This window comes from Jaculus jaculus, chromosome X (genome assembly GCF_020740685.1).
Source record: "Jaculus jaculus isolate mJacJac1 chromosome X, mJacJac1.mat.Y.cur, whole genome shotgun sequence".
Taxonomy (NCBI): Eukaryota; Metazoa; Chordata; class Mammalia; order Rodentia; family Dipodidae; genus Jaculus; species Jaculus jaculus.
Window position 1 is genome coordinate 125,615,764 of NC_059125.1, and position 128,278 is coordinate 125,744,041.

At 39.4% G+C, this 128,278-nt stretch overlaps 1 protein-coding gene across 7 annotated transcripts; it reads right to left on the reverse strand.

Annotated features, from left to right (window-relative positions):
• Positions 1–20,410: 20,410 nt before the first annotated feature.
• Positions 20,411–108,473, reverse strand: Smarca1 (SWI/SNF related, matrix associated, actin dependent regulator of chromatin, subfamily a, member 1). Of its 7 annotated transcripts, none has more exons than XM_004653949.3 (25): positions 108,459–108,473; positions 107,850–108,037; positions 103,187–103,288; positions 98,262–98,428; positions 96,793–96,893; positions 96,586–96,686; positions 93,819–93,998; positions 90,107–90,262; positions 88,384–88,515; positions 87,308–87,376; positions 84,674–84,783; positions 81,749–81,975; positions 79,382–79,503; positions 74,963–75,115; positions 73,028–73,160; positions 71,983–72,131; positions 68,514–68,633; positions 59,675–59,785; positions 58,740–58,853; positions 49,191–49,313; positions 45,670–45,802; positions 41,011–41,129; positions 40,703–40,915; positions 21,960–22,070; positions 20,411–20,886 (listed from the first exon to the last, which is right to left on the reverse strand). In XM_004653949.3, exons 2-25 carry the CDS (start codon positions 108,015–108,017, stop codon positions 20,815–20,817), a joined length of 3,186 nt encoding a protein of 1,061 aa, XP_004654006.3. In that variant the 5' UTR covers positions 108,018–108,037; positions 108,459–108,473; the 3' UTR covers positions 20,411–20,814. The 7 variants fall into 7 exon arrangements, 5 of the variants coding, with proteins under 5 accessions (XP_004654006.3, XP_044996164.1, XP_004654004.1 ...); XM_045140229.1 differs by lacking the exon at positions 108,459–108,473 and adding an exon at positions 21,237–21,285 and having other exon boundaries at positions 107,850–108,141; XM_004653947.3 differs by lacking the exon at positions 108,459–108,473 and having other exon boundaries at positions 103,202–103,288; positions 107,850–108,140.
• Between the last annotated feature and the right edge of the window lie 19,805 nt (positions 108,474–128,278).

Sequence of the window (128,278 nt, forward strand, 5' to 3'; positions counted from 1 at the left end):
TTTTGAGTCTTTTCACCAGTTTTCTTTTTCTCTTTCTTTTTTTTTTTTTTTTTGAGATAGGATTTCACTCTAGCTCAGGCTGACCTGGAATTCACTATGTAGTCTCCGGGTGGCCTTGAACTCATGGCACTCCTCCTACCTCTGCCTCCCAAGTGCTGTGATTAATGGTGTATGCCATCATGCCCGGCTTTTTTTTTTTTTTTTTTTTTTTGGTTTTTTGAGGTAGGGTCTCACTCTAGCCCAGGCTGACCTGGAATTCACTATGGAGTCTCAGGGTGGCCTTGAACTCACAGCGATCCTCCTACCTCTGCCTCCCGAGTGCTGGGATTAAAGGCATGCGCCACCACGCCCCGCGTGGCTTTTTTTTTTTTTTTTTTTGTTTTTGTTTTTTGAGGTAGGGTCTCACTCTGGCTCAGGCTGACCTGGAATTCACTATGTAGTCTCAGGGTGGCCTTGAACTCTCGGCGATCCTCCTACCTCTGCCTCCCGAGTGCTGGGATTAAAGGCGTGCGCCACCACGCCCGGCTCTTATCATTTCTCTTTAACCTCAAAGGGATCTGTTAGAAAATATTCATTGTAAAGAATAACTGTTCATGAGTTAAAACGGAGACATAAAGGGAAGAGAAAGGGAGGAGGGTACTTAATAGGTTGATATTATATATATGTAAGTACAATGATTGTTATGGGGACGTAATATGATGGAGAATGGAATTTCAAAGGGGAAAGTGTGGGGGTGGGGAGGGAGGGAATTACCATGGGATATATTTTATAATCATGGAAAATGTTAATAAAAATTTTAAAAAAAGATTAAAAAAAAAAGAGAGACTGATTGAGAGGGAAAGAGGTGTGATGGAGAATGGAGCTGTGAAGGGGGATGGGGGAAGGAATTAACATGGTTTCTTGTCTATAATTATGGAAGTTGTCGATAAAAAAATAAAATTCAAGCCAGGTGTGGTGGCACATGCCTTTAATCCCAGCACTTGGGAGGCAGAGATAGGAGGATCGCTGTGAGTTTGAGGCCACCCTGAGACTACATAGTGAGTTCCAGGTCAGCCTGGGCTAGAGTGAGACCCTACCTCAAAAAAAAACAAAATAACAAACAAAAAATTAAATTAAATTTTTAAATATAAAAAAAAAGTTAAAATGTTGGAAGAGAAAAATAAAGTACATAGGATTACTTCATATTTCATATCAATCAATATTTTTTTAATTGAGAAAACACACCATCCTTTTGCGTCTTTTCACCAGTTTTCTTTTTCTCTTTCTTTCTTTTTTTTTTTTTTGAGATAGGATTTCACTCTAGCTCAGGCTGACCTGGAATTCACTATGTAGTCTCCGGGTGGCCTTGAACTCATGGCACTCCTCCTACCTCTGCCTCCCAAGTGCTGTGATTAATGGTGTATGCCATCATGCCCGGCTTTTTTTTTTTCATCACTTCTCTTTAACCTCAAAGGGATCTGTTAGAAAATATTCATTGTAAAGAATAACTGTTCATGAGTTAAAACGGAGACATAAAGGGAAGAGAAAGGAAGGGAGGAGGGTACTTAATAGGTTGATATTGTATATATGTAAGTACAATGATTGTTATGGGGACATAATATGATGGAGAATGGAATTTCAAAGGGGAAAGTGTGGGGGGTGGGGAGAGAGGGAATTACCATGGGATTTTTTTTAATAAAAATGCTAATAAAAACTTTAAAAAAAAGAATAACTGTTCAAAGCATATACTTCTCTCCATTTTATATCATTTTATGTAATTTGTTAAATCATAATAAAAGTGCATTTAGACTAAAACGTGTATACTATGGTCTACATTTTATCAAAAATGGGTTGTTTTTACTTAACAACAACTATCTGGATGTATGTAATTATAAACATGGAATTTTGTTAACCTTATGTTAATGATAGTCATGTCAGGTAGTTAGATTTAGGATTGTTTTAGTTCTCAAGTTTTTACTTTGAATTGCTACAATTTTTTATAATGAACATGCATAATTTTAAGAATAAAATCATTTTGAAATTACTCAAAAGGGCTCCAAAGTTCACAAAACTCTAAAATGATTTAATGTTATTATCAAGATGACAAAACAATAATCCTTTTCAAAACATCTTCTATTGTCCCTGCCTCAGACAGAATCTTTTCCAAAATTTGTTCCCATCTTAGCCAATGCGTTTACCAAACTTTGTTTACACCTCAGAGGCTATCTTCAGTGTCCATTTTCTACAAACTTTGTTTCTTTTCAGCCACCGTCTTCTCCAAGTATTGTATCCACTTCAGTAGCCGTCTTCTCCAAACTTTGTTTCCACTTCAGCCTCCATCTTTGGCAGCCATCTTCTCCAAACTTCGTTTCTGCCTCCGCCCCCATCTTTAGCAGGCGACTTTTTCAAACTTTGTTTCTAGCTGAGCCACTGTCTTCTACAAACTTTGTTCATTCTCAGCCACCGTCTTTTCACATTTTGATTTCCGCCTTCGCCACAGTCTTCTGCAAACTTTGTTTCTATCTCAGCCACCGTCTTCTCCAAACTTTGTTCCTTCTCAGCCACCGTCTCCTCCAAATTTGATTTCTGCCTTAGCCGCCATCTTTTCCAAAAGTTGTTTACATCTCAGAGGCTATCTTTAGAGTCCTTCTTCTATAAACTTTGTTCCTTTTCAGCCACCGTCTTCTCCAAGTATTGTATCCACCTCAGTAGCCGTCTTCTCCAAACACTGTTTCCACTTCAGCCTCCATCTTCTGCAGCCATCTTCTCCAAACTTCGTTTCTGCCTCAGGTACCATTTTCAGCAAGCAACTTTTACGAACTTTGTTTCCATCTCAGCCACTGTCTTCTACAAACTTTGCTCATTCTCAGCCACCGTCTTCTCACATTTTGACTTCCGCCTTAGCCACAGTCTTCTGCAAACTGTTTCTATCTCATCCACCATCTTCTCCAAACTTAGTTCCTTCTCAGCCACCGTCTTCTCCAAATTTGATTTCCGCCTTTGCCGCCATTTTCTTTCAAACTTTGCTTCCAACTCAGCCGCCATTTTCGTCAGTGTCTCAGCTCGGTAGGAGCCATTTTTCTCAACTTTAGTAAGAAGTCCGAACCTGCCCTCTGAAGAGTCACCACCATGTCGCACTATCATTTCAGACACCACCTATCTGCTCCATGCCCTGACCTCCAGAGCCAGGCCACTTGGACAGGCCCTAGTCTTCAAGGAAATTCATCTGGGTCCCTCCGGGATATGCACAGGGACCTAAAACAAGCAGGCCACACTCACCGCCAACTGCCCACTCCAGGTACTGGTCTTTGGAGCAATGTGCCCGGGTCCAGCCATGAACACTCCTCTTGGGACACTCTTCCAGCTCCAAGTCTTCACAGCAGTGCACCCTGGCCCAGCCCTGATCTTCTGGGCCAAGCTGGACACAATGTCTATTATCCACAGGCCATGCCACCAGCTCCTGGTCTTCAGAGTCATGCATCCCTGTCCAGCCCTGATCTACACAAACAAGCTGGCTGTGACCTGCTCAGAGGAGTAACTCATCCAGGTCCTGGCATTCGTAGCAGTGCACCCTGCTCCAGCACAGAACACAGAGGCCAAGCTGGCCATTATCTGCACAGATGGGCCACTCTTCAAGGTCTTGGTATTGGCAGCACTTCACCCCATGGTGGCCGAACAGGCCGCGATATGAGTCGACGGGCTACTTATCCAGGTACTACTCTTAGGAGCAGAACACCCCAGTCTGGCCCTAAATGTGGCAGAACTGGCCATGATATGCAAAGATGGGATATTCCTTCAGGTGCTGGTCGTCACCGTAGAAGTACGCCCAAGTCCAGCACTGAACGTGGCCGAACTGGCCATGATAGCCGAAGACGCATTCCTTCAAGTCCTGGCTGTCATCGCAGAGGGATGCCCCAGTCTGACCCTCAACCTGGCCGAACTGGCTGCATTACCCAAGGATGGGCCATTCCTTCAGGTCCTGGCCATCGTCGCAGCAGTACGCCCCAGTCTGGCCTTGAACATGGCCAATCTGGCCGTGCTATCCACAGACGGGCAATTCCTTCAGGTCCTGGCCATCTTCCCAGCAGTACGTCTCAGTCTGGCCCAGAACATGGCCGAAGTGGCCGTGATATCCGAAGACAGGCCAGTCCTTCAGGTCCTGCCCGTCGTTGCAGCAGTACATCCCAGTCTGGCCCTGAACGTGGCCGAACTGGCCGTGATATCTGCAGACGGGCCAGTCCTTCAGGTTCTGGCCATCGACGCAGCCATACACCTCAGTCCAGCCCTAAACGTGGCCGAACTGGCCATGATACCCGCAGACGGGCCAGTCCTTCAGGTCATGTACATCATCACAGCAGTACATCCCAATCTGGCCCTGCACATCACCAAACTGGCCGTGATATCCACAGATGGGCCAGTCCTTCAGGTCCTGGCGGTCATCGCAGCAGTACGTCCTGGTCCAGCCCTGAACATCGCCGAACTGGCCGTGATATCCGCAGACGGGCCAGTCGTTCAGGTCCTGGTCGACGTCGCAGCAGTACGTCCCGGTCCAGCCCTGAACGTGGCCGAACCGGCCGTGATATCCGCAGACGGGCCAGTCGTTCAGGTCCTGGTCGACGTCGCAGCAGTACGTCCCGGTCCAGCCTTGAACGTGGCCGAACCGGCCGTGATATCCGCAGACGGGCCAGTCCTTCAGGTCCTGGTCGACGTCGCAGCAGTACGTCCCGGTCCAGCCCTGAACGTGGCCGAACCGGCCGTGATATCCGCAGACGGGCCAGTCCTTCAGGTCCTGGTCGACGTCGCAGCAGTACGTCCCGGTCCAGCCCTGAACGTGGCCGAACCGGCCGTGATATCCGCAGACAGGCCAGTCCTTCAGGTCCTGGTCGACGTCGCAGCAGTACGTCCCGGTCCAGCCCTGAACGTGGCCGAACTGGCCATGATATCCGCAGATGGGACAGTCCTTCAGGTCCTGGTCGTCATTGCAGTAGTACGTCCTGGTCCAGCCCTGAACATCGCCGCACCGGCCGTGATATCCGCAGACGGGCCAGTCCTTCAGGTCCTGGTCGACGTCGCAGCAGTACGTCCCGGTCCAGCCCTGAACATCGCCGCACCGGCCGTGATATCCGCAGACGGGCCAGTCCTTCAGGTCCTGGTCGACGTCGCAGCAGTACGTCCCGGTCCAGCCCTGAACATCGCCGCACCGGCCGTGATATCCGCAGACGGGCCAGTCCTTCAGGTCCTGGTCGATGTCGCAGCAGTACGTCCCGGTCCAGCCCTGAACATCGCCGCACCGGCCGTGATATCCGCAGACGGGCCAGTCCTTCAGGTCCTGGTCGACGTTGCAGCAGTATGTCCCATTCCAGCCCTGAACATCAACGAACTGGCCGTGATATCTGCAGACGGACCAGTCCTTCAGGTCCTGGTCGACGTCGCAGCAGTACATCCCGTTCCAGCCCTCAGCATCACCGAACTGGCCGTGATATCCACAGATGGGCCAGTCCTTCAGGTCCTGGTCGACGTCGCAGCAGTACGTCCCGGTCCAGCCCTGAACGTGGCCGAACTGGCCGTGATATCCACAGATGGGCCAGTCCTTCAGGTCCTGGTCGACGTCGCAGCAGTACGTCCCGGTCCAGCCCTGAACGTGGCCGAACAGGCCGTGATATCCGCAGACGGGCCAGTCCTTCAGGTCCTGGTCGACATCGCAGCAGTACGTCCCGGTCCAGCCCTGAACGTGGCCGAACTGGCCGTGATATCCGCAGATGGGCCAGTCCTTCAGGTCCTGGTCGACGTTGCAGCAGTACGTCCCGTTCCAGCCCTGAACGTGGCCGAACAGGCCGTGATATCCACAGACGGGCCAGTCCTTCAGGTCGTGGTCGACGTCGCAGCAGTACGTCCCGGTCCAGCCCTGAACGTGGCCGAACTGGCCGTGATATCCGCAGACAGGCCAGTCCTTCAGGTCCTGGTCGACGTCGCAGCAGTACATCCCGGTCCAGCCCTGAACGTGGCCGAACAGGCCGTGATACCCGCAGACGGGCCAGTCCTTCAGGTCGTGGTCGACGTCGTAGCAGTACGTCCCGGTCCAGCCCTGAACGTGGCCGAACTGGCCATGATATCCGCAGATGGGCCAGTCGTTCAGGTCTTGGCCTTCATCACAGCTGTACATCCCAGTCCAGCCCTGCACATGGCCGAATTGGCTGTGATATCCGTAGGCGGGCCAGTCCCTCAGGTCCTGGTCATCGTCGCAGCAGTACGTCCCAGTCCAGCCCTGAACATGGCAGAACTGGTCACGATATCCGCAGATGGGCCAGTCCTTCAGGTCCTGGTCATCGTAGCAGCTGTACTCCCCAGTCCAGCCTTGAACGTGGCCGAACCAGCCGTGATATCCGCAGATGGGCTCGTATTTCAGGTTCTGGCCGTCATCGCAGCAGTACACCCCAGTCCAGCCCTGAACGTGGACGACCTGGCCGTGGTATCCACAGATGGGCCATTCCTTCAGGTCCTGGCCATCGTTGCAGCAGTACACCCCAGTCCAGCCCTGAACGTGGACGAACTGGCCATGACTTGCACAGATGGGCCACAATTCTAGGTCCTGGTCTTCGCAGCAGTGCATCTCAGTTCAGCCTTGAGTTCGGTGGCCAAACTCACCATGATGTCCATCAACCACGAGCTCTGTCACCAGTTGCTGGTCTTCACAGCAGTGGATCTCAGTCCAACCCTGCTCTTCATAGCCAAGCCAGCATCCATCTGCAAAGATGGGCCACTCCTCCAGGTCCTGTTCTGGGCAGCAGTGCAACTTGGTCCAGCTTTAATATCCATGAACAATCAGTTCATGATCTGAGCAAAGGTGCCATTCCTCCATTTCCTGGTATTCACAGCAGTGCACATGGGTCCAGCTCTGATCTTGGTGGACAAGCTAGCCATGGTTTCCATGGAGGTAACATTCCTCCAATTCCTGGTCTTCACATCAGTGCACACTGGTCCAGCCCGGATTTTGGTGCACATGCCAGGCATGATTTCTAAAGCAGTATCACTCCTCCAGTTCCTTGTCTTCACAGCAATGCACATATGTCCAGCCCTGATCTTGGTGGACAAGCTAGCCATTATTTCACAGAGGTATCACTCCTCCAGTACCTGCTCTTCACAGCAGTACATACAGGTCTAGCTCTGATCTTGGTGGATGAGCCAGCCATAATTTCCATAGAAATGCCACTCCTCCATTTCCCGGTCTTCACAGTGGTGCACATGGGTCCAGTGCCAATCTTGGTAGACAAGCTTGCTAGGATCTTCATTGACAGGCTACACTTCCAGTTCCTGGTCTTCAGAGCAGTGCACTCGGGTCCGTCTCTGATCTTGGTGGACAAGTCAGCCATAAATTTCTCCAGAGGTGTCACTACTTAAAACTGTTGTTTTACAAGCTACTTTTCATGTAACTAACATTTAAATAAAAACGTTTTCATAAATAAAACCTCACTGACTCATTTATCCTCCTTTGATAACTGATCTTTGTCTAGACTCAAAGCCGTTAGGAAAATCACTAAATGACCTCAAATAACCTTACAGGATAAACTGCCAATACCAACTCAAATTTTAAAAAAATACAAATGCAAATAAATTTAAAATAGCTCGCTTTTTACATTTTTCCAAGAAAAGTGAAGAAGCAATAACTTACACAAAAGTAGTTTTAGGCCTAGAGAGATGTCTCAGCACTTAAGGCACTTGCCTTTAATGCCTAAGGACTTGGGTTCAATTCTGTAGTACCCATGTAAAGCCAGATGCACAAAGTGGCACATGCATCTGGAGTTCATTTGCAGTGGCTGAAAGCCCTGGCACATCCATTCTGTCTCTCTATCTCTGATTGCAAATAAAATGTTCTTTTTAAAGGTAGTTTTAGGGCTGGAAGAATGGCTTAGCAGTTAAGGCATTTGCCTGCAAAGCCAAAGGACCCAAGTTCGATTCCCCAGCACCCATGTTAGCCAGATGCACAAGGGGGCACAGGTATCTGGACTTCGTTTGCAGTGGCTGAAAGCCCTGACATGCCCATTCTCTCTCTCTCCCACTCTCTCTCTCTTCCTCTTGCTCTGTCAAATAAATAAATAAATAAAAATAAAATATTTTTTAAAAAGTAGTTTTAGGGCTGGAGAGATGGCTTAGCAATTAAAGCACCTGCCTCCAAAGCCTAAGGACCCATGTTTGACTCTGCAGGTCCAGCGTAAGACAAATGCACAAGGTGATGTAGGCACACAAGGTTGCACATGTGCACAAGATAGCGCACACATCTGGAGTTCAATTGCAATGGCTGGAGGCCCTAGTGTGCCAATTCTCGCCTCCACATGAAATACAAAAAAATCTAGTTTTAATATTTAATTGGACGATTACCCATTTCTTATATGATCTGAAAAGAGAACCCACTATTCTACTAACTTCCCAGTTCTTTTCATACGTGTATGCTCTTTGCACACACTGATGCTTTTCCCTTTATCTATATTTTCCAAATGCCATTTTGACCATACAAATCAATATTCTACCACACAAGGTTAGAATACATGGCAACTATGGTTCATAACAGTTCTCAACCACCTTGGATAATATGTATTATGCACTATCTCAGGTCACTTAGATGAGGAACTGAGAGGGATCTGAAATTCAGCTTGCATTCAACTGCCAAACAAAGCAAAGGCTGTACCTGCCTAAATGAGGTCTACTTACTAAATTTGCACTGAGCTACCATACAGGTTCATGTTTTGACACTTAAAAGTTGTTTGGATTAAAAGCAGGGACTATTTTTCTGAGATTGAGAACTCATCACAAGTCAAGACTTGGCAGTGTTCATCTTTTTACCCCCAGCATCTATCAGTGATTGGAATAGATATATTAATGTTTACATGATGGATGCTGAATAAATAGAAGATGTAGCAGTTACCTTTGTGTTGCTGGATATAACATCCAATGAAAAGCTGCTGGTGGGAGGAAAGGTTTTATTTTGCCTTACAGTATTGAAGGGAAGCTTCATGATGGCAGGGGGAAAAGTGGCTGGACATCACTTCTGCCACAGCAGGTAGAAAATAGCAAGAGTGAACTGAAGTAATACTAGCAAGATAGGAGCTAATAGACTTCAAGAACTACCCCAAGTGACACACCTCCTCCAGTAAGGCTCTACCCCCAAATGGCTTTAAGCTAGGGACCAGACAGCCAAATATGAGTTTATGGAGTACATTATTTCAAACCACCGCATTGCACCCCTTGTCTCCATAAATTCACATGCATCCCATGATGTAAAATGTACTCAATCCAACTTTAAAGGTGCCCATAGCAAGAAGGGCTTCCATTGAGTGGGGGGATTGGGGAGGTATAAGGATTATGGGGGAGGATTATGGTCATGGTATTTATCTATGCTTATGGATGTTTTCAATAAAAAGTAAATAAATAAAAATTCCCATAGGTTTAATCAATCCCAAAACTGAAAGTCTAAAGTCTCATCTGAGACTTGAAACAGTCTCTTAACTATAAACCTGTACAATTAAAACACAAGTTAAATACACATAATGATACAGAATAAGAATTCACATTGCAACAGGTGGCACAGCACAAAAAAAAAAAAATTGGACCAATGCAAGATCTAAAAGAAGCAAGACACATATCAAATCCTATCATGCCCATCTTAGATCCACAATAAAGTCTCTGGGGTTCCATTTCCTCCCCACCAACTGGGCTGTCCCCAAAAAACAATACAGTTAGGGCCAGCATCTCTCCTTGGCAGTCATCCCATAGTCCCAGCATCTCCAAAATCCTGGGATTTCCATTGCAACCCGTAGTTCATCCATGTCATGGCACCCACAGCCTCCATTCAAGAACTATAACACTGCCCCACATTGCCTAGTGGCCATCTCCAAAAACAAAACTGGATTGCAAATATAATGACCCTTCCTATATTTGTTATACTCCCATAGTTCCAGGTTGGCTACAAAACTTGTTAATCCAGGGAGGAATAAGGCCTTTGACAAGCAGGAAAACTATAGCAATCTTCCTTCAGGCTTCCTACTTTCAAAAGAGTAGCATTCTTACTGTTGACCCAATGCAGAAGAGGTAGTCTAATCCCAATGATTACAATCTCTCAAACATTTCAATCTAAAACAGGCACTGTCTCCTACCCAAAACTTATATTTCTTTCTGTGCCATATCCATATCCATTTGCTGACACCAGTCCATTTCTTCTAAATTCTACCCTGTTCACATTCTTAGAACATGGAAAGAGAACAGCCAACCTCTCAGACAAACTGCCTCTAGGCAAGTCCCCCCTAAATACTTCCCCCCCCCTCAAAGCCAAGCCTACACAGTTCACAGTTCTTTCTGCACTTAGGTCTCTCACTCTCATAAGAATCCATCAAGCTCTACTTACAGCACTTCAAGGTGTCTCTTAGTACAAGGTTTCAAATCCTTTGACATTCCTCCTACAAATCAGTTACAATAGACTAAAGCCACACAGTCAGGATTCTAGCAAAAACAACCTGACTGCTCTGGTGCCAATTTTCTGTTTTAGTTGCCTTTGCATTACTGGGACAGAATACCCAGCTAAAAGCCATTGATTGTAGGAAAGATGTTATTTTGGTTTATAGTCTCAAGGGGAAACTTCATGATTACTAAGGAAAATGTGGCATGAGCAGAGGGTAGACATCACTTCTGTCATGGCAGGTGGAAAAGAGCAGCAAGAGTGTGAGATGACCTGGCAACCTAGGGCTTAATGAACCTCAAGGTCTACCCTCAGTAACACTCCTACTCCAGCAAGTCTCCACCTCCCAACTTGTCATCAGCTGGTGACCAAACACCCAAAACCCATTTGTTTATGGGGGCCATCTGATTCAAGCCACCATAGATGTAAACAGTTTCATTAACTGATTAATTAATTGTACATAAAATTGTTGGAAAAAGTTCTCCCCTTTTTGGTTAAAAAAATATGTTTGAACTTCTACAGGAGAAAAGGAAGATATAAAAATAGTTTATAAGTAACATCTGTGTCAGATACCTCAAATGTATCTCCATTTACATTTGGAATAATGCTACCCATGAACTCTTCTCAGGACTGATGGTGAAAATAATTAATAACTATTATTATGACCACCTATCAGAGTGGACACTGTTCCAGTCAGAACAGAGTTCCATCCATGCTGTAAATATGAGTCAAATGTCAGCTTTGAGTATGCCATGCCCACATTACACATGAACAAATGAATGCTCAGGGAATTTAGATAATGTTTTGCTCTCATGTCCTAGCTAAATGATAAAGGTACAACTAGACCCCAGATGAATCATGTTCCCCAAAGCTGTATTGTCCTCTATACCTTGATACCTTGATGTCTCTACCTTGATTCTTAATCCTATGAAGAGTCTTGTAATGTGGTGTAAGTTTCTGTGCATCCCGTATAATATCTATAAACTAATATACTTCGCTTCCATGAACAAGAATAACTGAAGTTAATCTCTCTATAGTAATAGTAATAGTCCTGTTCTACAAGTCACTCACAAGTACTCATGGTACTTTATAGTCATGCTTTGTCTTTTAATAAATCTGAGTATTACATTTTTATTATTTCACACAATGAAGGGGTTCACATAAGAGAATATTATTGAAAAAATGCTCTTGGCTCTCTTTGTCTGTTTTCTTTAGATTTGAACTGCATAATGCAGTTTTTTTCAGCAAATATGCTTCAGCAGCTAAAGAATATATCCAATGTAATGATTTTCTGTGGACGTTTATGATAATATTTTATGCCCTATACATTTTTATTTTGTTTTAGTGTTTTTCTTTATATTTAATTTTTTAAATGTTATTTATTTACTTGAGAGTGACAGACAGAGAAAGAGGGAGAGAGAGAAAGAATGGGTGCACCAGGGCTTCTAGCCACTGCAAACGAACTCCAGATGTATGTGCCACCTTGTGCACCCGTCTAAAGTGGGTACTGGGGAATTAAGCCTCAAACCGGGGTCCTTTTGCTTCACAGGCAAGTGCTTAACCACTAAGCCATATTTCCAGCCCACCTCTACATTTTTAATGTCATACATGTACATAATATATTTTAATCAGAATTCCCTCCTATTACCTTCTTTTGTCCCCTCCCCTTATTGTCCATCCATCTCTTCTATCTTGATATCTTCATTTTTTGCCCTCTTCCCTTCCCCATGATGGAATATTTATGGGCTCAATACTCTACTTTGTTTCAAGGCATCATGTGTCTTTTTATTTATTATATGTTCATTTGGGGATTTTTATTTATTAAATCATTTGACCAGTCATTGTATAGCACTGTGGCCAAATACATTCTACAAAGTTTTGTTTTCTTGGATGCTTGCCATCACATTCCTGTAAGAGAATTTAGTGCATTGTTTTTACTATGAAATCAGTTCTTCTTTTTTTTGGGGGGGGGCTGAGGTAGGGTCTCACTCTAGCCCAGGCTGACCTGGAATTCACTATGGAGTCTCAGGGTGGACTCGAACTCATGGCAATCCTCCTACCTCTGCCTCCCGAGTGCTGGGATTAAAGGCATGCACCACCACTCCTAGCAAGTCAGTTCTTCTTTATAAAGAAAAGAGGTGTTTCTTTTTCTTTAGGTCATTTTTCCAGGAATGTCATAATTAACCACAGGTAATTATTGCCACTTAAAATTTATTTTGTACATATGGTATGCATGTATGGATTATGTTCATATGAATGTTGTCATATTTGTGTATGGGTAAATGAAAAATTTTTTAAATATAGGGTAGAGCCACAGATTGACATCAGCTGTCATCATCAATCACAATCAGCATCATTTTTGAGATAGTCTGACACTGAGTCAAAAGTTCAGTGATAGTGATTTGGCTAGACAAGCTAGCCAGCAAGCCCAGCTATCCCCTAAGTATCCCTTACTTTCTCTTTGCTGGGATAAATTATCAGACCAGAAGCAATTTCTTGAAGGAAAAGGGTTTATTTGGTTTACAGTTATAAAGAGTAGAATCCATCAAGGTGGGGAAAGCATGGAAGGAACAAGAAACCAGCATCATGTCAGTAGGAAGTAAAGAAAAAACAGTAAGCAGGGATGGGCTACTGCACCTAAAGGCCCACCCCCAGTAACACATTTCTTCTTCCGAATTTCTACCTGTTAAAGGTTCTATAACCTTCCCAAACAGCACCCCTTCGAAGTGGGTTATGTGTTCAAAGACATAAGCCTATGGCATGCATTTTATATTCAAAACACCACACCCTTCATATCCCCAGTGCTGGGATTACAGGCATGTAATTTTACATGGGTGGGTGCTAAAGACTCACACTCAAGTCCTCATGCTTGCAAGGTAAGTATATTACCCATTGAGTTCTCAGCCCTAAAAATGCATGCATAGTAAATGTGGTGTAATGACCCAAGTGCACACCTGCAGAGGTCAGAGGAGAATGTTGGATGTCCCCTTCCATCACTCACCTGCCTGTTTTTTTTTTTCTTCTTTTTTATAATTTTTTTATTTTTATTTTTATTTATTTATTTGAGAGCGACAGACACAGAGAGAAAGACAGATAGAGGGAGAGAGAGAGAATGGGCGCGCCAGGGCTTCCAGCCTCTGCAAATGAACTCCAGACGCGTGCGCCCCCTTGTGCATCTGGCTAACGTGGGACCTGGGGAACCAAGCCTCGAACCGGGGTCCTTAGGCTTCACAGGCAAGCACTTAACCACTAAGCCATCTCTCCAGCCCTTTTTTTCTTCTTTTGAGACAGAGTCTCTTAGTGATGCAGGAGCTTGCCAGCCTCAGCTACTCTTCATTCTCTGTTCCCTACAGGATTTGGTTACAGATGTGTGTGGCCATGTCCAAATGGAGAGATGCCTCGTGCTGGAGAAATGGCTCAGTGGTTAAGGTAACTTCCTGTGCAAGCATGAAGACCCACATAAGTAGCTAGGCATGGCTTTACCCTAGTCCCCTAGGGGAGAAGAGACCATACAATGATGTGGCTCCTGCAAAAGTGGCAAGATGACCATATTCCCAGTCTTTGGAATTTGAGTTAAGAAGCATGAAGAAATTGTTACACATGGCAGTTAGTCCTTTTATAGCAGTAAATGAGAATGGGAGAGATGTTGACAAAGATATCACTAAAAAGCATATAGATGAATCACAAAAGTAACAATGAACATCACAACCACCATGCAGAGAAGGGTGGCAAACCAATGACAGAACACAGACAGAATACTTCTGAGGTTTACAAAAGGAGGAGGATCCCAGAAACACAACTAGTAGGTAATCTACATTGAATTTACCAGCAATACAACAAAACTTCAGAGGATCAGAATTACCTGAAAGCAGACTGCTGCCCTTGGGGTATCCAAGGGGCAATACTCTCACATAAAGGTTCTCCAGTTATCTAGAAGTGTTGATGAAGGGACTCAGTTCTTTGCAATACATTTATGATTACTGCCTCCAGGAGAAAATTTACCATACCCAAGCAACTGAAGAATGCAATATATATTCTGAGCAACAACCATTGCAAGGCTCAGGAAATGAAGATTTGAAGAATCCCTCAAAAGATTATAGACACTGAATCTGACAGGTAACTTTTCTAGCATTATTATTGGTGTGTGTAGGTGCATGTGCCACGGTGCATTGTGGATGGAGGTCAGAGGACAGCCTCTGGGTGTTTCTCCTTTCCCTTCTTTCTGCTATATGTGTATGATAAAGCTGAACTGCAATCATCTGGATTCTTCTGATTATGCCTCCCATTGCCATAAGTAGGTTGCGATTTTAGATACACAAGCCAGGCTTAGAGTTTATACCATTTGAATTATAGTATTTCAACTGTACAGTTCAATGTAATACCTCGTCACAATTTACAAGGATTGCTTTCAAAGCATAATTAGGGATTTGACACCTTGAAAGCAGCTGAACCTGTGAAATACTAAGTCCAACCCAAACTGCCAACCCATACAATTCCAAGTTTAAAAATAATTATTTTGAGCTACTAAATTTTAGATTGCTTTGTTACACAGCAAAGCCTGATACAAAGCCTAACTAAAATAAAGCTAAAACAGATCTTTCAAATTCAAAGCTCCAGAACCCAGGTAAAACACTGGGTGTGGCCACACATACCTGTAACTCAAGTCTTGTGGGGATCAGAGACCAGAGACTCACTAAAGCTCATAAAAAACAAGCTCCGCCATCAGTAAGAGACCTCATCACAAGGAAAAATAAGGTAGGTGAGTGATGGAGGGGGAATCCTGATGTTCTCTGGCCAGCACAGATAAACCCATGGAGCCCTACACCAATGCATACACATGCATACAACCACATACAACATCATACACCACAGAAAGAGAGAGAGAAGGAGACAGCCAAAACAAATACATTTGTTATCAACTCCTGAGGTTGACAGTTCTCAATACAACTCAGAATGCTTTCTTTTAGCACAATGAGTTGCCTTCTGAGAAAGTCACTAGTTCCACTTCTGTGTGATTTGTTAGACAAGACAGCTTTCTATGTTATGGTACCTTCCTAATATGTTAGATGATTACCAAACAGGAAAATTATGGCATGCAAATTATTCAAACAGTTTAAACTGATTTAAAAAAAACTACAAAATAATGTTTTAAAACCTTCATCCAGGGCTGGAGATGGCTCTACAGCTAAGTATTTTCTGTGCAACATGAAAGCCTAAGAAAGCCTGAAAAACTGCTCAAATTCTGTCTCAGGACCCACATATACATATACATATATCTGTTCATGGCCATGTGCATCTGTAACCCTAGTCCTATAGGGGAGTAGAGACTCAAGAATCAATAGAGCTCACAGTAAAAAAAAAAAAAAAAAAAAAAAGGCAAGCTCCAGGATTGGTAGTTCTCAACTAAGAATGGGTGGAGACTGTTAAGATGACTCAGTGAATAAAACGTTCATAGCTCAAGCTAGAGTACTTGAGTTCAGTCCTCACGCCCCATGGAAAAGGCTGGAAACTAAGCTGGTGTGCTGGCGCACGCATTTAGTGCCAGCACTAGGGTGGCAGAGGAAGGAAGATTGCTGTGAGTTCAAGGCCACCCTGAGACTACAGAGTGAATTCCAGGTCAGACTGGGCTAGAGTGAGACCCTACCTCAAAAAACCAAAAAGTAAAAATAAAAAATAAAAAGCTCATCACTTCTAAAACTATTTCTTGGACAAGAGCTTTTTGTTCATTTGTTCCATCTTATATTTACTTTTTTCTTCTCAAGGGCCTTTGAGTTTCTTTAGACCAACCCAGTTTTCAAAACAAAGACATTCTGGGTCTAACCATTTTCTACTATCTTGCTGGCTTTTGGTCTTATTTATTCTTTCAGTAAGTTTCCCTTCCTATCCCAGGCAGGAATAAGCTACATCTTTAGGTAATTAAGGCCTTAGTCTATTATCTTAGTCAACATTCTCTGTCCTCCTTCAGTGGCTGCACCTATACTCTGAAGTCTTTGGAATCCTCAAACGTAATTAAACACCCGGAAACAACACAGTGAGTTCTAGGTCAGCCTGGGCTAGTGTGAAACCCTATGTTGAAAAACTCTCTCTCGATAGAGATAGAGATAATAGAGATAGAGATGATATAGATAGAGATATCAGTATCAGGGCTGGGGCTGGAGAGAGGGCTTAGCAGTTAAGGTACTTGCCTACAAAGTCTAAGGACCCATGTTTGACTCTCCAGATCCCATGTAAGCCAGATGCATAAAAGTGAGGGAAGTGCAAGGTTGCACATGCACACTAGGTGGCTCAAGCATCTGGAGTTTGATTGCAGTGCATGAGGCCCTGGCATGCCAATTCTCTCTCTCTCTCTCACTCACTTCCCCTCTAAAATAAAATAAAACAAAACAAAATCAGGGCTTAGAGATGGCTTAGTGATTAAGGCACTTGCCTGGAAAGACAAAGGACCCAGGTTCAATTCCCCAAGATCCACATAAGCCACAAGGTGGCACATGCATTTGGAGTTCGTTTGCAGTGGCTAGAGAACCTGTTGTTCACAATCTCTCTCTCTCCATCTTTCTTTCTCTGTCTCAAATAAATAAATAAAAATAAATGAATTATAACAATTACGTGACTCTCATAGGAAAGGGTACATGACAGACAGTGATAGCTACATATATTCGCATCATGGGAAAATCTTACCTCTTATCTATTGGGGAGGGTAGCTTAGACTAAATGAAGACATGAAATGGAACAGTCATAGAAGATTAAAATTTGATGGGAACTTAAGAATTGCAGACCTGTTAAAACCACCTGGAGAAAAGGCAATGTGGATATTAGCATTAATCATTGGTATCAACACTAGCCAGAAACCAACTACTGCTAAGGAGGGACAATAGGCCACAGGTAGAGATCTCTTCCAGCAACTTTGAAAAGAGCATTTTATTTTAGTGATAATAGATAATTCCATCAGTTAAATATAAGCTTTTCAAATCAAACACACAACAATCAAAACAGCTGAAAATGCTCTATTCAACAACTTATCTTAAATGGAAGTTCTTTTTTAAATTATTTATTTATTTATTTGAGAGCGACAGACACAGACAGAAAGACAGATAGAGGGAGAGAGAGAGAATGGGCGCGCCAGGGCTTCCAGCCTCTGCAAACGAACTCCAGACGCGTGCACCCCCTTGTGCATCTGGCTAACGTGGGACCTGGGGAACCGAGCCTCAAACCAGGGTCCTTAGGCTTCACAGGCAAGCGCTTAACCGCTAAACCATCTCTCCAGCCCAGAAGTTCTTAATCAAAAGACAAAATGTTGCTGGGCGTGGTGGCACAAGCCTTTAATCCCAGCCCTCCTGAGGCAGAGGTAGGAGGATCGCCAAGAGTTCGAGGCCACCCTGAGACTATATAGTGAATTCCAGGTCAGCCTGGGCTAGAGTGAGACCCTACCTCGAAAAACAAAAACAAAAAAAAATTGTGTATAAGTCCTAAAAGAATTATACAATTAAGGTTGTAACCATTCTACATAACATAATATTTTGGAACTAGGGAGAAAGAAGGAACTGCACACCTAAGTGAGACATCAACAATGAGAAATTAGTGACCTTTATCTTATTGTACAGAAATAAGAGCTTGAGAACCCAGTGGATTAAGGAAGATACTTGATGAGGGATTCTCCTGAAGCCTTGGGGTGGTTGAGAGACGTATTCACCTCCTTGTCTTCACAACAGATGCTTTGAGTGAAGGAGACCCTTCAGAGCCTCTGCCCCACTGTATGCGTTCTTTTGTTCACATTTTCCAAAGAATCAGGCTGGATCCAATTCTACTACGACCGATTAGACTGCTGTTACTGGTGGAGAAGGCCGAGGTCATTGTGCTTTTATAAGATTGCATGTGGGTATGCAGAACTCTTCTGCTTCCTCTGGCTCTAAGCAGGTTTAGGGACTCTATCTCATAAATCTAAGCCTATTGATCTGGAGAGATGGTTCAGGAATTAAGGTGCTTGTCTGCAAAGCCTAATGATCCAGGTTCAATTCCACAGTACCCATGTAAAGCCAGATGCACAAGGTGGTGCATGCAGCTGGAGTTCTTTTGCAGCAGCTGAAGGTCCTGGTGTGCCCATTCTCTGTGTATCTCACTTCTTTCTATCTTTCCCTGTTTGTAAATAAATATTTTTTTTAATCTAGGGCTGAAGAGATGGCTCAGTGGTTAAGACACTTGCCTACAAAGCCTAATGACCCAGGTTCAATACCCCAGTACTTACATAAAGCCAGATGCACAAAGTGGCACATACATCTGAAGTTTGCTTGCAGTGGCTAGAGGATCTGGAATGTCCATTCTCCCTCTCCCTCTCCCCCCCCCGCAAATAAATTTTTAATAATCTAAGCCTCTTGTCTTAAATATGATTTCTTTATTGTGACTATTAAATTTTCTGTGGGAGTTTAATTTCTCTGTGAAAATTTGACAATAAGAGGGATCTTATAGTCAGACTTGGTACATTTTGTATTCCCAACAAAATATTAATTGGACTATGCTATCACATTGTGCTCACTGTATAGGTAGGTCATCTTGGAAGCTACATTCAATAATGCAATTGTCCATTAAGATGAGCAACAAGATAACAGTAAAGTTTTCACCACATGTATAGTGTGCATAAAACCATTTATTAAGTTCCTAAGGATGACATCTCAAAGATTCTTTAACAGCCTTGGGGAGTTGGATTTCACATCCCTGGTCCAAGAAACACTCATCAGAGCCATGGAGTGGATCAGGGAAATTGCCCCAAGAAAAAGCAGAAATAACTTACCTGCAACTTTTCTCCCTTAAGGTAGACAGTCACATACAACTCTGCCATTAACCATTTTGGGTTAATAGAGAAAGAACAAGAAGTACAGTCTGTAAAATTTCCATGAAAGTATTCTAAAACCTTAACTGTACAATGTTTCCACCCTCCATCTTCTTCCTCCCAGAGTAAAGAAAGATTTTTTTTTTTTCCTAGTGTAATACTTGAGGGTGTCTGGGAAATTCCCTCAGGTATCATTTTCTCCAGCTCAGGTGAGTGATGGTAGCTTTTCAATTCAGTGAAGTGGAAAATTTCAAAATTTGATTTGGGGCTTAAGAGCTCTGGATTGGAGTTTGGAGCCAAAGGACTAGTTAGTGAGGGCAGTAACGTAAGACATTCTATTCGTTCCCCTACATTTGTCAACTTTCTTGCCAGTACACAGGCAATGTGGCTAGTATGGGGCAATGCAATCTAAGTAGATGTGATATGCTAAACCATTAAGCAGTCTATAAAAAATCTTCTAGCCTCTTATTTTTCTCTTACAGTAACAGCTAAAACTATCACATTGGGGTAGCACAACTGCAAAACAGGAGAGCCTCATTCACCCTGGAACCTTGAGTGACCATCTCAGACACTTGACCTATAAGGAATATGTGGTGTGAGCAAGAAAAGAATTCTTGGTGCTCAAAACCTCTGATGCTCTGAGATTGTTACCTGAGCACAACTGTATTCCTAAAAATACAGCCATCCTTCTCCTACAAAGCACAATATTTATCTCATCATTTTAATTTAGTTGGTAATAAATCTACATTACACCCAGATTCTTCTGAATTGTCTCTATGACAGAGAAGATCACATACAAGTCAGCAAGCAAAGTTTTAACTTTTAACCAAACACACAGTACTGAGGAATACAATTCAGTAAACACAATTGTGTTCTACTGCACAAAAAACAGGAAATGATTAAATTTATTATAGACATATCTTTATTATATTTTCCCACTTGAATATTTAAAGAATAATTTAAATGTAATGCATACTGACAGCAAGCACAGGATCAAATATTAAGCTTTTAAATGTTTTTCGTTTCTCACCCTTTATTCCTTTAGGAAAAAAAAATATTTAGATGACCTCAAAGAAACATTTATTATGCTAATCACAGTATGCAGTAACACATACAAGCCCAGACTCAATAGAAAAGAAAGCAACAAAGAAGTGAAAAAGTCTTTCTCCTCAAATCATTTTAATTTATTTTTCCACAGCCATATAAATTTAAAGTATGAAACAACAATAATACAGCTATAGAATCTAGGTTCTCTTTCAAAGCAGCGGCATATAAAACATAGAAAAGCTAAAACCTCAGCACAAGCTTCAGAAAAACAAGGACTGAGAGGGATTTGATGAAGACATGAAATGCACAAAATACAGTACACAAAATACTAGAATGCATAAAATATAAAGCTACACATTTCAGGTAGAAAGCATTGTAAAATATATAAAATGTGCAAGAAATCAAAACCAAAGAGATTGTTCTTAGAGTACCATGAATACACTGGAACTGGCAATTAGTATTTGAAGATGGGAACAAGAAAATAGCAGTTTCCCATTTAAAACTTTATTTCTAGTCTTTAGGATTTCACCTTCTTGACATCCTTCTTTCCAGAGCTCTCAGTAGCTGACTCTGCTTTTCTTTTCTGTGACTAAAATGGAAACAGATTTAATGTTCTGCTCCAATATGCACATTTTAAATGGCCCAACAATGTTAAATCTAGGATGTAAATGCATTAGAAAATTTTAATATGAATATTCACTTCAATGTCACACTCATAGTTAATGTTCTATATAGCCCAACAATTATATAACCCAATGTAAAATAACTTTTAAAGATGTTTCTTTTTTGTGAAAAGACACAAAATATCCATCAAAAATAGTAATCAAGTATCTACTTACACATGGCTTATAAATGTTCTCTTATCTTTACTTGATACTTAAAGTTTCTGGGGAAATTTTTATTTACGTTATTTTAAAATTAAGATAGATTTTAACATACCATATTTCATATCTTCTATGATGCACATTTCTTTCACATTTTAGCATCTCTGAAATCAGAATGCATTTTACAACGGATAACAAATTACGGTTGGCAACAATCTTTCTTACTGATACAAAAAATAATGCTGTATCTTAAAATGGAAGGCACCTTAGACTTGATGAAATACGGCAGTTTACTTAACACACCCAAGTAGTATGATACACTGAAGAATATTTTACATTATGGCTATACAAAGCAACCTGGCTGGATTAAAATCAAGTTATTATCAAACAGTTAGCTTTTTTACCAAGTAACACTTTCTTGTCTGCTCATGGTTCTCATTCGCCCTCATGGTTTCACAAAGACCAGGTGATTTATTTTATCAATTTAGAATTTCTGGTTTCAACCTTGGCATAAACTGTCCTTCCCATCTCTAATCCTCTCCTAACCCCACAGTAGCCTAGTCTCAATTCACAGGCTCTTACTTGCATCATACTTCAGTTTTCATGAGGAATTTCTCAAATACTGAGCCTTGTTATTAGGGAGTTCCTAACCATATGCTCTACAAACAAATAGAAAACATATGGTTGTGACATAATTCTTTTTCTTTTCAAAACAAATTATCACTTCATAAAACCAGTTGATAACAGATATCACTATGGAATTATACATAATATAGGCAATTTAACTATGTAAAAAATGGGCTCTACCTAAATGTTATGAAAATGCTGAAAATTTTACCATTGGAGCTTTAGTTGCACGTTTCTTCTTTTCTGCTCTTTCTCTTTCCTCAATTTCCATATTTTCTTTTTCAATTAATGAAATCAAGGTGTTGCAGCGTCTCTGGAATTCCTGAATGAAATAATAAAGACTTAATTCTGTAACTTAGTCATAATCTTTAAAAAGATGAAGATTCTTCAACTGTGTCACTTCTGTAAAAGAGAATTTCCTTAATTGGTATTCTTTAGAACACCATTCATGTAGAGTATTAGTAGGTTCCACTAAAAATAGAGATGGGGTAAATGGCATCAGTGGGTGATGGTTAAACAAACTGGTTCACCCATACCATGGAACATAATAAAAATAAAACAAAGGAATGACTGGTATGCAAAATAACCCAAAGAAGCATTCAGAGAATGATGCTGTGTGAAAAAAGCCAATTCTAAAGGTTAATCTTCCATCAATACAACTATTTTTGAAAGTGTCCCACTCTAGCTCAGACAGGCCTGGCACTCACTATGTAGCCAAGTTGGCCTCAAACTTGCACCAATCCTCCAGCCTCATCCTCCCCAGTGCTGGGATTACAGGCATTGGCCTCCATGATTAGCTATCCAATGTCCTTAAATGACAGAATTATAGAAGTGGAGAACAGATCAATAGTTGCCAATGTCTAGGAAGAGTAGGAGAAAGGGTATGACTGTATAGAGCATAATGGAATACTTTAGTAGCAATTGTCCTGCAAATCTACAGGTAGTTAAAACTGAACTGAAAGACATATTCACACAGTGACTACAAAAGTGATACTATAGCAACAAGCTCTGTGGATGATACTTATGTCAGTTTCCAGATTATGACATTGCATTATAGCTATACAAAATGTTATCACTGGAGAAAACTGGATGAGTGGATAGTATCTCATTATACATTTCCTTAGAACTTTCTGTTACTGTATAATTATTTCAAAATAAGATGTAAACATAAATCACATAGAAAAAATATAGGAATGGTCTGTGGTCAAATACGTTTCAGAAATACTGAGTATACACAAGTCAAAACAGATTACTCAGCTCCAGGGCTTGTCAGACCTTTTCTTGCTTCCTGATGCTCACTGTGAACCAGTAAGCAAGGGATATAAGGTACAGCAGTTCCCTAAGCTACTTAGTCAATGGAACTCTCTTTCTCACTAGAAATTCTCCTGGGATCCAACTACATGGAAACACCTTTCAGGAAACACAGCTCTACTTGCTAATTCAAAGCAAACAATATCTGAAAAGATTTTTGCATTAACCTTGCCATGGCTATATTTCACTGTCAGTGAATCAATGCATCCAAACAATAAACAGATTTTATGAATGCATATTGAATATTGAAGTTATGATTCATTAATATTGAACCTCATATATTATTAACCCTATAGACTTTGCTGTGTTTAAAAGGTAAATAATGGATTAATACCAAGGTATAAATAATATTTTAATGCATGGTTCCTTTTTTATGTAAATAAAAATGCCTGAAAAAATACAAAACATGGTGCTGGGTAGATGGCTCACTGGGTAAAATGTCGCCCTGCAAGCATGAGAACCTTACTTCATATCACCAGAACATAAAATCCCTTGTGTAAAATGTCAGGTGTGACAGCATGCGCCTATAATTCCAGTGCTTTGAAGGTGAAGACAGGAGGATTCCTAAGGCACATTAACTAGTCAGTCCAGCCAAATCAATGAGCTCTATGTTTAGCAAGATTCATTCTCAAAAAAAAAAAAAAAAAAAAGTAAGGTGGAGAGAGACTGAGAGAAACACCTCTCATATAGATCTCTAGCCTCTCTATATACTTGCACACACACTCAAAAACCATACTTATACAAACATGCATCCATACACTTCATACATACAGACATGCAAAAAAAACAAAAAAAAGTTAAACACTAAAAATTGAAGCCTACTGGCAATTAAGAAAAATCTCAAGAAGAGAAAAAAAAATGGTCCAACTATAGTAACACAATATTCACAAAAAATAACCAAGCATTAAAAAAAAAAACAAAACTCAAGAGCTGGGGATATAGGTCAGAGCACATGTCTAGCAAGATGGTGAGATGAGAACTCTCATTCGCTAATGATGAATGGTCATGTTACTCCTACCTGTTATGACTGGAACCATGTCTCCCCAAAATTCATCTATCAAGCAAGCTCTAACCCTAAATGTGACTATATTTTGAGAGGGGGTTCTTTCAGATTAAATGAGGTCAGAATGGTAAGTCTCTAACTCCCCTCCTCCAGCACCCTATCATGTGTAAAAGGTGGTCATGTGCACTGCAACCCAATCCTCCTGGCACATGAATCTTGAACTGCTAATGTCCCAGACTGTGAGAAAGCAAATTTTTGTTAATTCACCCCATCTGTGAGATTCTATTATGGCAGCACCAACAGACTAATACACATCTTTCTAGATTTCAAGTTAGTAATATCAAAGAAATATTTTTTATAATTCCACTCCTTCTGACCAAACAGTTCCACTGTTAGAATCTGTAAGGAAGAAAAGCCTACAAAGATTTCAAAAGATTGCTTAGAACAGTGTTAACATGGAAATATTTGGAGCTAATTAAATTTTGGTAATTTGGTAATAAAACAGTCAGATACCAGATGAAGCTGGAAGAATATTAATAACAACGGAACTAGTGTTAATAGCAACTATCTATAGAAGTAAAACAACTGGTTCTTGTTTTCTTAAGAAGTGAGGCCTGGCTATGTTGCTTAGGCTGCATTTGAAGCAGAACACAAGAGATCCTCTTACCATAGCCACTCAAGGTGACTCTTATTTTCTGCTTACACAAGGTTACACTTTTTAGATTTTCTAAAATGAGCATTTAAGTCTTCAGCAATCTATAAAGTTTTTAAGAAACCAAAAATATTTTTATAAAGCAGTTTCTTCATTCCAAATAAAGTCTAGATAAACTACACACAAGAAATGAAATGTTAAATTTGTAAATACAATCAACTATCCAAGCATTTTCAGCCCCAAAAGAAACAGAAAAACAAAGATATTTTACATTAAGAAATTATAGTTTACCAAGCTGGAGAGAGGGCTCACAGGTTAAGGCACTTTCCTGCAGTGTTTAACAACCCGAGTTTGATTCCCCAGTACTCATGTAAAGCAAGGTGCACAAAGTGGCACATGCATCTGGAGTTCATTTGAAGTGGCTAGAGGTCCTGGTGCACTCATTCTCTCCCTCTCTCTCTCCCTCCCTCTCGCTCTCCCCCCTCCCTCTCCCTCTCCCTCTCTGCTTGCAAATAAATAAATATAGTAAAAGTAATAAATAAAAGAATTTATCAATTACCAACTTAAAAGAATCTTACCTAACACTAAAATGTTCAAGTTCCTTGTACATTCTCAAGTATCCATGGTTAAATAATGGAAATGACATATAGTTTTCCTTACTTAAGAAAATAGTGATGATATATTTAATATGCAGACAAAGTACTCTTCATAGTTTCATTGAATAATATACATACAAATTAAACAGCATGTTATTCAATTTATCTATTATATAAAGGGCTAAGTTGACCCTGATGAGATTTGATGCTTAGCTTCTGTGGAGACTACATAGATTCTTTATATGAAGCTGATTCTTGAATCATTAAGATATACCCTCTGGCTATTATTATTCTCAATACATAATAGTTGCCTGTGACTACAGATATCTTTAGATACATATTCATGGTTCATATGAATGATTCAGAGAAAAATACTAATACATTCAAACAGCCTTATATGCAGGAAGGTAAATTCTCTGAAGATTATTATAATTAGACTGATTAGTAAATTCTTAGCTTCATTCCTTTTAAGCTATCCTTAACTACTCCAGACACAGAAAAACAATTTAACTCTCTAGAGAAAGGTACTAATGAACAGATGAGTATGGATGTTACTTTCCTAGCATAGGTCATTTCTCAGTCTCTAGAGATAACTCCATTTTTATCCACATGAAGAGGGATGTGTGTAGGCAGAGGATGGTAGTGGAGAAGAGGGATCACAACAAAGTATACTTACATATGTATATGAAAACTATCATGATGAAACCCATTACTTTGTATGCTAACTTTAAAAACACAGGAAAAAATATAATAGTTACCAGGAAAAAGGCCTGCCTAACTAAACAAACAGAACAGCAAAAGTCAAGCATAACAAAGAAAAATTCCACATAGTTGATAAAACAATAACTAAGTGACTGTGAAATTACAGTAAGAAATTTCATGATGGCAAAAACCTTTTTTTTCCTATAATTTCTCTATTTGCATATTCTTCCAGGTTATTAAAAAAACTTTATTTATTTATGGCAGAGAGTGAGTATGGTTTCATTAGGGTCTCTTACCTCTCTGCAAGTGAACTCCAGACACATGCACCATATTGTGCATTTAGCTTTATGTGGGTAGTGGGGAATCAAACCCAGCTCAGCAAGCTCTGCAAGCAATTGCTTTTAACCTCTGAGCCATCTCCCCAGCTCTTTTTCATACTCTTGTCTTTTCATATGTCTCCTATTTTCCTGGAGTTATAAGAAATAGTTTTTGAAACTTCAGTTTCCATAATTATGTAGATTATTTTTCCCCATTTCCCTATTCATGATTTAGGAATTAAGTTGGAGGGAAGACAAAAGAGGAAGAGAAGAGATGCAAAAGCAATAGTGACACAACAGAAGAGAAGAGGAAAATTGCAAATGGAAATTGTGCTACTGTGTTGGTTATTATAGGAAATTCTTTTAAAGATTCTGTGTTCAAACCTGTTGTTGCAGTCTGGTTCGCATTGCTGGTAGAAATCACCCAACCAAGAGCAGATTCTGGGAAAAAGAGATTTATTTTGTCCTACAGGCTCGAGGGGAAGCTCCACGATGGCAGGGGAAAACGATAGCATGAGCAGAGGGTGGACATCACCCCCTGGCCAACATAAGATGGACCACAGCAACAGGAGGGTGTGCCAAACACTGGCATGGGGAAACTGGCTATAAAACCCTTAAGCCCGCCCCCAACAATACACTCCCTCCAGGAGGCATTAATTCCCAAATATCCATCAGCTGGGGAGCTAGCATTCACATCACCTAAGTTTATGGGGGACACCTGAATCAAACCACCACATTCCACCCCTGGCCCCCATAAACTAATAATCATACATGATGTAAAATGCAATGCATTCATCTCATTTTAAAAGTCCCCATAGTTTTTATCAATCCAAAAGATGTTCATACATCCCCATAGTCCAAGATCTTTTAACTGAGCCATAATACCAGAAAATAACCTCAAAAAAACCATAATGGCACAGAATAAATATTCACACTGCAATAGATAGCATTGGGCACATAGCAAAGAAACATTCAACCAAGATTTAAACTACCAGGGCAAACATCAAACTCTGTAGCTTCAAGTCCAACAACTCTAGCCAGTGACAAATCTTCAAGTCCAATAATTCTAACCAGCAACAAGTCTCTGGCATTCCAATTCCACCCCTCCAGCTAGGCTACTCACAGTCCTGGGAAACTTCATCGGGGCCGGCAGCTCCTCGGCAGCCATCTCATGGTCCCGGCATCTCCACTGGGTCTCCACTGCAAGCCACGGTTCATCTTCATGGCCCCATGTGGTCTCTATGCAGGCAACCAGCAAACCTGCTTCACACTGCCCATGGCCATTTCCAAACCACAAGACCGTGTTGCAAACTTAATGACCCTCTTTCCAGCATTTCTTATACTCCACGATATCAGGTAGGGAGCCAATTTGTTAATCCAGGGGGGATTAAAACAGACATTGAAGAACAGGACTCCTTGAGCACTCAGGCCCCTTCAAAAGAGTCTACATTCTTCTTGTTGCCCCAGCTCAGGTCAGCTAGCCCAATCTCAAAGGTTGTAATCTCTCAGTTGCAACTGAACAGGCAACAGTTCACCCAAAGATTTTTCTTTCTATGCCATATCCCTCTGCACACACCAGTTCATTTCTACGCAAAGCAACCCTGCACAAGTTCTCAGGACATGGGCACAAGAGGAAGCTTCTCACACAAACTGCTAGCCCAGTCCAAGCACAGCTCTTTCTCACCCTCATGTGCCAAACCTCAGAGTCCATAGTTCTGACCAGAATAGTCCATCAAGCTGTACTTACAGCACTGCAAGGCATCTCTTAGGCCAAGGTTTCAACTCCTTCCACATTCCTCTTGAAAATCAGTTCCAAAAGGCCAAAGCCACACAGTCAGGTGTCTAGCAGCAACCCCACTCCTTGGTACTACTTTACTGTTGCAGTCCGGTTCGCATTGCTGGTAGAAATCACCCAACCAAGAGCAGATTCTGGGAAAAAGAGATTTATTTTGTCCTACAGGCTCGAGGGGAAGCTCCACGATGGCAGGGGAAAACGATGGCATGAGCAGAGGGTGGACATCACCCCCCAGCCAACATAAGGTGGACCACAGCAACAGGAGGGTATGCCAAACACTGGCATGGGGAAACTGGCTATAAAGCCCATAAGCCCGCCCCAAACAATACACTCCCTCCAGGAGGCATTAATTCCCAAATATCCATCAGCTGGGAACCTAGCATTCAGAACAACTAGATTTATGGGGGACAGCTGAATCAAACCACCACACCTGTGGAAAATGTGGGATTTTAAAAAGTCAGAGCTTCTCAGAACTTATACTATTCTAATGTAGATGGGAGGTCTCAACAGCAGGATTCAGCATCAGCGGCTTCAAATCTATTTCCATCACAGAACCCCCTTATGGTTCTGGAACAATGTTTAGAAGACACAAATTTGGCAAATGTTATACACGGTTATAATTATGGCTAAGGTTAAGGTAGGCACAACGAACCTAGAACTAAGAACTCAGGATATTCACATACTTTAGTTGACAAAAGGATCCCAGTGACAATTTTTGAGCAAGATGAGTGATCTAATTAAAATACATATTTAGTTCTCGATACAGATTATTACTAGAGAAGGTCCATGAAATCCTAGAATCTTGAGGCAAAGAGATGGCTCAATTATTAAGAGTATTTTCCACTTAAGCATGAGGGACTCTCAAACCAGAATTGTGTAGGCATATACTCTGGAAAAGCTAGGAGTGCAGGTAATGTGTGAGGGTCAGAGTGCCTACAGGCAGCCAATGAATGGGTTTATGATGCTATGAAGATGAAGCTATAGCTGTAATGGAGATCCAAGGAAGTTGTAGGTGCCAATAATGTAGAATGAGGAAAGCTGCAGTTGGAGGTCAGATCCAGCTCAGGAAGAGATACCCTGTGGACTGCAGCCAGAAAGGCACCAGTGAGGGGACCTCCTAACTGTTTTGGAGCTCACATCACATTATGGTGTACCCTAGATACTGGACATACAATTGTAAGATTTCATGGATTCCCTCATGGGCTTCAGTTTAGTTTGTTCTGATTCATTCTTAATATTCTCCTGTTTCTGGTTTGGGGAGTGGGAATTTCTTCTCTGAACAATTACACTTTGGAAGTATGTAACTTTGATTTTTCTGGAGACTCTCAGGTAAGAGTTTGCCTTGAGTCTCAGACAAAACCTTACTTACTCTTTTGAGTAAAACTGGTGAGTTTGGGGACTCTGGGATAGGGACTGAATACCTTTTGCATTATGAGATGGGCATGGGCCTTTGGGGAGTAGGAGCAGGATTTTATGATTTAAGGATATGTTTTTGGGTATCAAATGGATAAGGGGTAGACTGTGATGGAGTGTGAAACACCTAGAAGATAAGTAAAGCACTTCTCTGGGTGTGTCTGTGAGGGGTTTTCCAAAAAGGATTACCTAAGGTGAAGAAGGCCTTCCCTTGAATGTGGAGAGCAGCATTCCAACAGACTGAGAGACCAAAGAGAATTAGAAAGGGAAAGGAGAAATCCCACTAGAGCAGACACTCTACCTTTCTCTTTGGTTTTTGGCTGTTATGATGTAAGCTTCTCTTCACTACCTCCCCATACCACCATGGACTGAAACCACCAAAGCTGTGAGAAAAACTAAATCTTTCCTCCCCTGTTTTCTTTGGTATTTGTCACAGTGATAGACATACCTTACCCTTTATACTAATTCATTCTTTCCACTTTTCATGTTGATTCTTCTAAACCGAGATTCAGTAGATGTTTTTGGAAATATCCAGATGGTAAATATTTTTGAATTTGCAAGTGGCACAGACTCTGTCACTGTAGCATGTAAACAGTGACAGACAATACATAAATGAGTGTGTAACTGTGTTCCAATAAAACCTGACTTAGGAACACTGACATTGTAATTTTGTGTAATTTTCATTTGTCAAAATATACTTCTTCTGGATTATTTCAACTATGTAAAAATGTAAAAACCTGCCGGGCATGTTGGCACACACCTTTAATCCCAGCACTCGGGAGGCAGAGGTAGGAGGATCGCCATGAGTTCACGGCCACCCTGAGACTCCATAGTGAATTGCTGGTCACCCTGGGCCAGAGTGAGCCCCTACCTCGAAAAAAAAAAAATGTAAAAATGTGTAGCCTGTGTGCCATATAAAACAGTTTGTTAAACCCTGCTCTAAACTACAGTTTATATTTAAACAAAATTGTTCTGCCTTGGTTTTCATACTTTTTGTTTGGGAATCTACTCGATGGAAAGTGACTTTTTACTCTTTCAACACTTAAATATGTGTTTCTACCTTTAATAAATGTTGTAATGTTTGCAGTGAACACTGTTGCCCCTTGAGTGTGAAGACTATCAATAACCTCAGGTAGAAAGTTCAAATATCCTTTGACCCAATACTCAACTTCAAAGCATAAATTCAAAAGGCACAGAGCATCAATAGACTTGAATTGGCTTATTGAAAGAGATTAAAGAGGCTCCACGTTACATTTCCTATGTACTAAAATCCTAGACACTAAGCCTAACTATGTCTGAATGACAGAATGTCTGAGTCTATTATGGTTGAAAGTCAAAAGTGGCTGAATGAGCAAAGGCAAAAATAATGAAAAGAGAAAGAAAGGAATGAAAAAAAAGGAAAAAAGAAAGAAAGAAATGAAGGGGAAAATAAATGAAGGAAGGAAGGAAGGAAGGACCTGCACTCCAATTTGTGCTTCCAAACCTGTGGGTAAATTTTTTTAAGGTCAGGCTTTTCTTCTACAATTATTATTAATTAATTTATTCTTTATTGACAACTTCCATAATTGTAAACAATATCTCATGGTTATTCCCTCCTTCCCCCCACTTTCCCCTTTGAAACTCCACTTTCCATCATTTCGCCTCCCCCTCTCAATCAGTCTCTTTTATTTTGATGTCAGGATCTTTTCCTCCTATTATAATGGTCTTGTGTAGGTAGTGACAGGCACTGTGAGGTAATGGATAACCAGGCCATTTTGTGTCTGTGGGGGGAAGCCCGTTGTAAGGAGTCCTACCCTCCCTTTGGCTCTTGCATTCTTTCCACCACCTCTTCCACATTAGACCCTGATTTTTAATTCTTTTCCTTTATTTATTTGAGAGACAGAGAAAGGCAAATAGAGAAAGAGAATGGGCATGGCAGGGACTCCAGCCACTGCAAATGAACTCCAGACACAAGCATCCTCCCTTGTGCATCTGGCTTATGTGGGCACTGGGGAATTGAACCTAGATCCTTAGGCTTCACAGGCAAATACCTTAACCACTAAGCCATCTTCCAAGCCCCTCTTCTACAATTTTTAGTCAAACAAATTGAGCAGATGTTCTCTTTGGTTCTTTTATATACTCCCTATACATTGTCTACAGAAAATGAGTTTTAAGTCAAAATCTTCATTTGTAAACTCTATGATATATTTCCCATATTTGGAGTCACCTCTAACCCTGTACAATGTTAATAAAAAGCAAGGGCAAGCCGGGCGTGGTGGCGCACGCCTTTAATCCCAGTACTCGGGAGGCAAAGGTAGATGGATCACCATGAGTTCAAGGCCACCCTGAGACTACATAGCAAATTCCAGGTCAGCCTGAGTGAGACCCTGCCTCAGAACAACAACAAAAAAGCAATGGCAGTCTACATTACAATCTCCCAGGCCCACAAAAACTGATCTTTACATGGAAATTCATGTTCAAATAAAGACAGTCTACATTTCTCAAACAAGTATCGAATGTTATGATACTTTTATATTAAATGCTGCCACTTAAAATATACTGTTATTTTTTAATGTACTGTTATTTTATATTAAGCTACCTTTCCACAAGAGAATTCATGAGTATCAATACCTGAAATGCATTCCTGTCAGTGCATTAACTTTATTTCTAATTGTTAGAACAATTCAGGTCCTGAATGAAACAATATGGCTGCTAACACACATGACATTTACAACTGGATATTTGAGCATATGAATAAATAAAAGTTGCAGAAATAAGAGTCAAGACCTATCACTAGAAAAAGGATGATTACAAGAAAGGTACTGAAATAGACTTGAGCTTACTGGTCTGGTCCATTTCCTCACATCCATTTCAATGTTCTCCAGTTGTAGGCGTCCATGGGATAGAAGCAAATGGAAGCACGAAAGTTGTTTGTTCGTCTACTCACAGAATGCATACTCTGGGTAAGATGCTCCACTGCTCTCTGCATATAACCAACTGCACTCTAAGGTTAAAAATGCAGTTGGAGCTGGGCGTGGTGGTGCATGCCTTCAATCCCAGCACTCAGGAGGCAGAGGTGGGAGGATTGTGAGTTCGAGGCCACCCTGAGACTCCATAGTGAATTCCAGGTCAGCCTGGGCTACAGTGAGACCCTACCTCAAAAAACAAAAAAAAAATGCAGTTGGAAAAGACTCTGGGACAGATGGCGATCATTAGTCAAATGAAGAAATTAAGATGGAGAAAATGTAGAAATATGAATTTGAGAATTGTTAGTAGAGTTAGTAGGTGAGGTATACATTTACCTATTTCCAGCAGTGACGTGGGTATGCATGCATGCATATGTGTGCACACCCACATGTGCCCCATGAAGACACATGTGGAGGCCTTAGAAAGATGTCCAGTGTAGTCCTCTATTGCTCTTCCATCTTATTTCTCTGAGATAGTCTATCACTGAACTTGGAACTCACCATCTTCTGGTTACACTGGCTAACCAGTGAGCCTCAGTGATTCTCCTGTCTCCATCCTCCTCAGTGCTGGGGTCCCAGGCATGAAAGGCTATTCCAGGCTTTTTATGTGGGTCCTGGGGTTTGAACTCTGGTCCTCATGCTTGCACAGTAAGCATGCATACCCACTGAGCCATCTCCCCATCCCCGTAACAGTGTTTTTAAAATGTTAATCTGATCATATCACTGCCCTGATAAACTGTCAGTAACTCCCTATACTCTATAAATGAATAGCCCAAATTTAGTCTGTAATGCAACAGAGTCCTTCATTTGACTGCTGGCTATACGTCCAGCAGCAACTGCTGATACTTCCTTATTAGCATCATATTAAATCTACCTACATGCCATTTTAGAATATGCTAGACTTATACCCTTGCACCATTCTGCTTCCACAACCTGGAATGTGCTTGAGTGACCAACTTCTAGTTTTTCATGACTGAGTTCCAAAAAGAACTTCTTCTGTTCAGCTATTTCTCTTATATCTTTGCCCCCTATTACATGCTTGGTTGAAAATTAAGGAAGAAAAGACACATTTTAGTCTTTCAAGTACATGAAGAGTAACAGATCCCTATAAATTAAAATACATTTCATATTAATATTCATTTTAATAACTCTACACTCAAGAATTCATCAATACATTTTAAAGGTTACCAATGTACCATAATCTTATTTCATACTTCATTAAGAATTGAATATTTTAGGGCTGGAAAGATAGTTTAGCAGTTAAGCGCTTACCTGTGAAGCCTAGGGACCCCGGTTCAAGGCTCGATCCCCCAGGACCCACTTTAGCCAGATGCACAAGGGGGCATATGCATCTTGGGTTCGTTTGCAGTGGCTGGAGGCCCTGGTGCACCCATTCTCTCTCTCTCTCTCTCTCTCTCTCTGTGTGTGTGTGTGTGTGTGTGTCTCTGTCTGCCACTCTCAAATAAATAAATAAACAAAATTTTAAAAAAAGAATTGAATATTTTAAAACATCCATATTAATTATTAACACGCATTTAAGCACTGACATATAAAATCAAAAGTAAAAAGTAGTCATTATGTAATTTCTTAGGTTATGCTTAAGCAACAACGTGGTATTGTGATTACAGAGCAAGTAGGAAGTTTTATAATTTCACTTTTATTCTTCTAAAATATCTGAAAAGAAATCTTTTAGAATTAGATAAAGTAATTATAAACTATCTGGCACTGAAACAATAACCTAATTAACATTTACTAGCCACTGTGATAAACCTATAAAGTGGGAAGCAAGTACATAAAAATCTATAGCAATATTTCCTAAGAAGTATTTTTCTCCTACAGTTCTAATGAGGAATGTCATTTTATTACTTTTAAATAAGGTACAATTTCATTAATAATAAAGTTGTGACTTGAAAACAAACTAAAAACATGAAAATTTTATTACAGAGTATTCAACACTGTGCAATTCCCTGAGATGTTATCATAGAAATTCACTGAAACTACTACTCAAGACAGGGTAATTGTAATGACTAATTGCTAATACTCAGCTTCAACTGCAATGCACATGGCCATGACCAAAGACAAAGCTGGTTGAAGAGAAAGAAAAAGGGAAGATTATTTTAAACTAAAATTAAGAAAGCAATACTGTAAAGGAAACAATTAAATGGTGTCAATGAATATGTATTTCTGAGAATTACATTTTGCTTTTTCTTCTTTTAATACCTAGAAAAGACATTATAAGAAAGTCCAGTGGATTATTAATTGAGCTCTGGGTACTTTTCCCACTTGTGAGCTGACTAATGTGCTAGATCTTTTGGACCTCTCAGAGTCTTCTCAAATCTCCTGTCCTGTTCATCACTAGACAAACAGATAGTGCACTGAGATTCACTCCTGAGTAGGAATGGCAAGAAAATTAATGTGCAAGTGGGAGTAAAGGGGCTGGCCAGCATTGTATAAAATATACTATATCAATACAAAGTATGACTATTTCCTATTATGGTCATTTAATAAAGTTGCTTTTCATTCTGAAAGATTTTGAATATCTAAAGACTAAAACCTCATTCTGAGAAATTTTTCCTAAGAAGAAAGTGGCTAGGCAATTCCTGTGCTCTGAGCTTAAAAAGTCTGTGCTGAGCATATGTTTCCTACTTGTTTATGATGCTCAATAGAGGCTGATTACTTACTTCAAGACCACATAGTTTCTCAGAGAAAAATTCACAATCTCTCCAGCACGGAGAAATGGAACTGAAACTCATTTTCTCTTTTGTATAGCCAGCACTTTTAAATGGAGAAGAACCTCGAAATCGTCAACCTTCAGCTGAGGGCTTTCAAACTGAGACATATGTGGAAGTGGAAGCTTGTGCTTTTAAGCACTTTGTGACTGTTAGCTAAACCAGAAGCCATGAATTCTCTGAGATTTGTGCCTAAGATACAGCCTCTAAAGTTTCTATTTTCTTCTAAGAAGGATTTCACACTATTTATTGGTATGTCTTAGAAAGAATACAGTATTACCTATTTTAGTAAGATGAGTTCAATCATTAGTAAGATATTAAACACAGTGACAATCACACAATGAATCAAATTACATCCTATGTTTCTAAGATGGGAGTGTTCAATAAAACAAATGCTTTTTATTATAGAAATCACAGCTGTCTTTTACAAGAGGTTGATTTCTCTCCCTCGATTGTGAATATGATTCACCAGAGGAAGTATTTTAAAAACATAAGAAGGAAATAGCATTTAGAAATATTAATAATACATTTCTCTAACTCCCTCATTCTTGATTCCAAGATATCCATAAAAGCTAATCCAAAAATGATAAAAAATACATGCATATTTTATTTATTTGTTTAGTTTTTCGAAGTAAGGTTTCACTCTAGCCCAAGCTGACCTGGAATTCACTATTTGGTTCAGGGTGGCCTCAAACTCACGGTGATCCTCCTACCTTTGTCTCCCAAGTGCTGGGATTAAAGCTGTGCACCACCATGTCTGGCTATATATGCATATTTTAAACTGTTACTTATACTCAAAAATCCAGAATTACAAGTAAAAGCTATCTATTAGCTAGAAGGGAAATCAAAATTTTACACAACAGAAAATTTTATTTAAAATCTTTTCAGTTAACACATGTTAGTATAAAATAATTATATACCTAAGATTCTTTAGAAATTACAAATTATACTTTCTGAATGGTGATTAAGGACATAGGTAGCTTCATTTTCAATAGATAAAATACAGCTCTCATTCTGTGATTACCTATAGCGTTAATAGTTGCCTTTTGGAAAATATGCACTAAACATTTTAATCTTTGAATAAATAAACAGCACAGGAGTAATTTTGTCAAAAAAGAAGACAGAGAAAATATATTCTTTACAAGGGAGTTTGAGGACATCTAGTGGTTGTTAATATACTGGATTTTTTGGTAAATGAATAAGATTGTGTAGTTTTATAATGATAATCATATTACAAACAATGTAAGATTTTCCTGCACTCTGAATCTCTTTCACCTTACTGCTTTAGTTTAATAACCCCAGGAAACAGCATTAAGCTCATAACCTTTTTAAAATTAATAAAATATCATTGAAATAAAAGTCAGAATTCAACAAATTTTCCATCACAGAAAAGGGCATATATGTTGGAAATCATGATTCAGTGGGGAAGGCAGTTAAGCACTTGTCTTTTACAAGCTTTTGGTGATGCCCTAAATTATGTCATTAGGCACATAAAGACCCAAATGTCTAGAAATGTGAAATGCATGGATTTGAAAGGAGTTGTCTGTTAAACATGTTCATAGATGTTCTGAACGAGATGGTACCTTAACAGGAGAACTAACTCACTGCCAAGATCTTCTGACAGTCAGGATAGAATCTCATTTTCAAAAGGGAATAGAAAAGCTATACTACACTGTTCTTCAATAACCCTCTTCAATGATCCAAAAACCCTGTCAAACAATTCTTCCCTATATCTAATCTCAGTCCTTCATGCTACAAATTAAGTCGTGGTTTCTCATGGGGTTTTTGTTGTTGTTGTTTTTGTTCTTTTCTCAATTTTTCTGCTATATCTTTGTAACATACACACCTTTGTATTTTTTGTGTTCAGCATTTACATTTATCCCTAATGAATGCCATATTGTTTATGATAGCAATGATTCAAGTGGAGGATTATTTTCATTGTCCTAATCCCTTACTTATCCAAGTTTGATATATTTTCCAGCTCTCCAACAATAATATCATGCCAATGGACACAATTTTTGTTGTTTGTTTGTTTGCTTGCTTTTGTTTTTTGGAGGAAGGGTTTCACTCTAGCCCAAGCTGACCTAGAATTCACTATGTAGTCTCAGAGTGGCCTCAAACTCACAACAATCCTCCTAACCCAGCCTCCCAAGTGCTGGGATTAGAGGCATATGCCACCACACCCGGCTTTTCAATGGACATATTTTAATGATATGATCCATGGACTCTCTAAATTTGTGATAAAGAGCTATCAAATAACTTCTAAAGCATCTGCCAAAATAATGCCTTCAGTAGAACAACTCAGATTTTTATTATTCAATGTGAATTGAAAATATAAAATGAATCAAACAAAATATGGAGTTTTGTTTCACACTCCAATGAACTTTTGGGGAAAAAAATATGTATGGCAGCAACTAAGAAAAAAAATCTATGCTACTTTATGACTAGTCATAAAACCATTGTTTTGATTGTCAGTTCATAGTGGCTTTTAATTTTTAGGCTACATTAATCTATTTTTATCTCCATAATATTAGCTGGTGAAAGATTGCCAATGGCAACATTCAAAATGCTTTTCATGAAGCTGAGCATGATGATGAATGCTTGTAAAGCACAGCACTTGGCAGGCTAAGGCAGGAGGTATGATGAAGGATAGTCCGGTATACATAGCATGTTCCAGACTAGCATGAGCTACATAGCAAGATCTTATCTTTAAAAAAATAAAAATAACATTGAGGAGATTGTTCAGTGGTTAGAGGTGCTTGCTTCCAAAGCCTGCTGGCACCCATGTGAAGCCGAGTGCAAAAAGCAGTGCATTTGGGCTGTAGAGGTGGCTCAGCAGTTAAGGCACTTGCCTGCAAAGCCTAACAACACAAGTTTGATTCCCCAGTACCCATATATGGCCAGATGCAAAACGTGGTACATGTGTCTGGAGTTCTTTTGCAGCAGTGGTGGTGCATGCCTCTAATCCCAGCACCTAGGAGGTAGAGGTAGGAGGATCATTGTGAGTTTGAGGCAAGACTGAAACCACATAGTGAATTCCAGGTAAGTTCTGGGCTAGAAGGATACCCTACCTCAAAAAAAAAAAGTGGTGCATTTTTCTGCCATTCATTTTCAGTAGCACACACACACACACACACACATACACACACATGCATGTAAGTAAACAAATAAAAATAAAAGAAATAAAAACAAATAAATAAGTATGATACATGCATTTCAATATCATAAGAAACACCAATGTTAAACAGCACCAGAATTTAAAAGGAAATTTTGTGTTAGAGAGCAATGGAGGGAATTGTAGAGGATAAAATTAGATGAGTTTTAGTTAATTATTCTGTTTCATAATATTCTTCTAAAGATACAACTTAGATAGTAATTTCTCTTTAATGAAAATAAACCCTTACCCTATCCACAAAGTCTCAAATATCACCTGGGTAATTACTAAAGGGGAAAATGTACCTTTAAAGTGGGGATCATAACGTAAATTGGGTGATCAAGTGACCAAATATCATCACCAATAATGTGACAATCTGAAAATGTCCCTGATAATATGATGCAACAGGAGACAAACATCACTTCTGTAGCATTCTGGTCAAAAACAATGAACCTAAATTTAACAATGAGTAAATGATGAAATACAGTATGGAACACACTAAAAGACTATAAGTCTGGATATCATAAAAATGTCATTATCATGAAATACAAAACCCAATGGATTCATAAGAGCCTAAAGAAACCCAACAACCAAAAACAAAACAACTGAATTGGCCACATCATTTAAAAAGAAACTATAAAAGGCATTTTTGGGACAATCAGAGAAGTTTGTGGAATTTATACTAGACAACATCATTGAATCAATACTAACATTTTCAGGTCAGATTGTAGTTATTATGTACAAATATGTATTTATTCTTAGAAGATATATTTAAATACTTAGGGATGAATAACCATGTTGTCTGCAATTATTTGGTACCACAGACACCTTCCTCCTGGATAGTGGACTAAAAGATATAACCCTCAATAGAAGCATGGAGGGATCCCTAGTAAAAAAGGGTCCTTAAGAAGGTTGGATGAAGCCTAGCCCTAAAATATTTGCCTCTGGCTTGAAACTCCTAGTACCAGAAATTGGTTACAATCCACCTTGAGCTGTTGATTGGAGAGACCTACAAAGTCCCCAGAATAAGACAGGCTTCTTTCAAAGCACTTGATTACCCCTTGAGGTAAAAGATAAGACTGTATTGCTGAACTCCCCTCATGGTGCTGATGCAAACACCGAGAAATCTGGCTGAAGGAAGGCAGTTCCCAGATGATTAGCCCATATAGTGCTAAAAAGCACTGCATGAGCTGCTGGGGGGAAATGGCCGACAACTTTGTGAGCAAGGAGGGGACACTGCTATATAAAAACAATGAGCTTGACAAGATGTACACATCTGTGCAATAGTGGCACACAGCCTGGGTGGGTAACCAATGGCTTTCTAATTGGCTATGAGATCTGCTGAGTGGAAAGGAACCCATAACTAGAACTAAGTACCATGAGAAGCTCGCACTAGCTTTCATTCAAAAGTGAGACTACACCAGTCAAAATCTCACTAAATTAACAATGCTTATCCCCTTTAAACTATCCTGACCTCCCTCTCCATTGGAGAATATGTTTTTCTTTTTTCAGAAAGCAGTAAGAACAGAGGAAAACTATAATCTATCAACAAGAGAAAAATAAGAATAGATAGCTGACTGCCAAGCAGGAAATGAACCACCCCTCAAACAGCTGTGAGGGTCCAGGTGAAACCACACAGGAACTGGTGAGATAAGCAAGAGTGCTGCTTCCACAGAGAGCCTGATAACCTGTGCCAGGGTGATGGAGATAGACACTGAGGATATTCAAGATGCACCAAAGCAGAAATCCAGAAGCTGCTGAAATCTCAACACTAAAGTAGACTTAAAGCACATCCATCAAGGGAAGTTTGCAGAAGAATGTAAGGGCCAAAGGGTGGGAGGGAATATCCAGACACATTGCCCTCCTCACAATGACAGGCCACTGCCCTAACAACTCATAGCCCACAACTCCATGGAGAATACCAGCAATCCCACTAAGGAGAGTCCTCAGTGAAGTGGGAGCAGGGAGGAGGTACATGATAGTATCAACATATGATGTGTCCATTCAAAGTTTCTACTTAATAATAAATTTAAAAAATGGTTTATAAATACATATACTCACATAAATATATGTATTTAAGTATGAATATGAAATGCAGACATGCATTTCTGAATATATTTTATCAATATGTTTAATATTCATGAATATGTTTCATATTTATTAACGCATCCTATACACATTATACAGACTCTATATATGTATATATAAGTACATATGGAGAAACATGGGAGCAGAAAGCCAATGGGGCAAATGTTAGTTAGCAACTGGGGGATTTCTGTACAGAATATGATAATTGTACCTTTTTCAAAGCAAAGAAATAACAGAAAGGATACATACCATGGCAGTTCTAGACTTGATAAACCAGTCAAATCTAAACTGAGGTGCATTCCGTACACACTGTCTCAGTTCTTCATACACATTTTCTCTATCAAAGCCCATTTTGTGTAACATACAAATCAAGAATCTATCTTCTTCCTCAGTGTAGTTCTTTCCTTTGCTGGTACCATACTGAATACGCAACTGATGAAATGGAGCCTTGTATCTTGCAATCTGTATATTTCACCAAAACAATGCAGTAATAAGTCAAAACTAATCATTACAGAAAATCAAATACTCTATTAATAAGTTGACATAGGAAATAGTACTTTGGCATCCAGTGCTTTCTTGATACTGATCCTTCGCTGAATTCTTGCTTCTCCACGTTCAATCTGAGCCATAATTTTTTCAATATCCTGTAATTCATTGCAACGCTCCCAAAATACAGCTGAAAAAGAAAGTCATTACCTTGAATTACTACAATTTAAGAAAATGAAAATAAGGAATTCTATAATCAAGAATTAATAGGAAGAATACTGTGAACTATACTTTTAAAATTAAGATTTATATTCATCTCCCTGTGTATAATATGTTAAATTATTAAATTTTGTTAGCTTTTCATTTAAAACCTCATTGCCCTCAGTGTAGCGAGCAGCAAGCAGTCTCATAAAAATAGGAATGCTACAAGGGTTTAAGTTGGCATTTTTTCCTTTCATGATGTGGAGTCTTTAATTATCCATTCCAAATGTCATAGCATTTCATACAATGCTACATACACTGATTTAAGCTAGACTTGTTACTTGAGAATGATACAAAAGTGACCAAATGTGGCTCTAGGAACACTGTGCAAGAGAGGGCAAAAAGAACGTAAGAGGCACAGGGTAGGAAGGAGTACTTTGAGGCACTGTCACATGGGTATGAACTGACTGATAAGTTCATAACCTCATAGTAGTTTTAGATACCCCTAGAAGACATGAACAGTTCTGAGCCCATCAACATTTTGACATGGAGGATCAAGTAGAAAAGGAAATGAGACATCCAAACAGAGGAAGGACTTCTTGTAAAGAGAAGGGTCCTCAGTGTAAAGGGGACAGGAGAAGGGCAACAAAAGAGGCTAATGGAATGGGAATGAGATCAAATTGCAGTTAGCTCATGTATTAACATTCTCAATAAAAGTGAAAATATAATTAGTTTAAAAATTGCAAACAAGTGGTATAAGTTTGGGACCTCTTCCCTTAATCCTGATATGTGCCAGCCATTACATGCATGGTTTCTACAAGTCAGAGTAGATATGACTTCATAAATTTTGTATATTATTTAAAAGTCTTGATGATATTTTAACTCCTAGGAACAATTATTAAATGAAGTCATAATATTATTGCAACTAGATTATACATTTCCCTGTAATATTTTCATTATATTTAATTTTGTAACTGGATTAAAACCCACATGCAAGAAAAATTAAAGATTACATTCAGCATTTCAAAAACCTGACCAACTGCATAAAATGAAAGAGAAGACGGCAACATATAAATGTGAGGATAGCTTTCTAGTATGCAAAATGAAAATATACCCATATCAATAGGTCATTTACATTTTTTCCTATGAACTGGCAATCTTTTCTGAAATGGTTACTTGCTTCTGTAATCACTCACTAATCTTATATTTCCTGTGACCTGCAGTTTCATTAAACCTGACAGATTTTTATTGGGCACATATAGAAAAATATTCAAATTACTGTGTCACCCAATCACACTTTATAGGTGAGCCAGATAATCTGTTGCATTAATATAACACATGTTATGACTTTAGCAAAAGGTATTCTAATAACATCTCCAAATCTTCATGTTTAGAGCCTAATGAAAAAGGTATGTTGGCACTCTCTGATCTCTATGAACACCTATGTTGAGTTATTCATTTCCCACTTATTCACTCAGCACATGTTCAAATGCTGGCTGTAGATAAGACATACTCCTGAACAGCCAAAACTGTACACTTCTCTTACTACAACCAATGACATAAACCCGTTGCAATCTCCCCACCCTCTGACATAGCCCTAACCTAATGAACAGCAATTAAATACTCCTGCAATCTCCAATCGTCTGAATAAATATATTCACAATCTCTCTGTACATTATAACCCCTGAATCCTACCCGTGCTGCTTGACCTAGTGTCAGAATACAGGAAACATCTGACATGGTATCTTTTTTTTTTTTTTTTTACTTTGGTGACGCTGGGGAGCAAACCTAGGACCTCATGCATATCCAGCAAGTCCTCTGTCATTTGAAATATACCTCCAATCCAGGACATCTAACTTTTCTTTCTTTGTTTCTTGCTTTCATTTTTATTCAGTGTTAGAGATGAGCCCCAGAGCTTTAGACATCCTACCCTAGGCCTTGGATATGTTTCTTTTTTTGGGGGGGGGGAGGGGCTTTCAAGGTAGGGTCTGACTCTAGCTCAGGCTGACCTGGAATTTACTATGGAGTCTCAGGATGGCCTCGAGCTCACGGCGCTCCTCCTACCTCTGCCTCCTGAGTGCTGGGATTAAAAGCATGCGTCACCACACCCACAGCCTTGGATATTTTTGGAATTAGAAAGTTGCAAGGACCATTATTTCCCTCCTCCTTGCCCCCATCCCACTAAGGTCCCTCCTCAGTGTGATTGCTTGTATTCCCCCTAGGTTTGTGAGTTATGAGGCATGAAAGCATCAGTCAGTCATTGTAAAGGGGGACAGTGCCTCCAGTCCTTAGATTTTTTTGAGACTGGCTTATCATGTAGACCAGGCTGGCCTCAAGCTTGTATATAGACCATGCTGCCTTCAGATTCATGATCTCCTGCCTCAAACTCGGCATGCTGGAGTTGTATGCATGTGCCACTATGCCTAGCTATCAGTTATGTTTCTGAAACACATTTTCACTGAAAGCTTCGTGTACACCAATCTATCACCTATCTTCTGGAGAAAATTCTTCAGACTATCTCAACGCACGTCATTTATATTCTTTTTATTCATTATTATTATGAAGATGTATCTCTCACCTATTTTTTTTTACCTTGTATAATTTCCCACCTGCTCTCAGATTAAGTAATAAGCCTTAAGAGAAATAATACTGTCATGCTGGTATCAAGGAAAAAGAAGTTCATACATTTGGTGTTATACGAGATAAAAAATTCAACATAATTCACTCACAAGTTTTTGGCAACCAGTAGAAGGCCCCTTTCAGATTTCCAGGAAGAAAAACAAAGAATGTTTTCTATAATTAAACTCTATTTTCTTTAAGTACTTGTACTCTGGATGCAGTAAAAACTATTCCTAGTAATGATTAATCTTTGGTTTATTTATTGATACTGCAATGTTTCTTTCTATCACAAAACAAAGATTTTCAGTGATTAGTTTATGTAGGCTAGCAAAGAAAACTACTTCTACTTCATAATATTGCTTTCATGGAGAAACATGCACTAGATTCTAAATAGCTGATATCCAGACTAAATTTGAAAGCACAACCTATTTTGAATTGACAACATCCAGTATTGTACATGTAGAAAAGAGATAGATGAACATACGTTAATGAGTCCTTGACAGGAGTGTGAGGTGAGATATGCTGTGACATAGGAGTTAACAATAACTCCACATACTTCAGCAGTTATATTAATTCCGACTAAGGCCAAAAACACAGGTGCATAAGAGAGGGAGATGATTGTAGAGTGAATGAACAGGCCGAATAGATCTTTATATATCCATTTCAATTTACCTTAAATGAATAGGACCCCTAAGAACTGAATGAATGTCTTGAGGCTATATGAACATCTAAATGGGTCTCTACTTCAAGCACAATACAAAACAACTATTTTGGACTGGAGGGGTGGCTCAGCGGTTAAGGCCCTTGCCTGCAAAGCCAAAGGACCCAGGTTCAATTCCTCAGGACCCACATAAGCCAGATACACAAGGTGGTGAATGCTTCTGGAGTTTATTTGCAGCCCCTGAAGGCCCTGGTGTGCCCATCCTCCCATCCCTCAAATAAATAAAATAAAATAAAACAATTATTTCAGGCTGGAAATATTGCTTAGTGGTTAAGGCACTTGCCAGCAAAGCCAAATGACCCAGTACCCATGTAAAGCCAGATGCTCAAGGTAGCACATGCATTTGGAGTTTTGTTTGCAATGGCTAGAGGGCCTGGTGCACCCATTCTCTCTCTCTCTCTCTCGCTCTCTCTCTCTCTCTCTCTCTCTCTCTTTCTCTTTCTCTCTCGTTCTCCCAGACACTTTCTCTCTCTCTCAAATAAAAATACGCACTGGCAATTAAAAATAAAACTGATGAACCTGAAACCTCAGGACTAGACCAGAAGTTGTCCAAATTCCAGAAGTGGGAAAGTAGAAAACTTATTCTGTCAGTGCTCATTCAATAACCACCCTTGCTTTATCAGTATTTTATTTAGCTTTGTACCTGACTACTATCAATGTAGCAGTCAATTTGTTACAACAAATCTTAAAATCTTTCTTTTATTATTTTTATTAACTCATTTTAACATAAGCTGTAATATGTTCCATCTCCCATCAACCTTCCATCCCTCCCATCCCCGAGACCCTCCCCCCTACCCTGAGGGCTCTCTTCAGTAAGTTTACTGATGTCACTGTGGGGTAATTAGGGTCTCTGTCTCTGGAGGGAGCTGTGCTTCAGCTTGTTTTTACCCACCTTTTGGCTACAATAGTCCCTCAACCTTCTTTTCATAGAAATATAATTATGCTTTATACCTTTACTTATATGTCATTTACAAAAGCTCTCCAAATAAAAACAATTGAATTGCTTGAAAAGGAAATATTGGAAGTGGAGGCAATAGTATGGTAAGTTCAAGAACATTCTCCACTATATAGCATGCTTGAGGTAAGCCTGGGATAGATAGCAACTGTCTCAAAAAAAAAGGAAAAAGAAAAAAAAGAAAAGAAATGCATGGTAAATATAAAATATTCATGTTTGAAATGATATACAAACCTGAATACTCCATGACCTCCTCAGGGGATTTGCCCTCAACCTCTCGAGCTATATTATCTATGTCATCTCTTCCATACTTTTCATTAGCTTTAATAAACTGATTAAAATCTCGCTTAGTCCAATTTGTAAAGCCCTATGAATAAAAAATAAAATATTATCAATAGAGGTTAAATTAACAAGCCCATTTTCTATCCTACTTATGATTATACAATGATACATTAAAAGCAGTTTAAAAGACTTAAAGTATTGCACATTTTAAAATCATTCGCTTTGGCTGGAGGGATTGCTTAGTGGTTACAGTGCTTGCCTGCAAAGCCAAGCGATCCAGGTTCAATTCCCCAGAACCCACATAAGACACAAACTCCAGATACATGCACACGAGGTGGTGTATGTATCTGGAGTTCATTTGCAGCAGCTGAAGGCCCTGGCATGCCCACTTTCATATATATATTTTTTTCTTTCTCTCTTTCAAACAAGTAAAAATCATTCACTTCTTTAATATGGAATCAAAAGTTGAGTTTGACTTGTTACAGAAATAACTGGGTTTCTATTATAAAGAGAACATACTCTTTCAAGTACTTAAAGTTGGTTTGGAGTTATAAGACATTGCATAGTTCTAGGTTCATGTCTTATAGATGCCTACTATAAATGCAAGTGTATTGACATAAAAATGATAATATAAATATTGGAGTTCTTACATTCCACTACTTGAATAACTTTTTCATAGATCTGTTCCCATGTAAATTAAGCAAGAAATGTGGATGCAGTAAATAAAATGACCACTGAAGGAAAATCAGAAGAAGCAGGAAAACTTTTGCAGTACTTTAGGTGATCCCAAACTACAGTGAATAAATAATTTCTGTTCAAAATTGTATTCAGAAATACAATTTCTATGAAGAAACATTACTCCAGAGCATGAACTTATTTACTAAACTATAAAACCTTTATCCAGTGTTTTAAATCCTTTTGCCATTGTTAACCTATTTATGGTGTCACAGACCAAGAATTTGTTTTATACTCTGAAAGTCCCCATCCACATTAGTATGATGTCCCAGAAACTTCAATTTCCTATTTCTGGATTTTAGTTGACAAATTTGCCTGATTTACTTTATAGTAAACTGATTTTTAAAAGATTAATTTAGAGGTTAGAGTTGTAGCACAGTTGGTAAGAGTGCTTGCCTAGCATGCATGAAACACTGGGTTCCATCCCTTGCACCAGATAAACCAGACTTGGTGGTAAGCACATGTAAACCCATCACTGAGAAGGCGGGAGCAGGAGGATTTGGAGCAAGTTCAAGGACAGCCTAGATGTCACCAGGCCCTGTCTCAAAAAAAACAACCCCACAAAATGTTAATTTTGTGGTAACATAGAAAGATGACTTGAGGGCTGGAGAGATGGCTTAGTGGTTAAGCGCTTGCCTGTGAAGCCTAAGGACCCCGGTTCGAGGCTCGGTTCCCCAGGTCCCACGTTAGCCAGATGCACAAGGGGGCGCACGCATCTGGAGTTCGTTTGCAGAGGCTGGAAGCCCTGGCGTGCCCATTCTCTCTCTCTCTCTCTATCTGTCTTTCTCTCTGTGTCTGTCAATCTCAAATAAATTAAAAAAAAAAAAAAAGAAAGATGACTTGAATTCAACTATGAATTCAACTAACTAAATTGATTATGTTTCTAATTATAAGTTCAAATACCTCAACTGTGATTACATACTTAAATTGTACTGTAGATTCATAATATATCACAAGCCATTCAGTCTTTAAAGGCCACATCTTTACTTTTGTGCTCAGGAAATAAATTTTGAAATTAACACAAAACATTAATATTTAAATGTTTTATTCTGCATTAAGTCAAAACTTTGCCAACTACAATTACACTTTTAAACTATCCTATGATTTCCTGACATTTGGTGCCAAAACTTATAAATGTATTGTATCAAAATTTGCATTCAATAAATGACATTATAGAAAAGAATATAACTGGGCTGGAGAGATGGCTTAGCGGTTAAGCGCTTGCCTGTGAAGCCTAAGGACCCCGGTTCGAGGCTCGGTTCCCCAGGTCCCACGTTAGCCAGATGCACAAGGGGGCGCATGCGTCTGGAGTTCGTTTGCAGAGGCTAGAAGCCCTGGCACGCCCATTCTCTCTCTCTCCCTCTATCTGTCTTTCTCTCTGTGTCTGTCACTCTCAAATAAATAAATAAAATTTAAAAAAAGAAAAGAAAAGAAAATAACTATCAATATGTAACCATAAAACTTTTCCTTTTTCTACTAGTAATTGTATACATTTCTAGTGCACAGAGTGATATTTTGAAACATATATAATGTGTAATGGTCAAATCAAAGCAATGGGCATGTGCATCGCCTCAAACATTAACCATAACTTAAAGTTGGAAAGATTCAAAAATGATCTTGGAATAATTACTGTGGTGAATTTTCTACTTCTGTGCCTTACACATTGTTCAGAATTTGTTGAATAAATAAATTTTGCTGACAATTTCCTATTCTAAGGTTGGGTGACATGGACTTTACATTTCTGTTTATTACTAAGCAAGAATTTTACACTGAAAATATTGGCATGTAAAGTTTATCTGAGAAATGGGATACAAAATTTGCTGAAGTAAAAATGACTTGAACTCATTGGAATGAAAACCATTCCTATTCCATATTGGCTTTTAATTAGACAATGAGCACCTTAATTTTTAAATATCTCATCATTGTATTAAAATTTTTCCTAAGAAATTTAACTTCTTTCAAAAGGATTTTTTAATTATGGCATTATTCCATAACTAAAATATTGACATACTATAATTTCAGGGATAGATTCACATCAGTTAACAAAAACTTATTTTTCACAAGCATGTTTTCAAGTCCTGTCTATCAAGATTAGTGGTTAAGGCATGGTTAAGGAACTTGCCTGCAAAGGCTAATGGCCCAAGTTTGATTCCCCATTGCCATGTAAAGCCAGATGCACAACGTGGTACATGCATCTGAAGTTCACCTGCAGCAGTTAGAGGCCCAGGCACAACCATTCTCTGTGTCTCTCTTCTCTCTTCTCTTCTCTTCTCTTCTCTTCTCTTCTCTTCCCTCCCTCCCTCCCTCCCTCCCTCCCTCCCTCCCTCCCTCCCTCCCTCCCTCCCTCCCTCCCTCCCTCCCTCTCTCTCTCTCTCTCTCTCTCTCTCTCTCTCTCTCTCTCTCTCTCTTACTCTGCTTGCAAATAAATAAATAAATATTTTAGAAAAAGATCCAAATCTGGACTCACTGATCTTATTAAAATTGGTTAAAAGCCTGTCCTACTTATAATAATTGCCACACATTTTGTATAAATTTTCCAGTATCTTCAAAAGAGCATGTCTAATAAAAGGGATTTTTCAATGAAGATATATGGTCTAAATGTGTGTTAACAGTTATGTTGGTGTTTCAAATGAAGACACTAGCTCCATATAATTAAAAAGCACATGATATTTATACTTTTTGTCTTTTTGTGTTGGCTGACTAGAAAAGAAGTATTTCAGCCACTTAAAATGTTTTACTTGTGTGAGTAGTTTTTCCTTCTCGTCAGTCTCTTCCAGTGTAAGAGGTTCTGCTCCATCAATCTTTTTTTGCTCTTCTCTTTGAGTCAGAGCTGGATTAGAGGTCTCAGGATTCCTTGGAACCTATAGATCAAGTGGCAAATGATAAATAAGGTGATGGGAAAACATTAAGTACTAAGGATATACATATCAATCTATAGAGTTATTTCATCAATAAACAACATAAAGACATAAGCAGAATGACACAGTCCTCCCCACATTTCTTCTACTATGATACTACCCTAATAAAAACCCTTCTTGTACCACAGTGTTCTTTAGAATTACAACCCACTGATAAACAAATATCACAATGTATCTTGGATTTCATTATGCCATGAGTGGTGGTTTGATTCAGGTATCTCCCATACACTTAGGTGTTCTGAATGCTAGGTTCCCAGCTGATGGAGATTTTGGAATTAGCGCCTCTTGGAGGTAGTGTATTATTGGGGGCGGGCTTATGGGTATTATTGCCAGTTTCCCCTTGCTATTGTTTGGCACACTCTCCTGTTCCTGTTTTCCACCTGCTATTGGCCAGGAGGTGATGTCTATTCTCTGTTCATGCCATCATTTCCCACCGCCATCATAGAGCTTCCCCTTGAGTTTGTAATCCAAAATAAACCTTTTTTCCCACAAGCTGCTCTTGGTTGGGTGATTTCTGCCAGCAATGTGAACCTGACTGAAACAGTAAAGTTGGTAGCAGAGGAGTGGGATTGCTGCTAGACACCTAACTATGTGGCTTTGGACTTTTGGAGCTTATTTTCAAAAGTAATGTGGAAGGATTTGAAACCTTGGCCTAACAGATGCTTTGCAGTGCTGTAAATACAGTTGGATGGACTATTCTGGCCAGAGTTGACAGACCTGAATGCAGTAAGAACTATGGACTGTGAGGTTTGGCTTGTAAGGGTGAGAATGAGCTTTGCCTGGACTGGGCTAGAGGCAGTTTGTGTAAGAGGCTTGCAGTTATGGCTATGTCCTGAGGACTTGTGCAGGGTTGCTTTGCATAGAAATGGACTGATGAGAGCAGAGGGATATGGCACAGAAAAGAAATCTTTTGGCTAAACTGCTGTCTGTTCAGCTGCAATTGTATGAGGGATTATAACCATTAAGATGGGCCAGCTGATCTGCATTGAGACAACAGGAAGAATGTAGTCTGTTGAAGGGGCCTGAATGCTGAAGGAGTATCCTGTTCTTCAAACTCTGCTTTATCCCCCCTTGATTAACAAATTTGGAATCCCACCTGGTATTATGGAGTATAAGAATATAGGAAAGAGAGGGTCATTGAATTTGCAACAGTGTTGTATTTTAGAAACGGCCATGGGCAGTGTGAAGCAGGTTTGCTGGATTGCCTGCATAGAGATCTGTAAGGAGACATGAGGGTGGACTGTGGGTGGCAATGGAGACCCAGTGGAGATGCAGGGACCATGAAATGGCAGCTAAGAAGAGCTGCCAGCCCTGGATGAAGTTTTCCAGGACTGTGAGTAGCCAGATGGAGGGGTAGGTAGAATTGGAACTCCAGAGACTTGTTGCTTGTTAGAATTATCAGACTTGGAGACTTGTCACTGACTAGAGTTGTTGGACTTGGAGCTGCAGAGTTTGATCTTTGCCCTGTTTAAAGCTTTTCATTGGTTGGATATTTCTTTGCTATGTCCAGTGTCATCTCTTGAAGTGTGAATGTGTAGTCTGTGCCATTGTGGGCTCTGAGGGGGATTTTTTGGTATGATCGCTCAGTTAAAAGACGTTGGATTATGGGGATGTTTGAACGTTATTAGACTTGATTTAAAAAAAAAAAACTATGGGGACTTTTAAGGTTGGACTGAATGCATTACATTTTACATCATGGATGGTTATAATTTTATGGGGGCCAGGGGCAGAATGTGGTGGTTTGATTCTGGTGTCCCCCATATATTTTGGTGTTCTGAATTCTGGGTCCTTGGCTGATGGAGATTTGGAAATTAATGCCTCTTGGAGGGAGTGTATTGTTGGGGGTGGGCTTATGGGTGTTATAGCCAGTTTCCCCTTGCCAGTGTCTGGCACACTCCTATTTCTGTTGTCCACCTGATGTTGGCCAGGAGGTGATGTCCACCCTCTGCTCATTCCTTTGTTTTCCCCTGCTATCATGGAGTTTTCCCTCAAGTCTATCAGCCAAAATAAACCCTTTTATCCCAAAATCTGCTCTTGATTGGGTGATTTCTGCCAATGATTTAGGACAGGTACAAAACATGTGTGCCCCATTTTTTCATCATTCAACTTATTACTTTAATGTTTATTTAAAAAATCAACAGGCTGTATTTTAAAATTAGATTGTCACTTTCTTTGGAGAATATGTTCATTTTACAGCATTCAATTAAACATGTGAATGAAAGGTTTGGCAGTAATTCTTCCAGTGTTTGGAATGCACATGTCTCATAAATGACTCATTCCTTATGAGTATCAGATGGACAGTTTTACTACAGTGGAATAATAACACATAATAGCATACATTTTTCTCATTGTTATATGTATTTCATAGTTTGAAACTGCACCATTGTTACGTAAAGGTAATGATTTCTTTTATTTTTTTTATAAGAGAGAGAGAGGGAGAGCGAGCAAGAGTGAGAGAAAGAGAGAATTGGCACACCAGGGCCTACAGCAACTGAAATCCAACTCCAGAGGCATTTGCCCCCTTGTGCGCATGTGTGACCTTGCACACTTGTGTCACCTTATGCATCTGGCTTATGTGGGACCTGGAGAGTCAAACATGCATCCTTAGGCTTCATAGGCAAGCGCCTTAACTGCTAAGCCATCTCTCCAAACTTAAGCATTTTTAAGAGTGTTGCATCCAATAGTTATGAAATAAGTTATCTTTCAAAAGAAAACATGTGAATTATTATTTGTTTTTTGAGTCAAATGTTAAGGAATTTGTGATTAAGAGCTAAATTCCTTGCGGTAGTAAAAAACTTTTAGGTCTCATTTTTTACAAGTTTAGCAAGCATTTCATAGAAATATGGAATACTGAATTAAATGTGACAGCACACAAAATGAAAGCAGTAACCTGTAATCAGCTCACCGTATTTTAGCTCTACCACAGCAAAATGGGTGGCCCACAATGACACATTACCGAAACTCACAAAGATTATAGAACTTCCTCCATTTGTCAAAGACTTCTATTTGTCCCTAAAGAATTCTTTCTCAGAGATAACTGTTAAAATGTCCTACACTACATGTTTTTCTTCTGCTTCAAATGTGGCAAAATTCTTCCATGCAAGCTCTTAGATTCAAATGTAACCTCCAGCTGCTGTGGATTTTTTTATTTCAGTTATCCTCTCCCAACATGAAGGCTTTAGCAAACAAGTAAGTAAGTGCATTAAATATCAATTCCTTTAATTTGCAAGGATAATGTAGCTTCTGAATATGCCTAACATGCAACAAGGTCAAGGCTTAGATAACAAAGAACTGACACATAATGCACTGCTAGCCACCAAGTGATTCAGGCAAAACAAACAAAATTCTTCCAGCCTCAAATAAAACAAAACCCCTTAACTCCAGATCTTGTTATCAGCAAGAGTGCTGTGACCTTGTTGTGCTAAGTATGGAAGGAAAAACAAACTAGAAAATAAAAATGCTTATATAAGGAGGCTCTCAAAAATATGCTTTAAGCCACTCATGGTAGCTCATGCCTTTAATCCTAGTAACCAGGGGACTGAGGGAGGAGGATTGCTTTGAGTTTGATATTGTGAGCGCCTTAATAATTGAAGCACTACCATGAACATAGCAAGCCCACCTGTTTCCCTCTAGCCCATTACCATTTGAGCAGAAAAGGGGAAGGAGTGGCAGCCATAGGATACTACCCATGATGTGTCTATCAAAGATGCCTCTGAAGACCCCCCAACATACAGGCTATAGCCATGTGTGATAGTTTGCATGAGAAATATTCCCCCATAGACTCTTGTGGGTTAGAACACTTAATCCCCAGTTGGTAGCACTATTCATAAAGTTACAGAACCTTTAGGATGTGAGGTGGAGGAAGTGTGTCACTGGGTGTGGGCCTTGAGGAAATACAGCCAAGAAGAGCCCTCTTGCCATGCTCTTCCTCTACTTTCTTCTTGTTGATGTGATGATGTGATACCAGCTCTCTTGTCCTGCCATACTTTCCACACTATGATAGACTTCTAGAAACTGTAAGCCAAAATAAACCCTTTCCTTCCTTAAGCTGGTTCTGGATGAGTATTTTGCCCTAGCAATGAGAAAGTAACTGATACACCATGGCTCTTGGTTGCCTATCAAAACTGAAAGATAATTGCCCAAGAAAACATATCCATTGGTTGCAGAAGAGAACAATCAAGTAGGAGTTGAAGTGTTACCTTCCTTCCCACTGGCTAGTTTTCATGGTGCCAGAATGTACTATGAAGACTGCTGCCAGATAAAAGTCACCAACAATAAAAACCTAATAGAAAATACTGCATTCTACAATACTGATACAACAGGTAAGACATGTCCTCTGGTGCAACAGTGGCATGGCTGTTACAGTGGTAACCAAGTGCTCTCTAATTATTTTTAAGGCCTGTTCCGTTAAAAGGGAACTTATGCCTAGTACTGAAAAACAACTCCAAAACCCATATCTGGGGAGACTATATAACTAGGGAAGACTCTATTATTGTTGCATTGCTAAACCAATATGCTATCAAGCTGCTTCTTAAATATTTTTATACCCACAAATTAATTGAGATCTCAGCCCAAATTAAAAAATCTATTTATTTTCTTAGCAGTGGGAAACTGTTAATGCAGAGAATTATAACTCATCAAGTGCTGAAAATAAGGGACTGATGAGTGCTCTACCTCACCCAGACATATACATCACACCCACTACAGTTCAGGGAACATGGGACTGAAAGAATATAAGAACTAGAGGATGGGGAGAACACTATGGAACTCTGTAAACTGGCCATGGCAAGACCATTGCACTCATGAACTCATAGCAGCAATGGTTATCTGCACAAGATCTACAGATGATGGGGCCAAACAACATTCTGTTATGGATAGGGGAAGGCCTTCAGACTTCACTCACCTCTTTTTTTTTAATTTTTATTTATTTATTTATTTGAGAGCGACAGACAGAGAAAGACAGATAGAGGGAGAGAGAGAGAATGGGCGCGCCAGGGCTTCCAGCCTCTGCAAACGAACTCCAGACGCATGCGCCCCCTTGTGCATCTGGCTAACGTGGGACCTGGGGAACCGAGCCTCGAACCAGGGTCCTTAGGCTTCACAGGCAAGCGCTCAACCGCTAAGCCATCTCTCCAACCCCTTCACTCACCTCTTTGATGAGCTAATGACAGGGCTCAGAAGAACAGGAAGTACAATGGGCCTCAGTAATTCAGGGGTACATATGATCAAAATACTACATATATATATGAAATTAACAGTTAAGGTGCTTGCCTGTAAAACCTAAGGACCCAGGTTCGATTCTCCAGGTCCCACATAAGCCAAATGCACAAGGTGGTGCACATGTCTGGAGTCCATTTGCAGTGGCTAGAAGCTCTGGCATGCCCATTCTCCTCCCTCATTCTCATTCATTCTCTCTCTCTCTCTCTCTCTCTTCCCTCTGTCTCAAGTAAAAATAAATCTAAAAATATATTTCTAAAGGACCTGAATTAAATCCCCAATGCCCACATGAAAATTCAGGGCATGGTGGCACATGTTTGTAATCCCCAGAGAGAGGAAGTTCCCTGAGGCTTGCTGGATAGCTAGGCTAAGTAAATCAGTGAACTCCAGGTTCAATGAGACTGTCTCAAAAAGTAAGCTGAAGAGCAACAGATAAAGGACCTAAGTGTTGAACACACACACACACACACACACACACACACACACACACACACACACGCACCATACACATGACAAAAAAATAATGAAACAACATCTGAATGGCTTGCCTTTACTCTAAAGCTAAGTTTTAACCTTATTACACAACCTGTACAAAGGCACTCTGTGATGGGACCATTCTGGAAAATGACCTTCTTTTCCCAACTCAAGGCCTTGGCATAAGAAATGTACTACCTGACCTTTTCTCGGGCCCTACCCCAACAATTCAGATGGCTTATTCACTTGACTCTTAGCATAAGTAACACTTTGGAAGCACAGCCCTAATATCCCCATCCACATTAGGTATCTATTATATTCCATGCAGTAAGCACCCTTTGTGAGCATAAATGGCATCATTACACTTTGGTGCTTATTGAATGTCTCCACCACCAGAATCTAACTTTCCTGAGAAGGATCTTATTTGTCTTACTCATCATTTTCTTTATTGTTATTATCATCCTTTTTAAAACAATGATTTTATTAGTTGGAATAAACAGAAAAAATATGCCACTAGAGCAGAAGTCATGTATGAATCATGTTTACTGCCAAGGGGTGGGAGTACATTAATCCACGTGGTCATATAATCCCAAGACAATCAATAAATTCAACTACCAGAATCAGATCGACTTTAGTATCCTTTTCCTTTTAGCTCGTCTCATGATGCTTGTGAATCAGAGACCACTTTCTTTAGTAGATTGTAGAGATCCTCAGAAAGATCAGAAACAAGTCCTTTTGACATTACTATGTCAAGATTTTCAAACTTTTTATTACACAGGAATACATAGCATTATGTTTACCTACACAGTTTTACTTCTACTTTCATGGCATTTGTTTATATACGATTTTATGTATCTATAAAGACTATGACCCACAAATGAGAAAAAAAAATGTGTGATTATTTGTCTTTCTGAGACTGACTTAATTTGCCTACTATCATTCCCATGATTTTATTGCCGCTCACAAAATGTACTTGTGTCACACCATGTGAGTCCCTCAGGATCATAGTGATGCTAGGGAGCCAGGTCCTGAATGGTCAGTTTGTAAATCTGTTCCTTCATATTGAAGGAAGTCAGTCACAGGGCAGAATCAACTGGAATAGGTCCTTCGCAGGAGCATGCACACAGCTCATCATGGCAGCATTACAGCAGCAAGAATAGTTTATCCTTTGTTCTCTCCCAAGTTCCCAGCAAAGCACCAAACATAAAGCAGTACTCCATAAATTGTTATGAAATGAAGAAAAGCCCTCATTCCACTCCTTCTCTCCCTCTACCCCTTCTTTCTGGGAGATGAGGAAAACAGTCAAATAAAAGAGCATGAACTTCATGCAATATTCCTTCTTTACACCAATTCCTTCCCTTTCTTGTTACACCTGTCCCTCTTCTTTCTCTCACCCTTTTCAGCTGTCTGTCCTTTTCTCTGTCTTCTGAGGGTTTTTCAATTCATCTCCTTCCAACTGGCCACTACCCAAACAATCATTCGAAGAACTCATCCCTAACCACACACTGCCTGCAATGAAAAGCAATATTTACATTTGAACCAGATTTGTGGCCAGGATGTGGTAGGCACTGTAATCATCACAGGGAACAAAATCACGCCATCTCCAAGGAGGAGAAGGAACATAAACAGTTCTATCATCAGAGATATTTTTTTAATTGCTGCTACTTGACTACCATTTGGCCCACTTCCCAAACAGGTCACCACTCTAAACACGGTCCTTATTTAGGACTAGAGAAATCAGCCAGGGTATTTTACATGCCAAAAGCAGCCTGGAATGTCTGAGGTATAAAAGAGTATTGAAAAGTGCATTTGAGAGAAATTGGCAACCTTGTTAGCAATGTGACCTTGCAAAAACATAATTTAGCTTCCCTGAACTTCAGGTCCATCACCTGTTACAAAGAGATGATAATACCTATCTAGTTAAGTTGTTAGGAATCAAATGAAATGTTACAGCAGTTTGTAAGTTATAAAATACTATGCACAAATATTTGGTTTATTACTGAGGTCTAACATTTCAATTAATTCTCTTTTCAAGTCTTACTAATAACTGTCAATAAAAGTAACTGAAAATAGCCGGGCGTGGTGGTGCATGTCTTTAATCCCAGCACTTGGGAGGCAGAGGTAGGAGGATTGCTGTGAGTTTGTGGCCACTCTGAGACTACATGCATAGTGAATTCCAGGTCAGCCTGGGCTAAAGCAAGACCCTATCTCAAAAAACCAAAAAAAAAAAAAAAAAAAAAAAAAACAGAAAAGAATGTTCTAACCCTAAATATTTAGCAATCTCAAAGAAATGCTATATATTTATTTCACAAAATTAAATTTGCATTTTGCCTATTTCTTCTAGCATATCATTCTTCTCATTTTCTTTTAAAGGGGCCTCATGCCTAATATGAATGATCAATCATGCTTATTTTACTTCTAGAATTTCCTATGAAAGATATTTTCCATTCTGGTTAGTTTAAATCTATTTAAATTTAAGTATATTCCCTTAACAATATCATAAATAAACATATATATATTATTCCCTTTAAGGTTTTTTTTTTAATTTCCTGAAACAAGATCTCACTGCCATTTTCAAACTTGCTGTGCAGTCCAGGGTAGTCTGAAACTTGAGGTCTTCCTGCCTTACATTTCTAAGTGCTAATATCACATACAAACATGTACCACTGTGTTTGGTGCACACACACACACACACACACACACACACAAACACACACTACATATATTTTTTTTTCTTTTACATATACAGAGCAAGAAAAAGTTTGTGTTTGATTTTAAGGCAACACCTCCCACTCTGCACAAATAGTATAAACATTCTAGAGATTCACTCCAGTTCTAAAATTAAAAAGTCCACTTAAGTATCTTTCATACATGGACCTGCATTAGGCACATTCCAGCTACTAATCAAAATATTTGATCATAGTTCCAATTGTGACAAAGATTGACAAAATAAATTTTAAAACACTGCTTCCAATTTATGGGAGAAAATTTTATGAAATTATAATTGTGATAATGTTTTTATAATTTTGTTTATATTAGTGACTTTTATAATTTTTGTTATCCAAATCCATTCATTAGGAAGTCAATTTCAACATATAAAAATGATCTTGTATGTTTAATCTCTGAATATTATAAATATAGGATGACTAATACTAACTATTACTAAAATAAGCTCACATCTACATATTTAAAAAATTCTGCATTCCAAAAGATCACTTCATTTTAAAGTTATATAATTGTATAATTCTATTTATTTAACATGTGATTATAATCTATTAACCACCAACAGGTCAATAAACACAAAAATACTATATTCCTTGCTCCTATTGGGGAAAATGGTTCTTTTTAAATCCTATTTCATTTCAATACTTACTTCTAGCCAAATAGATACTTAATGTTCTTTCTATATATTTTTGACCATTCAAACACTAAATTTATTGATATGATAATATACTATTACTCATATTACTATTTTGAAATATTGGATAATTTTCCATTAATCAGTTTCAGTGATGATTCTCTTGAATGACACTAGTTTGATGCAATTTTCTAATTAAAATAACCAATATTAATTACTCTTCCATTGTTTAATATAAATGGAACACCTAGTCTAGCTTAATACATTATACTTAGTATCTTGAAAATTTTATCACGCTAACTAATAAATTGAAAAATTACCTTATAACCTATAGTCTTCCGATAATAAAGAATTTCCTTTTCCAGAAGCTCAAATAAGCGTGGTGGGAAAAACTGAAAATCCTGAACATTTGGCTGTTTGGGGGGCCGTGGAGCCTGTGAGGGGAAAATGTATTACATACATTTTTTTCATGAAGTATATGACATAAACATAATTATGTTGTACTATTTTTATATTTAAAAATAAATACAGCAGAATCCACTCATATGTCTGGACCACCTCAGGTACATACTTGTATTGTTACATTTTAGGGACTAATATTTGGCAATACAAACCATGTTACAAGAGAATTGTTTTACAGTGGGGCTGGGAGGACAATCTCACTCAATGATTAAAGTGCTTGCTGCACAGCAAGGAAGGCCTGTATTTGGATGCCCAGCACCCACATAAAAGCCAGATATATTGGTGCACACTTGTAATATCAGTGCTTGGGAAGCAGAGAAAGGATGACTGGAGCTTGCAACTGGAACTATGATCAATTATTCAGTGTGAGACTCTATTTCAAAAAATAAATAATGGACTGGAGAGATGGCTCAGTGGTTTAAGGTGCTTGCCTAATGACCTAGGTTCAATTCCCCAGAACCTATGTAAAGCCAGATGCACTAAATGGTGCATGCATCTAGAGTCTATATGCAGTGGCTAGAGGTCCTGGCATGCCCATTCTCTCTCCCTCCCTCCCCCGTCTCTTTCTGCTTGCAAATAAATAAATAACTAAATAAAGTATTTAAAATAAGTAAACAATAAGGTGGAGAAGAATTCAGGGACATACTCAATGTAGACCTCTGGCCTCCACACACTTGCAAATATATCTTCACACACATTTCAAAACAGACATGTGCACACCACACTGTAAATCAACATATGCAAAAAGATCATTGTGCTAAGGGACCTAAGAACCAGTTTTGTCCTGTCATACCTTTGGAATCTTTGGCTCGCTGACACGCAGAGCATCTCTGAAGTAGGCATCCACTGCATAGTTGGCTTTGCGTTCTCGTTTAGGAGGCTCAATCCATTCCACCATACCAAGCTACACACAACAAGCAAGAACAAGGGTTTTAATTACTCTGAACTGTTTTGACACAACCAAGGATATCAATGTTGCAGAAACATGAGGAAACCAATAATTAGAAAAAGTCAAAACTTGCTTTAGAAATTACACTTCTACTTCCAAAGTTCCATAACACTGTACTACATAACAAGTTTTGGTGCAAAGACTTTTTTTTTAATTCTTTGAAAATAGTTTCAAAAATCAGTACTTCTGTGGTATTTGAGAAAAATGTGCATAATCTCTATATTATTTTATGTCAAATTAATAAACAGCAACTAAGCTAAATGAATGAGAAATATTGATTCTGGTAACTTTAGTAAGTATACAAACTTAGAAAATTAGATCAGAGGGTTAACCATGACAGGCAAATACTATACTTCAAATCAAGAGAAATATTCAAATGAAACCTCTGAAATAGTAGCTGTGGTCTAGTGGGGAAAGTCAATTTAAATTCTGCCACTTTACTGGTTGTACAATTTTAGGGAGATTATTCCTGTCATCTGTAAAATGAGAATAATAACACCTACCTTGAGGATCAAATGTGATCACATAGGAGCTGGAAGGATAACTCAGTGGTACAGTGCATGATAAGCATATGCAAAGCCCTAGATTCAAGACCCAGCACAAGGAAAGGAAAAGAGAGGGAAGGGGAGGAAGAGGGAAGGGGAAGGAAAGCAAAGGAAGGAGAGGAGAGGAGAGGAGAGGAAAGGAGAGGAGAGGAGAGGAGAGGAGAGGAGAGGAGAGGAGAGGAGAGGAGAGGAGAGGAGAGGAGAGGAGAGGAGAGGAGAGGAGAGGAGAGGAGAGGAGAGGAGAGGAGAGGAGAGGAGAGGAGAGGAGAGGAAAAGGAAATAAAGGAAAGGAAAGGAAAGGAAAGGAAAGGAAAGGAAAGGAAAGGAAAGGAAAGGAAAGGAAAGGAAAGGAAAGGAAAGGAAAGGAAAGGAAAGGAAAGGAAAGGAAAGGAGAAAGTAAAGAAGGGAGGGGAGGAGGGAGGGGGAGGAAGGAAGGAAGGAAGAAAACGTGACTGAATACACGATAGCATTAACTAAATGGCCAAAAGTTAAATGTAAGGTATTGTTACACATCCAAAGTAGTGTGATCGATGACTTCATAATATTACGAATGTCTACCCCATGGTCAGCTAGAAACTGTATCTTAATAGTCAACAAACAAAACTGACATACTAAGTTCTAGAGTCTGAAGAGTGGTTTTCTTATTCCTATATTTTCTTTTTATTTCACAGTGTGTATCCTAGTGGCTATATAAATAGGTCATTAGTGGCTTAAAAATATTGCTAAGCTGCCATTAATGGCCTTACTTTATTTGATCTTATCTAAGTTAATTTCAACCCTAGAATCATATGTCAACAGTAGATAAGGCTACAGGTGTTGCATGAGGACATAGATAGATTCAATCCCCATCACCACATAAGAAGAAAAAAAAAGATTGGAAGATAAACTAAGATAGCCTCACAGTGTCTAGAGAAGTAAAGTCTAAAGTGAAGACATAAGGATAGCATTCACATATGTGAAAGTCTATCCAGCAGAAAAGAATACAATTCTGGGACTTAAGAGATGGTTCAGTGTATAAAGTGATTGCCACTCAAGCTGGAGTACCTGCGCTCAATACCTACACCCAATCTAAAAAGCCAGAGGCTATGGTAGCTTTCCATAATCCCAGAATGTTTATCCTTATGGCTAGATGGCAGGTAGAGACAGGAGAATTTCCTAAAACCTCAGGAAAAGCCCAGAAAAAAACAGCAAAGCAAGATCAAGAACAAGAAACCCTGACTCAAATGAGGCAAGGACTAACCCAAAAGTTGTCCTTTGATCTCCACATGCATGCTGTGACATGTATGTTCCTGCACTCATACACAAACACACACACACATACATACTCATAAATAAATAATAATAAAAATAAATAAAGTTTAAAAATGAGCACAGTTCTTTGTTGATTTATAACATTACAATCAAATGTGGTACAAGGATCTCCATCATTACTCAATATATTTTAACTATTATATTTCAACTTTGACATCATATGTCAAGAGTAGAAGGTAAGGCTACAGGTATAGCTCAGTGGTAGGACATTTACCTAGCATATACAGGTCCTTGATTCAATAACCAGAATCACAAAAATAAATAATTATAATTTAACAACTATGTATTAAATATCTACTTTGTTACCTGCTAGCCAATATCAGGAATGCATGATAAATAAAATGATCTCTTTCAACAATGAGTATCTAAGTCAAATTTCTGAGAAACAGAGATTATAAAACAGTGAAAAGAACTATTCTGAAGGGGGCAGGTGTGGTGGTTTGAATGTGAATATATGCCCCCCATAGCCTCAGGGATTTTGATTAAGGTTAAGCTTCCTATTTAAGTCTTCAGTAGCCTGCTGGAAGAGTTGCCACTAGGGGTAGATCTTGTCATCCAGCCCTAAGGTGTGTTCAGAGTGCCAGTCCTGCTGTGTGTGATAAGAGCAGATTGAGCTCTGGCTGTTCACATTTGCTGGCTGTTGGTGGTGTCTCTCTGCTATTGATGTATGAAGTGATGACACCATGATGACACTTCCTCTGGATTCTGTAAACCTGAAGTAACCCTTTCCTCCCATAAGCTGCTTCTGGTCAGGTACTTGTCTCAGCAACATGAAAATAACTGCAAAAGTAGGTCACCAAGGGGACTTGAGAGATTGCTCATTGGTTAAGGCATTTGTTTGCAAAGCCTTATGGCCCAGGTTCGATTACCCAGTACCCACATAATGTCAGGTGCACAAAGTGGCACATGAATCTGGACTTTGTTTATAGTGACAAGATGCCCTGGAATGCCCATTCTCTCTCTCTCTCTATCTCACTCTCTCTCTCTTTCTCTCAAATAAATAAGTAAATTTGGCTATCTGTCTTCACTGTTGTGAGATTTTTTTTTTAATTTTTATTTATTTCTTTGAGAGCGACAGACACAGAGAGAAAGACAGATAGAGGGAGAGAGAGAGAATGGGCGCGCCAGGGCTTCCAGCCTCTGCAAACGAACTCCAGACGCGTGCGCCCCCTTGTGCATCTGGCTAACGTGGGACCTGGGGAACCGAGCCTCGAACCGGGGTCCTTAGGCTTCACAGGCAAGCGCTTAACCGCTAAGCCATCTCTCCAGCCCTGTTGTGAGATTCTTAAGTACAGGAAGATTACATAAAAAAAAAAACCTTTAAGGTCTTTTCTAAGGAGATATGCAGTATGAAATTTCTAATGTGATCTTAAGTAAAATGAGAAATATCCACAGCTAGGGCTAGGGATGTAGATCAACGGTATGGCATTTGTCTAGCACCTAAAAGACCCTGGGTTCAGTACCTAACACAAGAAGTGAGGCAGGGGAAAGAGATAAGGAGGGAGGGAGATAAATTTAGCTTTTAAAAATATGTTATTTTTATTTAGTTATTTGAGAAAGAGGGAGAGACAGAGACAGAGGGACAGAGAATAGTCAAACCAGGTCCTCTACCCACTGCAAACGAACTCCAGGTGCATGTGCCACTATATGCATCTGGCTTACATGGGTACTGTGGAATTGAACCTGGGTCCTTAGGCTTCAAAGATAAGTGCCTTAACCTCTAAAGCCATCTCTCCAGCCCAAATTTAACTTTTTGTCATGTATGGATTTTGAAGTAACAATAATGAAAAATGTTTTATAATAGTCTATATTTTATAATTCTGAGTTGGACTAAAAATCAATGATGGTTGAAACTAACTTCCTAAAAGTAATGTATTTAGGTATTTAATATATATTTGTTTGAAAGCCTAGGTGCTCAAATTTGAAATGTCTAACTTTCCCAAACTTTCAAGAACAGGATAAATCATGCTGAATTTTTTATGACAATTGTGTAGTAATACTAACTTATTCAAGTTAATTTACTAGGGAGTAAGTCAACCACCATGATTTAATTTACCAGATATGGCAGGACAATAACATAATTGATTCAAAAAAGAATATATGAAAATCTGTGATAATAAGTAATTCCTATGATTTATAAATGATATGCCTTCAGATTTTCAAGTCTTTTTATAAACTATGACCTTGATTTAAGAACTTGTCATCTACAAAATGTGAGTAGACAGAAATAAAATATATAATCTCAATTAAGAATATTCAAGGGCTGGAGAGATGGCTTAGTGGTTAAGCGCTTGCCTGTGAAGCCTAAGGACCCCAGTTTGAGGCTCGGTTCCCCAGGTCCCACGTTAGCCAGATGCACAAGGAGGCACACACGTCTGGAGTTCGTTTGCAGAGGCTGGAAGCCCTGGCGCGTCCATTCTCTATATTTCTCTGTCGCTCTCAAATAAATAAATTAATTAATTAAAAAAAAAGAATATTCAAAATTCTGATTTTGGTTGTTATTGTTAATATTAGATACTCATTATAAAAACTAAAAAAATCATAATAATTATAATTTCTCTATAAATTTTTTGAATGACTTTGAGGCAAAATATTATTTATTTGAGAAAGAGCATATAGGCATACTAGGGTTTCCTGCTACTCCCCACAAACTCTAGATGTATACATCCATTTGTGCATCGGGCTTTACATGGGTACCGGAGAATCAAGCCCAGGCCATTAGGCTTTGCGAGAAAGAACCTTAAACTGCTGAGCCATCTCTCCAGCCCCTTATATCTTTATATTAATATTTTTCCAGACACAGATGCACAGGGCTATCTGTTATATTACACTTACACAAGTATTTTACTAGAGTAAACTGACTCTAAAAATGTGGATGGGACTAGGATTGTAGCTCCGTAATACAGAACGTGCTCAGCATGAGGGATTTGCCCCGGGTCTCATCCCCAGCATTGCAAAAAAAAAAAAAAAAGAAACACTCCAATGATATTTAGACTCTAATAATATTTTTTCACTTTATAAAACACTCTTAATACCAATAAGCTCATAAGAATAATTGTAAAATAAATAAAATTCTTATCACATAATTAGATCTAAAAATCATATTAGGAAGACAATTTCTACCCTGTACAGAAAGGCCATCACCTCCATCTTAGCACGATAAAATATAAACAATATGAATTAAGATTACAGATAAAACAACCAGACAAATGCAAGTCAAGAAGCAAAAACTATCAGACAGCAATGACAACAAGAAAGTATTTTCAGCACATTTGCTGCAATTTCAAACTAAAATGGTTCAGCTCTCATTTTTCAGTAAAATCAAGATCTAAAAATGAGCATTTTATTTTCATAAGTCATTTATATCATTTGAAATATATAAGTTTTATGGAACAATTTATGAAGCAATAAAATCATAATGTAATTGCATCATAACTCAAAAACAAACATATATGTCTATAACTATATAAATAAATGAGAATGTGAATAAGTGGGGGAGAAGGAATAGCTACTTACAGAAGAATCTCAAGTAACAAATATAGATAGGACAAGGAAAATCCAAATTTTCCCTTAAACAAATGTAATAATAATAGCTACACCAAGAGATGCTAAGACCAGTGAGGAAAAGATTGAAAGCATCCTCTCTCAAGATATTTATCAATTACAAAAGGAAGAATACTAAATTCATAAAAGAGAAAGTCGGCAAATATAAATCCTATCTACTAAGTAATCAAATATACATCACCAATAACAAGATATATTGGCATCATCATATATGCACTGATAATATGAACTGAAGACATCTATAATCCTAAAACTGAAGAAGTAGAAACAGGTAGATCCCTAGGAATTACAGGTGAACTCTCTAAGTTCAGTGAGAGTTCCTCTCTCTCAAAAAAAAAAAAAAAAAAAAAAAAAAAAAAAAAGATGAAGAGCAACTAAGGAGGTGCAGGAGTGAGACACCCAATGGCGACCGCTGGCCCTCATGTGCACAGGCACACACATGTATGCAGACCAGCAAACACATAATCCACACACATTTACACCAAACAGTCATACACGTGACAAACACAGTGCCTGACACTACCTACACAAAACCATTATAATAGGGGGAAAAGTTCATGACATCAAAATAAAAGAGAACCAGGCATGGTGGCACACACCTTTAATCCCAGCACTTGGGAGGCAGAGGTAGGAGGATCACCATGAGTTCAAGGCCACCCTGAGACTACATAGTGAATTCCAGGTCAGCCTGAGCTAGAGCGAGACCCTACCTTGAAAAACAAAATAACAACAACAACAAAAAAAAAAAAAAAGAGAGACTGATTGAGAGGGGGTGGTGATATGATGGAGGGTGGAGTTTCAAAGGGGAAAGTGGGGGGGGGAATTACCATGGGGTATTGTTTACAAACATGGAAGTTGTCAATAAAAAATAAATTATTTTTTTAAAGTCTATTTAAAATAAAATACCATGTGGGAGGAGCTGGAGAGATGACTCAGCAGTTAAGAGTGCTTCCTGCGCAAGCATGAGGCCCTGAGGAGTCCTCAAACCTCTTGAGTTCAACTCTCCAGATCTCCCATCAGCACCTGGGTATGGCCATGTGTTTCTGCAACCCCATTCCTGCAAAGAGGAGTGGAGACCAAGGGAATAGCCTCGGCTCATGAAAAGCAGCAAGTTCCGGTCTCAGTGACCAGACACCAACTCAAATAAGTGCAGACGGAAGAGCGATAGAGCCAGACACCCACCGTTCAGCTCCGGCCACTGCAGCCGAGTGTCACCTGCTTCAGGTGAGTGCATGAGGTGCTGCAAGGTTACAGAGACGTGCATATACCTCACATGCCACACCACAAGACACACAAAAGCCAAAGTTAATAACATTGTAGAGTCCTAGATTGGATCCTCTGCAATGGGAAAGGGACATTAAGGGGGGAGAAAAGAAATGATGATAATTCCCTACATTCAATAATTAAACTAACACATCAATTGTTAACATTAGTGGGAGATGAGAGAATGATATATATGAATTCTATACTATGTTTGCAAACATTTTGTAAGTCTAAAGTTATTTCACCACAAAAAAAAAAAAAAAAAAAAAACACTTTACAATTACAGCCTTGGGCTGAGAAGATGGCTCCGTAGGTACTGTGCTTGTCCTGCAACTGAGGGCCTGAGTTCAGATCTTCAGGCCCCACATAAAATCTTGAAGCTGTGTCAGGCTTCTTAATCGCAGTGCACCTAAGGTGAGAAGGGAGGCAGAGATAGGAGAGAAGGGAGGAAGAGACAGGAGAATTTCCCAGAAGCTCGAGAAAGAAGCAGTGAACAAGAGACCCTGCCTCAGATGAGGTGGAAGGTGAGGACTAACCTGAAGGTTGTCCTTTGACCTGCACATGCCACGACACATGTGCCTTCTCTCTCTCTCTCTCTCTCTTTTTCTCCATCTCTCTCCCTCTCTCACATACATATATGCATAAAATACTAATTTAATTTTATATATTGGGCTGGAGTGATGGCTTAGCACTTAAAGGTGCTTGCTTGCAAAGTTTGATGGCCTGAGTTTGATTCCCCAGTACCCACACAAAGCCAAATGCACACAGTGGTGCATGCATCTGGACTTCATTTGTAGGGGTAGGTGACCCTAGTGGGTCCATACTTGTTTTCGCTCTCTCTCTCCATCTCTAAAATAAGCAATTAAAATATTTTTTAAAAAAAATATATAGACAATCCCAGTTTAAACAAAACAAAACTTTAACTCAGGCTGGGGAGATGGCTCAGTGGTTAAAGGCACTTGCTTGCAAAGTGTGATGGCCCAGGTTTGATTCCCTAGGACCCATGTAAAGCCAGATGCACAAAGTGGCACATGCATTCGGAGTTCGTTTGCAGTGGCAGGAGGCCCTGGTATGCCTATATTCTGTCCCTTTCTCTCTCTCTCTCTCTCTCTCTCTCTCTCTCTCTCTCTCTCTCTCACACACACACACACACACACACACACACACATTCATAATTTTCTAAGAATTTTTTAAAAACTTTATTCCTTCAACTTTTCTATCCAAGAAGCATGTTACAGGGTTTTTTTTTTTCAAAAGAGACTAAATATAACAATACCTGTGGGACAACAAAATTCTGATAATACTATTCTTCCTCATATTTAGTTCATACTAAATGTCAGGCATTGTTCAATCCAACTTTATAAGAATTAACTAATTTCAATGCCAGATGTTGTAGTGCACACCTTTAATTCCAGGACTCGGGAGGCAGAAGTAGGAGGAGCACCATGAGTTCAAGGCCATCCTGAGACTACATCGTGAGTTCCAGATCAGCCTGGGCTAGTGTGAAACTCTACCTCAAAAAAATTCTTAAAGCAAAAAATAATAATAATAATTAATTAATTTCACTATGGAAGTCACTCTTTGATATAACTACTATAATCTCCCTTTGACATGTGAGAAAACTGAATCAGTAATTGGGCTGAGATTTCAGCTTGAATGTGGAATCAATCTCAATCCTACCCTGCCTCTTAAGAGGAAACGGTTTGGGAGCATTTCAGACTTGCTGATCAGGGATGTTCAACCAATAAAGTATATTTAAACATTCCAATATCTAAAAAGAAACCTTCTAAAATGTGAACTATTTCTCATCCCATATATTTCAGGTAAGGGGTACGGTGGTGATAATGATGATGTTAAAGAGCCCTTTGCATAAAGTCTTTTGGCCTGCATCAGATTTCACCCCCACAACACAGTGTGCTAGATAAGAGCTTCATGTTATTTTATAGTTGTTACAGGAAGGAATGAAAAACTGAGTCTAATGATTGAGAGTATAAAGTTACCTTCTGTTTTTCTCTGTAATCTTCTCCTTCAAACTTGTACAAACTTTGCTCAAGGTCCATTCTAAAATTTCTTAGGGAAGACTCTCCCATTTTCTGCAAGCGTTCATTCATCTCTGCAGTCTAAAGTTGAATATATTGAAATGAGAAACACATCACCTGATTACTTGTAAAATGTGAACTTTATACCTTTTCAAAATCCAGGTTTGACATGAAATGTCCATTCTGCTAAGATACACCGTAAGAATGCAATGCTAGCATCAAACTCTAATATAAAGTGAACCTCTGGACTCTAAGTGGAACTCAGTGGTAGAGCACTTATACTGAATGGGCAAAGCACTAAAATTGATGTCCACTGAATAGGAGAATTAAAATAAAATTAACATCCCAGGTTCTTAAATATTGAGTGCTTCCCAAGTATCTTCGTTTGAACTTTTTTTTTGGTGGTGGTGGGGTTCTAGGTAGGGTTTTACTCTAGCCCAGGCTGACCTGAGATTCACTGTGTAGTCTCAGACTGGCCCCAAACTCAGTGATCCTCCTACCTCTGCCTCTCGAGTGCTGGCATTAAAGGCATGCACCACCATGCCCAGCTGGTTGGATTTTTTTTTTTTTTTTTTGGTTTTACGGGGTAGGGTTTCACTGTAGCCCAGGCTGACCTGGAATTCACTATGTAGTCTCAGGTGGCCTTGAACTCTCAGAGATCCTACCTCTGCCTCCTGAGTGCTGAGATTAAAGGCATGAGCCACCATGCCCGCCTAGTTGGATTTTTTTTAAAACAACATTATCACTGAAGATATTATCACATTATAATTTCTTCTGTAGATTTTTTATTATGTTTGTGCCACGGCCCACAGATGAAAGTCTGAAAACAACCTCAAAGTGTTTGTCCTCTCCCTCCACCCTCCTTGAGATAGGGTCTCCCTTGCTACTGAGTTTTTGCTGCCTCACTTCGTGTGGCCCAGCACTATGAGCTTCAGGATTCTCCTGGGTATGCCTGTCATCATGATAGGTGCGTTGGAATCATAGACTATGTACTACTTTGTGTCTAGATTTACATGGATGCCAAGGAGTTGAACTTGAGCCAGCAGGCTTGCTAGCAAGCAAGCATCTTTAACCATTAAGCAATCTCTCCAGGTCCTCTTAATGAATCTTTAAGAAAATTTTATCATGAGAGAGAGAATTGGCATGCCAGGGCCTCCAGCCACTTCAGTTGAACAACAGACCTGTGTACCATCTTGTGTGCATGTATGGCCTTGTGCGTGCATCAACTTATGTGTCTGGCTTACATGGGATCTGGGGAGTCAAACATGGCTCCTTAGGCTTTGTAGACAAGCACCTTAACTGCTAAACCACCTCTCCAGCCCTTAATGAACATTTTTAGTGAGACAATAGTTAATGCTATATTAGAAACAAAGTTGAACTAAAATGCATTTCCCATATTGATATATAACATATGATAAGACTGCTCAAAATGGAGGATATATCCTCTAAAACAAAAGTATTGTGAAAAATAAATTCAACCAATTTGCAGTAAATATTTTGCTATAGTTTAGATACATTTTATTCCTCCAAAGTTAATGTGTCACAAGCTTGGCCTCTAATGTAAATGGGATATTATGGTAGAGTCTTAAGAAGATGATTATGTCTTTAACAACAATTACAGCTTTTCTATCAGGAATGAGTTAGGTCCATAGGAATACACTATAGTTCTTGTGGGATTAAGTCCATTACCATGGCAGTGGGTTATTATAAAACCAGGTTGGCTTCCTCTACTTGCTCTCTTGCTTCTTCATTCTCTATGTCATTTCTTTCTTACTCCTCTTTCTCATTGGCTCCTGCCATGTGATACTATCCTTCCACGTGGCCCTCACTAGAAGCTAATGCCAGCAACATGCTTTTAGACTTCCAAAACTGAGAGCCAAATGAGCCTTTTTTCCTTATAAAGTGCTCAGTTTCAAGTATCTTATTATAAGAACATAAAAATTATCTAACATAACAGTGATCCTTCTCAAAACCACCATGGTTATGGAATCAGCAAAATTCACACCAAAGTAATTCAAAAGAAACACAACCCAGTTTCTTCACCCAATAAATTAGGAAGGTAATATTTAAATGGAAGGAAAGTCTATGATCTACATATAACTTAAACCAGTGGCAATGTGTAGATCTTATCTGCACTGCTTTTAAAAATATTTTTTTGAAATATAACTATTTATAAAATGACAGTTTGAGGTAGTTATTAGAGATTTATTAGTTTTTTAAAAATCTGAGAGGTTTCCGATGGAGTAAATCTCTGATGATTATGTTTGTGAAAAGAGTTCTTAAGTGTTAGACATAATGAAATATTGACAGGTAAAGCATAATCAAGGAAAGGAGAAAATGAATTAGGACTATGATGGGTGATAAATACCTGGAAGTTCATTTTACTAGGGACTTACATGCACTTATCCACCTTTCCTTAGGTTTAAAATTACCCATGATTTGTGGAAAATGTATATTAAGCACGAAAATACACTACAGTATTTACTTTTTACTGTATGATACTTTAACAAATGATTCAATATTAACTGCTATTTTTATAAAATATTTCAATTAGTTCATTAATATGGAGTAAAACGATCATAAAATTCAGAGTTGGAGAGATGGCTCAGCAGTTTAGGTACCTGCCTGAAAAATCTAAAGTGCCAGGTTCATTTCCCCAGTGCCCATGTAAAGCCAGACGCACATAGTTGCACATGCACCTGGAGTTCATTTGCAGCAGCAAGATGCCCTGGCGTGCTGTCTCTCTCTCCCTCTTCTCTCTTCTCCAGTCCTTATACATGTGATTAAATATAAAATATACTTGGTTTTAAGCACAGCATTTTCAATAGTTTTTTTTTTTTTTTTTTTGGTTTTTTGAGGTAGGGTCTCACTCTAGTCCAGGCTGACCTGGAACTCACTATGTAGTCTCAGGGTGGCCTCAAACTCATGGCGATCCACCTACCTCTGCCCCCCAAGTGCTGGGATTAAAGGCGTGCCCCACCACGCCTGGCAATAATGTATTGTTAATTCGATAGAAAGCCACTTAATGTTAAATGCCAGTGCTTAGTCTCTCACCAAAAAATAAATAAATAAACTTAAAACCTGTAATCAAGGGCTGGAGAAATGCTTCAGTGGTTAAGGTACTTGACTGAAAAGCCTAATGACCAGGGTTCGATTCCCCAGTACCCATGTAAAGCAAGATGCACAAAGTGGCACATGCATCTGAAGTTCATTTGCAGTGGCAGGCAGCCCTGTGGCACCCATTCTCTCTCTCTGTCTCTCTTCCATTAAAAAGAACCTAATCTATGTCTGAAAATAAATATGCAAGTTCTTAGAGACAACTTGAGTTATTACAAACCTGTAATTGAATATAATGCACATACAAAATGTGTACTGAAATATGTTGATTTTAAAGCAATCCATCATGAAATAAAATACTATTATAACTAACCTTCTTTTCCCCTCTTTCCAGAATAGTTGTAATGTCTTCATCTGTCAACTCACTTTCTTTAGAAGCAAAAACATGTGTGGCTCCATGGCGTATCATTTGTAGCATTTCCTCTTTTGCCAACTTATTAGATTGTTGGTCAATGAGTCTTCCTAATCATAAAAATTAAACAGTTATATTTCAAAGAAAGCACAGCATAATGATTCTAACCAGATACAATTGCATTGAACCATACATAAAGCAGCATTATAAGAAAAATCAGTAAGATTTAAGGTTATTTTTAATGAAAAAAACCTTACAATATTACAATATTTCTTGTACCATAATTTCTATTTCACTATGAATTTCCTTCTGAAAATTTCAGTTAAAATCCAGGATGACAGAAACAAGTTCTTCATGTTCAAACTTTGTATTTCAGATTAAACGTCTCTGTTGGAAAGTCATGTTCTAGTAGACGTTTAAAGATTTTAAAACCAGATATTTATCTGCTAAATAACATCGTGTATTTCAAAACTCATACCCTTGGCATTCAATTATAAGCTACTGATGGTGAACTACTCCAGTTATTAAATGCAAGGGTTTAAATTAGACGATTTCAAGTTTTTTGGTGTGTGCATGTATGCGTGTATGGTATGTGCATGCATTTACATATGGCCACAAACATGCCACAGTACACACATGTGGAACTCAAAGGACAACCACAGGTGTCAGCTCTTACCTTCCACCTTGTTGTGCAAGCAGGTTCTCTCATTCACAAGGCTAGCTGGCCTGCAAACTTCCAGGAGATTCTCCTGTCTCTGCCTTGTCTTCTCACCCTAGGCATGCTGGGTTTGCAGACACTTGCATTACAGTGTCTGCCTTTATGTGGGTTCTGGGTATTGGAATTTGCATTTGTGTCGCAAACACTATCCACTGAGCCATCACTCCAGCCTGATTTTAAATATTTTTTAAAACCAATTTTTTATGAGTTTTCAATAATCTCCCTTGAAGAAAACTGGTTTTGTTTTGGGAAACAATAATACCTCATTAAGCTTATGCATATAAATACCTTGTTGTATAACAATTGAATCAAGTCTTAGTTTTATCTCCGCTCTCTCTACAATCCTCTCTTCAACAGTGTTGTCGGTAATGAGACGGAATACTCGTACTGGCTTCTTTTGACCAATGCGATGTGCTCGATCCTAATGGAAAGAGTTCAACTATAAGGCACTGGACACTCTGAGTAAGACTTGAAATTACTGAGGTCAACTGCTATAACTTTCTGAAAATAAAATTAGGTCTTTACCTGTCTAGACCTGCCACTTGTGAAAGGAGAAGGATAGATGTTAACAATATCCAAAGACTCCTGGGAACAAAGGAATCTGAAAGTATACTGAAGCACTAGTAGGAAACTTCCAGAAGGTCATAAAACAAAGCCCGCTTAAGATGAGAACAGGAGCTGAACATTCTGGATTGAGTTACTAAGTAACTTTAAGCCACTAAGCAAAACAACTTCCAGACTTGAAAGGAGTTTTATGAGAGAACACAGTAGTTGGGGAGGGTCCTTAAAGCAGCAATAATCTGCTGTATCTCATCATCAGGCAATTATTTGTGCTTACCAAACCAAGTCAGGTACACAGAGTTCAGGTTTGTAAAAATTAACAGGATTTTAATACCCTTACTATAAAATGGTCTAAAATTGGTCCAGTGGTTAATAGTTAACACAGGTGGTGGATGGCAACTTCTAGCAACATACAAATAGCTGGGGAGGGTGTTTTAAAACAGGAACTAGCCAGGTGTGTTGGCCACGCCTTTAATCCCAGCACTCGGGAGGCAGAGGGAGGAGGATCTATATGAGTTTGAGGCCACCCTGAGACTACATAGTGAATTCCAGGTCAGCCTGGGCTAGAGGGAGACCCTACCTCGAAAAAAAAAAAAACAACAACAGGGCAAATAGGAAGAGAGAGGAGGTGGGGAAATCTCAAAAATAAAGTTCAAAACAGGCTTTGCACTAAGTAAAACACTGGAGCCCAGTAAAAAACAGTTCAATACCCTACAGATATTTGAAAATTTAAACTTCAGGAACTCCTGAACAACCATTTGTATATGCTTAACACTTTTAAGGAAATCAAGTACTATCCCCATTAGGCTTCTCAGTTAAGTAACACTTTAACTTACTGGGGCTTACTCCTAAACTTAGCTGTGTCAAACAGGCAGTACAACAACACACTAAGGTATCGATAATTCTACCAAAGCATAGTGATCAATATCTATCCATTCTCCCTTTAAAAAGTAAGGATTTGTAAATCATTGGCATATGAGTTTTAATTGCTTCAAAAATGATGGTTCCAGAAGTAATTGCCTCACTATTTTTGTTTGTTTGTTTGCTTGCTTTTTTGTGAATGCAGAGTAAGGTTTCATTGTTTTACTTCTGAAATTGTAGTTTTTAAACAGGAGTCATATTGAGATAATAGATGACACCAAAATTTCAAAGATGATACTTTGAGCATTAGGAAGAAAGGTAAGAGAAATAGCTTCCTGAAAAAAATATAAAATTATTTTCAAATGATATTATTAAACAGCATGTTTTCCTAAAATAATTTCTTTTTTTTAACATTTTTAGCTTCTACCCCCAATTGTTGTCTTATAATTACAGTGCTTGTTAAGAAAAATGAGATTTGAGTTTTTCAACAGGTTGCATATTTGTAAAGTGTGTGCATCTTCTTAATCCTCAAAAATAGGAAAAAAAAAACCTGACATTTCTGTTTCAAAAAAAAGACAAAATTGGGCAATAAGTATTACACTCAGATTTGGAGTATATTTGTTTTCTTCTTTTTTATTTCTGTAATTAATATAAGCAACTTCACTTTCCAGAATAGTCTCCTCTAATGTGCAAAATCACCCCAAATTGTTTCCCTTTAATCATACATTACCTTGGTGTTACACAAACAACAGTAGCACTCTGAGCTATGAAAAAGTCTTGGCATCATTAAGCATTACTAACCATAGCTTGAAGATCAACCTGTGGATTCCAGTCTGAATCATATAGGATAACGACATCAGCACTTGCCAAATTAATTCCGAGACCTCCAGCTCTTGTACTCAGCATAAAGATGAATTTGCTACTATTAGGAGCATTAAAGGCATCTATTGCCTCCTTTTTTAATTGACAAAAGGAATATAAAAAGACAAAAAAAATAATTATATTATCAAATCTTAAGAAACTATTTAAAAAGTTAACGTGCTAAAGAAAAATCTTTGTATGCCTTACATATAATACTCTTTATAAATATGCTTTATACTATTCTTCCATCTTTAGAAATATTTCTATATACTATACTGTGTGAAAACATGTTTTGTAAATGTTGTTTATAATCTTTAAAAACATATACCTATAGACACAAACTTAGAACAATCATATAAACAAATTTAACTAAGCAAGTTAAGTTTAAATTTATTTACATTCTTTTAACAGTCATAGTAAGACTGTCATAATTGGTTAAGAGCTGAAATATATCTAGGGACAAAATGTCAGAAACTTCAACATCATTCCCATTGGCTTGTGAAGAATTGATAAGCAGAGTACAGCTGAGATCAACCAAGACAGAAAATGTTTAGATATGGAAATAAGAGTGATAGATAAGGGGAAAGTAAAGATATTTACATCAGTATGGTGAAAAGGTAGAAAACAGGTAAGTAATAAAGAAAATCACCAAGGCAATTCCAAGAATGCTTAGTAATTAATCTTAAAAATTAATATGATGTCAGTATCCTCTCTATAAGGGTCACATACAAATTAATTAGAAAAACTAAGACTCCAGTGGAAAATTAAGCACCAAAGTGAACAAACAACTCACAGAACAAATGGATAAAAATACCAGAATAGTGTTCAATCTCAAGAGTAATCAAATAGATACATTCTAAAACAACAAAATTTCACCTTTTGAAGATTAAAAAAATATAATGCTCAATGTTTGCATGTAGGAATGAGAGAGCCCTCATACGTTGCTACTAGCAGTGTAAGTATAGCCTTTCTGGTAAGCAATTATGCAAAATACACCAACAGCCTTAAGAATATTCATACTTATTGATGCAGTAATTTCACCTCTAGGAGTTTATCCTAAGGCACTAATGAGACATATACACAAAGCTTATGTATAATCACTTTCACTCTATCATTATTAATAATAGTGAAAAACTGGAAACAACCTAAGTAATCAAAAATAAGAGAATCTAAGTTATTTGTTATTTATAACACATCCTTTAAGATTAAATATTTCCCCAAAAGTACTTTTACAAAAATTGTTTTCATTGACAAAGTACAATATAATGCCAAGTAAAAAGTGTCAGCATACCAAATTTCATAAATAGCACATATACTTAGTATGATATCAATTATTCAATATGCATAAAAATTGGCCAGACACAATTCATTTTTCACATCTCCTTCAGCATTCATATTACTTACATAATCACAAAATGAAAGGTGTTACCTTTTATAAAAGGAATGGACAGGCATGATCAAAGTACTTAGACACAGAAAGTGAATCCCACTGCCACAGTGGGTAGAGTTTGAAAGCGGGAAGTATAAAAAGCAGCATGAGAAGTAAGGGACACACTGGTTTGAAAGCAAAAGCCTGGGTAAGCACAATTCAACCATTTATTACATCTGTGATTCTGGGAAAACACATAAACTTATGGAGAAGCACTTTCACATGGACAAAATTGTAATAGTAGTATACTCAGAGTGCTGAGAGGATTCAATTTGGACTTCAAGTTGCCTAACCTATAGTAACTAGTTGCTGCTTACCAAATGTTAGTTCCTTTCCATGTAAAAATGAGCCAGCCAGGCATAATGTTACTCACCTTTAATCCCAGAACTTGGAAGGCAGAGGTAGAAGGATAACTGTGAGTTTGAGGCCAGCCTAGGACTACACAGTGAGTGCCAGGTCAGTTTGAGCTAGAGTGAGACCCTAACTTTAAAAAAAAAATGATAACAGGACTGGGGAAATGGTTATGGTATTGCCCTCCAAAGCCTAAGGACCTGGTTTCAATTCCTGAGGACCCACATAAACCAGATGCACAAGGGGGCACATGTGTCTGGAGTTCGTATGTAGTGGCTAGAGGTCCTGAGATGCCCATTCTCTCTTTATTTCAGTCTCTTTATCTCTCATAAATAAATAAGTAAAAATTTTTTAATGATAACAAATATTGGTAATGATGTGGAGAAAGAGGAAGTCTTCCTGATGCTCACACAAGTGCAATAGTGGCACACAACCATGGTAGGTAATCAATTGCTCTTGGATTGGCTGACAGATCCACTCAGTGGAAAGGACACCATATCTGGAACTGGGAAACAAGTCAGAATCACATCCAGATAATGATTCTGCTTTCCATTGTCAACTCCCACTAACCTTAGACTATAAGAGGGTCTACACCCTTTTAATTCTCTCTAAATTAATAGTGGTAATCCCATTTAACCAGTGTTGACTTCATTCTCCGTTGGAGAATCTGCTTCTTTTTCTCAGACAGTAGCTGGACCTAAGGAGATAAACCACCTAGTGCTCTCCACCCTGGCCCCAGCTGAAACCAGAGAGGAATTGGAGAAATGAGCAAGAGTGCTATGTTCTTAGTTAATCTACTATCAGCACAAGGGTGATGGAGAAAGATGCTGAGGACACTCAACCCCTACCAAACCAGAGATCCAGAGGCTCCTAAGTGCCCGTCACTGAAATAAACTTAAAATGCTCCCGGCATGGCTCAAGGAATTTTGCAGAAGAGGGGATGGAAAAATTGTTAAAACCACAACTTGGGACATTTTTCACAGAGACATTGCCTATCCTCCACCCCCATAATGCATGAGCCACAATCCCCATACCATCTTTTTCCTCCTTTCTGCGCCTTTTCTGAAGAGTTTAAAACTGCATTTGTATCTATTACATCCACTGATTCTCACAATACTGTCAGAAATGAGTATAGATGATCATTTTCTCTTTATGATACCACTAAAAACATGAAATATCAGAGATTTTAATGGCTTGTATATACTAGAAATTGGCGGCACCGGTTTTCTAGTCTTGTGAAAGCAAGCTCAGTGCATTTCCTACTGTACCGTAAAATCATGATCTTTTTTTGCCTAAAGCATGAATATCAACTTAAAACCAGAGCCAAAGATTATAGGAAACGACTGTTGAAAATAAGAGGAAAATTAGCAAAACCTTCCCCCAAATTGAATTTAATGGGTTTCAAGTGCATTAGACCCACTGACATTTGTAGTAAATAATCTAAAGATCTATGTGTGTAAATAAGATGCTGGGTGCTAGGTAGATATACTAAGCCCATTCATTTCCACACTCCATTTTTTGTGTCAAAACTCATAAGTACCTACACATATATTGTCATATTAAAAAGGTCTATACAGCAAAGATTATTCCCAGAACAAATTACTACACTTTATGAATATTAGAGTTACTTCCAAACCAGCAAAATCACCATAATTAATCTCCACGAATGGTAATGATCCACTGTAAGAGGCAAATAAAGAAAATAAAATGATACAGAATCACAAGTCAGATAAGTTAAGAGGCAGTAATCAAAAGGATAAGACAGAGCAGTGGATAAAGAGTGTTTTGCAGCACTGTCTTCCAGATACTAAGGGGCCATGGCATTCATCACCTCACAGTGGTCCAAAGTGATACCTAAACAAGACCTGAATAATAGGCAGATAACATTTTTGACATCAAAATTTAAGCAAGACTGGTTGAAAAGAAGAGAGTGTTCAGTGTAGCAGATACAGGGGAGGGAGAAAAGGGAGAGTGGTAGGAGGTTATGATTGTGGTTTGTTGTCTATATGTATGGAGGTTGTCAATAAAAAGTTAATTTTTTAAATGATGGAATCATATAGTGTTCTTATAAGCAGGTCTTTGAGGAACATGGAAAGAGTCAGTGGAATGGGGACTGGGGAGATGACTCATTGGGTAATGTGATTGCTGCATAAACATGAGGACCTGAGTATGCCACCCCAATGCCCAGGTAAAATGCTGGGTGTGGTGGTGTATGTCTGAAATTCCATCACTAGGGAGGTGGAGACACTGTATCCATAAGGCTCACTGACTAACTAGTCTAGCCAAATTGGTGAGATCTAGGTTCAACAAGAGACTGAGTCTAAAAAAACAAGGTGGAAAATGAATGAAACACCCAACATTGATCTCTATCCTCCACGTGCACATGTGCACGTGTGTGCCTGCACGTGTGTGTGGGCACAGAAGGAAAGAGCCAGTGGAATGAAAGGTGAAGATGCACATTGGACATTGATGCCAATGAAAATCAATGTGAAAAGGCCAAAGCACAAAGGTATCTAATAATGAAAAACTTGTTTAATTGAACTCATGTTGGAAATCTTGTTTTATTTTCAACTCCTCACCTCTCTTTCTTCATGTGGGGTTTGTCCATCCAGCCGGCAATATTCATAACCACGCCACATACAATAATCCTCCAAAATATCCAGCAAACGAGTCATTTGGCTGAAAATGAGAACCCTTGAACCTGGAACATTTCACCAGAAATCAAGTTATACAACTTGTGCAAAGTATGAAAATGTCAGAAGGAAACACATTATTCTGTGCAATTAATATACCCACTAATTATTTTAAACTATCTTGAAGTACATAAAAGCAATATTAAATAGTATATACAACAGAAATATATGGCACATGAATATTCCACTACATGCACATTCATGCACCATTAAAGCATGCTATACAAAATTATGCACTGATTTTTTTGAGATCTTCAAAAGTTCTCTACTACTAAAATGATTTAAAGCCTTCCTTTTCTTTGTCCTAAGGATTAATGATAGATTCACATAATCTCCAACTAGCCTACTTTATCTTTGTCTCCCAAGTAGTCTCTTGGTTCTTGTCTCTCATTCTCAGTTAATGCCCCATATTGTTTCCATGGTTACCTTCCCAAAACACAACTCTGATTAAATCACTCGTCATCAACTAATCATCTCTAGCTCTCCTTCTACACTCAAAATAAAATATAAGGCTGGGGAGCCAGTCATGGTGATGCACACCTTTAATCCCAATACTCGGGAGGCAGAGGTAGGAGGATCACCATGAGTGCAAGGTCACCCTGAGACTACAGAGTGAGTTCCAGGTCAGCCTGAGCTAGAGTGAGACCCTACCTTGAAAAACCAAAATAAATAAATAAACAAAAATAAGGCTGGGGAGATGCTCAGTGGTTAAAAGCACTTGCTTGGAAAGCCTGCAGGTCCTGGTTCAATTCCCCAGGACCCATGAAAAGTTGAACACAAAGTGGCACATGCATCTGGAGTTCTTTTGCAATAACAAGAGGGGCAAGAGGACCTGACCCTCTTGCTCGCTCTCTCTTGCTCGCTCTCTCTCTCTCTCTCACACACACACACATAAATAAAAATAGTTTTGAAAATAAGCATATACCTCTAAAAGCTCCACTCCTTACTACAGAGATACTTGCTCACCCATGTTTATTGCTGTTCTATTCACAATAGCTAGGAACTGGAATGAGCTCAGATGTCCATCTACTGATGAATGGACAATGATGATGTAGTACATATACACAATGGAATTCCACTCAACAGTAAGGAAAAATGACAATTTCTGGAAAATGGATGGAGTTGGGAAAAAATCATTCTAAGTGAGGTCACATAGGCACAGAAAGAAAAATGCCACATGTCCTCTCTCATCTGTTGTTCCTAACTAGGACCAATTGGAGATGAGTGCCAGTAGTATCAGTAATCTGGGTATAAAACTAAAATGAGACCAGAAGAGTGAAGAAATAGGGAGAGAGGCTAGGGAACAGACAGAACATAGCGGGTGGGAGAAATCGATGGGTTCAGAGAACTCAACACTAAATCAGACGGCTGGTAAGCCTGCCATGGCTCATGGAACATTGTGGAAGAGGGGGTGGAAAGATCTTTGAGGGCTAAACAGTAGGTAGGAATTCCCTGAGGCATGATCGCTCTGCTACTCCACAGGGACTGACTGAGGCCTTCAGACCCCATAGTGAATATAATAACACCTTGAGGAAACAGGAACAGAGATGTGGGGATAAAAGAGTATAACTTGTTATATAAAAATTATATTAGCTGGGCATGGAGGTGCATTCCTTTAATCCCAGCACTCGTGAGGCAGAGGTAAGAGGATCACTGTGAGTTCAAGGCCACCCTGAGATTACATAGTGAATTCCAGGTCAGCCTGAGCTACAGTGAGACCCTCCCTCGAAAAACCAAAAGAAATTAAAATGAATTTAAAAAAATTACATTAAAGAATTAAATCCAAACTCCTTAATATATGGTTTAAAGGCCTTCCATAATTTGGCACTACCCATTTTATCAGATTCACCATCACTCTATTTCAAATATCTCAAGCTCTCCCACCCTCTTCCCTTCTTTGGAACCTGTTTCATTGCCTTAGAAGTCCATTTTCCTTTTCTGACTATGGCACGTTCCTATATACATTCTCTAGCACTCACCTCAATTGTCATTACTGGACTGACATTCCCAACTCCCAGCTTCTCAACATACCAGACCACCTAGCACAATAAACTACAACTCTTCCTCCTCACTACACTGTGACCTCTGTCCTATTTAGCTTTGTACCCCCAGCCTGCAGGTTCATTCCTGGCAAATAGTCAATAGTCAACAATGACAGCTAACTGCAGAAATGAATGAATATAGAACATTTAGTCCATACTCAAATTATTAATATGAATTTATTACATGTTAAGTTAAAAATTCATCACTCACCCTGTTCTTTGATTCTGGCCAACAGTTTATCCAGAGCTACCATTTTCCCACTGTTGCTGATAATATGCTCATCTGTGGTGTAAGGTGGACCAGGCTCAGCACCATCAAACAGATAAGGATGATTACAACACTTTCGGAGCTGCATCAAAATGTTTAAGAGTCGCATCTTGTCCATCTTACCAGAAGAATTTAAAACATCAATATCTTTCATCAAGATTTTTGTATACCTGAAATTTTAAACCATAAGTCACCATCAATTTTTACAATAGTTAATGTCACAAATAAATGTCCTTTGCTGATAAGACTGGATTCCTAAAAAGGTATAAATAAAATAAACAAATATTTAACATGAGAGCTGGAGATGAAGCTAAATGATAGAGCTCATCCCTAGGTTTGATCCCAAAAGATAATTTTTCAAAAAAGGATTTAATGGCAGGGGAGATTTCTCAGTGGATAAAATGTTTGCCATGCAAGTGTGAACACCTGGGTTCAGATCCCCAGAACCCACGTAAAGCTGGATGCTGAGGCACCAGCATCTGTAATCCCAGTGCATCTTCCGTGGCAATAAGTGAGGTGGAGATAACCGCTTGAAAGTTTTCAGGACAGCTACCTCAAATGAGAAACCCTACCTCAACCAAGGTGGAAGACAAGGATGGTCATCCAGTTGTCTTCCACCACATGCTTATCATAGTACATACATGCATGTGCACATAGACACACACACACCCAAAACAACGATTTGAGACATTACGTATAAAACTAAGGCAGTAAAACATTTTAACTTGCATCTTGCCTATTTGTATGTTGTTTACAGACCTGTGTTTTTTTCCATTACTAATAATACTAATAATAACTCACCATCAGCTAATAATTATATCTGGCAGTTATCCAAAACTATGGAATTTGCTGAAAAATGCCATTTAATCTTTTACCAGTTTGAGCTAAAAGATATTTGAGCTAAAAGCAATCTCAATGTTTTTTTTAAAATTAATTAATTTATTTATTAGAGACAGAGAGAGGGAGAGAGAAAGAGTGAGTGAGAATGGGTGTGCCAGGGTCCCTAGCCACTGCAAACAAATTCCAGACGTATGCGCCACCACATGCATCTGGCTTACATGGGACCTGGAGAATTGAACCTGGATCCTTAGGCTTCTCAGGCAAACACCTTAACCACTAATCCATCTCTCCAGCCCCAATTTCAATTCTTTATGTGTCTTCACATGAGTTCATTTTTATGTTTTCTGATTCTATGAATATTTTTCATTATCTTGTCTTGAACTTCATTAAGGCAAATAAAGACCTATGCAGGACTGGGCAGATTTCTCAGTGATCAAGAGTGCTTGCCACTTGAACATGAAGGGCTTCTCGGGCTGGAGATCACCAAGTTCATCTCCCCAAAGCTAGTACAAAAAGCTCGCCATAGGGCTGGAGAAATGGCTTAGCGGTTAAGCGCTTGCCTGTGAAGCCTAAGGACCCCGGTTCAAGGCTCGATTCTCCAGGTCCCACGTTAGCCAGATGCACAAGGGGGCGCACGCGTCTGAAGTTCGTTTGCAGTGGCTGGAAGCCCTGGTGCACCCATTCTCTCTCTCCCTCGATCTGCCTCTTTCTCTCTCTGTCACTCTCAAATAAATAAAAAAATAAATGAACAAAAAAAATCTGGCCATAGTCACACACATTCGTAACCCCAGCTTACAGGGGTCATAGACCAGAAAATTCCTGGGACTTGCTGATGGACAGCAGCTCCAGTTTGAGTCAGACCCCATCTCAAGGAAAGAAATAAATAAATGAGCATTAAAAAGCCACCCAATTTTTTTTTTGGCCTCCACACTCACACAAGACATGTACATCTGCACATATATAACATACATCACACATCATACACAACTCACCACATACATACTCTATGCACACATGTGTGTGCAAAAAACATGTATATATCTAACTTATAACAGTACTTAATTATGATAACAACCACCTTGTACTGTGTCAGGCATTGCATCAAGGGCTTTATACAAATCACCTCACTAAATTTTCACCACTCTGAAGTATGTACTAATAGCAATCGTACCTTAAAGATGGAAATTCTGGAAGGAAAGAGAAGTTTAAACAACTTACTCAAGGTCTTAGCAAAGAGCAAAGCCAATACTGGTCTTATATGCGACTCCAAGAAATATACCAATTTTCAAATGCAAGTTCCATCTCTAAAGTCCAGACCAGCCTCAAGAGCAATCCTCTTGCCTCAACCTCAAAAGTGCTAAGAATACAGGCATGTGTTACCATGCCCAGCTTAAGATAAACTCTAATCTACAGTAGCTTTTGTGGCAAAATCACTACAAATTTTATATGTGACCTAATTTATTCATATATGTAGCATTTTGCTCCTTTCAGTGCATAACATTGCCAATATGTTTGGTTTATGATTCCCTGTGACTCCTCTTATCAATTCCTATTTTGTTCACATTAATCAAATAATTCAAGTTTTGATTTTTTTTACATCCACAACCACTGGTCTTTTCATCATCATCACCATCATCATCATGGTGATACCTAATTTTATAGGAAAAAAAAAAGAGTAACTAACAAATGTGACAGTGAAATTATCCCTTTTAGTCTTAAAATCAGTCTCATAAGTATGCCCATCCCCATTTTATAGAAAAGAAACTTTATGTAACTCATCCATGCTAAATAGCTATGCAGAAGCAATGCATGATATTCATATACAGATCTACAGACTCCAAAGCCTTTCCCTTTCCCCCTTTCCTAGAAGGGAAACTCAACAGTTTTCTAATAAAACATATGTATAACATAACTTATCATTTAAATATAAAATGTAATTTTAAATGAAATCTAATAAAACATCTAGAAAGCTAATTTTCAGTAATTACTTATGCACAAACAAATGCTAATAGAAATACAGTATCTCACCATTCTCGTTGCATCTTGCTCAGTCCCAAGTAAATCTTTATTTCCTTTTTAGGAGGCAGACTCTTCTCTACATCAGTTTTTATACGACGTAACAAGAATGGTTTTAAAACCTAAAAAATAACAGTTTTTGTAAAAGCATATAAAATGTTTACTATTACAAATTAAGTATTTCATTAATGGTTGATTATAAAATTTGCTTCCTACTTGCATAATCCAACAACCACCAAATGCAACAGTTCCAAACTTTCTCAATAACGGCCTGTTAAAAAGTCAGAATGGGGGCTGGAGAGATGGCTTAGCAGTTAAGTGCTTGGCTGTGAAGCCTAAGGACCCTGGTTCACAGCTCGATTCCCCAGGACCCACATTAGCCAGATGCAAAAGGGGGTGCATGCGTCTGGAGTTCGTTTGTAGTGGCTGGAGGCCCTGGCGCACCCATTCTCTCTCTCTCTATCTGCCTCTTTTTCTCTCTGTCACTCTCAAATAAATTAATTAATTAATTAAAAAAATTAATTAAAAAAGTCAGAATGGGGATGTAAGGGCAATCTGGCTGTGAGGTCTGTCATCCCATTGATCACAAGGGTTGATCTGGCCTATTTGGCTAGCTAGGCAGATGTCACCTTTCCCCCTCTCCCCTCAATGTGTGTCCCTCACAAAGCTGTGCACTAGGTAAAACAGAAAATTATAATGCGGGCTGGGGTGTAGCTCAGTGAAAGAGTGAAAACTTAGCGTTCAAAAGACCCTGGGTTCAATTCCCAGCGCTCCAAAAATACAAGACACAAACTAAATATTCATGATTTTGTTTAAGACAAGATTATTGAGTATTGAATAAACACTGAAGAACTCTTGTTCCAAAAGCCATTATATGCAAGATTTTTTTTTAACCTAAGAGGAAATCTGAAGTGAAATTAATATGCAGGTCATTTCAAAATAGTTAAATAAATGAATGGGGAAAGCAATTCAATGTTAAAGCTATGAATAAAGAGAGAAAAAAAGATTATCAGAGTATATCTGTGTGGTGGATTGATTCAGGTGTCCCCCATAAACTTATGTGGTCTGAATTCTAGGTTCTCAGCTGATGGAGATTTGGGAATTAACACCTCTTGGGGGCAGTGCATTGTGGGGGGTTGGCTTATGAGTATTATGGTCAGTTTCCCCATGCCAGTGTTTGGTACACTCTCCTGTTGCTATTGTTCATCTTATGTTGGCCAGGGGGTGATGTCCACCCTCTGCTCATGTCATCATTTCCCCCTGCCATCATGGAGCTTCACCTCAAGTCTGTAAGCCAAAACAAACCCTTTTTTCCCAAAAGCTGCACTTGGTTGGGTGATTTCTGCCAGCAATGCAAACCTGACTGCAACAGCCTGGAACACAAATTCTGTGACAACAAAGTATTGATTGCCAATCCATAAATACTACCTACAATATGTGAGATACTGCACCATTAACTATATGTATACATTTGATCTTTATAATAAATCTTTGAGGGAAATATGACTATTTCAATTTTAGTAAGGCCACCAAAGTCACTTTGATAATAAACAGAAGCAGAATTAAAACCCAAGCATGACTGACTCTAAAATAAACTCAGTCCCTGATTAACTAGCACAAGACTAAATTAGTTCTTCAATTTTGTTCAAGACTGTTACTTCATTCATCCAAAGTATTTATGATATGCATATCTTACAGTATTTTGTGCTGGAAATAATAATACCTATTTCCAAGACTTCTATGAAATTTGCAACAGTTCAAATGTAGAGATTAATCACGGTATATATTCAATAAACTGTAACTATTATTATTAGAGATATATAGGAAAAAAGAACAACTCTGGTTTCTGGTTTAAGCCTCTTAAACTTATCTACATATGGTGGACAGTGAAGTTGCAAAGTGAGGAAAGTGAGGGGAGAGAGGGAATTTCCATGGGTTATTGCCTATAATTATGAAAGTTGCCTTTAAAAAAAAAAGTTTTTTTCAATTATTTTCATTTATTTATTTGAGAGCAACAGACAGAGAGAAAGAGACAGAGAGAGAGAGGAAGAATGGGCATGCCAGTGCCTCCAGCCACTGCAAACGAACTCCAGACGCGTGCGCCCTCTTGTGCATCTGGCTAACGTGGGTCCTGGGGGAATCGAGCCTGGAACCGGGGTCCTTAGGCTTCACAGGCAAGCGCTTAACCGCTAAGCCATCTCTCCAGTCCAAAAAAGAAGTTTTAAAAATTGTGTTCAATAGATGTGAAGGAGTCAGCTACTGATAACTGGACACTAGCGAAGAGAATGGGTAGAGGATGGGTGTGCAAGATAGCTTGGGGGCCTAGGTAAGAGTTTGATAAAGACAGTGGTGCTGCAGTGGCTTTGAAGTGGCCTTGGGAAACTAGGAGAATACTGAGGTCATCCAGAGGACCTGTGGTGTGTGGGAGCATGTGGGAGGACTAAATGATCATGGGGGGAGAGATTCTGAGGGGGGGGAAACGGTTGTGGCATTTGCTGACCAAAGAGTGTCAGAAGGGTATGAGGCAGATGCAGTACAAACAACTGAGCCAAATGGCAATCTCACAACTATACTGATGTTTGTTGTCTAGCTTAGTTAAGATTCAGTTAACTTTATTCTTGATTTTTCTTGTCTAGTATTACTTACTGCATGAAGTCTTTCCACAAGTTTTTGGTCACCAAGGCAATTTTTGGTGTCAAACCAAGAATCAAAGTCCTATGGGAGGAGTAAAAATTCTATAATAAGTACACAGAACTTTTAAATAAAATTGATAATAAAATATTATACAGTTAATATAGAAATGATTCACTGTACAAGTCTTTCAAATTATGGTGCTGTGATAACCAGAATTTTTAACTTCTGTGATAAATAAAAAGTTACCCTTTAGCCTCAACATATAGGAATACAGCATTCTTTCCATTTGAAAACATTAGGCTTCTCCATACCATAGTCATAGTGTGTCTGTCTAGTTAAGAAGAATAGAGGACTGGAGAGGTAGCTTTGCGGTTAAGCGCTTGCCTGTGAAGCCTAAGGACTCCCAGGACCCACATTAGCCAGATGCACAAGGGGGCACACATCTGGAGTATGTTTACAGTGGCCAGGTGGCCCTGGCATGCCCATTCTCTCTCTCTCTCTCTCTCTCTCTCTCTCTCTCTCTCTCTCTCTCTCCCTCTCAAATAAATAACAATAAACAACAAAAAAAAGAAGAATAGAGAATATAAATCTAAGTACCAAGGTCCCAAAGTCATTCCAGTCAGTTTGCTGGCCTAGTATAACTTTATGTTAATAATAAAAAAAATAACGGAAATATTCAAAGCCTCTCAAATTTCATGAAAATGTTGAAGGTACTAGTGTGAACTCAATCTATCTTGTTTCATAAGTTGGGGGAGCAATGTGAAATGGGCAAAATTTCACACATAGAATAATCCCAAAGAAGAAAACCACACTATTTCCCAAAACATCCCCATTTTTCAATTTTACCCTTACAAAATTCTTTCCTAAGGAAAAAAAATAAATAAAAGCACACAAATTATAAGTGTGAAAAGTATAAACTTTAACCTATTTTCTATACATTGGAAACAGATGTCTGTGCACATCAGGAAAATATATTTTGAAATGTATGGCTTGTGGGCTCAGTAGTAGAGGGCATGCTAAATGCCATAGGTTCAATCACCAGCACTTCCCCACCTCACACACATACAAACCCATGTTTTTAAACTTACATCTGCAGAATTAAAGACATCAGGCAATAAAAAGTTAAGTAATGCCCAGAGTTCATGCAGGTTATTCTGCAAAGGTGTCCCAGTTAGAAGCAAGCGGTTCGTTGACTTGAACTCACGAACAATCTCCGAAAGCTAAAAAAATAATAGCTACATAAGCATTGTTTTAGTTATCAGAATGGTCAATATTCAGTTGTACATCAATCAATGCATTTTGATACAATATGATTTGAAACATCTTTTATGGAAAAATCTCCTAATTCACAAGGGTTCAGTGAAACACAACTGGGCAAAATATTCTAGACAGTTCCATACTTCAGAGAATGTATGTATATATATATATATATATATATATATATATATATATATATATATATATGTATGTATGTATGTATGTATATATCATATTTACACCTGAGTTCCATATCCCACTATGAAAATTTGTTTTCACTATTTTGGTTCCCAGAAAGCTAATATACCCTATGGGATCCAGGCTATCATTCTATACAGCAAAATCTCCTCCCTACCAACCACATTCAGGTTCTAATGTGGCCTGGTCACTATTATTCAACATCAGAATTGAGCTCATTTTCCCTAAGAGCTTGCATTAATTTCTGAAGCTTAAGACCACAAACAAAGGCATTATGAACAGCAGTCTTAACAAGAATGTACATTTTCAAAATATTCAATAAATAACGAATTATTTTAGGCATCCTGTTGCACACCTTTAATCCCGGCATTTGGGAGGCTGAGGCAGGAGGATCACTCTTGAGCTCGAGGTCAGCCTGGGCTACAGTGAGGCCATCTCTTGACAAACAACCAAAAAAAAAGAGGTTCATCATAATAAATAAAGCTATTCCTACTGTTGATGCAGTTGAATAGCCAGAAATACATATATATATATATATTTATTTATTTATTTGAGAGCGACAGACACAGAGAGAAAGACAGATAGAGGGAGAGAGAGACAATGGGCACGCCAGGGCCTCCAGCCTCTGCAAACGAACTCCAGACGCGTGCACCCCCTTGTGCATCTGGCTAACGTGGGACCTGGGGAACCGAGCCTCGAACCGGGGTCCTTAGGCTTCACAGGCAAGCGCTTAACCGCTAAGCCATCTCTCCAGCCCTATTTTTTTAATATTAACATCACATTCTAGTTTGCACCAATCAGATACTTTTAAAGAATTGTTTTGTTTTTGTTTTTGTTTTTTTGCTTTATTTTGCTTTTATGAGGTAGGGTCTCATACTAGCCTGAATTTCACTATGTAGTCTCAGGATGGCCTTGAACTCATGGCAATCCTCCTACCTTGGTCTTCTGAGTGCTGGAATTAAAGGCATACGCCACCACACCCAGCTTTCAAAGAATTCTTTATTAAATCCATATGAATACAAATAAGATAACTCCTTGAGAAAAATAAGTCAGTACAAATGGTATTTGTAGACTAAGGCGTCTCAACAATACTAAAATAAAGTAGCATGAAGAGTTAGGCTTCAAGAAGAGGAGTAGCAAACAAACACCTAACTTGCTTTACATAAAAATCTCTGCTCAACTTTTACTTCTCCTGTATTCAGTCATTTAGACTTGGAAAGATTTTTAAAACTAATCTTTACTCCCATTTTATGAATAAAACCACAGTCTTCCAGGATTTTTATTTTAAATGCAGGAAAGTGAATACACAGATGTGATAATTAAATGAAACCTTGAATAAAGATATTGAGAACTTACCTTGGATTTTTCATTTTTTATTCTGTGAGCTTCATCAATGACTAAGTATCGCCAATGAAACTTTTTGAACACAGATTTTTCTTTTATTACCATCTCATAAGAAGTCACACAAACGTCCCACTCTCCTGGCATCATTTCATCACGAATGAAAGCAGCCTGATACAAAATAATGTTTGTTATGTTCAAAAATGCTGATGATCAAAGAATTAAACTGTCAGAAGAACACTGAGTACTAAGAGGCACCATGGGCTATTGTCTCATCCATTTCATAGATAAGAAAATTGAAGCCCAAAGATACCTTTGTAGTCAATTCTCTATCTGGCAGAGATGTGAATATATTCACCAACACAAGAAAAATAAAGGCTTGCCTTATATAAATACACTGTGTTCAATGAACCTGAAGATCATTTCCCATCAAAAGGGATCAAAGAGGACATGAACAACTAAAACAACTTTCTAAACACCACAGTGCTACAAAGACCCCAAAAACATACTAGCATGATCTAGTATCCACAAACAGAAGGAATTCAATATACAGGAATATTTGCAGCCTTTGGATATCTTATGTATTCTTTCATTCCCTAGTAGTGAAGAATTGTATGTTTTGGATGGGGGTGGGGCACAGAAGCTTGTTAATATCTTGGTGGTGTTTTTAAAGTTGTTATGAACTTACAAATGTGATTATAAATGTTATGATTTTATGGAGGCTATTTCAAACAACAGAACTGGAATCAACTATTTTTAAATCTTCATAGAAACCAGCCAACATGGTTAGCCAAGTAGACTGAGAGCATTTTTAGCTGGGCAATTAAAATATTAGGAAATTGAAGGGAAAAAAGGGGGACTGCTAACACCTTACCCTTGTTCGGTGTATGAAGTACTCTGCCTGATGGCTCCTTCTACATATTTCATGGAAGTGGCATTTATTTCTCATTTAACTCAGATCTGTTGGAATTTATGTAACTATTGGATAGACTTAACTTTAAGTATGTAGGTAAAATTAAAGGTCAAATACCCAAAAGCTCTTCTTTCATAGATATTTCATAGATATTAAAATCAGGTCCTCCAAGGCCAGGTGTGGCAGCTCATGCCTTTAATCCCAGCACTCTTGAGGCTGAGGCAGAAGGATCACCATGAGTATGAGGCCAGCCTTAGCTACAAAGTAAGTCTTAAGTCAGTCTGGGCTATAATGAGCCCCTGCCTAAAAAAATAAGATCAGGGGCTGGAGAAATTGTTCAGTGGTTAAAGGCTCTTGCTTAAAATGTCCGATTGCCTGGGTTTGATTCCTCAGTATCTACATAAAGCCAGATACACAAAGTGGAGTAAATTTGCAGCAGCATAAGGACCTGACGTTCACTCTTTCTCTCTCTCTCCTTGCAAATAAACAAATAAAAATATTAACACTCAAAATTACACAATTAGCAGTGGAGCCAAAATTATAAGTAAGGTCTGTTTCCACATCAACTAAATTTGGATACCTCTATAGTAAAGGGTCACAATTCTACAGACTTCAATGTTACTTTAGTATCAGATAGGATCAAGAATATCTCTAATAACTTAACAACTCAATTAAATACCTATATAGCCAACATCAATTTTTTCACTCCTAAACTATTAACCACATACAATATTTACAGAAAGCCAGAAAAATGAGAGTCCCAATATTTCTATGCCATGTGGGATCAACATTCAAAATTGTCTATAAATAGTAATCTGGATTTTGTACACTTTAGCATAAATCTCTAAGTACTGACTATATGATTGATAATTACGGATCTTGAAACTTCTGACCATGGCTCATCGTAAATTTGAATTTTAAGTTGCAACCCAGTCAACACATATATGTTTGAGTATGTATACATAGTAAAAAGCAACTTGAAAAGTTTCTAAAGATTTTGGCTATATGTGGGATGAAACTCTTATTTGCTTTTCTCTTCTCTCTCAATAGTTAAAAAAGTGTTACCATTCACTAACCTGAATTTACAACTTATTCATGGGTGGCACCTTGCAATTTGTAAAATAAAGCTATCTCAGAGTAAGGTAAACATTAAAAAAAAAACTCAAGCTACAAATCAACAAATAATTTTAGCAAAAGATCAGTATTTTAGAAATGCAGTTTTATAAGCAATGGTATTAAGTTAAGTAATAGCAGTGACCAGAAAGAGTTCTAAGTTGCTAATTTGCTATGGGGAGAGATTAGGCAAAGGGAGGAATTAAACTTGTGATTCTAAATTTATGAACTCAATATTTCACTATCTAAATTATTTATAAGTTAAATTTAAATGAATTTAAGCAATTTTTCTTGAAGCAAAACGATAATGATAAAATTACATAATTCATTATGTTACCATTCCATTGAGAATATCTTTTGATAATCTATCTAAATATGTAAAACAGAATAAATCTTTACTTCAAACTATGTTCTCTGGAGGCAAAATAAAGAAAGTTCAATAACATGCTTTCTAGGCAAATTATTCATTTTTTGTGTTTTTGCATAATTTATTAGTTTTTGATTGGTTCTACAGTCCTAAAATAATTATCCCACACTAGAGTGGCAAGTAGCTAATTTAAATACTTCTACCATTAAAAACTAACCTTCTAGGGCTGGAGAGATGGCTTAGCGGTTAAGCGCTTGCCTGTGAAGCCTAAGGACCCCGGTTCGAGGCTCGGTTCCCCAGGTCCCACGTTAGCCAGATGCACAAGGGGGCGCACGCGTCTGGAGTTCGTTTGCAGAGGCTGGAAGCCCTGGCGCGCCCATTCTCTCTCTCTCCCTCTATCTGTCTTTCTCTCTGTGTCTGTCGCTCTCAAATAAGTTAAAAAAAAATTAAAAAAAAAAACTAACCTTCTAATATTATCTGAAAATATATACATGCCTTGCATCAACACAAAATATGAGGTTTACTGTATGCACAAAGGAGTTCCATTTTGGTATACATCTGTGTATATATTAAGCCAAAAATCAAAACTTTAGGGCTGGAGAGATGGTGTACCAGTTAAGGTACTTGTCTGAAAGCCAAAGGACCAAGGTTGGATTCTCCAGTACCCACATAAAGCCAGATGCACAAGTTGGCACAAGGTGGCTAGAGGCCCTGGTGCATTCATTCTTTGTATCTGCCTCTTCTCTCTCTCTCTCTCTCTCTCTCTCTCTCTCTCTCTCTCTCTCTCTCTCTCGGTTTCTCAAATAAATAATTAAAGTATTTTTTAAGTCAAAATTTTAAACAGGAAAAAATTGTAGTCATTCCGATTTACACACTTCTGGCTTCAAAATCTTACATATCATAGTTACCAATGGAAACATACTGTCAATAAATTAGGACTTTTTTGTTTGTTTGTTCGAGATAGAGTCTCACTCTAGCCCAGGCTGACCTGGAATTCACTATGGAGTCTCAGGGTGGCTTCAAACTCACAGTGATCCTCCTACCTCTGTCTCCTGAGTGCTGGGATTAAAGACGTGTGCCACCATGCCCAGAAAAATTAGGATTTTTGATAAAAAGTCACTTAAACATGCAATTTAAAAGTGTTGTGATAATTAAATGAGTTAATACATGCAAAGTAGTACAAAAAAAGCCTAGGTTAGGATAAGCACAATTTAAGTGTCATTTAGTGCAAGGAGTAGTAGCTAATTTCAGTGTCATTAACAGCAATAATATGTAATTTTACCCCAGAAATGATATTATTTTTGACTGCCTTTTACAACTTGACTCTCACTTACTCTCACATCTTTGTCTCCAACGAAACAAATAACACGGAGAGATGGAACCCATCGTTTAAATTCATTCATCCAGTTGTGTAAAGTAGACTTTGGAACTAAAACCATGTGGGGTCCAGGAATGTTTCGGTAGTGCTTCAGGTAACCAAGCAAAGCAATCGTTTGTAAAGTTTTACCGAGACCCTGCATTATCATCACAAGGAAAAAAATTCATAAATGTACTTTTCTAATCAAACAATTTATTAATAGCAACATTACAAAAGATATTGGTCAACTGTCTCACATTGGAAATTATGTTTTTTACCAATGAAAAGTAAAAAAGGTCTTTTTAAAGGAAAACATTTCAATTCAATACTCACTGTGAGAAATATATATATATATATATATATATATATATATAGAGAGAGAGAGAGAGAGAGAGAGAGACATATAAATAACTTGCACTCAAAATGATTCTAAAGAAATAATTTTCTATTTAGAATATTTTTGCTCCTAAAAGGAGCAAACAAACTGATACACAAGGTTTTCCTTAGTCATAAAACTACGAATTTATGAATGCTTTTCACAAAGACAATTTTCTTCTACAACCTGCTGGCACTGGGGCCTTTCTTTCCTATTGGTCCCAGACACCAAATATTCGCAGTGTGCATATCAAGATGTTTGTGGCTGCCTACTAGCACCTCATATTCTTAATGGCCTTAGGAATGACAAAAGAGCAGAGACAGAGTGCTGTAGCGAAAAAAAGGACTTTAAAAATCATCTAGCCTTAGTCAGGCATGGTGGCGCGTGCCTTTAATTCCAGTACTTGGGAGGCAGAGGTAGGAGGATCACCATGAGTTCCAGGCCACTCTGAGATTACATAGTGAATTCCAGGTCAGCCTGAGCTAGAGTGAGACCCTACCTCGAAAAAACAGGGGGAAAAAAATCACGTTAGCCCAGTGGACTTTAAAAAAGAATACATCAAATATCTAAGAACATGCTGACTAACCCACGACATTTATTTCATATGTTGATTGGCCTGTAAAACTAGCTTTTGGTTTTTTTTTTAAATTTAATTTATTAGTTTTCTTTTCAGTAAATACAGGCAGTTTGGTACCATTATTTAGGCTCATCTGTGATCTACCCCCTCCCATTAGACCCTCCTTGTTAATGAAAATGGGTCGTGCATTGTGGAGTTAGCCCCCAGTTATTGGTATGATAAATGTCTCTGCAAATCATGACCCAACATGTGACTCTGACATTCTTTCCGGCCCCTCTTCCGTGGGTATGTGGCTCAGTGAGAGAGCGCGGCTTAGTAGGAAGCCCTGAAATTGGGAATGTAGCTGAGTGGTAAAAGGCTTGCCTAGCATACACAAGGCCCTGGGTTCAATCCTCAGTACTAAAACAGAAAAAGAAAACAAATCAGAGTAATTGAAAAGCATTCGGTGCCAGCAGGCTCTTTAAGGCTCTTTAGGTCATCCACTTTAGACAGGTTATCACCCAGTGGTTGGAGGAAATAATCATGGTCGCCCTGCTGAGAATTTAACCAAGCCCCTGGGCCTCTGAGCTGAATGTAGTCCTCAAATCAAATACTGGAGCTATTGACCCTTGATGTAACATTTGCATGACCACATACCTAACAGCTCAGCTGTTCAGCCAGGGATTGACTACCTATGGGACTGACTGCTATAACAGATGCCATAAGGCACATTTCATTGCTTGGCACTTCTCAATAATACTGATTGCAAATATGGCTCCAGAGTCTCATAAATGTGGTATTGCCAGGTTCAAAAGATCTAGAACTCCTTCTGCCATCTCATAAATCTACCTTATTAATTCTGTCATAAAATATAAACTCCCCTTATCTGCTCAATTAGAACATGTCCTCACTTTTCTTCTGTAATTTTCCATACATGTGTATGAGTCATTAGCTTATTTCTAAGGCTGACACCTGGTATTCTATTGCATCAAGACTGAACATTGAAATTGGACATGGTGGCATATGCCCATACGCAGGCAGGAGGCTTGTAAGATTGCAACCTTGTTGCTTTTGTGTGTGTGTGTGTGTGTGTGTGTGTGTGTGTGTGTGTGTGTGTGTTTAATTTGGAGGGGGAGGTTTTCAGGTAAGGTCTCCTTCTAGCCTAGGCTGAGCTGGAATTCACAGCCTCCTGAGTGCTGGGATTAAAGGCATGTGCCACCAAACAGGGCCTCGATGCTTTTTACTTGTTGTTTATTCCATGACTCATCTTCTGATCACTCACTAATCTACATGTTTGCATTGATTTGTGTATGAATCCATCCATTGTTTTATTCACTGCCTGATTACACCCCACCTCATTTCCCAAAGGATATCAGGTTGCCTAGAATGAAAACATGTCACGTACATTTATGGTAGAGTAGAAATGAAGAGACACCAGGAAAAGTAAGACTAGAAGGTAAAGCATAGGAAAATACAAGGGCCACCAGGGCAGATGACTAAAGAGAACACAGAGAAGCTTCAGTAGAACATCCCTTTGGTTCTGGGCTTGCTGGCCACCAAAGTGCAAACAAAAAATTAAGGAAGCTTTTGTGCTATTTGAGGAAGCTCCAGTATTATTTTTGTGCCTGGTGGAAGTCTCTATTCCAGGGGTTACTAAAACATTTGCAGTCTTGACAAAAGCCCCTTTGTATTACAATAACTATACAAAGTTTCCAGGCACAGGGATTGGAAGGAGGCCAGCTCAGGTATTTCAAACTTACATAAAAAAAAATACTAATAACTCAGAATACATTTTAGCTACCCGTTCCTTACCATTTCATCAGCCAAAATGCCATTGACTCCATTTTCATACAAAGAGATCAACCAGTTCAGTCCTCGAATTTGATAATCTCTCAGGGGTCCTCCTTTCACATCTAAAAACAAAATCAAGGATGCCTCATACTTTCATTAACAACAATAAAGCAATTTTTTTCTAAAATCAAATGGAAAAAGCAAGTAGTACTGTGCTTAAATACATACAGGAAGGGGACACTTCGAATCGAACACACACGTTGGAGGTTTTCCGGCTCTCTGACAGAAGTTCTTCATCTTCTTCTTGTTCTGTGCGCCTGTGGCGATAGCTGAATTGGAAAAAAAAATAAAGGAGGCATCTTCATATTAACTCTGATGCTAAGTTGGAAATTAAGTCAATATCCATTGTTAAGATCTTTAATGAAAAAGGAATGAGTTATCTAGTGTCTGGCTTAGAATTGGTTAGACCTAAAACCTGGTCAAAAACCCACTGCCAAGGTAGTCATAGTCCCTACTGGAGAAACTCCTGGCAGTGTTTTGCCAATGTGCCTGCCAAATTACCTTTGAATATTTATGTTTGTGCCTATAGGGTTAGTGCCACTCTTAGCCTTGGTCAGAGAAGCTTCTTTTTATTGTAGTTGGTGGTTAATGCAGAGATTCCTAACTGGCCAAAGTGCAAAAGTAAGTGACTATTGAGACATCTATATCATCCCCTCCAAGGCTCAGGGAACATCATAGAGGAAGAGAATATAATAAGAGCTAGAGGAAGGGATGAAGTGTACTCTAGGTACAACATGGCCATTGTACTCTAGAACTATTAGCAGCTGGGATATCCTGCACAAAACTTGTACCAGTTTAGACCCATCAATATTCTATCATGACGGGCTAGGGGTTCATGAGTCCTGCCCTTCCTTAAGGATTTATAGGCAGTGAATAGTTGTTAAGGTGGAGGGTGCCCACTCCTCCATGAGGATATATAAGCAGTTAACTGTTTGTGAGGGAGAAAAAGATTATTTTTTCTTCAGTGAGTAACCACCCATAAGTTGCCCATGCTCCTGTAAATAACCTCTCACCCATGCTCTTATAAGTAACCTTAATTAAACTCAAGAGGGACTAATTGGGAAAAGGAGGGGTTCAACTGAAGTGAGAGAGGATGAGAGGATAATGGGAGAAATATGATCAAAACACATCATATACATGTATGAAAATGTCATAAAGAAACCTATTTTGGGGCTGGAGAGATGGCTTAGCGGTTAAGGCATATGCCTGCGAAGCCTAAGGACCCAGGCTTGATTCTCCAAGACCCAACTAAGCCAGATGCACAAGGGGCACATGCATCTGGAGTTCGTCTACAGTGGCTATAGGCTGTGGCATGCCCATTCTCTCTCTCTCTGTCTCTCTTGTCTCTCTCTGCTTACAAAAAAATAAAATTTTTAAAAGTTATTTTAAAAAAGAAACCTATTGTATATAGAATTAACATATGCTAATTAAAATTTAAAAATTATCTGGTAGAACTAGTCTACATCTTTATTGTTCAGTCCTGATGAGAAAAAAAATTGCCTCTAAAACCTATTTACATAGTTGATAGCTGCATTTTTCATATGAAGTTAAACCAAGCAGATGAAATAGAAATAGGATAGAGAAAGAATGGAGGCAAAGAAAAAGGAAAGAAATTAGAAAAAGAGATGACAACATACTCTCCAGTAGAAATTAAGCTCTGCTTTTCATCTTTCTTTATTCGAGGGCGTCCCAATTTCATGTTCAGAGGAGATGTTGGAGATTTCTGTGCTGAAGGCTGAATAAAATGTGCAAAAAGTTCTGTCTGCTCCAGTAAAAATTCAAATCTCTTTGCTCGGTCTGATTTCTAATTTACAAAAGAAAAATAATAATTTGCATTTCATATTCATTCAAAGTTATTTAGTAAACACTTGTAGTATGAATTCTCTTTAGAAAACTATGAGGAAGTTACTAGTGTCCTATCCATTTTATAAATAATAAAACTGGGCTGGAGAGTTGGGATAGTTGTTAAGGTGTTTGCCTGAAAAGCCAAAGGACCCAGATTCAATTCCCCAGGACCCACATAAGTCAGATGCACAAGGTGCTGCATGTGTCTGGAGTTCATTTGCAGTGGCTGGAGGCCCTGGTGCACCCATTCTCTCTCTCTCTCTCTCTCTCATAAGTAAATGAATAAAAGTGAAATTTAAAAATTAAAGTAGGGCTGGAGAAATGGCTTAGCAGTTAAGCGCTTGCCTATGAAGCCTAAGGTCCCCGGTTCGAGGCTCAATTTCCCAGGACCCATGTTAGCCAGATGCACAAGGGGGCATACGCATCTGGAGTTCATTTGCAGTGGCTGGAGGCCCTGGCGCACCCATTCTCTCTATCTGCCTCTTTCTCTCTCTCTGTCTGTTGCTCTCAAATAAATAAAAATAAACAAAATAATTTAAAAAATAAAATAAAAATAAAAGTAAATACATAATGAAACTGAAGCATGGAGAGTGTAAAGAAATTGTAAGTAACAATTTGAAAATGGGATTTTCAAATAGCTTGAATAGAAGACAAATGACCTGACAGATTTAATAAATGCCCCCCAAAGAAATACAGTCTTCTTGGGGGTGGGTGTAGTGCAGTGGTGGACCATTTCCTAAGGCCCTAGTTTCAATCGCCAATACCCAATTTCACAAAAGATGTAACCTAAAGAGTCAAAATGAGAAAAAAGCATCCTTTTCCCAAAAACATGGATTGCTTTTCCTACATAGTAAGAAAATTTAACATCAATTATATATACCCCAAACATACTAACTAATACATATAAACTCTGACATATGCATAATATGTATTGAACAGTTATAAAGCTAGCCAGGTGTATATGCCTTTAATGCCAGCACTAAGAATACTGTGATAGAAGTAATGCAGTGAGTTTGAGGCCAGCCTGGACTACAAAGTGAGTTCCAGGACAGCCTGGGATAGAGTAAGACCCAGCCTCAGAAAAGCAAAACAAACATATTATAAAGCTACACAAGGGAATAGGATTTATAGGAAAATATATATACACATAATTAAGTGAAGTAGTTAATATATTTGAACTACTGATAGCTGATGTATATTCTAAATTTCAATAAAGTATGAAGCATCATTTAACTTGTACCATCTAGAAAAAAAATAAAAAATAAAAAAAAAACTGATCCATACAAAACACTGAAAGGTCAAAAGATATATAATTCTAAATGAGGGAGGAAGTAAGATGAGTTTTCTCATTGGTAGTCACTTTCTGACCACAAGGTAGAAAAAACTTGATAGCTAATGAAAATTCATAATTAATAACACTAAAAGTTTATGGAAGATATCATTAACATAAGTACAAGAGTTAGAAGAATATATCCAGATCACTAGCTAGAAAGAGGCCAAGAACATTCCATTTTATGTTATCCTCACTAGAATGTCATTTTCAGAGTTGTTCAAACATTAACTGTTTAGATATGGCCTTAAACGTTGAAGTATGCACCCTTATAAATCAGCTATTGTTGCAGTCAGGTTCACATTGCTGGCAGAAATCATCTGACCAAGAGCAGCTTTTGAGATAAAAAAAAAAAAAAGGAGGGGGGGTATTTTGACTTGGAGAGTCAAGGGAAAGCTCCATGATGGCAGGAGAACATGAAGGCATGAGCAAAGGGTGGACATCACCCCTTGTCAACATAAGGTGGACAATAGCAACAGGAGAGTGTGTCAAACGCTGGCAAGGGGAAAGTGGCTATAATACCCATAAGCCCACCTCCAGCAATATATTGCCTCCAAGAGGCGTTAATTCCCAAATATCCATCAGCTAGGAACCTAGCATTCAGAACACCCAAGTTTATGAAGGGCACCTGAATCAAACCACCACATTCCACCCCTGGCCCCCATAAACTGATAACCATACATGATGTAAAATGCAATGCATTCAGTCCAACCTTAAAAGTCCCCATAGTTTTTATAAATCTTAATGATGCTCAAACATTCCCATAATCCAAGATCTTTAACTAAGCCATAATACGCCCCCCCCAAAAAAAGCCCATCATGGCACAGAATAAAACAAAACACACCACAAAAGATAGCATTGGGCATAGCAAAGAAATATTCAACCAATACAAGATTTAAACAGGGAAAACATCAAACTATGTAGCTCCAAGTCCAACAACTCTAGTCAGTAACAAGTCTCCAAGTCTGACCATTCTAACCAGCAACAAGTCTCTGGAGTTCTAATTCCACCTCTACAGCTAGGCTACTCATAGTCCTAGAAAACTTCATCTGGGGCCAGCAGCTCTCCTTGGAAGCCATCTCTTGGTCCCGGCATCTCCACTGGGTCTACACTGCAACTCACAGTTCATCTTCATGGCCCATGGGGTCTCCATGCAGGCATCCCAGCAAACCTGCTTCACAATGCCCATGGTCATTTCCAAAACACAAGACCGGGTTGCAAATTCAATGACCCTCTCTTTCCTGCATTTCTTATACTCCATAATACCAGGCAGGGTGCCAATTTGTTAATCCAGTGGAGAATAAAGCAAACTTTGAAAAACAGGACACTCCTTGAGCATTCAGGCCCCTTCAAGAAAATCTACATTCTTTCTGTTGTCCCAGCGAAGGTGAGCTGGCCAAATCTCAATGGTTGTAATCTCTCAATTGCTGCTGAACAGGCAGAAGTTTCGGCCTAAAGATTTATTTTTTTTCTGTGCCATATTCCTCTGCTCTACACAATGCAAACCTGAGCAACTTCTCAGGACACTGACATGACAGCAAACTTCTCACACAAATTGCTTCTAGCCCAGTCCAGGCAAAGGTCTTTCTCACCCTCAGAAGCCAAATCTCACAGTCCATAGTTCTTACTACATTCAGGTCTTTCAACTCTGACCAGATTAGTTCATCAAGCTGTACGTATAGCACTGCAAGGCATCTCTTAAGCCAAGATTTCAAATTCATCCACGTTCCTCTTGAAAATTAGCTCCAAAAGGCCAAAGACATACAGTAAGGTGTCTAACAGCAAATGACACCACTCCTTGGTACCAACATTATTGTTACAGTCAGGTTCACATTGCTGGCAGAAATCACCCAAGCAAGAGCAGCTTTTTGGGGGAAAAATGATTTATTTTGGCTTACAAGCTCGAGGGGAAGTTCCATGATGGCAGGGAAAAACAATGGCATGAGCAGAGGGTGGACATCACGCCTTTGCCAACATAAGGTGTACAATAGCAACAGAAAAGTGTGTCAAACAATGGCAAGGGGAAAGTGGCTATAATACCCATAAGCCCACCCCCAACAATACACTGCCTCCAAGTGGTATTAATTCCCAAATCTCCATCAGCTTGGAACCTAGTATTCAGAACACCTAAGTTTATGGGGGAACACCTGAATCAAACAACCATACATGCCAATGATCAAAACATGTATTTCATCTCTACTTATTTTTAGAACATTACCATAGAAATAGTCCTTCAGGGAAAAAAATTGATTTCAACTACCTGTTAATTTCATGGTAACTAAATAAGTGGATGGCATAGCAATATGTGGATAGGATTAAGATTAAACTACTTAAGTATGTAATATTTCGAGCCGGGCATGGTGGCGCACGCCTTTAATCCCAGCACTCGGGAGGCAGAGGTAGGAGGATTGCCATGAGTTCAAGGTCACCCTGAGATGACAGAGTTAATTCCAGGGAGACCCTACCTCGAAAAACCAAAAAAAAAAAAAAAAGTATGTAATATTTCATTCATTGGGAAAATACACCCAAATATGACTTGAAATGTATAGTATCATAGTACATATTTCTTCAATGTTTATCATTCATTTACATATCCAAATAAAGTAGAAAGAGCTATTAATATGGCCTTTGGACTGGATTTCCCTCAGGGTACAAAGCCATACTGATATGGCCACTAATCTTTTCATTACTCTTTAGACAAAAATAGTTTTTATCACAGAACATCTTACTATGAATAAAGAACACTGAACAAAAGTGAAGTGCTGATTCTAGTCCCAATTATTCCACATAACTCCTGTGACCCTTGATTTTCTCATCTGAAAGTGAGGTTAATTTATCCACAAAAAAAGTTGTTGCTATTATCTGATACATTAAATTGCTTTTCAATTCTAAAACCTAAAATTAAGCATGAAAAATATATGGCTTTTTAATCTTGCATATCACTATAAAAATAAATTACAAGCATGTGCTGTGGTGTACACTTGTAATCCCAGTACACAAGAAACTGAAGCAGGAGGATCATGAGTTCAAGGCCAGCCTGGGCAAGAGAGACACGTCCTATGGCTCTTTCTCAATGAAAAAAATAAAATAACTGGGCTGTCAAGATGGACTAGCAATTAAGACGCTTGCCAATGAAGCCTAAGGACTCATGTTCACTTCTCCAGGTCCCACATAAACCAGACACACAGTGATGCAAGTATGCAAGATTGCACACAACAGGGTACATGTGACTGGAGTTCAGTTGCAGTTGCTAGATGCACTGGTGCACCAAATCATTCTCTCTCACTTGCTCTCTCTTTCTCTCTCACTCTTTTGCATAAAAAAGGCCAGTCTGTTGGGCTTGCTTCAAAAAAATAATAATAATGGTTATAGCATTCACTACCTTACCAAGGGTATATTTACCATTTTCTCTTCATATTCTGGGTCCATTTCTTTTCCTGATTTAGAAGTTTGAGCGGCAAGTTTGAGTTGAAATGGAGAAATGTTTTTCTAGAATTTCAAAGGAAATAAACATCATCATTAAATACCATTAAACTGGTGAATGTTCTCACTTGAAGAAACTGGAAAGCAAATAAATAACTGGATGAGTAAATCAATGTGAGACATGCATGTAGAGCAGGATAATAACACAGGACTTATGATTAATATTGTTTTGTAAACATGAGGTCCAACCAAAAAAATCTGAAAATCCAGAGATAAAATTAATTAGAATAACAAAGAAAGGTAATGCTTGATTGGGCTTTTTGGCCTGTTTTTAAAATGTAATCCATAAAAAGTGTGTAACCATAAAATAAGAGATTTAAGAATTGAAAAGGGGCTAATATTCAACCACAAACCAAAGAATTCAAGAGAAGTAAACAACCATTCTCCCAAACACTTCTTCATGCAATGGAAACAAGCCAGACTTTCAGGATTAAAAACTATGACTTCTGTTCCTGAAAATACACTTTTGGAATTTGTTTTCTTTATGAAATGAAATGTAATCAAATATATTAAAAGAACTTAATAGCAAAGCTTCAAACTGTTGACCTTATTTCCTCTAGAAGGAAAACCACTTCTACCAATTATGCTATAGAAATATTTTACACAAATAGGTTATCAAAGCTATCAACTATTAACCATTGGCATTACCAAAGTTGTAATTTAGTGGAAACTAGCATCAATCAGTAACCTAAAAGGCCAAAATGATCTAGGCAGTGGAGGGATGATATGTCACATATCTTCTACTTTATAAAGAGAACCTGGTGGGTTTCAAAACAAGAACATGCCATGCAGAGAATGGCCCCTTTCTTGAAAGACATCAAGAACTGCTATTTAAGTCCAATGCCTAGAATATTTGAGTTTTTACACAGATTTTTCAGGAACTGAAATAAAACACAAACTTTTTGTGAAAACAAAAGAAATTATGTCAGTTTTCTAAAGTCTTTTCTAACCCTGTTCCTAAAAAATTACAACATAATTCAGCAACAGAATGTAACCTTAAACATGAAAAAATAAGTTCACTAGCTAATGAATGTCTTCCAATGTTGGATGATATTTTTATTTTGAAGCAGTCCAAACTAACATTATGAAATTTGAGTCTGGCCAGGGTACTACCTGAAAGATTGATCAGCATGTTGATTTATAGCATTTCATTATGTATAGATCATCTGTGTGAGATGCTTTAAGTGTAACTCTGGGTGGATGGAAGCACAGACTAGGAGACACCCCCTCAAGCCCAAACTTTCAAAATGTCACATATACTATAAATCTCATTTTCAAAACACAAAATTTGTATATCAATGTCCACACCTTTATCTTAAAAGGCGAAATGTTGTTCACAACTTTCAACACAGCGAAAATTCTTCACTTCATGTTTGAAAATACTTGTGGGACATAAACTTTGCTTTAAGAAAATTAAATCTTAGGAAAATATTTTATTTATTTATTTTTTGCTTACCTCGTGGAAGAATAACTCCAAAAAATGCTAATTAAAATCCCTCATCTCTAGCAGTGCTATTAAAAGCTATGCATCATTAATTGACTTCAATAAAAAGTTCTTTTGGAGGCAGGGTCTCACTCTTGCCAAGGGTGACCTGGAACCGACTCTGTAGTCCATGTCAAGGCTGGCCTCAAACTCAGAGCGATCCTCCTACCTCAGCTCCCCAGGTTCTGGGATTAAAAGCATAAGCCACCACACCCAGCACATAACAAACTTTAAAATATCTGCTTGTTTGGTCTTCTCATTTCTGTACAGTATGCCTTCCAAAATGCATTTCTCATCTTTGAAAAACAGAAAATGGGATATTATAATGGAGTCCTTGTGTGCTTGATGAGGATGCAGCAGCACAAGATCACCAAAAACCCTGTCTCAAAGACCATGACCTTCCTCTTGACATTGTCCCTATCAAAAATACCATCTCGCCATTTCTGCAATGTTGTGATTCAACAACTGTCACTTCAACCCAGTTAAGTGGAAGATGCTGAGAACAAGTGCAAACATCCTTGAATAGGTGAAGCTTCGCAAACCCGTGCAGGAAGTCTCATCTGCCCTGTTCGGCATGGAAGCACTATCAATCAGAAACCTATTCACCCTTTTTTGTTGTTGTTGTTGTTGTTTGGTTTTATTTTTTTTTTCAAAGTAGTGTCTCACTCTAGCTCAGGCTGACCTGGAATTCACTATGGAGTCTCAAGGTGGCCTCGAACTCACAGCGATCCTCCTACGTCTGCCTCCTGAGGGCTGGGACTAAAGGTGTGCACCACCACGCCTGGCTCACCCTCTTATTTGACAAACAATTCTACATAAGTTGATAATCTGCTTCTGTGCACCCCAGAGAGTGAAAGTAACAGTAAATGGCATGGCAATGATCACTAAAAGGAGGCACACACGTGGGTACAAGGAAGGAGTGGTAGAAGCCCAGAATTACTACAGCAATGACTCTGATCCCTGTGGTTCACAACATTGCTATTTTTTTTTTTTTGGTGATTTACTGTAGTTTTAGATAATTTTATATCTAGGTCCTTTATGATCAACTCTTTCTGAGGAGAGTAGATGAGGTGCTATAAAGGCAAACAGCCTTGAGGAGACAGAAAAATTCTTTTAAAAAGCAACATAGTGGTAAAAGAATCTGAGGTGTGATTGTTTAAATGAGAAAACAACCTGTTGGATTACAACTGGCCTTGTGCCATTGTAAGAGTACAATAACTAATGTGCACTCCTAGAGTCAAGGCAGTAAAAAATATATTACTGAGAAATTGAAAATAAAAAGGATGCAGTGACAAAAGTAGTAGACATCCAGATACCCTGCCTTGTAGCACCTTTCCTCATCCTGAATGGGCAGGTAAGCAGCATCTGATGAGGTTCACGAATGCTCGCAGTTCATGAATGTTCAGGAATCAACACTGTGCTCACTGGATATTTTTATTGATTTTCCAGTCTTTTCAAAATTTGAAAAAAAAAAAAAAACCTTGTAAACTTTACTACCATGCCAAAAAAAAAGAATGTACCCTTTATATTTGCCCAACATAAGGACTAAAAAGCATCTAGACACATTTCTGAATTTCCCAATCAATTTATATTGATGCTTGGTATTTGGCCCAGCTTTAATCATCAGTATTGCCTTGCTGATCCAGGTATCACAGAGATCTCACAAATCCAGCATTTTGACAGTTGTCACTTGGCACTACAGTCATCTTTCTGCTTAGACCACCTTGTAACAGTAAAATATGTTAGATAAGTCACTGCTGAATTTGAAATGACTCTTCTTACTACAGGCAAAAGGTGTTCATGTTCCTCAAAAGCTTTTCATTTGCTCGCATAGGATCATATAAAGATTGAGACAAAGCCACTTGAGATCTCTAAAGGATAATTTTAATTACCCACCATTTTTTAAATTGTGACGTCTACTCGCGAATGAGGGGGGGAAATAGATCCATCCTGCAATTCTATTTTACATCAAAAACTTCTTATTCCTAGCCCCATTTTTAATCTCAAATTTTCTAAACGTTGCATAGTTTCATTTGCATGTCTGGGTCCATGTGAAATACACCTTATGAAGGTATATTTTCTGAATTTGGCTTTAATAGTTGTCTCAGTGATTGCTCGCATATGTTAGTAGCAATTCATCCTCGAGACTGTAGGATTTGGAAATATTAGAGAAAAGAAAAACCTGAGTCCAGGAGCCAGCAGCGCCCACTAGGAGAGGGAGGCGGAAGGCTGCAAGGCTGGGGGCCAGTTAGGGGACCATCTGGGTGGCCGCGGAGTGAAACACTATACGGTCAGGGGCGGGGCAGGAGAGGGAGAGGGTGCAGACGTTGGAAATTTTCCTAAGCCATCGTGCATGGTTCCTCGGTATGAGAACTGTAGGGTACAACGAGAAGAGATCATTTTCTCTACGTGACACCCCCTGCCACAGCAGGGGGGGCTAACGAACGAACAAGGGAAATTTTTATTTTGTGCAGTTCAAAAGCCCAACATTGGCAGTGAAGGGAATAAATGTCTTCCTATCATCCTCCACCTTCCCCCAGCTACCAGCACCTTGAAATTTAAATTTGATAAAATAAGCCCCCAGCCAAAACCCCTGGAAGCGCGACTGTGGGATTGAAGGGTCCAGATTTCCCAGGCAGAGGCCGACGGGAAAGCGGGGGGGAGGCGGGAGAGCCAGCGACGAGCGAGGGAGAGGCGGAGGCTCTTTCCTGCACGGCCCCATCCCCCACCCCGTTACCCCAGTTCCGGGAAGGTAGAGGGGACCTGGGGCTGGGGCCCGGGATAAAGACACCCCAGCACCCCGCGCCGCGCCCCGCCCCCGCCTTGCAGGCGGCCAGCAGGAAAGGGGGAGGGGAACGAATGCCAGCTCGTTCCGCCGCCCCCATCCCTGCAGAGATCCTGGGTACCTGTCGGCGCCGAAAGGTCAGGGTTTGGGCCCCTCAGAGGGGCCAGACATGGGATTTGCCCAACACACACGCATGCATGCACACGCACACACACACAGGCACGCACACACACACACACACACACGCGCGCGCGCGCACACACACGCACACCCTCACACACACACCTTTTCCTATTTACCTCCTTCTCTCCCTTCTCCGTGATCGCGGAGGCTTCGGTGGCCTCGGCGGCCGCTCCCTCCTCCTTCAAGGTAGACAGTCCGGGCTGCTCGTCCTCCACAACCACGATTGTGGCGGTCGCATCCGAGGCTGCCACGGTGGCTGCCACTGCGGCGGTGTCCGGCTCCATGGCGTTGGAGCGGGAAACGACTAGGGGGACAAGAAAGGGGGGGGATGAATCTCCTGGGCGGCAGCAGTGGCTGCACTGGAAAGAGCTAGATGGAGCAGGGGTGGGGAATACTAGCTTCCAACCCCTTCCCTCGCCCCCCCTTCTTTAAATAACCCTCAACCCTGCCCCACTTCCGTCCACCCACCCTACGTCATGGCCTCCCCCCTAGCCACCCCCCCTTCGCCCCCCCTCACCAATCCAGAGACTCCCCCTCCCCACCCAGAGCCCAGGCCTGCTCCACACAACCAACTGTTGCCTGAGTGTGGGGCGCACTCAGGGGTGAAGGACAAAATCTCAAGGCTTATGGCCCCCTAAAAAAATATCTCCATCCCCACATGCCCCCAACAGTGAGTCTGAGCTCCCCTTGCAGATTTGTATTTCCCTTCAATCTGCTTTTTGTACCTCCGCACCTCCGGGCGCGCTCCCTTTCTTGCACAAAGAACTTTTCCTCTGCTTATTCCTGTTCTGTACAAGGTCTTTTCCACCACTTGCAAAGCCCAGAACCTCTCTGGAGACTGCCCCTTTTGCAGGTCCCTAAAGGAATCTGATTGGTGGCGTGTTCCTATCTTCAAAAGAAAGATCAGAACTCTTTGAATCCCTTGAGGGCGGAAAGTCACTTATAAGGTACAACGTGACTCTCTCTCTCTCTCCCTCTCCCTCTCTCTCTCTCTCTCTCTTTCTTTCTCTCTTTAAGTTTACACTTTATTAGTTTAAGAGAAGGAAAGAGGAGATAATACGAACAGCTCCTTCCCATATGAAGGCAGAAGGTGATAAGGCACCTTATTATTATTATTAGGTTTTTTTTTTTTTTTTTGGAGATAGGATCTCGCTGACCTGGAATTCACTATGTAGTCTCAGGATGGCTTCAAACTCATGGCGATCCTCCTATCTCTGGAGTGCTGGGATTAAAGGTGGTCACCACCATGACTGGCCTCTTGGGTTTTCTGTATATATAGTTTTGTTTTCAACGCTGAGACATCTCAGGTGGCCAATGTGAAGCAGCACTTCTTTGCCTTCCCCACTTTGTATTAAAATTCATGGGGGACAAGATCAAAGTCCTCCCACAAATCTGGGGCAACATGTGATAAGTACCTAATATTGGTCATTAAATTAAATAGCTTTAATGGGAATGGGGATCATGTTCTATTCATGTTTTCATCTGTACTTCCTCAGAATCCAACACCAGTAAATATGCATGATCAATGATGTAAAAAGCATCTAGTGAAGGGTGCAACAGGATTCAAATATAATTAAATATTGCTTTTATGTCTCCTCATCACTTAATTTGATCAATAACGGAAAGATTTACATCCTATCCTTTATAATCCAGTCAACAGGAATGAAAGAGACCACAAAGCTTACAGGAAACAGTATACCAAACAACAACCACAAGACGTACATTTGCCAAAATGAAACAGCTACTTTCTATAGTAAGAGAAGTCATGATTAACTTCCATCAGCATACTTACTTAAATTAACAATTTAAGCCAGGTGTGGTGGCTCGCGCCTTTAGTCCCAGCCCTGGGGAGACAGAGCTAGGAGGATCACCATGAGTTCGAAGCCACCCTGAGACTACATAGTGAATTCCAGGTCAGCCTGGATAAGATTAAGACCCTACCTAGAAAAAATAAAATAAAATAAAATAAGGTATAAATTTTGTAAGTAGCAGGATAGCACACAACTGACCCCAAATATATTTCTTTTTCTTAGGGCTAATATCCTAAATTCTTTTTTGTTTTAATACCATGAAACCTTAACTTAGTGACATGATTTCGCTCTTAACTGATCATTTATGTGAAGAAATATCACATCCTGTCCATAGACTATGTCTTTGTTTTAAAGTCTTGCTCTGTAACCCAGACTGGCCTTCAACTTGCAGCAGTTCTTGTGCCTCAGCTTCCCATGTGCTGGGATCACAGTCATGAGTAATCACACCCTACTCAACAAACTAGTTGGAATAGAGAAAGATGAGGCACAGGACAAGACACTGGTGACGGAAGCGATGTGCCAATGGGAGAGGATAGAAGCTTGTGATGCCTTCTTCTGATTTTGCCTTCATGATAACTAGTTCCTCCCGCCCCAGTCCAGGGTCCATGTCTCCTGTCCTGGATATGCACTATCCAGTGGACATAGATAGGTAGGGTGCCTTGGTATAAAAACAGCTGCTATTTCTGGAGCATCAACTTGAGAATGCCATTAGCCATCCTACCCCTTTGCAACCACCTGTATAGTCTCCTTGGTCATGAAGGATTCTTTGGTGGACAAGCCGGAGGAGTGTTGAAGTATGATGCTGTGGTACATCCACATGACTCGGGAAAGGCATTCCAGACAGCAGCAGAGGATGTCTTTTTTTCATCATACTGTAGCCAAGAGAAGATACAATTCCCCTGCCATTGCCCAGGGCTTGCAAAGAGAAAGGATCAAGAAATATTCATTGTTGAATGTTTTGTTCCTGTTGGTAAGACTGCTTGTGACACCATTTCATTGTCAGTGCACAGTATTGCAGTTACACCAAGAATTACATGTACTTTTGTCAGGAAATATGGGGACATCTTTTTTTGTGGGAACATGGGTCACAAGAGAAGAATTTACACATTGGGTTTTGTTGGGGACAGAATATATTTGTACTTTGGCAGTTTTCCACATATGTATAATGCAATCCTTCCTTTGAAAGAAAACATGGATAAAAGGGCTACCACATATGTGAATTTGGCTGAAAAGCTCAATGTTAAATCAATAGATCATGCCACAAGATTCGTGTAAATATTGCCTTATGGTTTATGGTAACAGCTGCTATTTACAGAGTGTGTATGCTCCCTATTTGCAAATCAGCTTAAAATTCATGATGGTAGACTTTGTTCAACAAATAACCTCATATCTGATCCTTCTCAACACCTTGCTCTATCAGCTACTCAGTTAGCCTAGTCCATCCTTTCACTTGCAAGGGTCTTTAATTGTTCTGCTCCATTGAGGTGGGAGAACAAGGTAAACCTTCTCAAAGAAACTTGAGACCATATTTGAGAATCTTAAAACTAACCTCATCTCTAGCACAAGGGTTGTAGAAGATGTCAATTACTTTGACATGGCAAAACTTGTTTAGCAACTACCAGAATGTGTGCCTTATGGTGGTATTAATTAGTTTTATAAAGTTCAAAAAGACCAGGTCAAGGGCTTGGTGTTCCTTCTCTTAATCTTATCTGGAATTTGTCATTGGAACCAGATTATGCCTGAAAACCACACTATTGTCTTTAGAAGCTGGTACATAGGATTCGGGTCACAGTATCTTGGTCACAGTTGGTTCACATCAACAATCTTTCTCATTGTTTTTCTTTTCTTTTATTGTGTGTGTATGAAAGAGAGAGAGAGAGGGAGGGAGGGGGAAGGTGTGTATGTGCCACAGTGCATGTGTGCATGTCACAGTACAACTTCTCAGGTCATTCCTTGACTTTCCACCTCATTCGGGGCAGGGTTTCTCCTCTCTTGATCTTCTTCTCTTTATTTCTATGCTGTTCTCAAAGGTCTCTGTGAAGGGATTACAGAAGCCTGCTACAGCTTCCAGCTTTCTTACATGGAGTCTGGGGAGGATTGAACCTGGGTACCCAGACCTGAGTGGAAAGCATCCACCGAGCTATCTCCCCAGCCTTACTGTTTCTCTTTAAAAATAAATCATGTTTGATAGTGACATTTCTTTTTTGTTTATTTGTTTTATTTTGCTGTGTTGTGTTTTTTCAAGGTAGGGTCTCACTCTAGCCCAGGTTGACCTAGAATTCACTCGGTAGTCCCAGGCTGGCCTCGAACTCACAGGGATCCTCTTACCTCTGCCTCCTGAGTGTTGGAATTAAAGGTATGTGCTACTATTCCCGGCAATAGTGAAAATGGTATTTCCTTGGTGGTTACCATGTTAGGAAAATTTAAAGGTAGCCCTGAATATATCCTACCATTTCTTGAGCATTCAATATTCTATCAGGTACTGTGCTAGATTCTTAAATTATGATATTAGGATATTAATATCCTAATAATATTTATTTTACAAATAGCATTCATATTCAACAGATGAGAAATATATACTTACTTAGGTTAAATAACTCATGTATGATCCAATTGCTAATAAGTGTCAAAAGCTACATTCAAATCCCAGACTCATTCAACACCCCATCTTTCCATTTCATCTTCAGCTGGTTCCCTATTCTTCACGAGGCTTCCTTCTTGACAGTGGAAATAATATTGAGAAAATGGAAAATACTTCTACATTCTGTCTCCTTGGTGTTCTCTAAATTCTCACAATAGTAATGATTCCTAAGACAGTCACTGAAGAGGAAATCCTAATGTCAACAACTTAGATGAAAGGATTGTCAAACAATTGTATAGCATATTCACAAGTGGAATACTATACAAGCCTTAAGAACTAATATGGATGGGTTTGAGAGATGGCTTAGTGGTTAAAACACTTGCCTGTGAAACCTAAGGACCCAGATCTGACTCCCCACTACTCACATAAGCCAGATGAAGAAGGTGGACCATGCATCTGTTGTTCACTTGCAGTGTGGAGGCCCTAGCACACCCATTTTCTCTATCTGCTCCTTCCCCCCCCACCTTGCTCTCAAATATTTTTTAAAAGAATGTATATGTACATATATTTTTTAAATATTTATTTGAGACTGAGGGAGGCAGATAGAGTGAGTGTGCCAGGGCCTCCAGCCACTGCAAACAAACTCTAACCCTAACTGTTAACTCTAACACTTAGATATGGGCAAGTTATCTTTAACAAAAGAAATATGCAATAGTAGAGTCAAAAACTGGAAAGGAAAAATTGGCATAGTGGCACTCAGGAGGCTGAGGCAAAAGGATGGAGAGCTCTCCACCAACTGGGGCTACTTAAGAATCAAAAAAAGTAAGAGAATAATTTTACACAAAAGAAGCAATGTGTAATGTAACAGAAGCAATAAAAATGTTGAGGCATTTTAAACCACTATCATTTAAGCTGTTTATATAAGGATTGTTCTACTTTGAAAATTTATGCAAAACTTGATTCTAGGAAAGGGTATATAAGACTTTTTGTGTGCTTCCCAACACCAAAATTCTACCCATTCATAATGACCCAAGACACGAGACATGTGCTAAATAATATGAAACAAGTGAAAATTATTAGTCACAGAATGGCAGTTATTCTCACTGTTGACTCTGTGGTGATGAAAATTTTGAGCTCTAATTCACCCAGGTTATCTAACCTCCCTCACTACAGATTTGCATTTGAAAAATGGATATAATGCCTAATTTAAAGTGGTTTGTGACAATGCAATATGAAAATATAGGGCTGGAGAGATGGCTTAGCGGTTAAGCGCTCGCCTGTGAAGCCTAAGGACCCCGGTTCGAGGCTCGGTTCCCCAGGTCCCACGTTAGCCAGATGCACAAGGGGGCGCACGCGTCTGGAGTTCGTTTGCAGAGGCTGGAAGCCCTGGCGCGCCCATTCTCTCTCTCTCCCTCTATCTGTCTTTCTCTCTATGTCTGTCGCTCTCAAATAAATAAATAAAAATTTTTAAAAAAATAAAAAAAAATTACATTGTTAAATTTTTCTGGGACATGATGGCAAGTTCCAACAACTGTGTCTTGGATTTCCTGGCACCTCTTATTTAGACCATTCATTTTTTGGATAGCTTATGTATCTAGTTTAGGGTGTTTTGCCTATCCACAAATCCTGTTCCATGTTCCAGTTTGAAGATGACTCCCAGTTTGATAAGGCCATGGTCCAATGATTCTAGGCTGTGGTATGTCTCTAGCATCATGTTAGCTGTACAATTTAGGTCATGCTACTCCTCCCAAGGAAAGTCCACATCCACGATGTGACCAATAAGTGAGAGACACACCCCTTGAGCAAGTCTGTGAAGATGGTTCCAGAAAGGATCTTTCCCTGGAATGGGCAGCCCTTCCAGTAGTGGGCCATATATAAAGAAGCTAGGCTGGAGAGATAGCTCAGCAGTTAAGGCGCTTGCCTGCAAAACCTAATGACCTGAGTTTGGTTCCCCACTACTCACATAAAGCCAGATGCACAAGATGGCACATGCATCTGGAGTTCATTTGCAATGGCTAGAGGACCTGGTGTGCTAATTCTGTCTCTCTCATACACACACACACACACACACACACACACACACATATATATATACACACATATACATATATACATATATATACATATATCCCCCCAAAAAAATGAAGCTGCAAAAGAGCAGGGACCTTTTGCCTGGCTAAACTTGTTACTTTCTACTGCATGAATCTACCCTATTGCAGCTATCTTTCACAGACACTGGGATCCAGCTTCTTCTCCCTTCTAAAATGGACTAAAGACCAGAGTCTGGACAGGAATCCTCCAGATGTTTAGAACCAGTTTTAAGTAGCAAGTTCTTCCAAATAGAGACACTTCTTCTGGAAGGGAAGTTCATTAAGACTTAGGAAGTTCCAAAACTCATTAAGGTTGGGGAAGTAAAATTAGCTGAGCTGACAAGAAGTACACACCTGTGCAATGGTGGCACAAAGCCCTGGTGGGTAACCAATGACTTCCTGATTGGCTAAGAGATCCATTCAGTGGGGGCTGAAGAGATGGCTTAGTGGTTAAGGTACATGCCTGCAAAGCCTAAGAACCCTGGTTCAATTCTCCATGTCCCACATAAGACAGATGCACTGGTGGTTCATGGGTCTGAAGTTCATTTGCAGTGGCTAGAGGCCCTGATGGGCCCATTCTCCCTCTCTCTCTCTGTCTCAAATAAATAAATTAAAATAAAATAAAAGAGATCCACTCAGTGGGAAGTAACTCATATCTGGAACTGGAAACCAGGTCTGAATCCTATAGAGACAAAGAATATGTTTTCCAATGTCAAGCTTCCACTAGTCTTTGGCTAAAAGAGTGGCTACGTCCATCAAAATATTCTTCAATTAATAACGCCTATCCAATTTAACCTATGCTGACTTCACTCTCCTTTGGAGAATCTGTTTTTCTTTTTCAGAAGGTAGCAAGACCCAAGGAGATAAACCACCCCTTGCGTCTCAGCCAAGGCCCAGGTGAAACCACAGAGGAACTGGGGGACAAGCAAAAGTGCTGCTTCCATGGTGAGCCTGACAATCAGTTCCAGGGTAAAGGAGACAAACCCTGAGGATACCAGAAGAAATACAGAGGATCTTAAGAGCTCATTACTGAAGTAGACTTAGAACACACCCACCAAGTCTCAGGGAATGTTGTGGAAGAGGAAGCAAAAGATTGTAATAGCCACAGGCTGAGACATCATGGCCATAGGCATTCCCTCCCCCAATAACTCCCACAACCCATAACCAACAACCCCATGGGAAATACCAGCAACCCCACTGAGGAGGGGCCCCCTGAGGAATGGGAACATGGAGGAGGAAAAGATGGTACCAACACATGATGTATCCATACAAAGTATATTCTGACTTTTAAAAATAAAAAAAGAAGCTGTGGACCTCAAATGTCTTAGCTCTTGAAACTTGCAAGATCACAAGACCACCCCCCCCAAGGTTATAGAAGCAATAAACGACTGAGAGGTATGACCTCTCTGACCAGCTGAGCTACCTGAAAGTCATGCAACGTGCTTCAGAGATGCAGCTTCCCTGAGTTGTCACCTATGGTGTGGTGGGCTTTACAGTGTTGTCATGGCCTTTAAGTCATCCATGCTGCTATAAGTGACCCTGCACCCATGCTCTATATGTAACCCCAATAAACTCATTGATTCACCAAAACTAGATTTTGGTAAATTGTGCTTTGGTATGTTGTTTGTGACCTAGCTCAGGTTGGTAGACTTATGTTCACATTCCCCACCCCCTGGCCCAAGGAAAACGTTTCATACAACTGCCAATTGGCAATGCTGAGGTATCCAGCCTCATGGTCTGAGCAGCTACCCAGTTCTCTGGTTCCAGTGTGAGCCCGCAGACAGCTATTGTGGGACTGCCCCACAAATGTCCTGTAAGCTAATATCTTAAATCCCTTTGGTAATACATATTCATTCTATCAGTTCTGTTATTCTAGAGAACCCTGGCTAATACACACAATCTCAAAGGACATCAAGCCTACACAGACATGTATTCATAGTTTTGCACTTGGAAATGCATAGAGAATTTGGGAGTTACAGCCTCTGGGACACAGAATCCAAACTCAGAGCCTGGGAACAGCAAAGGAAGAGAACTATGGGGTCTGGAATCTCTACATGTGTATAATTTTCAAGGTTTCACTATGTAATAGATATGCTACCAAAGGCCATGATGATTCATTAAGGACCTGGAGAAGATTCTTGTTTAGTGGTGAACCAGTGGTTCTCATACTTGCATATCAGCATTGCCTGGAACACATGTTAAAACACAGATGAGAGGCCAGCTGTGGTATCACCCACATGTTGATCCAGCAATCAGGAGGCTGAAGCAGGAAGATTGAGAGCTGAAAGCTCCAGGACAGCCAGGACCACATAGTAGGACATTATCTCAAAAAAAACAATGGACAAAGAAAAGTGAGTTTTGGGGTAGGGGATCTATCTCAGTGATAGAGCACTTGCCTAGCAAGTTCAAGGTCCTAGGTTCAGTTCCCAACACTGAAAACAAAAAAGGGACCATAGTGACCAATCAAGAGACAGCAGCACCAAGCTTGTCAGTCCCTGGGAGCTTGCTAGAGCAGTGGGCTCTGCGAGGGAGAGCATGTTCCCACTATTCACTGACCCTGGGGTCAGCTTGGAAACCCCACTCAGCCCTACTGAGACCATCAGAGGCGGGGAGAGTGTGGTGGCCCTGTGATGGCACTCTAGGATGAAGAGACAAGTAATGGAAAGTGACTATGAATTGTCTTTGGTTGGGGCTGTATATTAGGAAGCTCTAGGACAACTCGGAGCTTTATTTTCTTTTGTGTAGCTTCCTATGCTACTCACTGGTGTATTCTTCTTGTCGGGATCTCCATACCACTCACTCATGAATGTCTACCATTTGGCTATTCTCTGATGACATTGGAACCCAGCCTGCATCCAGCTTTATGGACTGTGAAGCTACCAGGTACTCTGATTCTCCAGCTTGTAGACAGTTGCTCAACTCATACATTGTATGCTATGCCAATAAATCCCCTTTTAAGTACATAGTCATTCTCTTGGTTCTGTTCCTCTAAAGAACCCTAACTGATACAATTGCCATGGAAGAGAGTGTAGATAGGGTATAAAAAGTAATAAGAATGGGGTGGGGTATTGGAGTAAAGTGATTTCCTCTGAAAATGGGCCTGATATGACCATCCCATGCCCAGCGTGCAGCAGAGATAACCTAGTAGAAGCCATAGCCACGTAATGTAATGTGTATGGGTCTATGGACACTTCCAATTAGAAGGAGGTGTCACAGGGCCTCATCTGGGATTCTTCCCGCCACTCACTCCTGGATCCCACTTTCACGTGATCTTGGCTAGTGCTAGAGTATATAGGGGGATGAAAGTTCCCCGAAGGTGGGACTCCATGATGCAACTTCTGTGACATAATCACCCAGGGTAGGGTGAGACTTTTTGGTGATGCATCTGTTTTGGGGTCATCCATGTTTCTGTGAGTAAACTCTCACCCATGCTTCTGTAAAAAATAAAAATAAAAAAAAAGCTTAGTAAACTCATTGGTTCACTAGGAAAGGGGAGGAGGGCTTAGAGTAGGATTTGCAGACCCCTGTCTGAGAGATGCTTATTTGAAGAAGGCAAAACAAACACAAGTGGATAGACAAAGATATACAAAGCAGGAGACATATGACAAGCCATTTAACTTCAGCAGTCATTGGGAAAAAGCAAATTAAAACAATGATGAGATATTACTGCACATCCACTAGAAAGATTAAAATCCTTAAAACTAACAATAACAAGAGCTGATAAGGATGGAGAACATTGGAAACTCTCAAGGAACTGCTTTTTGGACTTGAGTACAGTTAGAAGACAGCTTTTGACTATTAGCTCCTTGAGGACCTGCCTCAGCTATAGAGAGCTGCTTGGGCTAAGGTCTCATGCTTCCTATGGTGAATAAGTGAGGCAGAGATTTAAAGGACCATTTCAGCTTTATTTGTTCCACAGCTCAAGCTTCCTCATTCTAATGTTGCAGTCCATTCTCCCTAACCAAACCTATTTCATCTGCAATACTGCATCTGAGCTTGGCTTCTAGAGAGCCAAACTTATGACATCTTTAACCCACTACAATAAAATACCCTAGAGAAATTCCACTAGGGTAATATGCCCTAGAGAAAATCATTCATATGTATATCTAAAAAAACACATAATTACACTCTTAGCATAATTTACATATACTGGAAACCGCCTAACATCTTTCAAAAGGAGAATGAATTGTGATTTATTCACATCATGGAATACTCTGTACTTCAATGCCATCTATAAAAAAACCCACATGTATGAGATAATAATGACTTAAGCTAATTAAATATGAGAGTATATATGGTATATTGCCAAATAAGAAAACATATCTAACCTGTATTCTTACATAATAAAACTAAAATAAATACAAGGAAATGATTATCTCAAAAGTCAAGATAGAGCCGGGCCTTTAATCCCAGAATTTAGGAGACAAAGGTAGGAGGATCGCTGTGAGTTTGAGGCCACCCTGAGAGTATATAGTAAATTCCATGTCACCCTGGGCTAGAGTAAGACCCTAACTAAAAAAATTTTAAAAAGTCAAGATAATGGTTATTTCCAGGGGTTATAGTGAAATGTTTCGTGATGCTGGGGATCAAACCCAGGGCCTTGTACAAGTTGAACAAGCATGTGGCTACTGAGAAACACCCATAACCCAATCTTCAGTTATGTGTGTGTGTGTGTGTGTGTGTTATGTTCAGTATAGCACAAATCTTAATCAACTCAAACAAATAAGCTTTTATGCTTCTCTGGAGAATTCTGGGCCAATATTAGCTCCAGTTTAATTCTGGCGGTGTGTTGGGGGGGGTCGATGAATGATCATACAGCGATGCCTGGTTTGGGAGTATCATCCAAAGTACTAATAATGCTTGATTTCTTGTTTCTACTCAGAAGTTACATGACCATTTGCTTTACATTTATTAAACTATGAATAGCTATTTTATGCACATTAAAGGAAGAACAAGTAGACATACCCTAGAAAAATGTAAACTGATATTTTAGAAACATTCTCTTTTAAAAATTGTAACTACAAGGCTCTGAGAAGATGGTGGGCTACTAGAGAGAAGAATGATAAGTGTGCATTGTGTTCCTTCACGCTGTAACATCTTTATACAAAACAGACCTTGAAAGGTTCAAAAGAATATGAGGTACACAGAGATGCATGTTGTTCAGAAGACAGAGCATTCCTCTCCAGCTGAGCAGTAATGGGAACAAAGCTTCAAAGAGGAAATATCTATTAAGGTGAGCATTGAAGAACAGAGAAATCCAACCTATATAAGAGCAGAGGAGGTGGGGGAAAGATAGAGCATCAATGCCAAGGGGGGAGCAATGAAGTAATCAGAAAATGAAATAGCAGTATTGTTTAGAACTGCATCTCCTGAGTTTTAAAAAATGTTTAACATCCTTGGGAAAATTCTAAGGCACTCATCATTTTCAGCAGCAAATATTTTTCTGTTTCAAGCTACCTATGGAGAGGCTCCTGTGGGGGGATGAGTATGAGGTGTACAGCCATATGCAAGAAAAACTAGCTTCTTTCTATATTCATATATATGTATGTAATGTCAGCCGATACTGACATAATTACTTTCAAGAGGGACCATTCTTCCCAAGAGTATCAACTTAGACTTGTCCACATAAAAGTCAATTCAGTATTTGGGAGCTGTTTTAGTCAGTTCATAGTTAGATACAATCCAATTTAGGATTTGCCCCTTCCTTCCTTCAGAACCCTTATGTCGATTTTGCACTTGAGTTTATGTGAGGCTGGAATAGCAGTGGAGGGAGAAAAAGCCCATTCATTGCCCTCTTGTAGAGCACACTGGCCTCCCCTGAGAAGCTCACCCCTCAGTGCTGCTATGGAGAGAGACAAGGCCCCTGTTGCTCCCCAACACAACTCCATCTCATCGTGACCACAAGACCCCAGCTTCTCCCTTCTCTTCTTTTCCTATGCAACTCCTCATCACTTCTGGGGCTCTGGTTTCTTGGAGGCACAGAGTTGGGGTGAGAAAGACTGTGTCTCCATCAGCAGTGACATTCTGCAAATCTTTCACTTACACCCTAGACTGGGATTTAAAACGATAAACTAAAAATCAAAAATACATTTTTTTCTCCTCTCTTCATGATGCCTGCAACCTCATATCACTCTGCCTGCATCAAAAGAGTCACCGGGGGCTGCAGGGATGGCTTAGCAGTTAAGGCATTTGCCTGCAAAGCCAAAGGACCCAGGCTCAATTCCCCAGGACCCACGTTAGCCAGATGCACAAGGGGGCGCATGCGTCTGGAATTCGTTTGCAGTGGCTGGAGGCTCTAGCACACCCATTCTCTCTCTCTCTCTCTCCCCCTCTTTCCCTGTCAAATAAATAAGTAAATAATATATATATTGGTTTTTCATGGTAGAGTTTCACTCTAGCCCATGCTGACCTGGAATTCACTATGTAGTCTCAGGGTGGCCTTGAACTCATGGCGATCCTCCTACCTCTGCCTCCCAAGTGCTGGGATTAAAGGTGTGCACCACCACGCCCAACCCAAATAAAGTATTAAAAAAAAAAAAGAGTCAGTGGGGGCTGAAGAAAGATGGCTTAGCAGTTAAGGTGCTTGCCTGCAAAGGTTAATTGTTCAGGTTCCAGTTCCCAGTGCCCCCATAAAGCCAGATATACAAAGTGGTACATGCATCTGGAGTTCGTCTGTAGCAGCTGGAGGCCCTGGTGCACCCATTCTCTCTGTCTCTCTTCTCTCTATCTAGCTCTGTTTGCAAATGTTAAATAATGTTTTTAAAGGGTCACCATGGCGAGGGCGATCCTTCTATTATATCCACGACAGTGTTAATTAAATATTTCTTGACCTTGCCTCCTACACAAATAGAAATTGTTTTCAAAATCCGTTATTTGGTGATAATAAAACATACAGGATGACTAACTGAGGAAGGAAAAGAACCAACTGGAGGGAACAAAAGGGAGCTCAGTGGAAGAGGGGGATGAATGAGAAGTATAATGTCACACATGTTTGAAAATATCTGAATGAAACCCATTGCTTTATATGCTTATCTAAAAATAAATAAAGTCTGGGGCTGTGGAGACTGCTCAATGGATAAAGTACTTAGGGCTGAGCTCAGATTTCAAGTTCCCCTGTGAAATTCCAGGCAAGGTGGTGTGTGTCTATAATGCCTGCACTGGAAACGCAGAGACAAGCAATTCCTGGGACTCACTGGGAGCTAGTCTAGCATAACTGGTGAGCTCTGGGTTCAGCAAGAGATCCTATTTCAAAAAATAAGATGGAGAGCATAGAATAAAAAGAAGGAAGATGGGCTGGAGGGATGGCTTAGCAGTTAAGGTATTTGCCTGTAAAGTCAAAGGACCCAGGTTCGATTCCCTGGGACCCACGTTAGACAGATGCTCAAGGGGGCCAAGTGTCTGGAGTTCGTTTACAGTGGCTAAAAGCCCTGGCCCCTCTCTCTCTCTCTCTCTCTCTCTCTCTCTTTCTCCAGTGGCTGAAAGCCCTGGCCTCCCATTCTCCCTCTCTCTCTCTCCCTCTCCCTCTCTCTCTCTCTCTCTCTCTCTCTCTCCCTCCTTCTTTCTCTGATAAATACATAAATATTTTAAAAGTTTTTAAAAAAGAATAAGACACTCAATCTCTAGCTTCCACATATGTGCATGTGTACCTGCACACATATATGTATCCACACAGAAAAAAAAAACACATATATACTAAAACATAAATGAACATTAAAAACCTGATGTTTGTGACCTATAATTCGAGTCCCTCAGTGGTGACCTCAGTTGCTATGTGACACTATACATTTAACTCTGTGGCCATTTACCTAGTATATAAGTTAACTTTCTGGCTCAAACAACCAATGTAATGTTGGTAAATGAATATATGCTGACAGGTCTGTCTCCCCAACAAAATCTGAGGTTTGTTGTTTTTCAATTTAATTGTTTAAAAAAATACCAACTTGCTTACTTTACTTTAACAATTTGTGTGCCTCATTTATAAATGAAACTGGAGCTCTTGTCATTTTAACTTCGCATATGTGGATCATTACTATTCCCAATAAATGAGGACTCTGAATTTAGTCATAACTCTGTCTTCTCCTTTAGAGTTTACAAAGTACTTGAGAAAATTTTATGTGCCACATAAGAATTTTGGTCAGCTTATAGGTCTGAAGAGTATCATCTTGAGAACTGGTAGAAGTTTCTTTCATAAAGCTCTGAATTTCAACATCAACATGTCTCTGATTCATTGGAGATATATGGTGAGCATCTTATGACCATTTTTGCAAATTAACATAGGGCTGCCCTCATGAACACACACCCATCTGGTTCCTATTACTTGTTACTCATGTTCAGTTTCAAAGGGAATGGTGGATAGAACATGAAGTCTGTAAAAATTGGACTTAGGATATGACTCCGAGAGATAACCAATATTTAGTGACTATGGAGGTAGTTCAGTGGTAGAATGCCTTGCTAGCACATGCAAGATCCTGGGTTCAATCCCCAGTACTGCCAAACGAAACAAAAAGGCAAAGCCAGGTATAGTGTTACACACATGTAATCCAAGTACTTAGATGTCTGAGGCAAGAGGAATCCAAGTGCAATGCCAGTTTTGGTTTCATAGTAAGTTCTGGGCCAGCATGAGCTACTTATGATAGCCTTGTCTCCCCCCAATATGGAAAAGGTTTTTGTAATTTTTTTAAAAAAATTAACAATTATTTATTTATTTATTTCAGAGTGACAGACAAAGAAAGAGGCAGATAGAGAGAGATAATGGAAGCGCCACGGCCTCCAGCCACTGCAGACGAACTCCAGGCGCATGCACCCCCTTGTGCATCTGGCTAACGTAGGTCCTGGGGAATCGAGCCTCGAACAGGAGTCCTTAGCCTTCACAGGCAAGTGCTTAACTGCTAAGCCATCTCTCCAGCCCAGGTTTTTGTAATTTTACTGTGTGTGTGTGAGAGAGAGAGAGTGAGAGAAAGAGAAAGAGAGAGAAAGAGAAAGAGAAATTTGTGTGCCATCCTTGTGCAGTCTATGCTAATCTCTATATCAATCCAATTTTAGTATATGTGCTGCCAAAGAAAGCATCATAATTTTGCTTTAGAAATGGGAAGATGGCTCAGTGGATAATGGGCTTGCCACACAAGCATAAAGATGACAGTTCAGATCCCCACCACCCACACACATGCCAGGTGGGTGTGGCATACCACCTGTAATGCCAGCACTGGGAAGGCAGAGAAAGGAATACCAGGGACATTATAGCTAACTAGACTAGAAGAATCTCCAAGCTCGAGGTTGAAGTGAGAGATCCTGCCTCAGTAAATTATGTGGAAAGCTATTAAGAAAGACATCTAACCTCAACCTCCAGCCCCCACATGCATAGGCCCCCATGTACAAGTGTCCCCACATGTATATTAACACACATTCATAACTCACACAACATGCACGCACACATATGAGCAATGCACAAAAAGAAAAACACCCACTAACAAACAGAAAATAAATACTATCAAGAGAGTCCCTTCGCGTCTGAAAGGCCAAGCTAACTCCCTCGGTTCAGCCTCTGTAGTTCCTGAGAGGAGACAAGACCAGGCTGTGGGAGTCACAATATAGAAAGGAAAACCTAACCAATGGCAAGACCTTGGGTAAATGGAGGAGAAAATGGAGAAACTATGGGCTGGAGAGATGGCTTAGTGGTTAAGCGCTTGCCTGTGAAGCCTAAGGACCCCGGTTCGAGGCTCGGTTCCCCAGGTCCCACGTTAGCCAGATGCACAAGGGGGCGCACGCGTCTGGAGTTCGTTTGCAGAGGCTGGAAGCCCTGGCGTGCCCATTCTCTCTCTCTCCCTCTATCTGTCTTTCTCTCTGTGTCTGTCGCTCTCAAAATAAATAAATTTAAAAAAAAAATGGAGAAACTAGTGAAAGGAGGAGTAAAACAGCAAATGGGCGGAGGGTCTGGAGGGCAACCTGAGCCAAAGAAAGCCAGCCTCCTCCTGCTTCCTGGGCCTGTCACTAGCTCTTTAGGGTCTATACCCTAGGTAATAAGCCCTTTCACTACAAATGCTATGCAGTATGAAAATAGAAATATGTAAATAAAATAGAACTACATAACTAGAAATACCCCATGGAAATGTAAGCTAGAAATGCGTAAATAAAAAGGAGCTCTTCTTCATGCTTCTCAGTGTGCAAAGCAATATCAATGGGAGATTTGTGTATATGAAAAGCAAGGATTTTCCACTAGTGGTGATTTTAAAAAAAATCAATGAATCATTTATGCTTCTGTTCAGCCTGCCTTCCAGCCTCTGGCTGCTGACTCACCTACGTGAAGTCTTCCCTCCTGGCCTCATCTATGCCAGGCAGGCCTGTTTTTGCCTTTGCAGGCCCAAAGCACTCTCACTTGTGGAAGCTTCAGTCAGCATCAAATTAAACATATTAAAATGCATCCCCCTCTGCATTAAATATTTATATCTGACTATAAATTTTTGAAAGGGCTTTTGTAATTTTGCTTCTGAAATTGTCTATGCATAACTAATTCAATTTATTATTTCTCCATCATAATAACTCAGACTTGGGAAGTAAGGCGATCCAATCTACAAACTGTTGTCAAGTCTCCTGGGCTTTAGGGCCAGGAGCATACAAAGTACTAGTTGAACACTCAGTGGTAGAGTGGGTGGTACGAGCAAGCCCCAAACACCTAGCACTGCAAAAGCAAACAAACAAATGTAATGCTTTTGTTGTTGTCTTTGGTTTTCTGAGGTAGGGTCTCACTCTAGCCCAGGCTGATCTGAAATTCACTATGTAGTCTCAGGGTGACCTTGAACTCATGGCAATCCTCCTACCTCTGCCTCCTGAGTGCTGGGTTCAAAGGTGTACACCACCATGCCAGGCTTGTAATGGGTTTTGAAATAATTTTATCAATTAATGAACTTAGTAGAGCATCCAGTTTGTAGTCATTTAATGATATTGTTCTCGTTTTTTCAGCCTGCTGTTTTCTTTTAATATTTCATTGCCTTGAGATCATAAAGATCTCAATTTTTCTTTCTCTTTTTTTCTCAGTACTAAGGTCTACGTGCTAGCCAAGTACTCTATCACTGAGCTACATCCCCTGCCCAAGATCTCAATCGTTTATTTTGAAATTGCTTTTATTGTTTGCTTTTTGAGGTAGGGTCTCACTCTACTCCAGGCTGACATGGAACTCAGTCTATAGTCCCAGGCTGCCCTTGAACTAATAACGATCCTCCTACATCTGCTTCCCAAGTGCTGGGATTAAAGATGTGTACCACCATGCCCAGCTTCAATTGTTTATTTTGTTTTTGAAACTCCTGTAAGTTCTAATAGAGAGTGTAATAGATTAAAGACAGGCCCTGAGCTCTCACCTAATCACATGGGAATGATGGTAAGATTTGTGTTTTCTTGAAGCTTAAGGTTAATTTATTTGAATTGTATTCAATGACCTTTAAGCCTCTGAACTGCAGAACTAGGGATGGAACCTGGAGCCTCTCACATACTAGCCAAGTGACTCACCACTTAGCTACATCCTTAACCCTTGAATGTCCCTTATGTTCAGCCATCGTTTTCTTCGTGAGAGACTTCAGCTTTTAGTGTCTTTACCCCCAATATATTTCAGTTTCAATACATTCACCTAATTTTCATCAATGCATCATGAAAATCTACTGTATACCAAGAGCTGCCTTAGGTGATAAGGATACTATAAACTTAAAGGAAGGAGTATCGGTTTTGCCTTTTTTCTAAACTGATTCCTTCATATCCACCTTAGATACTTTTCCTTCCCAATTACTGAGGAAATTTAATTACAATCTTGCTGCCCACTTCATCTAGCATCTTAAAAGCCTGCTGTGCTAGCTTCTATCATTTTGCTTTAAATGGATCCATGGTTTGTAAGAATAAACACACAAATAAAACAAATACCTCTGATCCTTTTAGCTAATTTACTTAAATTATTTTGGTCCTTTTTATTTCCAAAGCTCTTTAATACATGGTTTCTGGTTTGCTTTCTCTCAGGAATGAGTCCCCTTTCCCCAGCCTGTTCCCTGTAGTCTTGTTTCTATCCTCACCCCTTACTAGATTACATATTCTTAGACCCCATAATTCAGTCATCTCTAGTGGACTCCTTGGAACATCCAAAGAACGTCTCTTGGCTTTCCTTCATTTTCCTTGGCCTATTTTTAGCATCAGATACTGCTAACCTGCCCCAATATTATTTTGTTTTCATTTTCTTTTGTTGTTGTTGTTTTTATTTTGTTTCTCGAGGTAGAGTCTCACTCTAGCTCAGGCTGACCTGGAATTCACTATGTAGTCTCAGGGTGGTCTTGAACTCACAGTGATCCTGCTACCTCTGCCTCCCGAGGGCTGGGATTAAAGTCGTACGCCACCACACCTGGCTCTTGTTTTCATTTTCATTGATTACAAATGATGTTCAATGCAGTAAAATACAGGAATGGCATAACCAATATACATACCCAAAAGTCAGTTCTAGCAGATCTTACTTTCAGATTGCATTTCAAAAATTAAGGATTATAATCCAGGTATGGTGGTGCACATCTGTAATTTCCGCATCTGGGAGGTTGATGCAAGAGAATTGCTGCAAGTTCAAGACAAGACTGCTCTACATAGTGAGGTTCAAGTCAGGCAGGACTACAAAGTGAGACTTTATTGTGAGAAAGAGGAGGAGGAAGAGGAGAAGACAGAGGAGAAGAAGAGGATGAGGTGGAGACATAAAAATATAGTTATTGTTTCTATTTCCTGTATATTCCCCTTCAGAATCTCAGTCCTCTCCCTGTCTTACATTTGGTAATCATGTACTCTAGTGATTTATATACTATTACTGTACAGCCATGAGCAACAGATGATACTTTCATACTGTAGGAATATTATAAGGTAAAATGTGTTGGTGATGCCCAGTGCTAAAGCACTTGCTTAGCAAGTTCAAGGCCTAGGTTGGGTCCCCAGCACCAAGAAAATATTATAAGGTGCATGTTTTGAAATTTGATTGCTGCTCGACATGATGTTTTTGAGATTTGATTCAGTTATTACTTGTTGCAGTCCGGTTCGCATTGCTGGTAGAAATCACCCAACCAAGAGTAGCTTCTGGGAAAAAGAGATTTATTTTGGCTTACAGGCTCAAGGGGAAGCTCCATGATGGCAGGGGAAAATGATGGCATGAGCAGAGGGTGGACATCACCCCCTGGCCAACAGAAGGTGGACCACAGCAACAGGAGGGTGTGCCAAACACTGGCATGGGGAAACTGGCTATAAAGCCCATAAGCCCACCCCCAACAATACACTCCCTCCAGGAGGCATTAATTCCCAAATCTCCATCAGCTGGGAACCTAGCATTCAGAACACTTAAGCTTATGGGGGACACCTGTATCAAACCACCACATTACTTAAAGCTCAAATTCATCCACTTTAGTATCAGAATAGTATTTAACTTCATGAATATCATACTTTGTAGATTCATATGCCAACAGACTTTTAATTTGCTTCTGTTTTTGAGATTACCAATAATTCAGAAATGAACGTTATTTATTCATTTCTTTGTGTTTTAGCAGGGTGAACACCTCGAAGTGGAAATTCTCGGTTTACTTTCGGGGTTGAAGGGAACATTCTCGGCTTCATTAGATATTGTTGAACTGCTCTTCACAGCAATTGTATTGACATCCATGTCTTTTACCATCTCTTTAGAGTTCTGTCTCTTCTACATCCTCAACCATACTTGATACTATATGACTTTTATAATGTTTGTAAAACCAATGGTTGTAAAGTAATATTCCATGATTTGATTTTTTCACTTCCCTGAATAAGAATACAGCTAGACATCCTTTCATGTTTTCATCCATCATGGGGGTTTCCTTGATAATGAATTGCTTATTCATTTATTTTGTTAAACATTCTGCGAGGTTTCTTTTGTGTGTATGTACATATGTGGTCTATGTTATTGGTACATGGCACATGGTATGCAAACATTTCATCACTGAGCCAACTGACATTTCCTAGTCCTGGATTCCGTTGAGACAAGGTCGTATGCATCTTTTCCTGGCCTTGTACTTACTGTGTAACCCAGGGAA

What these genes read in the sequence shown, in the direction of transcription:
- Smarca1 (XM_004653949.3), bottom strand. Translation starts at nt 108,017, where the DNA reads ATGGAGCCGGACACCGCCGCAGTGGCAGCCACCGTGGCAGCCTCGGAT. An exon ending in TGGAAAGAGGGGAAAAGAAG is followed by an intron (nt 68,634 to 71,982) that starts GTTAGTTATAAT and finishes ATTCAACTTTAG; the next exon opens with ACTGCAGAGATGAATGAACG. An exon ending in AGGAAAAACTACTCACACAA is followed by an intron (nt 45,803 to 49,190) that starts GTAAAACATTTT and finishes TTTTATTCATAG; the next exon opens with GGCTTTACAAATTGGACTAA.